This window comes from Larimichthys crocea, chromosome XV (assembly GCF_000972845.2).
Source record: "Larimichthys crocea isolate SSNF chromosome XV, L_crocea_2.0, whole genome shotgun sequence".
NCBI lineage: Eukaryota > Metazoa > Chordata > Actinopteri > Sciaenidae > Larimichthys > Larimichthys crocea.
The window spans coordinates 2140109-2284287 of NC_040025.1; the positions used below are offsets into that span (position 1 = coordinate 2140109).

Genomic DNA, 144179 nt, shown 5'->3' on the forward strand with positions numbered 1-144179 from the left:
TGTTGACAAGCTGCTGCAGAAAGGCAAAGCAACGTCTATCCTTTTGAGGCGCAGCGGACCTTGAAAGAACAACACAAACAAATCTGAGTGCAGGGCAAGGTCCCTCACGTAATTACTGAAGATGCAACGTGCTCCTCATAATGATTCTGACTGAAGAGTTTTCCTACTTTATAGTTTCTTCTGTAGATCAGAAAACACCAATCTGCTGCAGGATTTATGTCTCCATACAAACCTAATAAGATAATCACAAGGATTAATCAACAATGGCGTTTACACATACAGAAATGTCTGTTGCTCATATGCTGATAGATATAACATGATAATTTAACAAAGATAGTTTGTGAGGACATTTACATTCCCTTTATTCAAACAGCCAAGGCCAATAATCTTTCTAGCACACCATAAAAGCCTAACAGATCTACAGAGATTTGCATGTAACAACATTTGCATGCATTAATATATTTATTGTAGGAATGTAGGAGGAAGAATAACGCACACTGGATCATCAATAATACATGTGATGAATCATTTGGATATGATGGTTAACAGCAACATAAACTCATGTAGCATCTGTCTGATAACTACAGAAACAATTTATCACAATACCCAAACTGTTTGATTGACGGGAATAGCATAAACATTTAAAGATATTCAAATGAAAATAGTTAGCACTTGGAAATGCATAATCAGATTCCATTTCCACTTGAAACTCTCAAACTCTGTCATCAGTCTACAAGGCTCAAGCAGAGGCCATACAGATCCTGACCTACCCACTTCAGTTGCGGTGATGCTAAAGTCAGATCAATACTGCCGAGTCAATAGAAGGGCAGTGATTTTCGACAAACACACCATAATCACTAATAGTGATTTACTGACCTGTTTGCATGTGAAATGGAGCCTCTGAGAACGTTTCAATTACAATGTGTTTTTCTCTTTCTGTCCCCTCTCAGCTGTTTGGATCAAAACACTAACTTGGGAAATTCAATATGGTGCCATGCCCCAAGAAATTCAGCCTATTTTCTGCCCTGTCAGATTCTGAACTGTTGGCACTGATAGCCCAATAAAAAAAACAAACACCAACCCAGTAGTGGAAGATAGATATGGAGCCTTTTTTTCTCTTAGTTTCCAACAAACATGCTGCCATTGTTGTTATATATTATCGTTCTGCAGGAACTGTGGCTTTGGAGTGTTTGTTTTTGATTAGGAATGTTTAATGGCCTCTACACATTCAATTATCAGCAGCCTGCTCTGCCAGTCGATAGTCATCCTCACATTAATGGCCCAGAACTGATTAGGACAGAGAGAGAAATGGGTGAAATGTTATTCATTCAAAGCGCTAATTAAATCCTCCTAGTTGGGACTTTCAAATCCCACTAGAAACTTTGCCAGCATTTTACTAAGTACCACTTATAGCGATAGCATGTCTAAAAATAACGGTGATCGTCAAAAACAACGTGCCCGTGGATTTCTCTGTAGCCTTGCTGTCTAAGTAATTGTACTGCTGTTGTTGATAGAGCAGAAAATATCACGTTGTGGCCTTGGCTTCTGTGTATCATTCAGCTGTACACATCTACCTCAGATATATAAACTTTAGTAAGTGAGTAACATAACTCAAAGTGTAGCCTTGTGGAACAAAAGGGGATAACAGTGTCTGATGAATATCGATGTCATGTCAAAACTTTTGTCGGCTTGTTTTTCTTTTTGTTGAACACAGCATGAAGTTATAAATGCCAGGAAGGTTGTTCTCTGCCTCTTTTCTTTTTGCGGTCATGGTGTGGAGGCCCTTCCTCTTTCTCTTCATACTACTGCAAGTGAAATTAATTAACTCGCTGCCAAACAAACTGAAGGACCTCCTCTTGATGGAACACTTTTCTCTATAGTTTGGATCAAATGATACATCCTTCACATCCTCATGCAGCATATCATCAGTGCTGAGAGGAGTTAGCAGTTAAACACTTTCAAAGGCTGAACAAGGCATGCTGCCAATGATCTATTGTTCCTGTCCAGGGTTTCTTGATAAGCTCTCCCACCAGCACAGGGAGGAAAGGATTCACATGGGTATGTGTGCAAAGTTTTTGTGTCCAAATTAGTTCTACCCGAAATGTCAGCTATAAACTGGGATTTTTGTTTTGCACCTAATGCTTCCTAACCTCAATTTGCCTTGTTGCCATGACACACCAGCAGCATCAGCTATGGCAAGCAATAAAAGGATTTTTTCCCTGGGTAATTTTCCCTCCCTCTTAAACCACCTCCTCAGTTTTCTGTCGTTCATTTTCACTCCTGCATTTCTCAAAGTCAAAGCTCCTCTGTCCAATGAAATGTGTGAAGAGGTATGTAAAAGCTATATGGAAATGTAAGACATTAAACTAAACCAGATTAAAAATCCAGTAAATTTAAGGAACATGATGTGATATTTGGTACTTGCGATTTGTGATTCAACTCCCCCAGTTTCACTGTCGTAAATATGGATAGCTGTATGCATACATTTGTTATAATTACATTATTTATGATTCAAATCTAGCGAGTTAACAACTTTGCTTACAGCCAAACATCAAGCAAGTGCAACACCACAAGACATAGCAGCCAGATAATATTACTTACTAGGGCAAGAAGTCCAGCTCTGTGTCTGTCTTCTTTTATGCCATTAGCATTGCCTGTAGAAGCTGCTGAACCCAGTTACACTGGCCACTCGTCTGGCTCTGGTACAACACCGACTCCACTGTCAGCAACCTTCTGTCCAGGCCTGAAAAACACAATCTTCTTGGAGATCTAAAACTCCTGTACTATTAAACACCAACTGTCTCCCAGTGGTCTGAGCATCCAGTCCAGTCCAGTCCAGGAACATCACGGCCAACTGAGCTAACTGACGTAAGCTAACAGCAGCTACACTTTGCAGAAGTTTACTATAAAACCATTTTATTCAGTTTCACTAAAATCAGTGAAAAGTAGCAAAAAGCACTAATCACTTTAGTTGTAAATTCATGTTAGCCAGCCAGTGAGGCTGGAATTACTGTGCGTAGTTTAATAATTTGGATGGGCTGTCTGCAGAGTTGCAGACCTACAGAAAGTGTGCTTGAAAGTCTCAAAAATTCAACTAGAGCCCTGTATGGACCTAAGCAAACTAGCACACCAACACCAGAAAAGAACATTAATATTGAATGATTCTATGAAATCACAGTTCAATGACAATTTATCTAAAGTCAATGTTTTGCTTTTTGTAATATCTTTACATTACTACTGCAGTATGGGAAGAAAATAATGTGATTATGAGAAATACAATGTGGGAGGGTATATTTTCATCAGATAAACATCATGGTTACAGTTAAAACTACAAATGATCGATTTCTGTGATGTGGAGTGAACATCCACCACGTAAACTTAATTTCCACCGAAGTTTATATAGAGTACAGTACTTCCTTGGCCAGCACTGAACATTGGCAATAGACGTAATTTGTGAGATGCCAAATCATCCAATTTGGATGCAGTTCTGAGTAGTCTGACCTGTGGAAGCACATATCAAACTCTGTAAGTTTATTACTGGGAACACTGGAACTGGGCCTACATGTCTGGATTAGCAGATTTTACTGCCATGTTCCTCAGAAATCCTCAAGCTGTTCAAATCCATAATTCAACAAGTAGATGAAGGCCAACCACAGCCAATTCAGCCAGCTTTAAATGTCCACTGCCCAAAAAAGCATTGTTTAAATGATTACCCATAACTCACAGCAACATGGATGTGATGGTCAAAGAAAGGAATAATAATAATAATGAGGAAGACCAACAGAAAAAATACTGAATATATATTAGTCCAACAGTGAATATATATTCATATTAGCTGTGTTAATGCTCATGTACAGTTCATATGAATGATTATCCATCACAGAGCAGCAGACCCTGAACTTACGCATGAACTGCAGTTATAAATACTGTAGATATAAATATGAGACGATTCAAAAGGTCAAGAGCTGGTACTTCAGGTACACCAGGAAACAAGCAAATCATTGCTCTAATTGCTTATGAGTTCAACTTAATATTAGGGAATATGTTGCTATAGATGGTTATGGGCCAGGTTCATGAAGACAGAGAACAGAGGCTTACTATCGTATCACTGGAGGCAAAGTATCCATACATCTTGCAAATGTTAGAAACAGCAGGTTTAAGAAATAAACCATCATTTCTACACTTCAATGCTTCATCCTACCAACTGTGGTCTTGTTCCTTCTCTTATTTGCTGCAGAGGAGCCACTGTGACAGTCAGCAGTAGTTGCTACTGCATATGTCCCACTATCACTAACACTTAGCCGTATAATATTTACCACCTTATGTCTACAAGGCGGCCCTGAATGCTTCCTCTGCCCGTCTCTTCCCCATAGAGGCGTGCCACTTTGGATTTTCATCAAGGTTGCTTTAATGTGAGCTGTTGTAATCACGGCCCGTAGGCCTACAGGCGTCACTGGTTTAATCTTGGTTCCGAATTCCCCAGGCCCCGGACTTCCTCATATGTCAGCCCTGCTTTCATCACATAGAAAAAACTCAACATGGAGGAATACCTTGAAATGACTGAAATATGTATGGATGTACCCTGAAACCTACAAAAGTGTGTGGTTTGTGCTTGTTGAATGGGTGACTTGGGTGCCTTGAATTTTAACACAGCACAACAGCACTTACACACTGTGTTCCCCTTTGGTCTTCACCTCCATGAGAAGGGTAAAGAGATATGTGACAGGGCTTACTGTCACCACCGAAAAAAGCAACAGGTACAATCAAGAGTGCAACTGTATGGTAACAAAGTATCTCAGGCTTGTTCCCACCCCCCCCTCACTCTCTGTTTCTGTCTATCTTTCAGCTGCTTTGATGCGTTTCCATGAGAACAGCGAGACAGAGCAGGTAGGTGTTGTTGCCCCTGGTGTAGGAACTACCAAACTGAACAGAGAGGAAGCCGTGCTGGAAGATTTTTGTTATCTGTGTCTCTCCAGCCAGCTACTGCAAGGCGATTCAAGGTAGGGCTTTATTTGTGCATACATGTAGCCTTGCACATGTGCAAACAGATAAATACAGCAAATGCCTATTCCATCACACACATAAACACACTGAAAAACGAGATTATACATATCAAGGCTGACCTATTTGACCAAAATTATTATATGCTTCTCTAAATTATTCTAAAAGTGTAATGAAATGAAAGTGAACCGAGCTTGGTATATTACATACAAATGTGGCTTCTAAAAAAGCAACAGCAACCCACAAGAGATTTAAAATCTCATGGGAATATTTGTATCAGACAACTCTAAAGATTCAGGCTGTTCTGTGCATACAAGGTTACACAGGGCTGCAGAGATCCCATTTGTGAGAGCCTGAGAGTCTCTCAATGCCATTTAGAGCCTTCTTGGACACCATGACAAAGTGGAGTGGTGCAGCACTATTCATCTTCCAGCTGTGGCCAGGAGCCTCTGACACCCCAGTAGACAGAGGGAAATGAAAAGAGGGTGCAGCAGCCAATGGCACCGTACTTTATCTGCCGAGAGACTTGGCTTATCCTCCAGCTGTGTGGGCACTGCCTTTGAATGCAAACAATATGGCTGCAGAATTTAGGGCACGCGAGAAAAGAGGCTTGCATGGTTACGTTGTGGACTGTAAAAAGCTATCAACGAACTTTCCCTGCAGAGGATTTAGAAGTTGTGACGTCTATGAATGCGGGGTAGGAATTTGTATGACTGAACTTATTGTTGAGTGTCAGAATGTTAAAGGATAAATCTGGTTTATTACAACTTGGGTCTTATTTTTGTAGCTTGCTAGCCTATCGGCTATTGTAAATACACTGTACTCGCCAAAGTAACTCTGGGATTTGGGTCTTGGTAACATACAACAAAGTTCAATGAGGCATAAAACAAAAGCTAAAAGACTATGAAACAGGTTGTAAACAAGCAGATTAATTCAATTTTATTTGGGGGTAAAACCAAAGGTGAGCTCACTTGAATGTTACTGGGAAAACTGTGAAATAAGGGATTTGTACAGTAAGGAGGCTCTAAACTGTGATGAATGACCTGATCTAACCTAAACTGGGATTTTGTTTAAAACCTAATAAAAACCATTTCTCATGGCCTTTTGTTTGTTAAGTTTGTTCAATTGTCATGAAGAGGGTGCAATGTGCTGGAAGTTCAGAAAAATCTAGTAAGTGGACCTTGACTTAACATGTTTTGCCATTATTTGATCTGTTTCTCTGGATAAAAAAAAAAAAGTTTTTACGCTTGAGAGCCTAGGTGTAATAAACCAGAATGATCTTCCACTGAGAAAAAATGTCAATACCTGTGTCATCACTGTTTCAGAAGTCACACAGTGTGCTAAAGTCGCCTCTGTCATGCAGAACTTCAATTTTAATATCCCTCATGCCAAAGACAAGACCATATTTCCTGCACAGCGGGAGCAGCCAGCGGGTAAGCTCTCAGTCCTTCAGACTTCTTGTAACAAGTAAAATTTATTAGTTGCACTGTGTCATGTCTCGCAGTAAAAGCGAGGATTACAAGGATCACTTTTGATGATGTTTCTGATTTTCTATGGAAATTTAAAAGCTCTCTATCTATATAAGAGCTGTTGAAATGATAGGCAGTAATTTCATTTGTGCTCTTGAAATTGTACGTTGAGAGAGAGGGAGAAGTATGGAGTGAGATGTATCATGGATCATTGATGTGGGTTGAATCCAAGCTGACAAACCAACTACTTGAATTTGTTGTAGTCAAACAGTAATATATCATAAAACAAGGATGTGCTGTTCAACACCATGTAGGACTGAATTCATTACCTCAGATCTGCAAAGCTGAAAGGTTATATGTATGAGATTTAAAACATTAATACAGCAGCAAAAGGCTATTTGCTATATAAAGATACAGTGGAGTCATGGTGTCCTGACGTCACACTCCCCTCCTTTGTGTTGTTACCTCAGCCTTTCTGTGCTGTGTCTACAAAGGCAGGCTGGCTATGTGTGCATGAGTCCTTCACTGTGCAACTGAGGGGAACACCTGAAACAACCTCTCATCTACGTCTGTGAATGAACTCTCTGGGGTCCAAGCAACTGCCCATGAAAGAAGCAAAAGAAATGGATAGGGCCAGTGATTGGGCCTCAAAGGGTCAAAAACACATTTAGTGGTCGTACTTTGCCACGTGCATACTCGTTCTCGATTAGCTATCTTGCCACCACTGCAGCCCATATTTTCACATCTAACTGGGTTAAGTTATTTCAATTAATGCAGGAAAAGACTAACAAAGACTGTTTTAGTGAGTTTTATTTTGTCTGTTCAGAAAAAAAGTAAATTCCCTGATTGTTTTGGTCTGAGATGCTATGCTCTAGTCTAGTAGCTGGGAATTTCCTATATATACCCTTTAACTGTGTGCTCTAAGCAGCGGAGAGAGAAAAAAAGTTAAAGTATGCTTGCAGGAAAAGTCATAAAGGGTGGGAGGGCTGCAAATTCAGGGGTGAATGCTGGGTGATTTCTGTAAGCCAAAGCAACCTGGGCCACAGTCAAGTTATCACAGTGATCACTTTGAGATCACAATACGACGATGCCAGATATTACTGCTGAATAGACAATGTTAGCATCATCAACATAGTAAGCATTATGTACAAGCTAACAGAGCTGCTAGCATTGCTGTGGATAGTCGTTGTCAAATATAATGCAATTTTATTCTTCCCCACTGTACTGGGATTTCAGACAGCTATTTCAAAACCTACACAAATTACACTAAAAGCATATGCATGGCTAGAAAAAAGTGGGATTAAGCATATATGCAAAGGCAATGTTTTGAAAACAAACACATTTCACAAAAAAAATGCACTTCTAGCATTATTATTTTGTTTACTTGCAGCCATGGAGTTGAACGGTAATGTGGCAGCCAGCCAGGCATGCAGCCACAGCAGGAAGTTTGTGTTTGCTTGTCAAGCAGTAAGAGGCAAAGTGACTCCACGGTCCTGGAACAGCAGTCTTGTCTCTGCAGCTTCTCCACATGTTGTCTCGCTCTCAGCAGTGCACATTAACATTTCATGGAGGAGCAGTGAATGCGTCTACCAAGAGGAAAAAAAAGGTAATTGGAATTTGTGACAGAAATTTTTGCCATTGCTGACATCGGCCATTCACGCTCATTTCACCTCCCTCAGGAGTTCCTGCCCTATTGTTGCTGAAATCACAGCGCTGTCCAGTTAAATGTCGAATGGTCGCTTCCTTTACTTTGCATAGAGATTATAATGACTCATCCTCTTACAGAGGAACTAATCTTAGCATCCATTTAGCAAAGAAGTGTTCCACCATTATGACAAGTGACCCCCATTTCTTTTCATGGAAACGACTGCTTCCTGCTTGAATCAGAGAATGGCCGGCAGGCACATAATTCAAATACTGTCCAGAAAAGTGCTGTGCCTGCAGATTAGAAAGAAGGCCCTGAACTGCATGACATATTAAAGCATTAAGACCATATGAGGAAGTAATCCACAAGATCTCGCCAGTGTCTAGACACAGATGATGGGAATTTCAAATTGGTGACATTGGGAGAAATGTCTGGCCTTCATCCTCCATCGGAGGCAGTGAATAAACTCCAGAAAGCGGACAATCCATCCAGAGTGAGCGAGAGACTGATAAAAGGACATGGATGATTGTGCAAAAGACGTACTATACGCTGTTATTTTAAAAATTAGGGGTGTGTGCGCATTTAAAGGATAATTACATCCTAAGTTGGAGTGATCAGTGTAATTCCACTTCCACTCTACATCTGAATAATTAGGTTTTTTAAGTGACAAAGACAACGCGAATAAAAGGAGATAGAAAATGAGGAAAGGCTGAAAAAAGAGACATAAACGCACAGAGAACAAATGAGCAACAGCATCCAAAAGAGAAAGAAAGAAAGAAAGTAAAACAGAATGACAAATTGAAAGGAGCCTCAAAGAGCAGCAATGAAAAAGGGAGAGCGAAAAAACTCCGGAGATCAGGGATAATCAAGCGTGAGGCAGTTGTGCAAAATTTACAGCTGTAATTTGGAATCCCACAGCCCTGGCATCTGGATGAAGAGGGAGGCACAACAGATTCTCATTTGCCAGAAACAGTCCATGCTTGGTGGGCGTTTCTGTCAATGCTTCCCTCTCCCTCCTCCTCTCTCTCTCTGGCTCATTCTCTGTCTCTGGAGTGCTTCTCCATCCTGCACGGTGCACAAATGAAACCTGCGTCACAAGACAGGCAGCATATCTCCACTATACCTGAGCAGCCAGCCTTGAAGACACAACGCCGTGAGGGATCATTTCAATTGTGGAGGGCAAAAAGGAAAATGTGAATTGATAGACTTAGCAGACAAAACGAAGGCCGCCTTTCTTTTAGGGCATGTTAAGCCTCTTCTAAACTGCTGTGCCATTTTGGATTTTCTTTAAAGTAAGAATTTGTAACATCTTTATATCCATCCAACATGCAAATGTCCTCTGGGGAATATTTTTTATCCATTTCCAGGGGCCCTACATGTTGATGCAGTTGCCAGGGATTATAGATATACACTATTTCAGGGCCCCAGGAGAGCAGTTTCCATGGGGCCCAGACTTACTAGCATCCCTGTAGGGAGACCACAGTGGTAATTTATTGTCCTATTTAATTTCCCACAAGGGCACTGCAGAAACCTAAAGAGATAAAGTCCATCTACCGTACATGTATTTCCAAATTCAATTGGCTAATGAACGCTCTTAGCCGATGACATTTACCTGCACTTCGTTATCCATTCATACATTTTCAGCCATTTGCACAGGTCTAAGTAGGTCCTCCCGAGACATCCTGAAGGGTTTCCAGGTCAGATAGGACTTATGGATTCCTCTAGTGAGTTCTGCATGCACCTGGACTTTCCTCCCAGGTGGAGGTTTCCCAGAATACCTACAAAGGGAGGCGTCCCATGGAGCCACCTTCAGATGCATGAACCCCCTCAGCTAACTCCTTTCAACATTATGGAGAATGGATTCTGCTTTGAGATCCCTGTTGCTGTCTGAGTTAACATCATGTTCCCATGGCTTCCTTCAAACCAACTTTAGACCTACATGAAAGACCTCTTCATTCATTTGAAAGAGACTAGTGTGGTAGTACAGCAGGGGTAACAGCAGAGGGTTCTAGCAAAAAACAAAGGTTTGTCTGGCAAAGAAGTTGAACCAGGCTGAACTTTTCCCAAACGGCAATGCAACACCATCCGCAGAACTGCTGGTACTCTTGCAAGTAGCAGCTTCAATTGTCTGTAGGTGTCTAAACTGAAGGTGTTGAAGATCCGCTGTTCACACTTTCACATATTTGTGTGGTAATACACCCCAGGTTGCACCCACCCTGCGAAGGAAACTCATTTTAAGTGCTACAGTATTAAAGTCATGGTCACTACCAGAAGCTCATGAACATAAAAGAAGTTTGAATTATCGATTGATATATAGTATATCAGGTTCAGCTCCCTCTTCCTCTTGAAATCCAGACAAAAAAAACCCTGATTGCAGTTGTGTTACATTCTTTTGTAGCCTGCACTGCAAGAGAGACCTTGAGATACTTAAAATCCTTCACCTGGGGCGACAACTTCAGTTTGAGGTGCTGACCAGTTTGCAAGCTGAAGAGGTCATAAGAACTCCACCATCAGCAAAAAGCAATGAAACCCTTCAACTATTTTGATGGACGGGGTTGCACAATGAATGACATGAAGGTCTAAAAATACAGTGCAAGAGAAACTCATCTACTGTGCTGTATCTGCAGACAGCTCCAGCTGAAATACACCACAAAAATGTCTGTCATTTAAAATCAGTTGCATTTGAAATACATCATGATGTTTTGTTTCAGGTCAGGTTGACTTGCCAGCCACTTTGCTGTGACAGAACAGAAAAACAAAAATCAATCACACACATTTTTTAACGGTGCAAGTCACAAATGAAATTAAAAGAGGCCGAGCAACACAAGGCGGTTGGCAGAAGTTGTTGGCCAAGAAAGTTTCTCTTGCACCTTCTGACAAGGCCATTTCCCACTGAGCAAATGTCTGTATTCGCCAATACCAGCAATATCTAAATGCTTTCAGTTCTAATCTGTCTGAGTGTTTGATCATGGCCCATTACTTCAAAGACATTTTTCTCTTGTACTCCACGAATATAACAGCAAGGTAATTTGTACAAGGTAATAAGTACAACAATAATCTACACCAGGACAAAGTCCACTGTCGATAGCGTTTAAAAAAAGCAAAACTAAGCGCACGTTTCAACACCACTCAGTGATATTCATTTGAATTAATGGCTAAGTAGTGTATATTCACTTCACAGCTTTCAAACTCTGGTTACCCAGAAGAACAGCCTGCAGTTTAATTATAAAACTCTTGGCTCCATTGTGACGGGGTGGAGCAAGAGGAGGGGGTGGAAGGAGTCACTGATTGAGCACTCTGTCTTCAAACCCATTTAGTAGACAAGAACACTGGAAGAAACCTTGAAGAGAGCAGGAAGAAAGGCAAAGTAGGGTGAGAAAGTAGGAGATGGTGTGATTGCATCAAAGTCCTAACAAGGGAGACAACGAGAACACTTCCTGTAAAGCATGATGCTACATTCCAGTAAACTTCCAACCATCAAGCGTTCTGCAGCGTTCCACAGGAGCTGCTTTTTCACGAAGTATGTGTAGATGGATTTGCCCTCAGTTTACGAGGAGGAACTCTGACTTTGTTCCATTGTGCTTTTTTTAGTAGGAGGTCTGAAATTTGAAGAGTTACATCTTGTCTGGAGCGCACTGATATTGTGCACGTCTTTCATTCAACCAGGTGGCTGCTAAAAAAAGGGAAGAGCTTTTTCAGTGACATCAGTTGGCACAATCTTCAAGTGAACTGAAAACCTTGAACTCTGCACCAGTCTTGTGACTTCTTGTGCAGCCAGGCCTGCCAGCACCGTGTCACAGCTTGGCTTGCAGCGGTCTAAACAAGCTAAACGTGCTGGCTTTACAGTACGTGGGAGCGCTGCCCTGTGGATAACAAGGTGACCAATGGCACCAACACCACCACCAGCCGTACTGGACCTGCAGCAGTATCGAGTATATGCCATAATGCTCCCATGATGTCTTCCTATGGAGGGAGTGGGCCACCACTGCCTGCTCGCCTGTGGTTTCGCTGTGTAATGAAATATGTCTCCCTTGATGTATGGCTGCAGGAGAAGCCCAAATCGAAAATTGAATCACACTAACTTAATTTGTGGTCGGGGCAATCAAATTACTTGTTTTGGCTGCAGTGCTGACGATGAATTCATCTTTGTGACAAAGCTGTCACGGCAGCGTAAAGGGGGCGGAGGAGACAGAGTGTATATATGTGTGTGTGTGTATGTACTGTATTGGGTAATGGTGAAAAGAAGTTAGACGAGGACTGCCAGCAGTGCTGTTGTATGCAGCGTTGCGTGTGGTGACCATGTTTAGGTTGAATTGAACGAATGAACACATTTGCTGTCAGTAAAAAGTGTAAAGTTGTCAGGAGTTTCATAATAGCAACAACAAAAGGATTTTTTTTCTTTTTTACAACTACAAATGTAAGCCTCTTACAAAGGCCTGGCTTGCCCTGTGGAGTAGTTTAGAGGAGAAGTGTCAGAAGGCGTCTGCATCTACAGTATGTGTTCTTTTCTGCCGCAGCTGAACAGCGTGACATCAGTGCCTCAAGAACCAAAGCTTTATCTGGCTAAGGCTGAGCTGAATTAAAGGGTCAGTTCAACCAAATGGCAACAAACTATTTTTTTCTCACGTTTCTCCCTGTTGTGATTTGTCTTCTGATTTGTACCCCATTACATTAGAGATAAATTTTCTGTGAGAAAGTCCTTAATTTAATTTAGTTTTATTTATATAGCACCAAATCATAACAGAAGTTATTTCATGACACCTTCCATATAGAGCAGGTCTGAATTGTACTCTCTATAATATTATTTACATAGACCCAACAACTACCACCACGAGCAAGCACTTGGCGACGGTGACAAGGAAAAACTTCCTTTAGGAGGCAGAAACCTTTAGCAGAACCTGGCTCATGGTGTGGTAAGTAAGAAAATGTGTTTTGTCTTTTGTAATGAGTTGAACTTATAAATGCTCAAATCAAATGGTTATGCTAAACAAAGTCTTTATCCCTCTCCTTGGTTTGAGTTTGAGAATTTGGGTCTTTATCCTTCCTCAGCCAATGACAAAACAAACCCCCCAAAGAACACTGCAAACCTCACATAACTAGAAAGAGGTCACAGTAATTGTGATATACTATACCTTTAGCAGGTCATGCCACAGGCCTCTTTGAGGGAGGAAGGGTCAAACTCAGCGGTGGACTCGTCCAGGAAGTGAGGTTGATGGATTGGGACAGTGAGGGTGCAGGCAGTGTTTGTGTGTCACTCCTTCTTCCTTCCCTTCACTTCACACATTGTGAAGACCAATGCCGCGGGCGTAGAATAGTTACTTGCTGAATAAATTCCCTAAAAGCAGAGTTTTTATTCACAGAATTAAATGCGTCTAGCAGAATTAACAAGATTTGTTCCCTGTTCAACCAATTTCCACAATTCAGAATAAGTTTGTGATGGGCCATTGCAAATAAAGCCTGTCCATGCACACAAGCATACACATCCGTATACATTTACAAAGGGTGGATACCTCTCCTTTGTTTTTTTTCCAGCTCTGGGGAGAAAATGACAGCCAAGCAGAAATAATTTAAAAAACGGCTCAGTGGGCAAACTCACAATGAGTGATGGATAAACACGTTTGTATCCAAACAGTTTTAGCAGCTCAATTCAGTGGGCAAAAGTAATGATTGTTCAAAACACACAGTTTGAATGGTGTTCTTGTTACAGTTGTGTCGGTTTGAATTCTTTTCAATGATGTGATATAAAACTACAAACACTTACACTCCATTATTATCCACTGTGTATTTGTTACTTTTGGCTTCATGATGTCTGCAGTTGTGTTTTAAATGTTGCGGTTTCAAATCTATCCTCATTTTCATGACATCTAGCTCTTGTTGCTGGATCTAAAACTACACACAGCAAATTACAGATTTTATGTTTTCCGTAGTTCATGGAATCCAATAATTCATTTTTGTGATGCATTCAAATGGTGTGGTACAGTAATGTAGTTTAAGCACAGATTGTTTGAACATTCCGCACTAACTTACTTTACAACCATGTAAATCAGATGAAAATTAATGTAGACCTCATATTTTCTGATTATAATGGATTAAGTTGTATGCTAAGAGATTTTTTTATATCATACTGAATGGCAATGTATGAAAATAAATGTATATTAAAAATAGACCCAAACATTTCTATAACACTGGCATGTGGGTGTACATACCAGGGCTAAGCTAGATGACAGAAAATATAAAAAATTCAGAAGATGTGATGGTTGACTATTCATTCATTTTTGGTAATTAATAATTTTTCATTACATTGGAAAGAGTTTTAACTGCAGAGGATGAGGGTCCTCACCCGCAGAGTCCATCATGTTGAACCGCCATGTTTCTACAGTAGCATAGAGCACACAACCCAAACTGGCTTTTGCACATTTTTCACTTTCACAGCCACTGTAGTTTAGAGCCCACACAGGAGAGGGTGGGGTGAGGTGTATTCAGTTGGTTACAATCAGCAACTTCACTAGATGCCACTAAATCCTCCACACTGGATGAGTGTTATGGGTAGCAGACTCTGGGTATACATTTCGTAGTATTACCACAGATGGAAACTAAATTCCTCTTCAGGGGACTCAATGTTGTTGCCCAACTTGTCATTGTCACGTCCATTTATGTTGATAGATCCAATTTCTTTCACAGATGTAGTGGTTTGTTTACAGCCTGTCACCGCTGTGAAATTGATTTCCGTTCCTTGATTTCTTCAACATTTTCTTTACATTGTGGTTTGTTACATTGCCTCCTAATGTACAAGTACATTGCAACCACAGTCTGTGAGAGGATTAAAAGAAACAGCGAGCAAATGTATCCGAAAGACCCTTATATAGATACGTGTGTGTGTGTGTGTGTGTGTGTATATATATATAGAAAAACAATACATTAGATATATTTGTTTATGTGCAGTACAATCTCAATTTTTATATGGACCTCTTGCTGGTGGAGACGCCTGACATGCATGCATACCTGATGAAGATCCATCCATCCCATGTCTCATTAACAACCCCAGCTTACCTCGATTTCGCCATCATACACAAAAACCACAGTGCTTTCAGCTTCTTAAGGACAGGCGACAACATCCTAAAAATAGTTCCTGTTTACCCTCCTGTGTTTTGTTGGGCCTGTGTCCTGCTGTGACTCTCTTTGCCAGCTCACTGTTTTTGCATTGCCAGTGTCACCTTCGATTTCTTTAAGGAGAGACCGAGCAGATGAGTTGTTGCTGGAGAGGAGAAGGTGGAAACGAAACGAAGACATGAGATGGGCGAAATTCAAAGATAGAAAGATGTAAAAAGGGAGAGGGAGGGAGACAAGGCTGCGGCAGAGTCAAAGATGAAAGAAGAGAAATTTGGATGGGTGAGGGGAGGACGTTGGAGCTTTAGAAAGAGACAGCTTTTAAGAAAGCGAGGGGGATGGAGGGAAAGATTGAGAGAGAACTAAGCCCCAGGAGAGGAGAGAGATGGAGTTTTTAAAGAAAGATAGGAATGGAGAGAGCGGCCCACTGAATGAAAACAGCTGGACAGAGAGAGAAATGAGTAAAGATGTATAGGAAAAGAAAGTGTGTCAAAGAAAACGACTGCTCTTTTGAGTGTTCTCTCTTCATGTCCTGGCGGGGCACCACTCTGCTGTCAGGTCCACCTTCCCCGGACAAGGACTGCTTGTCACGTTAATGGCCTGGAAGGAAGACCATGTCACTTTATCACCTCGCCGCGACGCCAACATGGCCGTGGCTTTTGTCTCCTCAGCTCCCTCTCCGCTCCACAACTCCCTGGAAGTGACTAATTGATCCTGGGAGACGGGCTTTTTTGTGTCTCGGGGGCTGATGAACAATGTGAGAAATAGCCACTGATAAAGGAAAAAAAAAAACAGAAAGAGAGCAGGATGTGCGCCTGGCTCGGGATAATGTAGCCTACTGTCTGCTGCAGTGCTATCTCATTTCCCCACACAAAAGTAACATCACCACTTTGTAAATGAAAGTCAGTCAGGCGAAAGATGCCCCTCACGCTCTGGCAGCCCCTTCTTGAGATAATAGGCGCATGCACATTATTTCTGTAGACACAAGATCGACTTGAAAAAAAGAAGAAGCAGTGTGTGGGTAGTAAATGTAATTCATTCAGTGTGTTAGTCTGTGTATGTGTGTATCTTCAGTATTCAACCCTCCAAGCATTCCTAAGTATTCTCCCTGGAATAGAGAGAATGATTGCTGGGCTTATATCCTATAACATGCACCCAATTGCTTCACAGTACAACTCCATGTGTCAACTCATCTCTGCTGGATCCAGTCCCTTCTCTTCTGAAACAGCTGGAGGAGTTTTTGTTTACTCATCTGCCTGTTGATGCAAAATGCCCCAGCATGCAAATGAGAGAGGGCGAAATGAAACGGTTGAGATAACAATATGGAAAAATATATCAGCTCCATTTCAAGAAAGAAGAGGAGGAGGAGGAGGTTTAGGCCACAGAGCACTGTTGGAAAAAAGCCAAGGGAACAGAAGGGTGGAAAGCTATCTAAAAGGAGGCAAGAATCTTCCCTCCTTCAATAGCTCTGGCCTTGTCAGATATGGTTATGCTTATTGGAGACACGGGCGAGGGGGGTCAGTGCACCAGCATGCCTCAGAACATCATCGCGCCTGGGCTGTGATAAGAATAGTGCACTGAATCATAGCTTACAGTGCCGTTATGTGTATGGATGATGCATGGTGAATAAACTGAAGATAAGGCCAGGTAACTGGATGTGCTGGACACAGCTACACTTCTCTTCAACACGGCGGTGTGTGTGTGTGTGTGTGTATGCACATCCATTCGGCTTGTGAACAATAATTTTCAAGGCTCAAAGATCCATGGAAGGCTGAATTACACGTAAGAGGGGTTTAAGTTTCATTTCATTTCCTCCCTCTCGACATTTTATGTCTTCTGGAGGAACACTATGGACAATCAATCAAAAATGTTTCCAGAGCTCTCTCTTAAATTGGAATGGAAGGGCTGAGGGGGGCAGAAAGATGCTAATACTACAACTAATGTGCACAACACAAACAAGTGCATGTACAGCCAAGTGCATTGTTTGAGCAATAAAACTGCAGAAAATAGTAAAAACTTCACATTATCTACAAACTGCTTGTTTGGTCCAACCAGGAGTCCCCATTCACATTACAATGTTGTAAAACAGAGAAAAAAACAACAACTTTTTAGGCTCTGATTTTGAGGGATAAGGCTGGTGGTCTACTACACATGTATTATATACTATAATATATAATAGTATATAATAATATATATTTGCTGTAGTTATTTTAAAGGCTTAAATTTGTAAAATTAGTGCTTTCAAGTGTAACCGGAGTCAAATTCCTCGCGTGTGGTCACATACCTGGCGAATAAAAGTGACTGTGAGGTGAAGTTTTTTTTATAACGCTTTGGATACACGGGTAACACTTGTTAATAGGATCAGTTCTCTCTCTCAGGTCTTTTGATTGGATCACATGCCTTACCCTTAAATTGTTGTACTTTATTTCCTGTCAATCAAAGGCCACTAAATAAATGCAATATATCTTGTAGGTTGCTGCTCTGAAGGTCACAGTAGACTTTTGCTACAGCAATCATTCTGACTTGTCACAGCAGGAAAAAGCACAGGTGTAACTGTGTGTTCCACTAAGTGATCCAGCGTGCACAATAGCACAGGCCTGAAAATGGAACACCGAACGGGAATGCAGTCTTTATTAAGGTTATTAATCACACCTGTGCTTTTCTTGGAAGGACGTAAAAATGTCTGCTGTGAAAAAGGTCTATTCATCGGCTTCGATCTCGGGTATTGAATGTTTTAGTTTCCATTTCAAGCTGAGCTGAGAGTTCTGCTTTGGAGATACGCTGGAGCAGCAAGTCCACCGCGATTTCACATTTAAAAAGAAAAGTTTAACCGTTATGAACTCATTTGAAAACATCAGCTTTACCTCCATTTTCACAGTACCCCAATGCCATCTCATCCCATTCCTTCCAGCACCTTTCCACCCGTCCTCCCCCCTTCTTTCACACCCTAATCGTTGAGACTTACAGAAAAATCAATTTCCACTACCCAGCAGAGAAGCCCAATGTTTCACCACGGTGTCTGATTGATGACGTGCAGACGCCATCTCACACCCCGCTGCTTTTTATAGCACCTCCGAGTTGGTCGCCATTCAGTGCATTTTTATGGCAAATAATAACAGGAGATGTAATAGCTATTCCCTCTGGTGAGTAAATCTGAGCAGGGAGACAAGAGGATGGCCCGCCCAGACAGCTGGAGGACAGTCCCACGTCAACAAGTTACTTAGGCTGAATGATTGGGTACATGGCTCTGAAGGGCTTGCGGCAATTCAACAATCAGACGTGAAGGCTGTTTCTGAAATCACGGGCATCCAATCCGACCATTCAATTCTGGCATCCTCCATTTTAATACTGCAGAGTGTCCAGCTACTAATCTACGCTCAGGTGCCAGTTTATAAGATGGAGCATGCAGACGCTTCCAAGAAGCTTAACTACTAGTTGAATTCAATGATGCATGATCAACACATGGGCCTCTGAGAGACACTCACCACCCTGATTTTCACACATCCACAGGAAATGGTGTGAACAAAGAAAACGGGCAGCTCTGTGTGAGAAAAAAGCTTGGTTGTGAAACAGGTCAGAGGATGACCAGAGAGGAGCCAACAGGAAAGCCATACTTATTTAAAATAACAGCTCAGTGCAAAAAAAGGTGTAATAATAAACCTGTCACACCTTTCCTAAAAGTGGGGAGGTAAAGGCAGCAGAAGATTTAAGAAGATGAAGAAGAGCTGAAGGTTAGGGCTTGGTTGTCACCATGTACAAACAAAGCTGCTCAGTGGCTGTCAGAGAAACTACACTGGATAAAAAGAAAAATATTAAATAAAACAAACTGGATTACAGAAGAATGAAAATGTTTTGCCTGGCCTCACAAATCTCAGTTTGTGTTGCAGCAAGCTGGTGGCTCTGTGTCAGCGGTTCAGGCTGGTAGACAGAGCGTAATGGTGTGGGCAGTGTTTTCTTGGCACACACCGAGGCCATTAATAGCATCATTGGGATGCCACAGTGTGCCCGAGCCTCGCTGCTGATCAGGTGCAGCCACGTCTTGTCCAAAAGTCTTGCTCAAAGAGATATTTCCAGGGGTTGGAATGGGAGTTGGAAGGAAGGAAACGTTTTGTGGACTTGAGTCCAGTTCGCTGACCTGCACAATCTCCTATAATGAGGTGAAATGAGAAAAAATTTGCAGTAATGACATATTAAGAGCTTTTAATGTCGCACTGAAAATGTGATTTATGTTACAGTTCAATGTTTAAAAAATCTGCTAGATATTTTTATGCAAGAGAATAACTGCTCGGTTTGCATCTCCCGTGCAGGAGTTTGTCTCTGCTAGATGATTCTGGTCATTGTACCTGAAAATTAAGAAGTTTCCTGCACATACAAACCAGAGATCATTTAAGTGTGACTGTGGACCATTGCAGGCCTATGGCTGAAATGTTGTCACAGAGCTTTGTGATCTGATCCGAGTCTTAGCTGCAGATTTTTACTTTTTAGACTGTGTATAAAAATGTGTTTGAATAGTGTCAGGCAAGACAGCCATCTGCTCTCTTTCTCTCTCTCTCACACACACTCTGCAATCCAATAAAGCCCAAATGCAATAGAAATGTCAAATTGAATAGCGTCACTTGCTGCGAGTGGCACCGTGACTGCATCTACAGTAAGTACTGAGACAAACAATGTTTTAACAATCTTTATTTATCCGGGGAAGGATTTTGCTGAGTGTGCAGCCGCTCTGAGCACATTCATACAGTTCCATATACTCACACCTGGGAGCTGTCACACACAACTGCAGACAGTTGCCCACACACTACCGCAATCTGCCGAACAGCTCAGATGAAGCAAATACAATGTTAAGGTCACTTTTGGTCAGACAGTCCAATAACTGCATCAGGTTTGGAATAACATTATCAGTCTCACAGCCCTGTCCTTTGACTGCTGAACAGCAACACAGCCTCCCGTGTGCGCCTCTGCCCTACACTGTGTGCAACAGTGTTGAATGCACAGATGACTCAACTGTCCAGGCTCACAGCTAACGGAGACCTTTACCTCGCCCTGACCTGCCTCACGTCCCCTCAGGGTACAGACAGTGGTAACAAATGCTGGTGGGAGGAACGTTCATTGTCACAAAGGTGCCACCGAACACTAAGACCAATGGAGAGGTAACTAGAAATATGTTTTTGATTGAACCAAAAAGTGGACTGCAGCCTTTATAAAAGCCTTTTAATTCACATTTCACGCAGAGCTGAAAGTCTTGCTTTTGAAAGACGCACAATGGGCTGCAGAACTGCCCCCCGGAACAAGTCCACTATGATTTAAGGTTTAAGAAAAAGAAGCAAAGGGCACAAAGTGTCAGATTCCTTTAGAGTATAATGTAAAATACATGTTCACAAGCCATCAGGCATTTTTTTTTCCCTCTATTGCTTTGTTGTAACACATACAGACATTAAAAAGGTACCATGTGGAGCTTTTCACCACTAGCAGCACTGTGTAAAAAGGTACCATGTGGAGCTTTTCACCACTAGCAGCACTGTGGGTCCCTTTGTTTGAATCTTTCTTGCACACAAAGACACACATGCACGAGATATATATATATATATATATATATATATATATATATATAATATAATAATATATATGAGAATATATTATAATCCCAACCAAATGGTTTGACCTTAGTATTTTTGAAATGCAGCACTTTTTGCCAGTGGTGTGCATTGCACTCTCAAATTCTACACGTGGGGACACTGAGTAACAATGGTGGAAATTAAAAAAAACAATCCTAAATAACATTTTTTATTTATTCAGTGCTAAGAACATTATATTATATTGGAAGTATTATTATCAGAGAGTTCTGTCTCATCTAAAAGAAATCTGCAGTGTCTTGGTAACCATATGGCTACTGTGCATGACTGTGAAATGACCGTATGGTCACAGCTGTGACTGTAACTGTCTGCTTCTTTACTGTCCAATAAAGGGCAGGAAAACTATCTACCTGCTTCGATACTAAAAGTACATGACAAAATATGTCTCTTTCAAAATCACATTACATCACAACAATTTAAACTGTAGTTACAATAAACATATCTGACAGCTTAAGTACAGAATAATCTAAAGCTGAAATACCAATGATGTAAAAATATCTTTGCCTAACGTACAAAGTAAGGCAGTGGTGAAAGGTGTGCCTTGTACTAAAGATGTCAGTGTTTGGACGTAATATTCTGTTAAAAGTGTTGCAGCTGATGTATTAAAACAGAAAAAGCTGTACTCACCAGTTCAATAAGCTTGTTGTCCCTCTGTATGTTTTGGTCGAAAACATCACAGAGCAGCAGATTTGGTCAATACAAACAAGAGCATACGGTGTGCCATTTGCCGATGTCGCTGGATATTAAACTTGTAATTTTTCAAGCAGTTAACTCCTTCATGGAGCCAGAAACATGCAAAATGCCCAGCACAAGTTCGAACTGGCCCAGTTTTTCATCTTGTCCCTCCTTGGCCTGCTTCTATTTGTGTTTACAGTAACTACAACATATGTATTTTCCAGCTACCCTTTAATGTATTCTGTGCAGGACTTTTAAGTCAGCATATTACTTAAACAGTGCCACTGTTTGCTGCTGGCATTTGATGAACAGATGATTACATAAACTAAAAATTTTCCACGTACATTTCTGACGTGCCAGCTCTGGGGAACACTAACAGGCAGGGTAAACAAGGATAAAGCTGGCGGGAGAATGTGTTTGAAGCGTCCTTAGAGAGCAGCAGATCTCAGGCGGGCTAAACTGCTGTCAAGTTCATCGATACAGGCTTTACACCACAGTGCACAAAGACAGCCTGAGTCCTGGCTGCAGGCCCCTGCTTTAAACAATTCCAGAGCCTGCTATCGAACTCCTCTGGTCGGACGTCAATATCGCCTCTGTGTCTGTCTTTCTCTTCACAGCTGTTAGCCATGCCAGAGAGAGAGAGAGTTGGAGGGAGATTGTGTAGGATGAGAGACAAAGTCTTGTCATAACCGTAGGGGTGCAGTAGACGGTTTTGTTTCAGACAATTTCTTGGTGCATAAGTCAGGAAGGAGAGAGTATCCAGCTAGCACTTTGTATTTCACTTGTGCTGGACTTATAATGAACTTTAGTCCTGCAAGTTTCTCCTACAGCTGTACAACTTCACACCTGATCGACACGTTTTCTTTTTTTTAACAAGAGCTGCACATTTTCACGACATCTTAATTAGATTCAGTGTGTAGCTGTTGAGCTGGAGCAAAGACCTCTGCTCTGTCCCACATCGCCTGTGATCCCTGAAGAGAAAATGAATTGTGTCCCTCATTCAGTGGTCGCCTGAGCCATTTGCCGTTTAATCCCCCTGTTACTTTGAATTTCCTTAAACCCCCGCGGCCTTAAAAAGGAACTCCAGTGAACTCCAAATCAGGGTTAGTTTACTTGTTTTGAGAACTCCTCAGCCAGTGAAAAACTGTTCTCTTAAAGTCTCCAGTGACTCGCGATAAGTGACATCACTTGAGTTATCTGGAATTGAGCCACCGTTCTACTATACAGCCTTTTCATCACGCTCCACTACTGCCTAATAGATTGCTACTCCCTCGCTACAAAGGGGGCCCACCTACCGCTCAACTAAATCAAGACTGTTTGCTGTCCTGGCTCCACTTTGGTGGAACAAGCTCCCCATTGACATTAGGACGGCAGAAAGTCTTTGCATCTTCCACCATACACTGAAGACTCTTGTTCAGACTGCATCTTGGCATATAAAAAGAAAAAAACAAGAAAGAAAAAGTTTAGAACTAAACTCTATTAGTTATAAATGTGCCACTCAAAGCTTGATGTACAATGTTGGGATATATCCATATAATTGAATGCACTTATTTCAAAGAGCTTTGTTATCAGGTCTACAATGATATATTAACATAAACGTGTATCAACTATGCTACACTTGCTATTAGAGTTGAAACCTTTTATGATGTCAAAGTCACAAATTCACATGGAAATTCACATGCCCTTGTACTTATGTTGTACTCATAACCTTGGCTTGCTTCATTCTGTTGAGCTGAATTTACCCGCCATGGTCTAGGACTCATGGGAAATACTGTTTTTTCCTTGTTTAGACATGAACAATTAACTGCACAACATACTGTGGAGTAACTGTTGTGTTGTGACCTGGATTTTTTGCATTTCATGTTATTATAAATGTCAATATAAGCGTATGTTCTGGGAGTTCTGCTTTCACTTCAGCAAGGAAATGAGAGAGCCAGTGAATCTAAAATCATAACACCTGTGTTCCACCATCCATTTTATATAAGCCTGCTCTGCCTCAGTGGAAACTGTTCCAACAGAAGAGAAAAGCATGGTTCGCAGTCAGACATGAGACAGGAGTGGATGGCACAAATACGTTCCCTTGTGTTGACTTCTTGTCTGATAGCGCCTTGTAGCTACCATGTCACCAAGCTTCCACCATCACCTGCCTCACTCAAATTTTGACCCGTCTGTCTCATCACTATAAGTAAACATCGATCTTTTTAGCTGTCTAGTTACGGTTACGGTAATACAGACCTTTCTCTTTAAGGACAGTTGGACAATAAGAATAACGTTCTGGGTAAACTAATTGGTTTAAATTGTTCTTTATTCATGAGCAATGCTGGACTATTCATGTTGAGAAATTGAAGGTAATTAGTATTTTACTAGAAAATGCGTATCTCCTCCATCCTGAGTGTGTGCTCTGCTTAATGTGACTACAGTACATGGTGAGAGTCGGAGAGAGCACTTATGAAATCTCTAGAGGTCCCGAGAGGGTGCAAGGAAGTGGAATAACATCCAGAGGGAACTCTCGAGGAGGAACACAAGCATAAGGATGGTGGAATAGGTGCGGGTCTCGGATGAGGAGCATATACTTGTGAGTGTGTTCCTGTATCCCATCATTCCTCATTCCTTGGCTCAAGGTGGAAGGCCTGGATGGCTTCTTGTGACAACCTTAAAGGCTGATGGAGCGTGGCTTGCTGTATCCCCAGTCTCTGCTGCCAAGCCCTTCACCTTCCCTCATTTAGGGGTATTGTCTCTGAATGAGTATCATTTGTCACCACTGACTTGCTCCATGCGGACACCCGAGCTGTCGTTCCGTGGCCCTCGCCCATTTCCACAGTTGGTAAACAGCTAAATCCCTCTCCCAATCAATGCAGCCTATTTAACTTGAGCTATTGACTCGGCAGACCTCAACAGACTTGAGAGGCAGAAAAAATACAAACAAATTAGACGGGTGAGAAAGAACAACAGAAATCGTGGCACGGACTATGAACAGTCACATTTTCAATAATGAGCTTTTGGTGGCAGGAGGGAAGAAAGTAAGGGAGCAGTGGTAAAGGAAGAGAGAGAGTGGGGCGAAAAAAAAAGCGAGGGAAAACAGAGGAGGTATCGATCGATATCAACAGATAATCACCAGGCCTCTGGCCCGATGTGTAAAGAGTGTGACATTGCAGAGGTGGGCACGGCAGGGAAGAGATCAATGGGCTGCTTTTTGTTGATCCGTAATCCTTAACTATCTATAAGTAATTAACCTTCAGAGGAGAATGCAGGGAAGAAATAAATGGAGAAATAAGAGGGGGAATAGCAATGAGCACAAGTAATACAGAAGATACCGTGCATTGAACAGGTAACAGCACAGGAAACCAAATTAATAGTTGTCTCCACTGCTGCCTCTGCAATTTGCTACATCTGATTCGGTTTTATTTCTGTCAAGGACCGCATTCGCTGCATCTCCCAGCGGTCTTAAGATGAGGATAAATATAGAACAAGCTATCTTATATTAATTTCAGAGACAAATGTTCAAAATCTAAAGTATTTGTTTTATTTGCTGTGATTTCAGGGTATAATCTATCATCTCTGGGCTGATGAGTGTGTGCATCCTCGCCTGAAGTATTTCCTGAGAAGATGGAGGAGAAGGATCTTATTAGGAGTCAGAGTGCCCTCTGTGGGCACTAGAAGAAAAACAAAGGGAGAGGTGGGAGGAGGACCATTGCCTTCTGATAGGGGGGACAAAAGAAAAAAAAAAATCAATTCTATACCATGCTGTTTCCCCTTTTCTATTTTTAAGCTCAGCCAAATGAACAACCTCCAATGTGAAATGAACACAGAGTTTAATGGCACACAAATGCCCATACAGTACATTGTGATCATCTCAAATCAAATTGGACTTCTATCTTATGAGTGAACTGTAAAGAATGTTTTAAATTAGTTCAAGGCAGAGCATGTTATTGTAAATTGTCACAATAATACACAATGATACAACAGATTGTGGGTTAAGCATACAGTGTGTGAAGTAAGAAATAATTAACTGTACTGTGTTAAAAGTGAGGAACGTCAATGACGGCGTTTTGAGTTGAATTATGGTCATCAGGTAAAACAGCTCTTAAGATACTTTCTCATAAACTTAAAACATGCCACTGGAAAATCTAAACATTCTATAATTAAAAAAAAAAAAAGATTTCTTCTCGAAGGCTCGGTCCTGTGCCTCAAGCACATTTTTCAGTGGATGCCTATTTGAGCTGAGTGTCAAGTGTAACTTTGGCTGTCGAAGACGATTCTTCACCAAAATGGACACCTGAAGAAAAGAAAAGGTATTGATTGGCTTAAGTCTGGCAGAGCCTCATTTGGCTGTCTTACAAAAATGTGGGAAAACTAAATATATATATTTGAGTGGATTTGTGCTGCCCTGCATCGCTGGTCTAAATAAACGGTGCAGCAGAAAATGTCGAACGCAGACAAAAGAAAAGCTTGAGCAGCAGTACTGACCAGCCGATGTAGCACTGGCACAGGTTCTCGTGTGAGGTGGCTTGCTTGATGAGGAGCTCCACTTGTGTTGGCACATCCAGCGTTTCGTCATGAGAAAAGTCTCGACCTGCAGGGAACAAACTTGCATCAAAACACTGGACCTGTGACAGAAAATTCTGATACAGCTTTCTGATCTCAAGGACTTTAGTCAGCAAATATTTTTCTGATTGTTTAAGAGCTTTTATCTATGGAAAATGCTTTTCCTACAGTATTAATTACTGTATGCATGAATCAAACATATGACATTTTTCTACACTTAAGCTTTGACCAAATAATGAATGCATTTTTTACCGTGCACTTATTTGATAATAAAGAATTTCAGCTTTCTTTCAAAGTCGTGTTGAGTGACGGACCTCAAATTGACCTGAGCGAGTTTAACAATTCTAATAAGAAACCAGAAAATCTGCTATTTCTCTATAGTTCAACTCTTTTTTGTCTGTTTCAGTGCTCGTGCTGCAGAACTTACCTGTAAGTTTGTCTCTCACCCTGTTGATAATCTGAATGGCCTTCTTGTTGAGTGCCTCAGGTTGTACCAAACCGTCTCCAACTGAAAGAAAACACAAAAAGGCATGAAGTATTAACGACTCAAGAAAAGGCAAATTCAAGTGCACTCCGTGTCTCTTTGCAGCTGAAGGAAATCAAAGTGGACTCCAAGTGCTGCCTTGCAATAAGCACAGCAGTTGCACCAATCATTTATGACAGTGAGAGACCTCAGCATTGTAGTGAAACATATGGAGAAAGAAGAAAGAGATCTACAACAACAAATAACCCATGGAGTGAGAGAATGAGGTGTTCACTCACTGAACGAGTGAATGGATTCAGGCACTGTGGTCCCTGGTTTCTTGTGTGTGGTCTCTCCGAGGTCTATTCCCTCAAGGGCCTCTGCAAGGGAACCGTACAGTCACTGGTTTAAACAGGTTCTTACATAAAGCAGAAAACAGGAAGTGGTTTTGTAGCGGAGACTCACCCACTGATTGTCCAGCGGTGTATGAGTCGGTCCTGGTGCGAGAACGCTTGTTGCCCTTGGTGTTTGCTGCAAGTGAAACAGGTAACTAGGATTTTCCAACGTGACATGACAATGACTACTCCTATTTTAACATTAACATCGTTCTGAATGTTTTAAATGCAGAAAAAAATAAGCTACTTTTAACCTTTACAAATAGTTAAAGGTCCAGTGTGTAGGATGTATTGCCCCTTAGCGGTGAAGTTGCAGATTGCAGTCAAATAAATACTCTTCAAACACACTCACTGTCTCCTTCTAAGCATGTAGGACAAACCCACAGACAAACCTAAATCTAATTTTTGGTTTGTCTATTCCAGGCTACTGTAGAAAAATGGCGGTTCAACACAGCAGACTCGGTGGGAGAGGACCCGCTCTCACTGTAAATCTAAAGGGCTCGTTTTGAGACAACAAAAACAGAACGATTCTTATTTTCAGGTGATTATACAATAATGGAAACACATAATGAATATTGCATCCTGCTGAGAAATACTCCTAAATCTTAAACACTGGACCTTTAAGGCTCTGATATTAAAAATAAAAAAATACATTTTACAAAGAGAGCAGATCTCTTTGAAATATTTAAATCGTCTCCCAGATTTTAAAATAAAACATTTTAACTTTTTTGTTTAAATTTTTTGTATCCTTTTGTTACAGATAAAACGTCTTGCTTAAGGGAAGCATGTCTATATTAGATCAAAGTGTGCCAGAGATATTCATTCACTTGAATTTAAGCAGACTTTCAGATGTCTACACCACTTCTTCAAGCATTTGGTCGATTTCTCTTCCAAATATGAGCCGAACTGATTTCAGTTTTACTTCTGGGATGCTTTACTTTATTCGCCTGGTCTGATTAAATTTAATGCTCCTCTCTCTATCTCTCTCTCTCTTTCCCTCTCGCTCTCTCAAACAGCCTCAAAAAATGATCTTCTACTGTACACTCAGTGAAGAACTTTATGCTGACCTTCACGTTATGTGATGTGGTTGTGGTTATTTCTGTCTACAACATGTCATTTGTCTGTGTTCCTTTCCATACTTAATGTACTCATTGTAAACAGCTGATGATCTCTTACTGTCCATGAGCCTCCAGTTAAGCAGCGGGTCATAGACGAAGGCCTCCAGCACGGCCATGACACTGTCTCGGTGCTCCCTCAACACCTCCATCACAGTGTGGCAGGTGATCCGGTAGTTCCCGTCCAAGCCTGTCACCTGGCAGCCAATGAGACACAAACTTTACTAATGGAGACAAACCCATCACAACATCAGAGGATTCAGTTTCTGTCTTGTGTTTGTACATTAAAGACAGGTCGATAAGAGCCGGAACCAAACCAATCTTCTGAGGTTTGGTGTGGTGCATCCCTTCAGTTTATATTTCGATCATTGAACTGTGCTTTGAACATAAACAAATTCATAACTTTAAAAACTTTTCCTGTTGTTTAAGAGAACCTCCAACATTATTGAATTGTATTTCTTAATGCGTTCATTTGTAATTCTCTTTCTTCTTGACTCATTAATTACAAGACACTGAGTCATTACTTTCTATAAAACACTGCACACTTGGAAAATATTAATTATTATTTTCACTAAAATAAAAGAAGACACAGGCGAGAGAATCAGTTCGGACAGGATCAGGTAGTGAAGTATTTGTAAACGCTGCAGTTTCATACCTCCATGGCATTGGTCAGCATCCTCGTCAGTCTGAATGGGATCTTTTCAGGGAACTTCTCTCTGGTCATGGCGACCTGGTTGAAAGTTGTAATGATGGTCAGTCTCAGATAAATAAATAAAAATAATTTAAATAAAATCTGCTCGCACCTCAAAACAGTCTCCAAAGTCAATGTGGAGGATCTTGCCACTTAACCGGTCCAACATCAGATTGGATGGATGCCTGAAAAACAGAAACATTGTCTCCTTATTGCACTAAACTGTAACTGTCATTGAGACGTCAACCTTTCTTGCTGAGAAACTCACCTGTCACCCAGTCCCAGGATGTAGCCCACCATGGACATCACGGCCAGGGAGCGGGTGTAATTGGTCCTCCTGTCAAACCACACCTGAAAGAGAAATAACATCTGCATTATGAAAGCTCTTGTGGCTCACAACATAAGAGCAGAACACTGTGGAAAATGGCACAGAGATCTCTGGCATGCTGCTTGATACAACTTTCCAGACACTTGAACATGCAGAACAGCAGGCACACGAGGTACTAATGTTCCTAAAAATGGATTCAATTTTAAGGTCTGTTTGTTAAGTCCTGCTAAGTCAGTGGTTTGAAAGTAGGACACACAACCCAGAAAACTGAATCTTCAGGGAACACAACTGTTTTATTTCACTACTATTGTATTTACCTCAATAATTAAAAAAGTGAGACACTTTTTCCCTCTCCTCACCAGGTTTCCTCTGTATTATATAGAAACCTTTCCAAAATCTAAAAAGGTCCAGCTTCATGGAAAAATATTCATTTATAGATTTGCATATACATGTTCTTCATTAACTGACGCAAAACCACTCAAATGTGGCTGAACCACCCTCCCCTGTGCTGACACAGTAAAGAAGCAGAGCATCTCACCTCTGAGCTGGGGCTCTTGAGCCACAAAAGCTTGGCCAGGTCATCTCCGGCCGTGTTGTTGACGGCGTGCTCGAACACCTCCACCTTCTCCATCAAAGTCAGGTGGTCGTAGTCTGGAGCCATCTGAAAAAGCATCACGAAAGCACAATTTAAATGTGAACTTCCAGGTACAAGTGAATAAGACTAAAACTGGCACATAAAAAAGGAATCTCAAACTACAACTTTATGTATATTTTTCTTTATATTTTGCCACCAGAGTTTGGAAGAGCAATAGAATATATTAAACAGATAATGACTCTTATTTCCAACCTGGGTCTCCACCAGCATGACGACTGATTGGGTTCAAAATGTCATCACTTAGTTCACTGCAGAGACTGATGTCATTAACTAGCTGTTATGCAAAACAAACCCACTGAGGCCAAACACCAAACTGTTTAAAGTACTTTAAGATGACTCATCCATGCAATGATTTTAGAGTTTCTGCTGCATTTTGAACAAACTATATATCACAGCTACTGTATGAGCTGCTTTTTAAAAGGGCCATATTTAATGTATGAGTTATGTTGATGGACTCTTCAAACTGAATGTTAATACCTACTACAGCAAAATGAAGCAATATAAGTGGTAGATATAAAAACACTCCACATGTTAATGTAATTGCAAGTAGGAAACAGAAATATGAGGCTGTTTCAGGTCATGGAAAATTAAAGTGCCTGTAAGCAGGTCCCATTACAGTAAGAGTGTTAATTGTTTGGAAAGAAAATGCTTTAATAACTGTTTTAGGTTCAGATGTCGGAGACTATGTTTCCCTGCAGGTGTGTATCAAACAGCTTCACCTTTAATGTAACTGTAAAGTTTAACAAAGAAACAGTAACTGTGATCTATCATTGAGACGCTCTATCATTGTCTCACTCTCTCATCTTCCTCATCTTTCACATGAAGCTGATTAATGGCCTGACTGATTGACTGGTTAACTTAATATGATGCCATTTAGGGAGCTTAATCTGGGTGTAACACATTATTAAAAATTCAAACACCATTAGAAAATTGAAAATAAAATCAAAATTCAAAACATGTCAGCAGAAGCAAATTTGTGAGCAGGGCAATTACCATTTAAAGGTTCAGTTTGCACAATTTGTTCTCACATCTGAATGAAATTAGACTACTGTGCAAACTTCACATGACGTGTTTTAGTTCAATTTTCACCATTACTGATGAAACTAGCTATTAAGCTTCTTTGAAAATATGCCCAGTTTTTATGAAGGGCCTGTTTTTCATATGCAGCTAATGACTCATTTCTCTATTCTCTAAATAATGGAGAACTGACAGATGGCTTCAGAGTGACATTTCCTGTTTGCTACTAACAGTCTGACACAGTCTGTTGTCAGACATGGTTGGGTATGATGTCATTATCCCATTGTGGATGAATGAGACTTGAACTTGAGTTCTGCCCTTCTCCTGCAGCCTTGAGGTTTCTTTGTTTGGCTGCAATGCCTTTGTCTGTGTGCAGTTTTCAATCACCACTCTCGGGGTTGTAACCTGCTCTGTCTCTGCTCCCATATGTCATCTGAGGCACTTTCACTTACCACAGTGACATTTTATCGAGGAGATTATATATGTCTGTGTTTTCCTTCGACTAATTGGGCTATCTAAGGCAGAGATATGTAGTTAATTTATGTCAATTAAGGACATGTGAATGTGTTTTCATTAAAGAGTGATTGGTATTCATCGAGATAATCACTGAAAACAGATGCTTCCTCAGCTTTGATGAATCCATTTAGTATTAAGTCTGGGTGTTTAATATGAAAATTACAAATTTGCAAACAGTTGATAAATGAGACCAAGTGCTGGCATAAGCTCTTATACACAAATACATATAATAACATAGCATAATTCATCTTATATAGGAAGGTGGCTCTGCTCTGCAGCTGACTACCACATGAGTTCATAATTAAATTCCACCTTGGGAATAAAACTGTCCCCAAAGGCGTGAGTTAAGTGACTGACAGAGAAAACAAACAACACATATGTAGTAGAGATGTGTGCTATTAGTCTACTAGTTGGTTAAATGTTGCTACACTTGCTAGTTGATACCAGAAATACTCATCTAATTATTTCTGTTTAATTTTTGTACAACACTGGTTAACTGTTGCGTTTAAGATGTTTGCAGCCACCCTCCAGGCAGCAGCTCTCCATTCTGAAGGATAATGCCCGTGCTGGTTGTACTACATGTCATCTTTGTCCCACTTTAGAAGTGAAGTTATAGTCATAACATTTCATTACTGCGGTCTGCTTTGGGATTCTACCAGCCGATTTGACTCTTTACCATCTAATCTCCACGTCAAAGAGAAATGTCAAATGTCAAATATAGTGGAACTGCTGCTGAAAATAAAATACTCAGAGTATGGTAAGTTATGATGACCGTAAGAAACTAACAATGACATTAAATATCTGTCAGCCTTGTTCCATATGCTGGTTGACCGGCGAGGTTTAGTCAGCCAATGGGTCTGTAGACAGGAAATGCCTTTTAAGTCTGTTTTCAGTTATTGAAATGCAGGACGTAGAAACCTAGTGGATGCTCGTGCCTCCTCACCCTGAGCATGATGCGATGTTCAATGTTGAGGAGAATCTTTTTCTTCTCTCTGTAGTCTCTGATGAGGGCATGCAAGGTGTCACAGTGGGGCACCCAGCCAATCAGACCTGAGTTGGTGGACAGGGGGATCACTGCGTAGCGCTGAATGCTGGTGAATGAAACACAAGCACATGTACAATTTATGGTCAAGGCTTCAATCATTTCATTTCACAACTTATGCAAGTGTGTGTGGATGTGTGTATGTGTGATGCTCTTGTATGTGTTTGTGTGTGTGTGAATGTGACTGTGTGCCTACCTGAGGTTCTTGCGCAAGGACGCCGGGTCGTTGGCCAGCAGTGTGTTGACCAGACCAAAAAGCTGCATGACTCTCTCATCCTGCCTCAGGTCCTCGTGGCCCTTCAACAGGAACATGAACTCGTGGCCGTTACTGCCTGCAGAGGGCGCCACAAAACACAACGCTGATATGCTGCTTGACGAGGGTTAGGGCATTATGTAAGCATGATTATATAGTTGGATTTGGCAGTAATAGCTGTTTCTCTCCAGGGTGCTCCCCTGCTGCTCCGCAGCTGCATCTCCATTACCTTCGCCTGAAGCAATGTCTATTGAGTTTGAGCAGGCAATAAATGATTTCATATGAGCCACAGCACTACTACAGTAGGTTTGGTCCCAATAAACCCCTTACTTTATGGTCACCTTCGGTTTGGAATGGCACTCTAATACGACAGATATGAGAGGCTGTGGTAAAAAAACTGTGCAGCACAACGAGCGCAGGGCTTTACAAGTACTGTGCTGAAAGTGACTTGTTAAGTTCAGTTGAAGTTCTGAAGTGTTGACTGAGGCCAGGATATTATCTTGAACAGCTGATGTGGAGTGGAAAATATGTATCAATGCACTGAATGAACTGTGACATCAACTCTGAGGCTGAATCACGTTTTCAGCATGATCCTCTGAGCGAGAGGAAAATGTATTTGATGATGTCACACGTCTAATTGTTCCACTATCTTGGTCTGTCCTCTGTGTTCTGAACTGACATTACGATGACTTCACCGACACTGTAATTGCCACGCTACCTTTAATGGAGTTACCTGATACTTCCAATGGAACAAGTTCTATCCCCAGTGCTTCTGATGACAATCCCAGTAACCAATGTATTGCGTGTCACTAGAGGCATAAGAGCGCTGACAGTAAATCTAAGTCTGTACTGGGTGACGGGTCTTAATCTGAAGTCTTGCTCCAGAGGTCAGTTGATTTATTGGCCATCATCTTTTTCAGAGTATGTTGTGTAACACTGATGGGATACATCAGAACAAGGTATCACATTGTGTGGTGGGACAGAGTGAAGCAGACTGAACCATTTGTGATTGATCATCTCAGGATTGGGCCTCAAGACAAGGTGACTTTATAGCACTGTGCCATTTTAGGAGCAGTTCAGTGTCGTCTTTCAAAGCACAAAGCAGAGTAGGGGATAAGGTGTCAGACTTTTTTTATATCTGTATTTAAATGAATGTCAATTGACGGTGTGAGCTTTGATGGTGACGAGGTTGGGAGGATTCTGACAAATCCATCTGCACCTACATGCTCCATTTCTCTTGAAAAAGAAAAGAAAAAACGAGGAGTTTTAAAAAAGTCTTTTTTTTGTGGTAAGATTTTAATATTATAACCTCATCACAGCTTTGGTGTATAAAGAAGATTTTTAGTCTGATGTTTTATCCACATACTGAACTTTGCCATTAATGATGTATTCAAAATAAATTATAGCTCTGGAGCCGCTTATTGTTGGCTTAAGTTTCTATTCATATTGAGTTCTCTTTAATCCAATGGAGCACGCCTGCTGAAAGTGTATGACTTTAACTACAGATATTCTTTCATCTATTTTCCTAATATGAGCTAAATGCGCAATTTTCTCCGAATCTTACCCATGATAGTGAGTTTGCGTGGGCGCTGCTTAGAGGTGATGACCTGCAGGGAGGGGGCGATGGACTGGATGCGGATGATGGGCTGGTTGGGGTCATAAGTGCCTGGTACAGCCAGCTCCAGGTCCCGGCACATCAACAGCTTTGGAGACACATATTGTAGCTCCAGGGAGGTCAGCTGTGTGGAAAGTTGATGAGGTGGGGGGTGTGAGACAGGAAGAGACAATCAGTTGTTTAGTCTGTTGTGGAAAACAGACTTTGGCAAAACAGCTCCTGTCAACAGTCTGAATCAATATGGAGAGTATTACACTGGCTCATATCCATGTTAACCTCTTCCACTCAGTGCAGATGCCGAAATCCATGGCTGCTCTTTCAGAGGCTGTATTGAGCTGTAGATGGTGACATGTGAAACTAGTAGACCTAAGGCATCTGTTGGTACCAGCCATGTCGTGCTAGCTTGTTATGAATGGGGCTACATTTTAGTGACTTGAAAACTGGCATGGCCATTTTCCCTTCAGCTCAAAATATACGAAAGAAAATTGGTTTTATGAATTACCACAAGTTTTCCCTTTACAGATATGCCCACTTTATGCTAATCCTGTGCAGCTTTGGGCAAAAACCATGTAGTTTTTTGCATGAGGTAGAAATGGTTATTTTCACCTAGTGTATTTGAATACCTCTACATACTGGACTCCCTAAACAGTATTGGAACTGCATAAATTGGTCTGACTGGAAAACTGGGACTCTTGTGGATTCAATGAGCCCAGTTGTATTCATATGGGATGTGGTTCATTCCCATAGTAGCCATTTCATTGTAGTAGGACTATTTTTTTAAAACTTGTATTATGTATGGCTTGCCAATGCATGATTAAAATAAGAGCCAGTTCCAGAAGAGAAGAGATTACCATCCAATCACTAAAGGATGTAATGCTTACAGAAATCTCAGTTTTAGAAGTTTTAGATGCCACATCACAGCATGAACTTTTAGATGGTGTTCCTCAGTCTTAGTGTCTTAATGTGGTGTTTTGGACAGAGCAGAAAAACTAAAAACAAACAAACATTATTTATTACACATTTATGACTAGACTAGATCTCAGATTAATCTTCAGTTTCACAGCTTTCAGAAGATGCATATCACTTCTATGTAGTTTATACCGCTGATTTGCTCTCTCCCCTTAAAGATCCAGTGTTCCCTAAAAAAATCAGAAAAAAGTTGTTTACACACAACCTTTAATAAATGACTGTGGAACATTTCACTTTCTATGTCGATCGATAAACACTGTTCTGCATTCAACCATCAGTGATTTAAACTGGATCAAATTGGACCATGGCAGGCTATTCACAGTTTAATTCTGAATGCTGATGTATGATTACTTCATCACAGCTGCAGCCTGCTCTGGACCTGTTTACATGTATCCTGGAGAGGGCTTATTTCTCTGTTAATACCCACAGGGAGAATATTTGCAAAACTCCCACCATGTTATTATGTTGCTGTGTATTTCATGCTGCTTACTGTAATGTCACAGCAGGAAGCATATTCCTGAGAGCAGGGCCATGCCAGTGTCAAATAGCATTGCCGCCTGCATTTGCTGTGTGAGGCGAGAGCTATTTTTAATGTCATTCTTCAGCGACGATGATGATCGCTGCGAGGGAAGACATCTATCAGTTCAGTTTTATCGGGACCCGGTGTAAGGAAAGTTTATCCACCCACGACTTTCCAAGCTGACTCTGAGAAGAACACCAGAGTATCTACAGCTATGCAGAGCTTCATCACAATGCAGTGTTTACATGTGCACGCCCACATAGAGAATATGTGTTTATCAGAACATAGTGAAATGAACATGTTATCCATGTGGCATATATGATAATGTATTTAGCTCATAAGTACTCTGGAATTTTTGGGTGAAGGAGAATGTAGTTTAATTAAAGAAAACCGTTTAATTGTGTTTTGGGAGCTGTTGAGAGAATTACACAAATGAAAAATGAAACAAAAATGCAGCAATTCTTCATCACAGCAGTTGGTTGTGTGAAAGGCTGAAGGATAATAGTACAACTAATACTACAAGCTAATAGCTGGGCCAAAAAAAGATAAGTTAAAGTCATTACAAGGACAAACACCCAGAGGAAAATTAGCTGCAACTTGTAGTAGATTCGACCTGATATCATTTGTGTGTCCCTCATAATTTAGTTGATAAACTGACTACTGAGTGTACGATATCAAAATGAGTGACACTATGCAATGATCTTCTGCCATTCCGATTTGACTCCCATCATCCATCTGCCTCATCACATCCTGCCATCTTTCAACACTATTTCTGGCATCTTGTTTAATGACTTCACCCAGAAAGGGGAAGAATGAAAGAATCCCCTTTTTTCTCTATCGTTATCATCCAGTCGTGCTCCTCTTTTATGCCACTCTGCATGACTGGGAGACTGCGTACAGATTTACCTGTCGTGCGATCAAAGAACGAGTCAGGACATGAAAGATAACCACATCTGAGAAGAGATAGGAATGGACACAGGAATGCAGACCTGGTGTGATGCTTCAACTTTCCCAGGAGGCTTAGAGTTGCCATTTCAGCAGTATAGGTTGATATTCTATACATATAAAATGTTGAAATATATATGGTACATTTACATCTTTGTGCAAACAGTATTCCTACTTGAGGCAGACCACAGTGGTTTTTAGAATGTGGTAAATCTAGTACAACCATTCAGCGCAGCGACTCAGTAGTATCACTCACCTGTGGGAGCTGTTTGGAGATGCGTCTGAATACATGGTAGTACAGGTCCCAGGCCTGCGTCAGGTCTTTTACATTTCCAGAGCGCATGTACTTCCTGCACCAGTCCTGTGCCTCCATCAAGTCCCTGCCGTAAGCCTGCAGCATGAATTAAGACAAACACACTCTGTTCCTGTACAATGACTCAGTCAATTAAATGAAAGTGGTTTGGCAAAGCAGGACTATAAAAGTGAATGTTAAAAATCGATTTCAGTTTTTTTTAATAGTGCACATCTGCAAACGCAGCCAGAATGGAAACATCTGAGACTACTTCTACAGAGAGGTCACTGGTATGAATTGTGGCTGTATAGCATAATTTGTTTGTGGTTATTAAATATAGTTTTTTAAAAATGTATATCATTTATTTTACATTGGCTACAAAAATATTCACCACTTTGAAATCTACTGTATGAATTAAGCTTTTTTATTTTTTTACACTAATCAACAGAAAAGTTACTACTGAAAACTGATCTGATTAAATACGAAGCACATTCTATTTTTTTCTATTATTTTAGGAAAGTGAATCAGGAATGGTAAATGGTCTTTTAGTGCATTTGTATTTGAGTTTTCACTGAATGTCAAAACAACAGATTAAAAAACCACAGTGTCATTTGTGGTGTCGTTTTGGCAGACAAGACAACAAACTGTCATGCAACTTGTAATCTATGTTGAACATGAGCCACACAGAGGCAACAGAGTTTGTTGTGTTGCACTAAACAAAACAAAACTCTTAATTCAACTCCGGTATTAAAGGACATGCACCTGGTTAAAAGAGGTCTCCTTGAGGGTCTGAGGTCCCCTCTCCATCATGGCATGTAGAGGCTCGAGCACAGCAAACATTCCCTTGACATTGCGCTCCCCAAAGTAAAGACGTGATGCCTCCTCAAGGCCCTCGTGCCACATCTCGTGCCATAATATGGCCACTCGGATAAGCTCTTCACTGACCTAGGAGAGGAAAAACCAAAGATCAAAACTCAGAGGTATAAAATATGTTGTTGTTCTAAAGTTGATCATTCATGCATGGAATAAGCATAAATAAAATAAAAACAAAACAACAGTTACTGTATATGAAGAAGATACAACTGACAAACTTGCTCTGTTGCGACAAAATCATAAAGATAAGTGGTTAAAATCTCTGTACCATGATGGCCTGCTGAACCAGAGTGTTACAGTGTTCACACATGTTCTTCAGGATCTTGTTAGCAGCATTGTGGCGGGCCGTGGTGGTGGACTTGGAGGCCACAGTCAGCGGGTAGATCAAAGCCTGGAGGTGAACAGAGAACAATTTATCACTCATCACAGACAGTGCTGCTTTAAATTACCATAGGAAATGTGCTCTTGGTTCTGTTTTGTATCATGAGACAGTGCATTAGCCAGTGAGTCATCAGTACATTGCAAGCAGACTTACTTGAGGATGATATCGGCCAATGTCTGTCAGCAGCTGGTGGATGAGGCGACCCACCAGGGCTCGAGGAGTGTCGATTCGAGCTATGAGCTGAGGGATCACCTGTACAGGAAAAGAAAGTCATAATGGAATAAAACCTCAGCAACTGGACGTAGTATTGACACAATGAGACCAGAAACTCACAATAAAGTTTTGGGGTTATTTTTTACTACATTTTCTCACATGGGGATTAACTCTTTACACTTCTTTACCTATATTTCAAGTGTGTGTTTGTGTGCATGTATTACCTGAAGCCAGGTGTCTATTTGAATGGTCTTGATGCCCTCCACCAGGGCTTCATTCACTTCAGGCCAGTGGCCGTAGTCAAACCACAGAGTCAGAACCCTGAACAGTACAAAAAGTAAAAGACAAAGATTACATCTAATTCTTTTCTTGCATAATTATTACAATCAACCACTAGAGGTCCTCCTATCCCAGCACACCATTTCTGTTGAATATGGCTGCAGTTTGTTTGCTTGGACTACTTGTGTTACAGTCATTTAACTCACCTGAGTGTGTCCTGCAGGTTATTGCCTCTGGACAGTGAAATGGAGCGGAAGAACCCTTGAACAGCGGGAACTGTGTACAGGAGCAACGTCTTTGAGAGGTCCTGTGGAGAGACAGGACACAGCAGATTATTTCTCATGCATGACACAAAGAAAAGAAAAGCTATACTGGGGAACACACTGTACTATAAGTGTTGACTGCACAGGGGGATGGCAAGTGTGGAAAGTCGCTAGTCGCAGCACAGATTGAAATGAATTTTTCAAAGCTCTGTCTAGAGAGTGACAGGGGGAGAGTGTTACTGTTATACTATCTTTTCAGACAAAGGCATTTGTCCCAAGAAAGTTTGTTCTTTTAAAAAAAATACTGTACAAGATGCAGGGACTTTGTCACATCTCGAAAATGATGCTTTCTCAAAAAGTATATGCATATTGGGATCTGTAGTCAGCCACTACCTTTTGAGCATGAGGCTGAAATGTGAGGCATGTTCCCTGAGTAGGCTGAAACACTGCATATACAATGCAGACAGTGTAGTTATGAAGTATTTTGACTAAAGATGTCCACCTTGGTTGTGCTGGGAGTGCCGGAAGGAGAGGAGAACACTGAATGGCAGATTATGGTGGATTAAAGAGGACTTCACCCTCTGCAACTCCTCCTCACCTCATTGACCTTCTTCTGGCCCGGTGATGGCACAGGACTGTGGTCAGTGCTGTCGACCTCGCTGTCGCTGTTGCTCGCTTCGCTATTGGCGCTGGCACCGCTGGCGTGACGCAGCTTCTTCTTCTCATCACGTCCTTGGTTCTGGTGTTTGTAGTGCAGCACGGCCTCAAAATTCATCACTGCCCAGGCATGCCAGGCCTGTTGACAAATGGTACAAACTGGGTGAAACTGGATTTCTGAGACTGGAAATGACTTCCATGTTTGTTCATGATGTCATTCTTCAGTTTAGCGAAGGACAGATATCTCCCAGCGGGCTGTAATTTTTCCCATCCAAACATAAGAGTTTGATGTTTGGCTGTGTTTAGCAACCAGCTATCAAATGGTGAAAGCTGAAGGGAGGTGGTGAGGATGGATGGGGGAGAAGGGTATGAGGGTATCGTGACATCTGTATAGCCTGTGGCACATGCATTGACAAGAAAAAGCAGAGATGCTCTTAACTCTTCCATCACCTCATATGTTTGATGCATCAGCAGCAGCACTACAAGTCTAAGTCTAATAACCAAAATAAGTGAGCCGTGCACACACAAAAGCCAAGCAAACAACCATGTTATGAGATGTTTGGTTAAAAGGGCGATTAAATTGGGGTCCAAGGTTTTTCTAGTGACACATCAGTGTCAGAGTGACCTCCTGCCAAACACAGCTGGGATTTTACTGCGGCCAGGGAGAAGCCAAAAGTGAAAGGTTAGAGTTGAAAGGGAGCGACTGACCTTGTACCAATTGCGGTCGTGCTCGGTGGAATGGCTGTAATACTGCAGGACTTTGGGGATGGTGCTCTCGTTGATGCCCTGCAGACTGAGCTGCCACTCCCCCAGCTTTAAGAAACACCTACGTGAAAGAAAGGCAGAGGCAAAAAAGACATTTCATCTATGATTTTCTTATGATTATCAGAGCCTTTTGGCTTATTCTGTACTCTACACCAACTGCAAGCTGCAAACAGTGAAGTGGTATCCAACACAGCACAACACACTGACATTTTCTGGCATTCAACACAAACAGCTAAACATTTATTTATGAGACCATACAAGTTACTGAGGTCAGTGTTGTTTATAGAAGCTCTACAGTAAGTAAGTAACCACATGAAAACATTAGAAATGAGAAATATTATGAGTTTATAACCGCACTGATGTTGTCATTGCTTATAAAGAGTTGGCAGTGACATACACTGCACCCAAGGGCAGTCCATTAAAAAGGAGCGAGATAATGATATAAGACTTGGAAATCATGCGGGCATTTATCAAAAGGATCACTACTTAAGGCAGCAGTGAATACCTGCTGAAAGGTTATAGGATTACATCCGGAGATTTTCAATTATAAAAACCGCTTCTCCTTTAATTGAACCTGACAGTAAGCTCTGTGGCATCCCTGAGGCACTTTAGCTCTATCCATCACCCACACAAACACAGATGGCTATGGGCAAATAGTCAAACTAGTTGTGCTTGGCAAGGCCAAGACATATAATTCACATACAGCTACACCAAACTGAGCAACTGGCAAGCATTGTATTGTCAGCCCATCTGACAGCAGTCTGAATACTGTTTGCAGAGCTCATCCAATAAATTGTTTTTTGGGATTATGTAATGCTTTTCCATGCGAGCGTACAGTTTGGGATCAGTGTGTCTGTGCCGAGCTGTTTCCGTAAACTGTTAACAGGTTCAAGTTTTGAGGAAGGAGCAGAAGGAGGAGGCGGAGGAGGATGGGGTATTTGGGGACATTGGAACAACATGTTTATTTAGACACAAGACGCCAGGGTTATTGATTTTACATAAAATAGTGGTGCAATTACACTGAATTCTTTGGAGAGAGAGTGAAGGCATGCATGTGACTGTGTGGATGTGAGCGTCTGACTGAGCGGTCCAGGTGTGCTCCATACCACACAGCCGACCTGTATTCATGAAAGTGTGTCAGCATGTCTGGAGAGAACTCGTCCTGACTGACACTGTACAGGTGTTTTCCCTAACAAACATTCCTCAGATACCCAGAGTCACTGTCTGGAAGATGCAAAAATATATAATGAAAAAAAAAAAAAAAAAAAAAAAAAACTCCTGCATGGTGTCACACTTGTGTGCCGTCAGGTATGATTTATAAGATGGGAGGGTGCACATGACAGCGGTGTGTTTGTGCACAAGGCAAGATGAGACAACTGTACATTTTAATGTACATGTCTGCTCCCAGGTCGCCCCTCTTGCAGTGCAGTCAAATTCTCTCTGCTGTACTGGTGAGCAGCTAATATTCAAATCAAAAAGGAGAGAGCTTTAGATATCCTCCGCAAATATTTCCATGAGCCCACAAGCGCAAGCAAACAACTTCTTTAAGACTTTGAAGTAATTCCCAGCAATTTGGAGAAATACGAAACTTTCCATTTTCTAATCCCCTAAATCAGCATCTGAAAACACATGATAGTTATTTGAATGTCAAGTTTAAAAAAAAAAAAAAAAAAAAATCTGGTGTTGTGTTGACATCTGTTTGAAACAGACTCCATTCTGCGTCTTTTCCCACGGTGAGGTAAGGTGATAGTGGAAAGATGGCACGCTGTGCCAGGGCTTAGAAGAGCAGAGGAAGAGGTATCGGTGTAATCCATCAGCACGGCGAAGGAGACGCACCTGGCCTGCGATACCTGTAGGCACCGTGCCACCGTGACATTTTTATCGAAAAGCCTGACGTGAGACATTCGGAAAATCTGTCCAACTTTGAAGAAGACTGCACGATGGCAATGGACAAGTAAAAGGTGCTATGCCAGATTTGGTCATGCTCATGGAAAAGAAGCAGAACGCACTGTACATGACCCTGTGTGTTTACAACATGAGGGCAGAAAATACATGAGGTTACTTTTTCCCTTCTTCAGCATGTTGCTTTGTGTTTTCTCCATTGTGCTAGAGTGGAAGGCTGGCACAGAGTTTCTTCAGTGATTTAATAGAACCGAACCACTTATAAATGCATAATGGCACTTTAATGGCATTACTTCTGGTGAACTGGACTTCAAGCAGGAGCCTCTAGTAGCCTCACTAGTGATATGTACCGAGAAACAAAAGCCATGCAGTCTTATCTTATTGTGCATCTAGAGAGATGAGATGAGCTCAGATTATCATTTGCTTAACAGTAAAGATGTACTTTAATGTATGTAATACCTTGTGCTGTGCAAATCATCCTGATCAAATGCTAGCAACAATTGATATCCACCATAGGCTGTTTTCACAGCACGCAGTTTGACTTGTCATAGTAAGAGGAGCACATGTGTTAATAATAACATTAATAAACTTGTATTCAAGTTCCCCAGTAAGTCATGACAGTGTGTCAGTGAGCCAGCATGCAAAACACCAGGAACCCGAAACTCAGGCGGCTTAATGGAATTCAGCCATCATTCATTTTAACATTTACATCGGTGCTTTTCCTATTGTGGCATACTTAAAAAATGTTTTCTAGTGGTGAGCTGCTGCGTCTAGAAAAAAAGCAGACCTGGCCATCAGTTTGTGGAGTTCCAGCTTATGCTGTTGATCCTCGGCTGCAATGGCGTGCTGGGCTTGCTGCTGCATCCCTTGCACAAAGTGCTGCATGTGCTGGAAGGCATCGATCTGTAGAGATACAAAACAAATACCGACAGCAGGTAAGGACTGTTTCATTAAGAGGAGTCTGTTTGTCTGTGGGGCTTTGTCACTTTTTAGAAAATCACTTTTAAATTAAATACAGGCATGTGATTTGTGATAAACGGTGAACAGATGGTGCTAACACATTTGTCACACTCATTTCTGTCTTGACAGATTCAGCACGTATTCTGTAGCCTTCCTCTGAAACAGTGTTGTCGTGATGCAGTGCCCAGTAATTATCTGCCTATCTCAGCACAAGTGGCACAATTATTACTCATTTGTTGTCATCAGCCCCTACAGAGCTGACTGTCCAGTCTGATGCAGAACAACAATGGACATTCTTTACTGTTTATATCACCAATGGCTAACTGTGGAAACCTTGTGCTGTCATGGTTACACTGTTTTTGAATCTATGTAACATTTTTTTTGTTTTTGTTTGAAAAGTTCACATGTATAACCAACATTAAAATTCTATATGTGAAAATTAAATTGAAAATTAAACTGTTCAGGCTCCGATTCAAGTCTTGCCTTTACTTCTAATCCATTATACCTAAAAGAGGACCCTGTATTACATGGGTTTTACTGATTAATGTCCCAGGCATGGCAGGTTTGATGAGAGATATACTGAGCTGACGTTCTCTACAGTTCCTAAACACCAGAAACATCCAATGCGTGTGTGTGTGTGTGTGTTTTCATAGTCTGACTGGCCTGGTGAGCAGTGCAGCTGGGCCTACAACAGCAACTTTTATACTCACACTTACCTAAGTCCCCTAATGAGACCTGCACTATGGAGCCACAAACACTCTTCAACACCTGGCAATAAATGTGTGTTTATGTGTGTTTGGGGGTGTATATACTGTATGTGAATGTGTAGTAGACAAATGGCACAGGGCAGAGCGGTTCAATCCCATGCTGCTCTGGTGAAACATACAGTATAGTATAATGTTAGGTCACCACTGCTGGTAGCTGGAAGTTTTGGCCAGTGCTCTTGTGTTGGATGCTCAGCCACAGACAGCACAAAACCTTCTGAACAAATACTAACTTTTATAGTAACCTATTAAGTGGCTTACTTCATCCACCATTTCCATGGATATGGAAAATTAATAACAACATTAATCTAAATGTAACAGTTGAGTTGGGTTTACTGAGCCTCTTAAACGTTACATAAGTCTGAGCTATATTTGGAAGTCTCTACTGGATTCAAAATAATAAATGCAAATTCAACCAAATCCTGGAATATTTATGAACAGCTGGAATTCCTAAAATACTGTAACTGTGTCCGATCAGAGGAACACGCAAATCTCACTAATCGCAACACTGTCCAATATTACTCAGAACCACTGTTCGACTCCCAAATTAAATAAAAACTTTAACCGCAATCAACCAACATCATCATGAATATGTTAACAATTTAGGATTTTTGCTCGGCAGCTGTTGCTTTTAAATTAAATATAAATCAGTCTCAATAAACTCAGATCAAATCTCAGATAACAATCAGTAACATAATATCAACTTCACACTATTCATGGAGTTTATTACACTGTTTCCTTAATATTACAACAATTTACCAATTAATACGACAGCCTCTGCGCATTACACTGTTAAAAAAGGATGGTCTAAATATACGCTCCAAATTTACTGTGAGTTTCTAGACTAGACATGCTGGCAATAGCTGCAATTTCATGTTGTTTAATAATTTAAGTTTGTTTGTGATGGTATTTAGGCACTATGTATGTATGTATGTTTTCTTTTTTTCACAGTAAACAGTGTTGTGTTGTTTCAAGATCAGTCAATTTTAATAATCACAAAAAAAGCTTCAAAAGCCTATTGAGATTGATTAATCAAGCTTGATTCTCCTTATGCAGTCATCCTGTTAAAGCAGGTAGCAATTTTTTAACGTTTTTCTATAGATGTAGTTTGTTAGTTGATGTTTCAGTGCAGATAATTTAAGCTCTCCCTGTTCTGTTTTCAAGTCTGGTGACAAATATACATAACATAACAGGTTTGTTTGCTCATACCTTGCGGGCACTCTTCCACATGTACTTCATATAAGCGTAGGTGACATGTGGGTGGGCTGTGGGCAGCGGGTGATCAAGTTGTTTGGAGGGGTCGACACCCAGAAGCAGCACCAGGGTCTTATGGGCCAGAGCCTGGAGGGATAAAGAGGGCAACAGAGAGCAAATGAATCACCAAGGGGTTTAAGAGAAACTCAGATGGTCTTTAGGGAACCCGGCACTTGGCAGAACTTAATTAAACTTCCACCTTGATACAACTTTAGGAACAAGTAAAGGAAAAAAACAGGTCATGAGTAAGTACGTGAGCTTGTGTGAATAAAGACACATTTAAAAGACAAGGAGTGACAGAAAGTGAAGGTAGGGTCATTTTTCCCAAACCTCCTGTAATCACATTTCCTGCCATGTTTGACGCTAGCCAATCACATCTTGTTTTTCAGTCACATCATGGATGAGGACTCTGCGAGTGTGTGCGTTTAAATGCACGAACAGTGTGTAGAAAGAAAAATCGGCCAATTGTCTGCCATCCCATGCAATCAATTAAAACAACAGTGAGGATGGAAAATTGCCCCACTTTAATTGTGCAGATATGCAGGTTCGGGTTTCTAAACAGTGTGATTGAGGGTGCTGTGTTACTTTCATCAGTGCCAAGTTAAAACAGGTTGAATTTCATGGCTGGAGTTCATGGTTGCACTTAACTTCGTCAGGGTATGACTTCCCTTTTCCGTTTGACAAGACTGATTTAATCAAGTCTGATTTATTCCTCCTGAATGTTATGCGATTATAATTAACTCTGCACGGTCAGGGGTCAGACCAGGGAATACTGAGGGGTTTTGTACAAAATACAGTATGTCAATACACTGACCAGACGTCCACTCTTGCCACAGAGGCTGGCATACTTCAACCAAGTCCTCATGTCCTCGTGGGGGCTGATGACAAGTGATCTGACCATCAGGATCCTCTGCCAGTCCTCTACGATACGCTGACAACCCTAGAGGAAAAACACACAAAAATAATAAGCGACAGGCGGGTTAAACGCATCTCTCTTTTGTTACTCCCTTCAAAGAGAGGAACCTCATCGTTAAATTCCAAAGAACGGAACACACGTGAGAGAGGGGTACAGTCTAAACCTACTATTATTACCAGTGGTCCCTGTCTTAAACTTGTCCACGTGTGGGGTTCACATGCCACCACAAACACACAAACACAAGTCTGTCTTAATAATATTTGGATTTGTACCATTAGATGACTTCCACTATTAAACATTCTTTTCCAACCTCAGGGGAAGGCAACGCAGACAAGACAATGGAGTAATCCAACTCCCTGTGTGATCTGAACTGAAGACAAATCTACATGGGGTAGACAAAATCATATAAACATTTCATGAAAAAGGACTCTGATGAAATTAGATTATAATTACAAACACTGCTACAAGCAAGGGTTGCATTATGTTCCATGGTAACCAGCAGCAAACAAAAGAGGTCTTGAAATCAGTACTTTTGAAGCAACTAGCAGAGTTTTAAAGATAATACATGTTTGGGCCACTGTTGATCTTTTCTGTAATATTTCTTATGTTTTTTTAGATGGCCAAAGTATATTAGGACAAGCCTTTGAAGTGGGCTTTACATGATGGGATAAGGGGCTAAGTGCAGATTAGAAAACAGAAACTATGTTCAGGGATTAGAAACTGTAAGAATCATTCTGCTGAGAAGCTATAAGGAAGTGCCATATTATCCAATTCCCCCAACTGGCTGAAAGGAGCAACTGGGTATCATTGGGGGTCATCCTGGACAGGTTGTCTAAGATGTGTACCATGTAACTGCAATGTTCCTTCTTTGACCCGGACTGTGGACCATCATTGCATGTGAGAATATTACAGTCTGTCACATTTTGTCCAAAGGAGAAGTTGGACCAAAAGAGGAAAGTTAAAATGCCTCCTGCATCAGAGAACCAGAAACAGCTTGAACAGTAAGGGAGCTGAGAGTCCAAAAATCAAACAGGGTCTTCACATTGATAGAAGTGTACAAACTCACACTGATACAGCAGCAGTGGGGTGCAGTGTTTTCATATGCTCTTTACTGTACCTCTAATCCTTTGATGAGGGAGAGACTGTTGTAAAGAGAAAGAGTACAGGAGCACGGACAGTGACTTCCAGACAGATGTATGAGGTCAGGCTCCAATAAATCACGATAGAGAGAAGAAACCTGTCAGGCATTGCAGCCTCAGCTCTGGTGCTGCTATAATGGGCCCTGTCTGTTTTCAGGAAGACCCCTTTTGATCCTAAATACCTCTTCCAACCAACCTTCATCTGTTATGAACGGAAAAAGTCGAGATGATCAAGAGTACCTTCATATTACTGCACAGGGATTTCAGTGTGTGTGTAATGGTTTCCATTCAATGGTCAAGCTAATTACAAGTTACAAAAACTTTTGAAATATTGCAAGAAAATGATACTTGTGTGCATTTGTAACAGTGAGGTGATATTGATCAACATACACAGTTTAGATGGAAAGAAATACTGACTTTTTAAACATGATGAATTGCTAAAATATGGACAGTCACTCATTTTTTTAAGATTCAACAAACAGGCTGGCATACATTTAGTTCACATTTACACTAATACTCTGCGTCAGTTGCTGGAAAACATGCCATTTTGTTTAGCTGCTTTTTGATGCTTTAAAAATCCAGCCAGAGCCATTTCTAAAAAAAAAAAAAAAAAACTCCTGTATGATCATTTTTGGCCAGTCAAAGCCAGTGCTGTTTTTGTTTTGGACTATTTCCAGCATTATACCCTTTACTATGACTTTATGATACAGACAGACCTCTGGAAACAGTAAGTGTCCTGGCATTTACACTCAGTACCCCTCATACTGCAAATTTGTTCTTTGAGAAAAAAAAAGAAGAAGAAAGCACAGTGGAGCCGTGCAGGCAGGCCCCTGCAGTCTTCAGTCAAATACAATCTTACTGGGCTGTGATTAAGGCAGAGGATGACGCATGTTTTTGTTTTTTGGTGAAGTGGATTTTCCAAAATGTCAGAAACATCTCGAGCAAGAGATGAGGGACAGGAATGCCTTTAAATTGCATTATAACTTCTGCATTAGACTGAGCAGCTTGGATGGCATGGTATCAAGAGTTAGGAATGGTGCATCACAGATTAAAGGCTTATCACTTTATCTGCCTGACTTAAATTCTCCTCTCAACATGCACATACATGGCTGAGGGCTTTTACAGTTGTAGACCAACATGGAAAAGATGAACCTGAACAGTATTATCTTAGATCGGATGGCATTTGTCTTAAATTCCAAAGACTTGGCGGGCGGCAACATTTTCCCCAACCGCTTGTGAATTTGTGGTTCTTCCACATGTCCTCCTGTCTTATTTAACAGCATGTACAACACTGTAATTCACAATTAATAATGATAATAATAGTAATCATAATCAGTCTCTGGAAGGAGGAAGAGTTTGGATGGGGTTACACAAAATGAGCCACGTTTTTTTTTCTCTGAATATTTCTACAAGGGCCATTTCATGTAGGTGAGCAAGCGAAGCCCCCGTTTTATCAAGGGTAATCTCGTTTTGTGTGTAGAGGTGTTTAACTAGAAAAATTTTGAAATATATTTTGAGTGTGCCTGACTCTGGCCCCATCGCCCCCATACATTATTATTGACACTGCTCAGGACTCTTATTTTTAAAGACTTTTGCCTTGTATTGTGTGTGCGCATGCATGTGTGCTTGTCCTGTCTGTCTGTGTGTGTGTGCTTGTGTGTCTGCCCTGTGTGTCTGTCTGTCTGTGTGTGGTGTGTCTGTCTGTCTCTCTATCTATGTGTCTGTGTTTGTGTCGGCGAGAGAGAAGGATAAAATGGCCGACATTAAAAATGTAGTATTGATAGTCATTGATATCATACAGAGACTTCAATAAAGTTAGTCAAAGGCAGGCTTGAGGTTGCCAAGCAACAAGGGTCAGACTAATTAGGCACAGGTGGACGCACGCACTCTGTGTCTCTCCCCTGAGACACTCAGAAAATCTCAAAATGAAGCCCCTGGAAGGTGGCCAAAAATGCCAAAAAAGTGTGCCGCAAACCAAAAGCCGAAATGACCATCAGCATCCTCGTCTCGTGGACAATTTCCTTGCCGATTTTCAGGTGAAAATTGTAGAAGCTTTAGCCTCGGGATTTAGAGAAAGAACAGGTGCTCCCTGCTCCTTTTGGAAATTTCTCTTCTCAAATTAACATGGGAGTAGATTGGGCAGGATATGCGTGTTACTGGCGCATCTTTGTGTCTGTCCCCAAAACTATAAAAATGACAGCTTCAGCAGTGTTATCACTGCGACCACCTCGAATTTCCCTACATTTTGATATAGAGTGACATTTGGGACCCCAATCGCAGTTTAAAAATGTATTTTTCAACAAATTTTTCTCTCCCTCTCCACTTTAGCGATGATGTCACGCACTCTAGCTCTCAAACGTTCTTCCAATACACACCCATTTATTTTTTTGCTGTGGTTTTTGGCGGTTTATCGGCAAACCGTTTGGCGAAACGCTTAGAAAAGTCATAGCAGAAAAGAAAACATAGCTAAAAACATAAAGACCCAGAACATTAAAATTTCACTCATCGCAGCACAGGCTCACATTCATTCTCTAACAGAGAACAGCAACGCCAAACCACAAAAATCCAATTTGGTCACTGCACAGTGGACAGCGTATTGAAAACATTAGATTACAGATACATTTTCCTGTTTTGACAATGTGCTGTAGCTCATTGTCTCATTCTTTTCTTTTTCTAGCTAGAAATCTACAGATGTGACTGAATTTCTGTAGACAGACTATTCTGGACAGACTCTAGCTAGCTTTGCCTGCATGTGGAACATATCTTTGACTTAATTACCACTGACCTTCATCTGACGTTTGTTTAAACTCTGTAAATAACACTCAACAGAGCCCAACACGTTGCTACTTTTATAAATTTACTTCAAATTTATTTTCAAACAGGGAAATTACGAAATAAATCGACAAGACGGTGAACTTTTATTCACTGGGTATTAGTCTTTGCACAATGCCTTTGCATGTATGCATGGTGTCTGGTTTGTAATGTTTCCCATTAGTAACAGTAGCCTTTCCAACATCTGCTTTACATTTGTAGTTGCACACGTGAATCTTTGTGTGTGCGAGCATGTGTTTGTGTGTCCATTTATCATGCACTGTAGTTACCTGAAGTCTCTCCCACCATGTTTCCCTAATGATGTCTCTCCTCTCTGGCACCAGCTTGTACTGGATCACCTCCTCTAGCTCGGACAGCATCTGGCAAGACACCATGGCCTAGGAAACAAACACACACGTTTATTCTTATCTACATGTTAATTGTTAAAAGTTGCAAAATGCATTCAGCAGACCACTGGACTTCTGGTGCGGCATCTGTCAGAGAAGGTTGGTCATCTCAGTATGGTGGATTTGTTAACATCTGTCATTTCTAACAACTTTGAGAATCTAGATGTCTGCTGAAGTGTTTGCTGCTGCAGCGACAGTGTACCCATCAAAATAAACCAGGATCAAATGGCTTTCCCTGACAACGTAGCTGCTGTTTTTGACTTGAAATGGACAATTCTACTTGTAGGTATAATACATTTTGAAGAAACTGTAAATATCTATACTTTTTACTTCTAATTAAAGTAGATCAGAAACTTGATTATCACTGTAATAATTCGCCACATGCAGCAAAAATGAAATTAAAATGAAAAATGAGATGCCAGAATGAAGCCAGTCACTGAATATTTTGGCTACCTCAGAGAAACACTTACCCCGTAGGCTCGACTGTAGCTCTCTCCAGCCATGGCTGTGAGCTCAGCATCCAGCAGGTCTCTCGCTTTGTCAATACACTGCATGAAAAACAATCGGGGGGGAGGAAGCCACATAATCATAGTGTTAAATTTGAATGATCACACAAAAACAATGACCAGACATCTGCCACTGTCTGAATTTATTTATTTTTTGTTTTAATAAGTTCTTCTGAATGGCACTGATGGTGCAATTACTGGTTAGCTTCTAAAGTCACTGTAAAACCTCAACATGAGAAACACAGGTTTAATTCATCACTTGACTCCCCCAAGACACTGACTAGTCAGTAAAGCTAAATAGCAATAAGGTAAAGATAGCCTGACCCCGGAATTCTCCTTGGCCCGGGACCAGCCAGGATTGGACAAAACCCAGGAAATAAAACCACTTTGTGCAAAAGCACAAAGCCATGTTATTGCTTGCTGCTCACACCCTTTTCGCTTAAGGGCAGCCAACAGTGACATTAGTGCAACTAGGACTAGAACGCCTGCTTATATAGCGAAATGGTTTGATGCACTGCTGACTGCCAAGTGTTTTATGAGGAGAGGTAAATGAACCGTTGAGAGCAACACCATGAGAATTATGTGACCATGGTTTGTGGATGTCAAATTTACTTTTTTAAAAACACCTAAATTATTCTAAGAAAGGGAAAGCAAAGGGTGATGAAGAGGATTCATAATGGGAGCTGTTAGTCATGCATAGTTCTTGCTATGACAACGACACAAATTCCAAAACCTTTTTATGATGTGCAACCAACTTGTCAGAGCACATTTATCCCCTAAAAATGTTTTTCTTACCTTTGTGCTTTTTTTTTTGTGGCTATTTTACTGAATATTACTGACTCATTTTGTAAAATTCCAGCTCCCTCACTTTCTGTAGCAGGTTTCAATGTTACTGCAGACATTCCATCACCAGTGAGAAGCCTGAGGGGTGGAAAAACAGTAAGACCTGATCCAGAGGAGCAAAAGGAACAAACAAGGATGCAAGTATTGTGGCTGAAAGCGTGCTGATTTCTTGGGCTTCTACACCTGATGTTTTGGGAGCTGTTATTAGTGGGAAGGTAAAATGAGGGAGGTTGGCTGAGGAAGTTCTCTGAGGCCAGGACACACAGCTGTTTCAAACCGACTCCCAACAATTATTTTTTTTTCTTTTTTTTTGCAGGGAGGAAAAAAAGGAGGAATGGCATGCACCAACACTTCTTCAGGCATGCAAAACAAGAGGAGGGGTTATGGGAGGGTGGTTGGGACAAGGTGACAATGAGGCTGCTTCTTTACAGGGTCCTGTTTACTCCTGAATTACTGCACTGGGGCCTCATTGGAAATGTGCAGTCCAGACGACTCCTGATAAATGCAGTGTCTGGCTCCTGGCAGCACAAACAAACCGTGACCCAATCTTTCATTCTTTTACATAAAGGTTGCACTTATGTACTTACATAGGCTGAAGTCCAGTGATACTACTTCATCATTACAGTGTGGTATGAATGGTTAGAGCTAAATCAACCACTAGAGGAAACTCGAAACAAAGCCAAAACATGAGTGTGAAGTCGAATGGAGGCCTTTGGTTTGTAAAAAAACAATTTACAAATCACACACTGGAGGTCTGGATATGTCATGAATATAGAAGACTGCTTTTCTGGGGGGAGCACGACTGCCATGTCTACACATCATCCCTGGAACAAACCAAACAATAGGATTTATAAAGCAAAGTAACATTAAACCCTTCACAAAGACGCGTGCTGAGACTTCTGGAGCACATGCCTAGTTGTTGGGAGGAGAGCCACAGTCTGATGGAATCAAAAGAACTCAAGTGTGAGGATTATCAACCACATCCAGAAGACTAGACTGATCTCATGTTGACATTTAAGCTTTCACCCTCGCTCCATCTGCTTTTGATTGCTCTTCGTTCAATGCGAGTGGCCTCATTGTCGCAAGAGTCAAAAGTCTGCTTTCCCTATTCAGCTGACACAGAATCCTAGAGGCAACACCTGGATCTAATCTCCAAATTAGAACAGGGGTGGCTGTGGCTGTGGCTGTGGCTGTGGATGTGGCTGTGGAGAGATGAGGGGGCACAGAGAGCAGGTCTTCTGGGCATTGCGGTGATAAAGGGACTGGGAGGACGAGTCTAGGGAAACTGGAGGCGCAGGTGTTTACTGGTGTCAGTGCTGGAGATTGTGTTCGTTAGACGTGCTGGCATCCAGCTTCAACAAATCCAACTCCAGGGACCATGAGCTCATCTAATATCCCAACCTTCATCAAATGAGGAAAAAACCACCATGACCTCCACCAGACCTTGTTGACAGGCAGACAGGAGGGGTAATGGGCTCTTTCTTTGTCTGAGGCTAAATTCTGCGAAGATTTACAATTTCAAGAGTTACATAACATTTCCACGCCATGGAGGTACCACATTGTAAAGGAAAAAGAAACAAACAAACCTTGCGCGTTTTATTTCTTTTAATGAAAAGTCTGTGCTGATGGGGGAATTTGATCCTGTCTGGAATAGCCGTAAAGCCATTTTTATGTTTCTTTGCAGCGTTTGGTTTCCAATGATTTTAACTTTTCATACCTTGCTATAAAGACTAATGAAAAGTCCAGAAAGCAAGAGGCTAGGCGGATTCCGATGTGGCATGTCTTTATGAGATGTTTTCTAAAAATATAGACGTTTAATGTAAATTGGATAGAGGGGAAATCTTTGGCATTGAGTTTATTTGTGAGTGGTGATGTAACCCACCTGCTGGGCCAATGAGAAGAGGTCCTGATGCAGGGCTAGCACTGCCCTATAAAAAGCGCCATCATGTGTGTCTCTTGGGATCATACACGTGTACTCCTCCATGCTGTCCCAGTGACCTGAAGAAACAACAACCAAGTTGAGAACTGAAGCTGATTGAAGTTCTTTTGAACCACACTCCACATGAGCTTGCTATTGATATAAATGACTGAAGCTTCAATATTTTGCTTCCCAATGACAACAATAAAAGTTGGTTTGAGTCTTCAGAGAGATGGGTGGTATCGTCTTAAGGATTACGATTGAATTTGGAAAGTCAAAGCCACAGACCACAAACCTCAGAGGCTGCCTCTGCAGTGAGGTCCCTGCTTTTCTCCACCATTGCATGTTACGATATGTCAATGTTATGACTGGATACCATTCCCATCTGGTTATGCGAGGGTGACTTGGCAAGAGCTGTTACTGTTTTCACTGCTGCTCATTTTAATTGCATTGTTGTCAGACAACCTCTTCTATTGAAACTCCGCTCAACACTACTATATTGTTAATTTAATCCTGACATTAAGTATTTGAGTGCATACCTAGACCCCAGGCGGCAGCAGCAGCCATTCGAGCCATCTTGGCCTGGGTTTCCTCGCTCACCAGCGTCCACTCCTCACAGCACTGCTGGTGCAACTGGCCCCTGGAACACATTAACCACAGGCTTCAGAAGGTAGAAAAAGCAAATCCAGATTTATTCAGTCCCAGTTAATCAGAAACGGATATCAGCTATCATCAGGTTCCTTAGTAGATCAGGTAATCAGAGGCTGAGTATTGTTGTACACACTGTGGAGTGAAAAAAAGGATTCTTAACAACCTAGAATTATGCTCCGTCATTGTGCAATAACATTTAAAATTTGCATATCATTTGAAGAGCTGTGTTGGCATTTGTGCATAAACATAGATTACTCTAAACATGATGAAGTTGGACTAGAGGAGTAACAGCTCATTCCTGACTGGCTGACATAAATTTGAAAATCATAGTGACAAGTGTGCAAAACAACTGCAGCTTTTACAACTTGTCTAAACCGATGCTACTGGTCTCTCCAGAAAAAGAAAAAAAGAAAAAGAAAAGGCTCTTCCACAGTCCAATCCTTCAATAATACATGCATGTCAAGACACTGAATGTACTTTTCCTGCGCCAAACAACAATTGTAGAAATCATTCACAACAATAGCCAAGTGCTTTTGGCGATGGATGAGAAGGAGATAAGACTTGATTTCCGTTACATCTGCCATCATTTATTTGTTCTTAAAGATGAACATCTTAAATCAAGTGTACCGTTCCGACAGAGTCTGATAAAATCAAGAATCCTAGCAAACAGATGGATGTTCCTGTTGGGGTCAGGTGCATCTAACCAAGACTAATTCCTCATTAACAACAATCAGTGCTTCATTGTCTAGGAGGAGATCAAACCCACCGCATGTGTTTTACAGGCTGGATGCTGGAGCGAGCTTAGATGAGGAAGAGAAAGCAGGAGGGGCAGACAGAGAAAAAGAGAGAGCCGGGTTTGGATGGGGGTCAGTGAAGTGAAGCCGTTCTCCAGCTGCCTGGCTATCGTATAACATGAAAGCAACAAGTACAAAAAGCTCTGATACACAGAGCCCACGTGTGTCTACATCAGACAAACACAGAGTCCAGCGGAAGGATGAGCTGGAGTTTTTTGACTCAGCAGACCATCACTCACAGCTTTGGAATTTCTACCGAAAAATCAACCAGAACAGAAGCCAGAGTAATTTACAGTAACATATTAGCATCATATAACAGAACACCACTAGTTCTGAATACCCAAGAATTCATATTTCAGTATTTGGGAGCAAATTGTTGCCACAATCTGCTCTCTTTTCCAAGAAATAATACTTGCAAGATCGCAATTCTTTTTTCAGCATGTGTTAATGTGTTATGCTAAAGAGAATAATATGTATTGAGACATAAAAGCCTCAACATTTAACTCTGAAATGCAGTTATTTTGGTAACTGATTTTTAAGCCTTGTTTGAGTGACTAGTAACAGCATTTATCAGGTATGAAACAGCTCCTAAACCAAACTTCTTTTGTCAAGCTAATGATAATAAAACTAATAATTTCAAAACTTAGGATGGACATTCTAGACTGAATGTTGCTTCAAAGCTGCCCAATACTCAACTCTACTATTAACTTGACTTTTAACAAGCTCTCTCACCAGTTTTAGATGAACACAAAGAACACATCTCTGGTACAACATCCTTGTTCCTAACCGAGAACAATGTTTTCCTTCATATCTGATCTCCTTTGACTCGAGACCCGGTCAACAAGCCTAACTCATAACACAACACAAACAAACACAGCTGAATCGTTTTCTTGTAAAATTATGATTTTGTTTTGTTTTGAAATGAATCACAGTGTACAGGAAGAACAGGTTACGTAAGCAAATCAACATCTGCTCAGTGTCACCAGCTCTATGACGATCGACATCTTTGGACGACTTGTGATTTTCTTTTTCCCCCTCGCAATTCTCTTTGAAGGTGAGCAGTCATTTTGGAGTTGAGCCACAGCTGTGGTGAGCTTTAATTGGAGTGGCAGCACCTCTTACTAATGTAAGATGGCTGTTCATGCATTTCCCAGAAAACTGACTTGAGACAGCTCAGAGGAACCGCTTTCTCTCTCTTTTCACTACGTCATCAAAGGCCTAAATGTCAGGACTTGTGGGGAGTAAGCTGCCTACGCACAATGAGTACATAAAAAGTGGGAGAAGGAAGAGCGTGAATACCACTGCAAACACTGTCTTTACCCATTAGAAGCTAGAGACCTGAAGGCTGGAACACTGTCTGGAACACTGTAGCCCTACTGAACTCACAACAGACATGACTACTGGACATACCATTCTCCCAGGGCCTCTAAACAGCGCATCCTGCCCAGGATGAGCTCTGGATCCTCTTTGTTCATGTCGATCTTCTTGTCGTATGCTACCAGGGCATCCTCCCACTCATGCAGCTTCTCATACCAGGTGGCTTGGATTTCCTGGAGAAAGTCAAATAAGAAAGATTAAAGTGAAACCAAGTAACTACATGAATACACATGATTTAATCTGCATTTCATCACATAGCCAAAAACATGTTTGTTATCTTGACCATTTGACTATTTAATAAATTGTTTTTTAGTGTAAGCAGAGTTTTGGAACTATGCTCTTTGTTCATTTACAGTAAGGCAAAGTCTTGTACATCTAACTTACATTCTAATATTACATGGCTGACTGGAGATCCCCAACTTAATCAATCAATCCTGGACCCATTATATCTATTCGTTGACCTTCTGTAAAAGTGACTAGGTTCTAGGTATTGACTTCTTTTGGGAGACATCAACCAATGATTAAGTAGATAGACCTCTTCCAGATTTTACTTCACTGATGATTCCTGACTGGACACTGAATAGAGGAACCTTACAGCCTCCCACAGTGAAGCTTTCCAAATCGTCACCTCATAAACATGGTTCCTGGAAGTGCACAGTAAAACTGTTTTTAAGGAGTCTTTTCACTTTTACCATGTTTTCACAGAGAAGCATAAATGCGGCTCACAAAAGGCAGAAGGAAATACCTTTTCCATAGGGTTCCTAATGGTTGGAAAAAAACTTGACTTTGGGCTAAAAATAACCACCTCATAAAACCACGTGAATGCATTCTCAGGAAATACTACGTTTAGGTTATCTAACATATAGCCCAGTTTTTGTCATATATAAAGTATGTCATCAACACCAGCTAAGCTGTTGAATTAGTCACTCCTCTTTTTTAATCTACTTGCTGTGCGTTAGATTTTGATGTCTATGTTGTATATATTAAAGGACCAGTGTGTAGGGTTTAGTGGCATAGGTGTAGCTGATTGAAACCCAATAGCCTCACCATCTCCTCCTAGCATGAAGGAGAAACTATAGTGGCTGTGAAATGAACAAAAAATACAAAAGGCCATGGTCATGTTTAATGGAATGAAGTAATATCAAATTCCTACCAATTTAAGCAGAACAAATAGTGGTTAATACTGGTTTAGTCTGTTAAAATATCAAAAAAGACTATTTGCTAAAGCAAACAAAAATCACACTTATTGTATTGGAGTTTTGGTAACATGGAAGGTGACTGATCAGAACAAAAAAATACACATTTTCTTGTGTGTAATTAATGCGGAAAATCTGTGTGATGTGTCCAGTGCATGTCCATTGTTTGACAGTGATTTCATATCTGGACCAGGCCCATCTACAGAGAACATGAAACACTGAGCAGTTTTATGGAATATTATAGTAGTCCTGTTCATGAACTCCAGAGACAAATATATACCTCCATAATTATAGAAAGAACATATAAAAGATTTTGATTTCGTTGTAGCTAACCTAAATGATACAGGCAAATTGGGCATTAGCTCAATATAAATACCAACGCTGACATTCAGGAGTGACATATTCTGTGGCTTTCAACTTGGCCCATCAGAAGTCACACAGAGAGTTACAGTAATTAAAGCTATTTAGGGATCTGACAAACCACTCACCTCACAAAATAATTGCGGTTTGTATATTTTGGTATGAACTATTACATCTTTTAACCGCTGGGGAAAAAGTAGCCTGAGCCTTTCTTAAATACAAAGCAGAGACATATAAAAAGGTGTGCAAATATGTAAGAAAATCCAAACATCCTGTCAATTGGACGAAAAAGTCCATACTTCTGCTTCTTGCCCTTGACTGCAGATCAGCTTAGCAGATGTTTTTTCCACATGCTGCACATTACGAACAGGGTGTTCTGGGAGTACGTGTCTCAAATGACCCTCATCCCCATGTTAAACTGTGTCTATGAGGAAAAGGACACCCCAGGAAGAAGTGTATGCAAACAGGAGACCACATACAATACAGTCCACTAAGAACAACTAGAAATATTAGTGACAAAATTACATATAAACCAGTGAGTCCTGTTTTGAGCTCCAGTTTGAAGACTTTATCAGATTCAGACAGGGCAACGTGATCTATACTTAGATAGACGTATGAGACAAGATTTTACAACTGCAGAAAGTTATCACTGGACCAATCATTTTCTCCTGTGTCCCATAGACACAGTTATTAGCACTATGTTTCACATACATACCACAAGGTATTCTACCCACAATGTGTGCTTGCAATTATTTGACCAGATGATACCAGAGATGGAGGGCTGAGTTGCAGCAATGATTGAGTCAGTTAAAACATTTTAAATGAAAAACTGTTTGGTATGACTGAAAGGAAAGAGGAGGCCAGGTTTTTTGTCCCAGTGTTGGTTTGAATGCAACCTAGGATACGTTTTCCTTTTTTGGTTGAAGGCAAGAAAATGACACGTGGAAGAAAAAGAAACAAAAAACAAACACTCACCAGTTCACCAAAATGCTTCATGGCATACTCCAGCACCCCAGATGCTGCTTCTGGCTGCTGCAGTTTATTGTTGATGCTGCAAGATATGACAAAAATAAAGACAAACATTTACTTTGAGACCCTTTGGAACCCAAAACTTGGAATAAGTACAATTGGAGAAATCTTTGGTTCAACACAATATGTGTAGATGTAGGCACTATTGTTATTAGAAGACCCGTTAATAGCCAGAAAAGCCATTTCTGAGGTCCAGCTGTCCAAGTATACATAAAATATATGTTTGAAACAGCCAACAACAGCTATATAGTTACATAACAGCAGATTTGCACATCTGCATTGTGAGTGATTATACACAGGTGGCCAATTGAGTAGGTGTTGATAATCTGTCAAATGTCTAACCTCTTCTGGAAGAAACTTTTGCCACCTTCAATGTGTTGATAAAGCTAAAGTTAACATTAAGAAAAATACTCCCCCACCCCTTTTTTTCTCCAACTTGTGAAACCTTGCAGAGAACTCTACGTTGCTGTTAATTCCACTGGGGAGGATGTACAACAGGCCCTCAACAGCCACCACCAGGAGGTTTACGCATTTGTTTCTCTATGCAAGCACCAACCAACTAGCCATTGGTTTCCCACTGATAGAGATTATTTTAATACAGAATAAAGTCAGTGGAACCACTATCCATCATTGGGTTTGTCCGGTGGTGAGGAAGAATTGTATTCCCATGCCATCCGTGTGCCTTCAAGAAAAGTCATTTATAATTTATAAACAGTGAAGCAGTCTTACGATTGCCACCTATGTCAAGCAAGAAACATGCCTCAGTGCATTTTGGCAATGTAAAATAAATGTTTCTTTTTTCTCAGCAAGGTGTTTATTTTGGAAAGCAAATGCGCCTATTGACATTCGTCACGCATCTTTGACAAATGATGCGTTATCTGTCAAGACACTACAATTCCTGTTTGTACACCATCCAGTCACCCACACCACCACATCTGGAAACACTCATATGAATCGCAAGTCTATTATATTTCCTCAACTGCAAAACCTGTGTGCAGCCACGGCCAATACATCTGTAAAATGTAGCGTTTGAAGAGTGCTGGTATGCGGTGGAGTTCCTGAGGACAGCAGGCAAAAGTTGATGAAGGACACTTGAGCATATATGTCAGAACGCTGGTTTGACAAAGGGTAAAAGGCCAAAAAATGTGATGAAATGGCACAGCAAGTGGCCATGCCAAAGTTCACGAAGCTGCTGGTGCAGACGTGTATGATGACAAGTTAAATAACAAATAACTCAACAGGAGTTATCTTGTACATTGTTGGAAACAAAAGACAATTTGACCACTGAAGGAAACTTTCAAAAAAGCATTTGCAGACTTTAGGAACTCAACGCTCTGAGTTGCTAAGACTGATTCTGATACGCTGATTCAGTACTGACTGACACAGAATGCTAATATTAGTGTTACCAGAGCTGTTTTTACTTTTACAAATCTGTGTGGAACTGATTGGGATCCATTTTATATGTGTAACATAACATAAATTTGAACTATAAATCAGTCAAAGCATGACACTTTATAATGATAAACAGTGCACATATGGATCCAGATATGGATCACTGCCTATATGGAACAAGATCAATTTCAGCCATATGGGACAGCTAATCATGTATGTGTACTTCAGAACAGTGATCCCATCCATTCATTTATTAGCTATATCCATCCATCTATTAGCTAGAGAGTGGAGAGGGGGCACGGGGGGTGGCTTGGCGCCAATCCCAGCTGTCATTGGGCGAGAGGCGGGATACACCCTTGACAGGTCACCAGTCAATCACAGGGATGACACACAGAGACACACCTACAGTTAATTTAGAGTTTGGACTGTGAGAGGTGACTGGACCACCCAAAGTAAACACAAATGAACGTTTGAACGCAGAACCTGTGCTAGTGCATCACTGTGCCGCCCCACGTTACATATTATGTTGATAAAATGAAGCTATTGGCTAATAAAAAAAGTTATAGTTCTACTGAAGTGCAGAAATGTTCCTAAAATAATTACAGTTATAACAGCATCTTCAGAATTGACATATAAATAACAAAACCGGAAAACAAACTGAATAATGACTCAAAATATCCTTCATAACCTTCGATCTCTTCTGGGTCTATGAAGTAAAGCCACGCACTCGTCCAAATGTGGTCACTTTTGGCTCCAAAAATCCGACATGACAACGTTTATAATGCCAGACTTGTGGCTTAAAAATGTCCACAGACCAATGGGTGACGTCACTGTGGGTTTACACTTGGATCTTGCGTGACAATTGTCGTGTCACATTGTCGTTTCACACACACGCATTTGAATTGATTTTCAAAAGAAGCTGGTGTAAACAGATGACGGAGGGTGCAAGACTTAAGGACCTTAAGGAAATCGAACTCGACAGAATGTGATTACATAACATTAGAAAGTGAGCTCATTTCAGTAAATAAGCATTTGTCTGTGACTCTCATGGGTCTTGAGAGAGTGCCATGAATCGTTAGAGCAACCAATTAAATAACTATCCCAGATGGCAACCATCCAGTATTCTGACTAACACTGATGATATCACGCTGGTATGTTGTGTATACTTGGTCATTTAAATTAGACCAACAAATTACCGCTTGTTGTCAAATTAACAACTTTAAAGCACCGAATGAACACCAAACTTTGTGTCCTCTATGTCACATACACGAGCTGCTGAGGTATGCTAAAGCTGCCCAGATGTGGCTTTATCTGAGGAGACAAATCAGAATGAGGGCCTTCTCTCCTGTGGACCCTGGAGATTTCATTGTCCCTCAGCTGAAGCCATCTGGCTGCCAGCTCCAAGCACACACGGTCTAAACACATCCAGATGACAGGACTCACATAGCATTCTCCTCAAGTAAAAACGCAATCAAACTCTTAGCAAGCAGAAAACCTCTTGAAACCACTGTCAAGTGTCTTTCTTGTGCAGGGCCACAAGTATCACTTCCTAACAGGAACTTTTGTCTGATCCTGGGAGACACAGACAAGCCACTGAAAAAAGCTTGAGCTTAAGTTCTACCAACTGTAAAACTGTCATGATTTATTAGAACTTGCCATGAAATTTAGACAATGTGCTGTGTATCCTAAATCAGATTTCTCTGAGGTTTAATTCTAAACACTGAATGAGGTTAACATGCTGCTTTTTTCCACAGTTCAGATAGGAAGATTCTTGATATATATACATATCTATATTTTAAATGCACAAAGCCAGTCTGTAGACTATAAACATAAACAAAACTGAGAATGAATTTTATGAAATATTTTAGAGGACAAATGCAGACCCTGCACCTATATTTGGACACATCCTTGGCCAAATACAGAATAAACAGTTTTGTCTTTCAGTTTACTTTATGACTGGGAATTTTTATTGCTCCTTGTATCTCAAAAACAGGGAACCGCAGTTATGGCTACTCAAATATCTCTTACCAGAGGAGAGAGAGAAAAACAATCCCCTTAAACAGCCTCATACCTTGTATTTGCCTGTTAACTATTAAAACATGGAGAGTGATGGCACGTTCTTGGCATACGTTAATTAGAAATGTTTAGTGTATCTTTCAGTCAGGGCCTTGGTACAGGCATGCTGTTAAATTTTCATCACAGAGAGAAACAAATCACTTTGCACTGCAAACTCTAGACCAAGCATATATACATCAGATTTTGATTAATATAATTCATTTAGCCATGATTACCTTGGGTCAGATAGCACCAAGAGGGAGTAGAAAATTATATAGTTAGATATAGTTCAAATGTTACACTAGAAAGAAAATCCCCCTCTCAACTATTCTAAAGTGGCTTGGATTTTTCATTAAAGAGAGCGAACAATCCCAGAGGAAATTGCAGATATTTCCCTCCACAGAGGGGAAGATGTATGTGAATCTCACAAAGAGGAAAAATGGGGCCTCACTACTGGACCTAATCTAATCTAATTAGGAATATATCCACTTGATCCTTACTGATTTTTAAGCCCTTTGCCAAGTGCTGACTCCATTCCTTAATGTTGAACATAATAACTTCAAAATGGGAATGGCTATCTAAACACTGTTCAAGGACACAATCAACGGCCAATGAATTGATTTTCTTTGGTTTTGTTTTACTTTTAATGCTGAAGAAATATTTGTAAGTTTGGATATTTGTTAAAAACATCTGATAATATTGGCAAAGGTTAAAAGAATTAGAATAGAAGCACATTCACTGAGATGCTAATTGCAAATTGCCAAGTAGTAATACTGCATTGTCACGGAATGCACAAAGTCTACAAAGTATTAGGTACGAGAGTTTACCTACATGTTGCAGTTAAATATGAAGAAATCATAAATGTAAACCACATCTGACATAGGAAGAACTGTATGCGAGTATAAAGTTGTTGAAATGGCCATGAAGAAAGCTTGGAGCTGTATCTGATCCACTAGTTGTGCAAGGAATATGAACAGTCATGAGATAAAAAGTTGCCCACATGTATTCAAATTTTATATATTATATAAATGTTTTGGTTCGAGGTTTGATTTGGTTGAAGATTGCTGGAGGCATAAATTTGGACACCGTCAAGCAGGCGAAACAGCTTTTTCTTAGCTGGTACATTACAGCAACAGATCTTTCACACCACTAAGACTTACATATGCTCCGCTACCGGAAAAGTGGAAAAGTGACACTAGCTTGAACTGTTCATTCGTGGGGTAGCCAAAATGCAATCAACATTATTCCCAGGCACAATGAACCCAACTATCTAGCACCTTGGGGGAGTTCTTTCCATTACGCAAGCCTTGTCCTAGTAGACAGATGAGAAACGGGTGGAGTTAGAACTTTGTTGACAACACTCGCAACGCTGCTTCAACCGACTATGGTCTCTGAAACAAACACTTTCCAAGGAAACGGCACGAGAAGGCCAATTTGAGAAATAAAAGGAAAGAGACATTCCATTCAAGATGACCTCATGCTTTTGAGTAAATATGTCAAGCAGTTGCGGTTGTCACGTAGAGCATGGATGGAGAGCCTATTTTATAAAAGAACAATTCTTTTATTCTGGCTAACAGGTGGCACAGGTTTGAATCTTCAAAAAACAACATACATATTGAAGCTATAAAGAAGAAAAAAACAACAATCATTTTCTAAGAATTTAAGAATGAAAATGATAAAACATTTTTAATTAACAGAACACCTGCTCTTGAAAACATTTAAAGATTAACTTAACTTAATGGTCTTGCAAAGAAATCAAACAACATTAAGATGACCTTGTACCTATTTTTACCCATTTGAAAACAAACAAACAAAAACAAACAAAAATAACTCTCTCTTTTGGAAAAACAGTCACTTTCAAATTAGCCTAATTTCTTTGTTATGTAGCATGAACTCCCTTTGTTTTAATTCTCTGTCCAGAAAATGTTGCACCGACAATCCTATTCAGACATCAGTCATGGGCAATTAGAAAATGATTGGCATTAATGAGTACAAAATGTATTTTTTCAGCTGTATGTTTTTTAGCCACATGACTGAGCTTTGAAAGAAAATGATATTGTACTACTGACTGTTGACTCATCAATCAGATGATGAATGACTGCCCTTTCAAACAGAGACAAATCAGCATGCTTTACATACAACATTAAAATGAAATAAAACAGTCAAAAGAAAATTGAAAAACATTCAAATTAAAGTAGAAAGAGACAAAAGAATAATAAAGTAATTTATGTTGGAATATAAAATACCCAACCAAAGAATTCAACTACCGCTGCTTAATATGGATGTCTTACCTCTTGCTTCTAAGAGTCTAAAACTGAATAGACAGACAAAAGACAAACAACAGAATCATCTCAAACCGTTTGAAACCCAGAGATGCAGTACTTTGATAAATGATGTGACAAAACCAACACTTCATCTTTCAATTCATATCAGAGAAGTGTTAGTCAACATCATATAAAATGAGGACCCGAATCTTTAACTTTAACATAAACACAACATAAATCTTCAAGCCCGGCATGCGCACATCATCTTTGGAAATAATGAGCAACATGTTGTCATTACTGAATACAGATCTTGGCCTCTGTGTGTCTTAAGAGACAGCAGCATCACATGCATCACTGCATGAGATAAGCACAGAGGCATAGGAAGTGGTTACCTCAGTGACCCGCCTCATTCCAGATTGTCCTGGGATGTGTGTGGCTAAAGGAGGGCTGAACTCATCTCTGTCTCCATCTGACTAGCTCTTTGTCTCTCATTTCTCGAAAAACGTTGAGACAAAAAGGTGGTTGTTTCGTCACTGAGCAGATGCCGCAGCATGGGGAAACACTTAGCATCTCTTGACTTTGAGATGACCAAAATCAGCTCTCTCAATGAAGCTTATTATTAAGCTTAATAATTTGGGAATGTGGCATTGTAAACAGGAAAAGGGTGAATAAGATATTATAAATGCAATCACAAATGGTACCTGTTGAAATAGTATACACAGAGAAAACAGGTCTATCCCTTGATTGCATAGGTCTACATAACAGCTTTCAGTTTTTTTCTTTTTCCTCAAGTAAATTAGGTATGTTAGGGGGCCACTGAGACATCAGCCGGAGAAACCATTTCACCCATGTTTACGCCATACCATCAGCACATTGGGACACCACTACAGAATGTTTCTCCATGGGTTCCTCACCTTCAGGTCAAGAGGCCAACAGAACAAAGCGTCTCCGGTGGCCTCAAACAAAAAGAAAAAAGAAAAAAAACAAACAAAAAAAGAACATCCCGTCAGTTACCTCATTGGAATGCTGCTGTTGCTGTGTGGATAAAGAGATCCATATACAACGTGTTTTGAAAGTCTCAAGTTGCTGCAGGCTACATATTGACCATATTTTCAGTGAAATTATCCATTAAATGTTTCCAATGAAAGATGCCAGTTCTTTGACAAATTATTTTTTTCTTTTGTTCAATTGAAACTGATTCATGCTGCAATTGATTTGTCTTCTAAACAATGGAAAAAGACAGTGGGTGCAGATGTCTCATTTAAACAAAAAGATTACACCAATGTCGTGAAGCAGCTAAATGCCAGCTGTTGGTCAAAAGAGGCACAAATATTAATATTTACACTGTATTCAGAATTCATTGAATTGAATCCTTTCTACATGTATGGAGACAGACAATGGGTGTAGTTAAAAGATTTATGATTAAGAAAAGGTGAGTTTTTATATTTCTGCTCACTTTATTAATGCTCAAACCTACTTAATGATCACAACCATACAGATAAAAACACTTAATGGTTGACAAAAAAAACAAACAATGAAATTCCTAAATGCCACAAGTGTTTTTTTGTTTTCTGTCCCGTGACGCAACTGTTTTTACATCCCAATGTCACGAAACGTCTCTCTGAAGCTGTGCCACAGGCCCAACTGTGTTTACACAAACCAGAGGGGACTGTTCTAGAGGAATAGTGGCTAATCCACCTTCCTCTCCTTCAGTACTGTTTGTTCCAGCTACTGGTTTGTAGGGTAGCGAGCAGACGGTCGCAGCCTGGCCCCCATCTGCTGTACCGCAACAAACACCACCTGGTAACCATCACCAGCTTCAGCCACCAGACCTTATGATCTGCTCTGCCAGGGCATGAAGGCTGCCACTCTCTGAGCTGGAGGATGCCCTGGTGCATACTGTCTCCTTCATTATGGAAAATGTGGAACAGTTTATTTTTCCCCTATACGTGACCGGGTTTAACTGAATTGCAGATCATTTTGAAATTCAGATCCATGGTAACTCAGCTGTTCCCTTAGGTGTCTAAATTTAAGGCAATATCCATCCCATGGTGATTTTTATAATAGCTTAGAGGCATTGTCAGACAGTCATTTCTGTTCCGGTCTATTTTTAAACTGTGAATTAAACTTCACTGGGAGGATACAACTGCAGACCCAAAGTATCTATTATGTAATCCAGCATGAAACAAAATGGTACTTTAAATGGCCGTAAGTGTATCACAGTGAATCAGTTGCTCGTTTAAGGGCTTTGTAATACTAGCTTGTACTGAAGATTGATAGAGGCTCTGCAGTAAATAATAAGCAGTATTGTAGGACTCTGTCAAAACCATGAATATGGACACTATTTTTCTCTATTGGCTTATTTAAATGCCAGAGATCTGAATTACATTATTTCAAACTTCAAAGACGAATCAAAACCATATTCCTAGTATGATAAAAAATACTGTGTAAGCTAATCAAGGAAATATAATGTCTTCAAATAGGTCAAACTGATACCAAAACCTGAACAATTCAAACTAAGGATCTTCTGTGCAGATGGAGATGACAGGTGGAAGAGGTTACTGTTAATAAAGATTATGTAATTCAAAGTTTTGAGATAGAAACCTTGGAATCCACTGGCTCCTGCGTTCACCTCCTGCCTTTCCTGTAATTGAACCCATGAGCACTCTGCTGACAGCTTGGCCCCGGTGGTCACTGTTTGATTACAAAACGTTTTTCCAGTGTACTTAGGGACACAAAAGAAGTCTGTGAGCATATTCTGACTCGAGACACTTTTGTTTTGTCAGCTCACACTTATCAAGAGATAGACGACTGCGGCAATTAACGCAGTGGGGTGTCCAACTTGTCTTAAAGTGTAAAGGAAAAAATCTGTTCAGAGAAACCTGTGGGCTTCCAGAGGAAGTCATATAAAGAAGGGGGCTTTGGTTAAAGTTTAGTGAATACCTCTAATGTTAAGAGGAGCCATGCATTCTTCACACAGAGCCTGGTAAGACATGGTTCGAGGGTAAACTGTGTTGATGGCGTAAAGAAGCTGTTTTGAAGGGAAAAACAGCGTGATACTAAACGTATAAAACAGCATCCAGCTGGACTTTTGTGTACTAGCACTAAATGACAGAATCCAGGGCCAGAGGAAAGTGATGCCGCTGGGATACATTGAGATGTGACTCATAGAGCAGTTAGGGCAATGAGGAAATCCAGGAAGGCTAATTAGGCACATTTTTCCAAAAGAAACTGACGCACATCAATGACTTAAGGTTAAGATTTACAGAGAGGTCAACGGGCTTTATGCATCATCAAACATTACATTACTGAACCATGAGAAACATCTGCCAACTATAGAAATATTATTTAAATAGACCTAAGGTGAAAATGATCAAAATTAAGCAGTCAGATTCAGATCTAGTAAACTTTCTGCTGTCTGTAAGTTGGCAGAAGGGTTGGAAATTGCCTCAATTATATTTAAAATACGATAGCAAAGATACTCATCTTAATTTTATTACATCTAGATAGTCATCTGAACACTTTAAAATATAATGGAAAGGTAAGACTGAACATCCAAGAGAGTTGGAGACAATTTTTGGAACAAAACAACAGACATATTGCAATCATCACATTTGTTTGCTATTTTATGCTAAAAGCAAGAATAGGTGCATGAGACTGTAACATTATTTGAAAGTCGTTGTCATTATTTTTTGACAAATGAGAAATCAAGAAGGATTATGTTTATGATCTCATCAGACTTCAGAATTTGTCTGGCTGGAACGATCTGAACACAAAGGCCGTCTATTATGTTTGTATAAAGATGACAAATGGCTTATTACTGCCACATGAATCTTGAAAATCAAACAAATACAGAAAACTAAAAGCACATGTCAGCATAAAAAAATATATATATTAAAAAAACATGCATTGAGTATGAGGGGAAATTGCAGAGCGATGACCAGCTGTATAAAGTGACTAGCAACATTCAGGGAGCAAAATGCCCAGAGAAAAGAAGAGCTACATGAATCCAACTATTTCACTTCGGCACTGTGACACATCAAAGCAACAACAGACCGTTCATAATTGTGTAAGATTTTGGAATTTGAGTAAAGTCATACTTTTTATTTGTGTTCCAAATGTAGTTCCCATGACACAAAGATGATGCAGAACAGAACGATCTTAAATGTTTCCTTTTTTTTGCCTGACTAAGCCATGAATAGTGAGGGCTGTCTGCCAAACATTTGGCAGAATGGACACAGAAATCCTGAGGATTTATACAAAACAAGGCCTCGCTGGTGATGCCAGATTATGTAGTACGACAAGGGCAAAAGTTTCTCCAAGAGCCTTATCGGGGCATTCTGCTCCCTGCTTTGTGCTTTCAAAAATATTACTAACTTATGAAGTTAAATATTACATTTTGATTAATTAAAAATAATAATAGACAAAATGTGTCGAGCTGAGCCTGAAATATTCTCATTTACAGATTTTTTGTTTTAATCCCAGTAGGAATGTGCATCTCATCATGCACGTGCACATACACGAGATACACACCCACTCATAAAAACACTGCTCCATAGCACTACAAGTGGTCAAAAGCTCCACAGCATCTTTAATGCAAATATATAGTTCTTTTAAGACTTAAAGAAAGTACTAAAATATTGTGCTTTAATACAGCTACTGTACTTCACTGTGTATTGTCGACATTTATCGTCTATGAATGTACCAACACCTCCATCCCTGCCTTTTTCAGAGAGTTCATTCCTGTCCATGTGGAGAAGGAAAAACCCATAAAGTTCAAGTAAAAACTGACAGGAATGTCCTGGTTCAGCCATGTCTCAGTTAGTACTGTTATGCACAACTCCCTGCATTTACAGCGTATTCTATCACGGCAGTTCATCTATTTTGCACAGCAATGATCACACATAGCTGCATATTACAGAAGTCATCTGTTGTCTTAATAGTCAAGGCATACTTTAACACTGTCCAAAACCCCACCACCATCCCATTGGCCTAATCTCCAAAGGCATCTCCTTTAAGCTGGCAATGCAGGCAACTCCTCAGGGAAGCTGGGATGAGATAGAAATTCCACAGAATAGAGCGTCAAGAATGCCTCTCTGATGTCTGACATTGCAAAGAAATTATTTTCACCCCCGGCCAGTGATTGGTATGTTAGAAATTTTAAAAGTGAAGATGACCCAAAAGCAGGAATTTTGTAAACACCGTCATTAAGCCACACAAACATACACCATTGCAAGGATACCACTTTCACTGGGCCAAGGCTGCTTTGCATCTTCCATAATTGTTCGAAAAATTGGCTCCAGCTCCAACAAAAACAGAATGTAATTTATTTAAGACATAAATAGGCTACCAAACCACCTGGTTGTGGTCATATGACCTACAAGGAAAAACAGAATGAATACATTTATGAGTGACCCACGGGTTCCCATATAAACTGAACAATTCTTTGACATTTGAGGAACCTGGAATATTAAGTATATTTAAGTTATTATAGTGCCTCCTGCGCTTTACAATGCTGAGATTGTTTCTGTGAAATTGCTTTGCGTTGGTAACAAACCCAAAAACCAAAGTCAATGTTGTGCTATAAGGCAGAACACAGGAGAGAAAATAGCTGCCAATTCCTTCTGTTATTCATAAAAATTGCAACAATATGACTTCATTTTGTTGCCCTGTGGTTCACTAGTGAGTAACAGTATACCATTTTAGCTACTTTAAAAATGCAGTGCACGTGTAATGACAAAATGTTAAGCCTTTACACATGTACACGCAGCATATTCAGACATTGCCTGCCCGTTCCTGAACAAATTCTTTCCACTTAATGCAAACTGAATTTTGGTCTAATTTTATCCTGGAGGATTCACTAAGCCTTTCTCCTTATATCAACACCCTTTTGAAATTTGATGCTGAAAGGTTTGTCGGAAAACACGCCTGCTTCAACATCTGCCAAAAAAGGGGTAGCATCAATAGAACACTTAACCTACAATTAAGAGTATTTAGTGACTTCACACATCTCTTGGCATGTGAACACCACATTTACTGAAGAAATGGTCAGCCCCAAGGATATAGTAAAATCTGTCATTAACAGGGTAATTAAGGTGCTTAAGACAGGGAAGAAAATTACAGACAACTAAAGCCTAAAACAAGTATTTAAATGTTTTCACCATGTTCATGTATGGGTACATTTTTTAAAGTCAAAACATATTAAGAGAGATATCAAGAATTGCCATACTAAACCAACAGGCACATAACTGGAAGTGCAATGAGTTCAGACAGTAGCTTTATTTTGTTTCCTCAGTAATGCAGCTCTTCCAGGCAGAGGCAAAAAAAACATTAATGCCCAGAAACGTTCAACACCTGACAAAGAGAGGAGAAACGTGGGCGAAACTTCTGTGGAATGAGTGAAAGTAAGATGAGGGTAGAGCCAGAGGAGGGAGGGGGTGGCCAGGGGGAGGAGGGATGGGAAAGGTCCTCCACCCTGAAGGTTGGAGAGGGTCAGCACGGTGAGTTGTGCGCACCGGGAGAGAGGGGGAGGACCCACATGCAAAATATTTAAGATGTTCAGACAGAGGAGGGCTTCACTGAGGAAATAAGACAGAGCCTGGGTGAGCCACTGGTCAAAGAGGAGCTCCAACTCAACTGGTCTGTTTGATATTTCTAGCAAAGACCTTCTACAGGTAGTGACTGCTTTTGAACACTGAAAGCAACCAAAAAACACCTTATATTGTGTTAAAACCTAGAACTTTTATATAGAAAATGGTCAAGGTAAATTTGAGCGTAGTGGCTTTGGGGGTCACACTGCTCCTGTTGGCAGAGACATGGGCCCAGAATCCCAGGAAGCGACTGGCACCTCCAAAGCCTGTCAAGGCTCAGTGCTGTGATGAGGTGCGCTCTCTCAAGGTTCAGGTGGCCAATCTGACCAGCCTCCTCGAGGAGCTGAGTCGCAAGCAGGAGACCGACTTAATGAGTGTTGTGAGGCAAATTATGGAGCTGGACCAGCAGAACCGACAGCAAGAAGCCCGGGTCACAGAGGCAGAGAGCAAGTACTCAGAGATCAACAACCGTGTGGAGATCATGCAGCTACAAACCCTACAATCTGCTACCCAGACCTCATCAGGTGAGCATCAACACGTTAAAGTAGCTCTTAATAGAGTAGAAAATTAAATGACATTGTGGTTAAAGTTTGTGTGTTGCTGGTTGCAGTCAAAAAACTCACTCACTAAGTTTTTAGTTTATTTTTGCTAAATTAAATCAATGTGAAGAGAGCTTGTAAAATGTTAACACATGGTAAAACTGATGACTGGAGCATTTTTTAAGCTACATGATTCTCTCTCTCTCTCACCTGTTGAGCAGTAGCTGTCGAATTCACAATCCTGGTCATCAAGTTATTTCCACATCTGGACATAGATTTTAGATATGACTAAACCTTGCTGTGTACAGTTTGTCTTCCAACCTTTGCAGCCTGTCTCAATTTAGTTTTGAATGAAAAACAGCTGGTTTGGATTTTTTTTGTTTAGTCTGAATACATTACAAGGGCTTCTTTTCATTGGGAAACGTAATGATTTTTTAATCGATAAACTCTAGTAAATCAGAAGTTATTATTTCACTGGAATGAAACCATTTGCTCTGTGGAATGTAAGCCAGCTACACTCACACAACACCATATATTTATTTAGCTGTGAAAAAAATATAATCAGTATTTTCCATTGCTTTGTGGATGTCAGACAACTGCTGTGAATAAGTCGTGAGATAGATTACAGTGCATACACTTATTGCAGTTGCCCAACGGCTGTCGAAAGCATTAATTTAGAGCTGTAACATACCATCTGTAGGGCTGTAAATAAAGGACTGGACAAAGCCAAACCATCGCCGACGTTCATCTCAACTTTTACACACTACTAATCAGCAGTGGCTGCTGCAGAGAGTTTAACCAGGCATGACGTAGTTTATTATTTCAATACCTTAACTGTGTGGTCTAACAGGGCCACATTCATGTCACTGGCAAAGGGAACACAGGGGCCTTTTTAAAACATCAGTAAATTAGAGACAGGAGAGCAGAACAGGAAAGGATGCAAAGATTAGAAGCAGTAGAAGGTTTCCATATCTTTTTCTTATTGCTCTGCAGTGATCTCATAGCCCTATTAATGGCATCACCATACTGTGACAGCAGTAAAAGAGGGGAACCATGCAAAAATTAGTGCCATGGTGTGCGTGTTCTCTGTTTTGATTTATTTTGCTTTTGATGGGGGTAAGGGTCATTTTTCATCTGTCCAATCACTCAGATATCCATAGAACTGTTAGAATTTATGGCATTCACAGTTTTAAAAACTGCTCATGAAACTGCATATGGTTTTGGCATAACTGAAGTGATTCTTTTGTTTCCCCAGATGCCATATATGACTGTGCATCCCTCTACAGCAAGAACTACAAGATCTCTGGCGAGTACAAACTGCCTAAAGATGACTTTCTGGGTACACCTGAGCTGAACGTAAGTATTTGAATACGTATTTGAGCCTTACGTATAGCATGCTTTCATTGTGTACCTTTTGGTACAATTTGGTCTGTTACATTATGGTAAATACTTTCAGGTCTTCTGCGATATGGAGACGAATGGAGGTGGTTGGACTCTGATCCAAAGGCGCAAGGTCGGCCTGACATCGTTCAACCGTGACTGGAAGCAGTACAAAAGTGGATTCGGATCCATCCGTGGAGACTTCTGGCTGGGCAATGACCACATCTTCCGTCTAACAAGACAACCCAGTATGCTCAGGATTGAGATGGAGGTACGTGTTGGATAATATGGCACACAGTAAGCTTAGGCTGAGACACTAAAGAACAAGAATATGTAAACCACCATACATAAACTATTTTATAGTTAAATGTAAGAGGGAATAAATACAGAACAAGTTTATTCCTATGGGTACTGAGTGTTAAAAATGACAAATAAATTAAATTTTTTTTTAGAGATGGTAGGCAGACCATACCAATATTCTCAGGTTGTATAACTGGCCCTCTCAATCACGTTATATGTGTTTTCCAATGCAGGACTGGGAAGGAAAGACACGCTATGCTGAGTACGGCTTTTTCACTGTGGGTAACGAGCTCAACAGCTACAAGCTCTTCCTCTCCAACTACAGCGGAAACGCTGGAGACTCTCTGCGCTACCACAACAACACCAACTTCAGTACCATCAACAAGGACAATGACAAATGCGTGGATGACTGTGCTGCTCGGCGCAAAGGTAAATTATAAGGGCGACCCCACTCAAGACAATCCATGTAGTCATTTACAGTAGTTGTTACGGGTATGGGTAATTTCCCTGCATTTAACAGTTAGGTCTAATTCTTTCCCCTCACCTTTCTACCTTTCTAGGTGGTTACTGGTACAACTGCTGCACTGACTCAAACTTGAATGGCGTTTTTTACCGCTACGGTGAGCACACAAAGAACTCAGATGGGATCACTTGGTACGGCTGGCACGGGTCCAACTACTCCCTCAAGAAAGTGGAGATGAAGGTCCGGCCAGTGGATTTTCAACCATAAGTGCTTCAGCTGTGTGTCCTGGATTAAGATCATACGCATGAATGCTGAGAGATCTCACTAATACCTGTTCAACCAAATTGTAGCTTTCCCTGGACTGAGAAAGAAATGAAATGTTTGTGATGGTCTGGTTAAATTTCAGTCAGATGAATGTGTAATGTTTTTGCCGTGTTTGATTGTAAATTGTAGTTCAATTTATGTATTTATCAGTAAGATATTTTATTTTTTAAAAGCTTTGATAGATGTTCTTTTACCACTGTCCCATATGGGTATTGCATTTTGCCTCCTCTCGTTTGTTTTGAAAGCACTAAGATGTATTTTTTAGTTAAAACAAGGAGCACGAATCAGTCCAGACTGGTCTGGTTCATGTGTAAATCATCAAGGACTGGTAGAAATTAAAAAGGATCTTTGTGAGTTGCTGGAATGGGACCAACCACCAAAGGTATTTCTTATAAATTACACTGCATTTTATTGTAAAATCCTAACCATTGATTATGGAAATGTGTAATTTGTAAAATGTGTACAGTGTAATTATGTTGTTTTATGTGATAGAAAATAAACATATTTTTTAAAAGAAACACGGTGCATGACTGTCTCAAACAGATAATTCTACATTATTCTCTTCCCTGGCTGAATAGCATGGTTGAAATGTGACAAAGTCACAAAGCAAATCAAGGTCTTGTGTCCATTCATGTCCAATAATGGCAACATATTTGCCTTGAGCCACCAACCTCTGACCCTTGGGTCATCTCCTGACATTCTTGCCAAAGGTCCCAGGGCACCGAAGTCAAATGCAGGAAACTAGACCACACACACTCTGTATTATGCTATCAACTTAAATAGCTCTAGGTTTACTGCCTCGACACTACAATGACAGTATTTTACAACTCTTTGAACACAACAAAGAATTCCTTAGAGCATTCAAATACCTACAGACAGGGACTACCGCCTATACAGGCTTATTATTAGGCCTAGTCAAATTTGCTTCCTTGTAAAAGGTGACACACTGAGTCACGGTGAACATCTAATTAAAGCTGGACATGTGTCCCTATCCTTTTGATGAACGACCACAGTGGAATGACCTGGTCTATGCTGATGTTTGAAAGTATTCAAACTTTGACCCAAACAACAAAAGCAGACATTGAACTGTGGTGGACGGTGTAAGTATAAGAGGTCAGTTCCTACTGACGTAAACTCTCCATAGAGGGTACAACACAGTTCTAATGACTGGCATGCTTCATTTAGGAAAACTGCTGGAAATGAAATTTATAGCTATTTTTTAGGCGAGTTAAACTTTTGTGAATTCAGCTGCCAAAAGTTGGAGTTATTATTTGACAAAAATGTTGTGTGAGGGCTAAGTGACTTGACCACTGGGCTCCTCCACGTAATAAACCCAAAGAATCAAAGAAACTATGGTGTGGAAATGGACTGCACCATCCAGACGAGTGCTAAAATATTTTAACAAGCTTCATTCAGCCTCTGCAAAAAAATTATATTTATTGTGTGTATTTATAAATTAGTCCTTGTGATTACAGTATTATACGTTCACCAAATTTTAAAACAATGCACAAAGGCCGCTCTTGCATAAGATGAGATTTTGCTTAACAGTTTGCAGCCCTCTATACATCTGAACATACTAAAGTTTATTTAAAATTCCATTTCCAAGCATTTCCATGGTGCCCGGTAACATCATGGCTACACATTTATTATTAACACATGGTCCAGATGCAATATTGTCCGGCTCCAGTCGCTACAGTAGTGATGGAACCACCAAATTTATAGTTACTCTGTAAAAGAAGAACTTTACTTTTACAGACCTCTAGAATACCTATTACATAGCTTTCACCCCCATCCTCACATACTACCAGATATTATCAAATTCAACAAAAATGAATAAAACAGAAAGAAATTAGTAATATAAGTAAATTTAAAGACACTGCATGATGTACTAATAACACCATGGCCAAATGCTCAATTAACAGCGTTCCTGTGTTGTTGGGAATAATGGGGAAAATGTGACCAGTTTCCTGGCTCTATCCACAGTTCTAAGGCCTTAAAAAAACAGTCAGACCACAAACTAATTCTTTTGATTTTCTTAAAATCCCTCACACATTTTTCATACCAGGGACAACTCATAAAAGTTGCACTATTATGAGTATGTCACTTACTCAGATTTTAATACCCTGAACTTTAACTGAACATCCATATGAGTGAATAGACTCATGGACAAACATCATGACTCATCAGGTATTAAAAAAGCAGTGACGATGCCTCCTCGTCATCAAAAACTGTGCATCAGATATGGCTTCTTTTTTAAATACAGCGACGACTCAGTAGAGCCAGTTTTACGCAGTACTTTCTGCACACTGGCCTCTAGATCTTTTATGGGAAATCCTGGAGAGGTGAGAACCAGATGGGGATATTGAAAACACCAGAGTGCCGGCTCCCATCATTCATCATCATCAAGGCTCCTGAGAAATTGAAAACAGGCCCCTGAGAAACACAAGTCCAGACACTCGTAGATGAAAAGGGGGCAAGCGTCCAATTAGATGCCTGGAAAACAGATTTCACCATACCATGCCAAAGGCAGAGAAATAAAGAAGGATGAGAAAAGGGGATGGAAAAGATGACAGACGATATCAAAGGGTTATGGGACAGGGTAGTTGTAATATCATTTCTTAATGGATTTATTATATTAAAATTTGACGTTTGAGCAAATGGCTTATGTTTGTCTTTAAGCAATAACTTCTACTGCAATAACTATGAATCATAGAGGCACCTGTCAAACACAGTTTTTGTGACGAGGATGAATCTCAACCAGCAGGAAGCGCTTAACTCCATTGACACTGAAAGACACTCAAAGTAACCAAGAAATGGTTTGTCATAAGTCCCAACTTACAGGAATTTATGAATCTACATATTCTTTTGAATTCTATTCTCTCAACATCCCACACTAACTTTCTAACTATCCTCAAGTTTGAACATTGGGTGCCGCCAGCTCACTTAACATAACTCATCATGAGAAGTATTTTATCCAGCTTGCAAACACTGCCAAACAACGTATACTTGGAACTGGAAATCTGAAAAATCCACAGCACAAAAAAAACACTGGATCAATGAACTTGTGATCTACAGTACTCCCAAGAAACTGGATTGTTAGAACAAAAGCCCACAAACTTTGACTGTAACTTGGTCCCTGGATATTATAACTATTAAACTTTAATGATTTATCTATTCACACATTATTTTTATCATTATTAATCATATATTGCTGTCAAATAATCTTGAATAATGTAACAAATGTACCATACATGTTTTTTATGGTGAAAAAGTGTAATGTGCATATACTTAACAGGGAATGTGCATATTTTATACTTTGTAAATTTTGAATAAAAATATGTATAGGAAAATACAGTAATTTCTTATTTACCTTGTTCAGGTAAAGATAAAATGTATGCTTGCTGTTTTCAGTCTATTGTGGTAATGAAAAAAGACTGAGCTTAACTTCTCACTGTTTATAAAAGCTGTGGTTGTTTCTCATTTTTAAAAAATGGTTTGCTCCTACCTGATAAGAGACTCCAGGATGAGAGGAGAAGGACCTTTCTGAAACTCCAGCTCTTTGTAATGCAGAGCTTTGGCGTAGGCACGACACTTGGCAGCTCTCTCGCCAAGCAGCACAATGCCATTATCATCTCTGAGAGGCAGAGGACCCTGGAAAAGAAATCAAAGTCTATGAAAATGAAGTTATCTTATTTCCTAAATAAGATGAAACTTGAATGACCCTCCACTGGGTTTGAAACATCAATGCAACCTAGTAAAACGTAGACACAACACATTTGTTTCTCATTTTATATGTGTTGTATTAAAAGATCAAAGACTAAAATGTTTATTTCTCTCATATTCTGTTCTTTAATTTGTTAAAAAACAGTGTTAGTGAGCACTTTGCCAAAATAATCCATCCTTCTGCCAACTGGTTAGCACTCATTGCCCCCGCTGCAACATCAGGAAATATTGAGGGGGGAAAAAAATGGTATCTACACCCAAAATAGAAGTGAGGTGTTTTTGTTGAGTGTATTAGTCTTTCTGGCTGTTTAATGTAGACTATAACTCACTTACTGTGAATGACTGGAATAAGGTAATTGGATGTAGCATTTAAATGATTTGTAATAATGCGCCTTTGTAAGTGACATAATGTGCCAAAGTCTGGTAACCTACAGAAAACATCTTATGTCCTTCTTTCCACTGGCTGAGAATAGGACACGTTATATGTGTTTCTACTACAGCTTCACAGCAGGGGGGGGGGACCCCAATGAAATTCTTCTATTGCAGTAGAAGTATATTATGACCCAACCATGACGGTCTCTGCCCTCAACATAACAGTATTACCACTAATTAGCTCAACATGTGTGGCCAAATAGTTAGCTTAGAGAGAAAGCGCTCTCTTGAAAGGCTTTCTCTGTTAACCTTTTAGCAGTCTTGCAACACCTGTGTAACAAAGTAGTTCTGTAGTTTTAAGGTTCCTTATTTTTATCAAAATAAATGAATGTATTGCTGTTTGGACAAAACTTCAACCCAGCGCCACAAAATATTGGTAAATAAATTCTAGGTTACACTGGGATGTGGATGTGGAAGATTCTGCATCGATGCAGTGACAGCACATAATCTGGACTGTGCTACCTCTACAAAGTTAAAGCAGATTTAGCTGAATAATAAAGTTGTAAAGCTGCAACATTTTCAATTTTCTATATTATTTTTTTCAGTGTTGAGAATCATGCATTTGAATAGCTGAATCATAATCAGATTCACGCCTCTATAAAATATGAGGGCAAGTGAGGAGTCTTGGGTGGATTCTCTTGTTCTTGCATTGATGCATTTACTGATAAACCTACCGAGTACCTCTATGTTCTATAGTTTGCAGTCATAATCTCTGCTTTGTATCTAATTCACCATTTGACATTTCTGGCAGATGCACAAACAGATTAGTCAGGAGATATGTTGATGACAAAAGAAAGACATCAAATTAAGTGAGCCAAGTGAATCATCATCGTTGTTTCCACAAAGACAACATTAAAACAGATGAGGTCTGAGTGCTGCTGCTTTGCCAGTTGGAGAGGCATGTAAGTATGACCTATTTTCAAATGGTATTTCAAAAGCATGTAATGTCATGCGCATCCAATGGGCATGTACTTCTTGTTCCACAAAGGGGCTGGACTGTTTGTATAAAAAGCTCAGAAACTAACTATATTTGTTGAGTCCTTGGGAGTAATGAATAACATCTAAACCTTATTGATTCATGGTGGATGGTTTGAAATGTTATATTCTATGAGGCAATAAAAGCATTATTCATCAGCCCTTTAAAATGCACTAGGGAACATCAAAACCTTTCTAAAAATCTAAGATAACCTGCAAGCATCCTAATAAAACCTGACAAGTACAATCCTTCAGTCCAAAATTGTGTCTCAGGGATTCTGTGGTTAAACTTAGCTGCTGCAGCTGAGTGCTAACCTTGTCGCTGTGCTCCATGAACTCTGCCAGGTTCAGCAGAGTCTGTGTGACCTCAGCAATGTCCTGAGAGGTGAGCGCTAACTCAATGCTGCGGATGAGCTCGTCCTGTTGGTCCTCGCTCAGCTCAGACCAACAAGACAGGAAGGCTGCATTGAACAGGTCCCTGTGGAGCGTAAAAACAGCATTTACATATTAAAACAAAGACATTCAAATTCCAATTTTGAATTCTCTTTCACAGCTATTTTTCAGAATAGAGACCAGACAATTAAACTGTATCTAAGATTATTCCATAGCTTGTAAAGAGGATCACTGTATATGTGCAATGGTGTTTCATAGCTTCAATCTCGAGCATTAATAGTATTTTATATTTAACAATCTGCTTCACATTTACAGTTTAACAAAGTCACATCTGGAATTAGTAGCTAGTGCAACCAGTCTTGTAGTGCTGGTAACTAAGTGGTCCCTGAAAGTACAAAGACATGGCTTCAAATTCTCTGTTAATATGGAAAACCTTTTAAAATTTCAGCTGTAAAGGTCTATCGTGGATGTGGAGTATTAAAAAACTGAGACAAGGAGGAATGGAGAGGGGAGGTGAGTCAGACATGACAGAAGTGGTGTACCTGGCGAGAGGGATGTAGGTTTGGGCCAATGACCAGCACGATCGCAGGGCTGGAGAGGACGATTCTTTCAGCAAGACGACACTCAAACGTCTCAGCCACTCCAGCCAGTCATCTTTGGATACCTTCCTGGCAGCACCCCAAGCCTGTGAAGAAGACAGAAATTATCCGTCTCTGGAGTCACTGGGAAGTACAGAGGAGAAGTACAGTTCCTCCAGATCACGAGTGTTACAGGTAATGTGTGTGTGATCTGGCAAAGATATGCACATAAAATGTTGGCTACCATTCATCAAATGTTCCAAAGAATGGAACAGCGTTCTTCCAAAAGATTGTCTCATTCGGTGTTTTGATGATAGTGGATGAGAGTGCTGTGTGACAAGTTAATCTGGACATACAGTTGAAACCAGAAGTTTACATATACTATATAAAAAGACACATATGCTTTTTTTCCCCCTCACTGTCTGACATGAAATCAGACAATCACTTTTCCTGTTTTAGGTCTATTAGGATTACCAAAATTATTTCTATTTGCAAAATGCCAGAATAATGAGAGAAGGATCTTTTATTACTTTCTTCAAAGTCAGAAGTTTACATACACTAAGATTACTATGCCTTTAAACAATTTGGGAAAGCCCAGATGATGATGTCATGTCTTTGAAAGCTTCTGATAGGTTTATTGACAACATTTTAGTTAATTAGAGACACACCTGTGGATGTATTTTAAGGCACACCTGAAACACACTGCTTCTTTGTGTAACATCATGGGAAAGCCAAAAGAAATCAGCCAAGATATCAGGAAGAGAACTGTGGACTTGCACAAGTCTGGTTCATCCTTGGGTACAATTTCCAGATGCCTGAAGGTGCCACGTTCATCTGTTTAAACAATTATATGCAAGTATAAACACCATAGGAATGTCCAGCCATCATACCGCTCAGGAAGGAGACAGGTTCTGTGTCCCAGAGATGAACGTGCTTTGGTCCGAAATGTGCATATCAACCCAAGAACAAAAACAAAAGACCTTGTGAAGATGCTGGCTGAAGCTGGTAAGAGTGGCCACTCTGCCAGGAAGAAGCCATTACTCCAAAAGAAACATTTAAAAAAGCCAGATTACAGTTTGCAAATGCACACAGGAACAAAAACCTTCATTTCTGGAGACATGTCCTTTGGTCTGACGAAACTAAAATCAAACTGTTTGGCCATAATGACCATCGTTACATTTGGTGTAAAAGGGAGGAAGCTTGCAAGCCTGAGAACACTATCCCAACTGTGAAATACAGGGGTGGCAGCATCATGTTGTGGGGTTGTTTTGTTGCAGGAGGGACTGGTGCACTTCACAAAATAGATGGCATCATGAGGAATGAACATTATGTGGAAATACTGAAGTAACATCTCAAGACATCAGCCAGGAAGTTAAAGCTTGGGCACAAATAGGTCTTCTAAATGGACAATGACCTGAAGCATACTGCCAAACTGGTTACAAAGTGGCTTAAGGATAACAAAGTCAATGTTTTGCGGTGACCATCACAAAGCCCTGATCTTAATCCTATTGAAAATTTATGAGCAGAGCTGAAAAAGCATGTGCGAGCAAGGCAGCCTACAAATTTGGCTCAGTTACACCAGTTCTGTCAGGAGGAATGAGCCAAAATTCCTGCCAACTATTGTGAGAAGCTTGTGAAACGATATCCAGAACGTTTGACCCAAGTCATATAGTTTAAACGCAATGGTACCAAATACTAATGAAACTTCTGACTTTGAACAAAGTAATAAAAAAATGTCAAAAAAATCCTTCTCTCATTATTCTGGCATTTAGCAAATAGAAATAATTTTGGTAATCCTAATGGACCTAAAACAGGAAAAGTGATTGTCTGATTTCATGTTAGACAGTAAGAAAAAAAAAAAAAAAGCATGTGTGTCTTTTTATATAGTAACTTCTGGTTTCAACTGTATATATCTCGGCTTAGGCCATGATTTGCATCATTTTTATACTCATCAAACCATTCAGTGGGCGCTTGCGACCTGCATGCAAGCATCTGCATTCATGATGTCTCTCCTGCTTGTTTGTTCAGGTTTTTCCTTTAATTAATCACTGGTGTGTTGGTCCGTATTTCATCAACACGAGTAAACTATGGGTTTACACACAGGACTGTTTACTATACACAATCACAATACCTGCAGTTAACCACTATGGCAGTGAAACAAACACCGGTGTCTTGTCTGTGTTATCTTTTACTACGTAATGAAACAGTTTTGAAGGTAAAATGTACGTTATCTCTTCTGACCTTCTGAAGTGCAGTAGTGCTGACATGAAGCTTCTTCATAGGTCCTGCCTCCACTGGCCCGCTGACCAGAGCATCACCACGAAGCTGGCGATGTTGGAAGATTAGAGGGTTCTCTTCCTCCTCTGCAAGAGTATAACCCTATAGTGGCCACACACACACGCACACACACACAGGCCACACACACAGGCCACACACAGATGAACTGTTGAATCAGGCCTCAAAGAAAAGCATTTCCTTCCTAAGGGATAACTGTTGATAAATAGAGCATGGTAATGACTTGCTTATGGTGCACTGTACATAAAAAAAAGTTTTGTTTAATTATGATTGTGTAATCTATTGTTTGACCATGTGCAGTTACTCTGTCTGTGCTATGAAGGGTTATAATGTTTTGGGTCTGACTGGGCAAGAGGTATGAACATATGCTTATGAATTCAGGAGACATGTTGGAAATGTGCCTAGTATTAACTGCTTTAATATGTTTTTGAGAAAACCTGGATGTATTTAGGGGGCTTACCTTAACAATGCGACATATGAGTATGTCATAACGCTGGTGGTTGATCCTGTGTTTTAGCATCACTTTGTTCACCATGGGAATGAAGATCTGGTACTGTAAATAAGAATGAAGGGAAGGAGAGTAAATAAAAGGGTGTATGAGTGTTTTATGAGGTTTCGTCTAGCTACCCCTCATAACAAGCCAAATAACTTTGTGTCCTGCACTTGTATCCAACCGCCCTGAGACTCAGATCAAAAGCTTCCTCTGTATGTTTGTTGCCAGCCGTGGCTGCACGTGGGCTTGTGGTTCTGAGGTTAGGCCTGAAAACGATAGGAGGGTTTAGGGATAAGGGAGGGGGAGGCTCAGGAGAAGAAGGAGAGGTAAATGTGACCTCATCCACACTCATAAACACCACCCCCCGCCGCCAAATGCTCAATGACATCAGCAGTCTGGCAGGAAGTAATAAAGACTAGAGGGGAGAGGGGTTACTGAAATGCTGCTCGTGTGAAGCCAGCAGTAGGGAGGCTGGAAGTAGTCTTCTGGATATTAGGTACATCTAAAGCCCTGAGGACAGCAATAGCTACCTTCTTGCCCAACTGGAACACTAGAGAGGACAGTGTGTCCATAGAGGTGGAGCGCAGTTCAGGCGTGCTGTCAAGTGTCCGAACAATCGGGTGGATAATGCGTGAAGCGTAGTCGGTAAAGTCCAGGGACTCTGTCAGCCGCTCCAGTGTCTCCAAGGCAACCCTGAGCCACACAAACGAAAAACAGATCAACACAACACACTCACTTCAACGTTAGGACAGACACATGGTGTGCTCCATGGGGCTTTTTTTAAATAGCCTAGATGACATGTGAAAAGGTTGAGTATTTGTCAGCTAGATCCGTCTATATGAAAGAAAAGGGCATATATATATATGCTGTAAAGAATTCTACCAGGAGACCCATGATTTTCTTTCTGGTATCTTAGGGCTGGTACTGACTTGCGGGCCTGCAGGGGCACATCAGGGGCATCAAAAAGCTTGACAATGGGAGGTAGCAGCAAGTGCAGGTAGTCGTCTAGGTTGGCACCAAACAGCTGGATGGCGTTGAGCAGCTGCAAAAGAGAGCACACACAGCTCAGTCACACATCCCTTAACACTTACCATGAGCAGTTCATTTTAAGGAGCTTGTTATGGCTAAATAGTCCTTTTCAGGCTCTTTTTCGAGGTGCTGGCACACATGTTAGCTTTCAGGGAAATTCTGCGTCACTACGAGTGAATGATTGAATGAGTGAGTGAGTATCTTATTTGTATGTCACTTCACAGCACACAGACCATAAAATAAAATAAAATACAAAGGCATATTGGAAGTACAAAACTCACAACACAGAAACTCACAATGTGGGCCTGCTGGTGGGTCAACAGTCATATTTTACTATAAGGCGTACACAACCTTGGCCTCTGTGGTTTGATTTTTCCTGTAGATCCTCACACATTTTAGGTGTGTGTTTTTGCAAACAAATTGCACACATACGGTCACATATTCTAAGACCCACTTCAAAGAAGTTATGAGAAATGGGCAACAACAACTTGTATATCAAATATACAATTTTACCTAACAGCCAATTTGTACTGTGTAAGATTAAGAGCTGTCCAAAACCAAAGTTGGAAATCCATTCAAGAGAAAACATGATGCCAACTACCCAAAATTGTAGTCTTATGATAAAATTTTTACATGACTGGTGCTACGACCTTCAAATCACTACAATGCGTTGGACAATGCTGAAATGATATCTTCTAATGCTGTAGATATATCTATGTAGATAGCCATAGTGCAAATGAATAGTACTGTTTATTCTAGTGAATTCTATTTATATAGCGCCAAATCATAACAGAAGTTATCTCATGACACTGCACAAAAAGGCAAAGTGCCTTTTGTTGCTGTGCAATTAAAAACACAGAATTGACATTTATTTACATCATAGCATTAAGATTCACCATGTATCCTTTGCAGAGTCTGACATGTGTCCTCACTGATAGCACACAGTGTCGCTTCCATCCCTCCAGCCAACTGTCCACAACACATCTTAAATAAAAATGAGCTGTGTGGTTGTTATTTGAGAGGAGGTTCTGCAGTTTGGTTTAATGGTCACGTCATGGTGTGTGAAGCATGTGTGAGCAGTGTGCATAAATAGATGGTGGTCCTAAAGGATGACGTATGTTGCAGCCAACTAACGCACCCGAGCCCCTCAACAACGCACCATGACCACTTCCGCTCTTTCTCCACACCTCCACCCCCATGTCTAAATTGTGCACGGCGAGACAGCAGGAAGCCGAGTTGGAGGTGTGCAAGTGTGTGTGTGTGTGTGAGAGAGTTGGAAGGGAGGGGTTGGTGTTGGCTGGACAGAACAGCTCCTTTAAATGATGGAAGTATGTTTTTCTTTTCTTCTCCTTTGGACTAGAGGGTAACCCGATTCCCAGTTCCCCCATTTCTTGACCCCCATCCTGTGCGAGAGATTAGGCTCCAGACTCAGGCCTGAGTTATAGACTATCCAGACTGTGGGCTGCTGGGTTATCTAATACTGCAGACTCTGAGACAAAACAGCACCAGAGGAGAGAGCACTAGATGACTGTGCTTCTTATGATTCTGTCATTGCGGTCTGCGCCTCAACCATGATTTAGGGTTTGAGGGAAAACCCGACAAGTACTGGCTGCAGCTGCTGAAATAGGAGAGTGTGTGAGCTACACATCTATGCTGTCTTTGAACTGCTGCATTACAAGTGAATGGCTTAGACCTGAATAGTCTTGATGCATATCGAAGGAAACCACGAACAGAAAGCAGCAAGTCAACTGTGGGCTGAGCTCTGTGCTTACTGGAAGAGTGTGGAGTGACAGAAGCACATTATAAAAATACACACTGCTCTTGGCGATGCTCTGTAAATTGAGTTATCTACTCAAATAACAACTCAAATCTGACATCTGATCTTTTCAATCTAATTATTGCGCCCTCTCCGCCAGATTTATGACACACAAAGTGTCACTTTTTCTCCATCAATCAGTACAACTGTCAAATGTCTAAGGAGCTGAGTGGTCAACTCTGACCTAAAAAAATTAGATACATAAGAAATTATTCGGAGTCATTCTATACTGGGACATTATATGCTATATGCTTTACTGCCATTATTAATTATGCCCACAAAATTTTAACTCTGTCACATTACTGCTACATTAAATTTCTCTATAAAAATATATAGCACATATTTCTATCTTAAGGACCCGATATAATCAAACTACAAGCACAGTCAATCCTATATATCTTCCTCTTTCACAGGGTTGTCTTAGAGAATTCTTATGGCATACTGAAATAGAGAAATTTACTCGTGCAGTGTGGCCAAAAGCAGAGAGAATGGGAAACAGTGCAGCTCAGGTTGCAAACATAAACTATTGGAGCAAGCATGGCTAGCATGCCAGAAAACAGCAGTTCAGAAATTTGTTCCTTTTACAGTCTTAATACACAATTTGCTGCCATTAAGCTCTACCTCTGTCCTGCACTCACTGAAGCCAAACAGCTTCCCAACCCATCTATCAAATGCGATGAACACTGAAGAGTCAAATTCATATGTCAAAATGTATAGGTATTTAAAAGCCCATTACCCATTTTGGGGTTCTTGTAAACAAAATTATAATGTCATTTAGTGTTACTATCCTGTATCCTTGAGGCCTAAATAAATTTCCTTTTATATAACATTTTTGAAAGAAATGGTTTTATACAATATTTTATACGTTTGTGCACTACAACCACAAACTGCAGCATTACACTGTCATCAGGAATGTGTGCCATGCATTCATACAGGGATTGTGCTCACATAAACATTGCTCTGTAGCACTACCAGTAGTAAAAAAATAAATAAATAAATAATCCACAGGTTACCTTTAAACCTGAGGCAGTATTCAAACTTTAGTTTTTTTTGTTGATAGAATGATTCATCAGTTCATCATTTAAATCATTTAAACCTAATTAAGCCGCTTGCTACAAATAATAAAGATACCTTCATCTGACTGTGATTTATAACAGTTCTACATCCATACTCCTTCACATTTTTCAAACAACAAGTATGTTATATACTAAATGAATGATCAGCCAAATAGAGGAAGAACTGTAAATTAGAGAAATAAGCATTATAATAGCCTGTTGTTTAGAATATAGACTTCCTCAGAGCATCATCAAATGTATTTAGACAGGAGTGAATAATTGCCATGGATGTCAAATGGAAAGCACAAGTTAAAAATAAGGTTTGAACTAAGACCACCAATCAAATCATGTAAATGGAATTGACAGTGACTGGACAAAATGGAAAACGTTGCATTGCTCACAGACTTGGAACATGACACTCTTTACAGGGAAGGCATCGTTAAAAAGTACACACACTGAGGCCTCTCTGACAATGATACGGCCTATGCACTGGGCTACAGAAGGCAGCTTGGTCTGTTTTTATTGCAAGTGTTTTCAAATGACTCAATTTTCTTTTTTATTTTTCAGCTGTTTCTCTGCACTATGCTGAATAAGCGTTCATGGCAGCACTAACCTGTTTCCGAGCAGTATTTTTTATTTGTTAAGTCTCCGCCGAGGGTTCTGAAAGCACTTTCTTAAAAAGCTGTTCCAGCTCTGTGGCCACAATTTCAGTTCCAGCCGCACTGGATTCATTTCTATAACCTCTCAATTTGTCAAAACTTTATTGTTTATATATTTTTTTCAATTTTATTCCTATGTTTATGTTCCATTTTCTTCCCTGAGGAATTCTCTAGGTTTACTGTGGCAATAACTGAATTTTTAACACGACTGGTTGAAATCTAATCTCTTCTGTAATTCTGTCTGTAAAGGTGTCACAGTTAAAGACTCTGACCAAATTTTTCTGACAGTATAAATTCTATGTACATATAATAGTAACATTTTTTTTTTTACTGTTTTACTACTAAACAAATCTTTGTAGCATTATTTAGTATTACTTTGTGCAGTATAAACTCTGTGAATCAATTTAGGAGAGACAGCAGCTTTTCTTTGAATCCTGGTGGTTGGGATACCCTCTGGTCGGAGGGTCATCTGAACTGCACCAGGTTGCACTCACCTTCATGGTAACACTGCGCCCGGTACTGTTGTCGTGCATGAAGACACGCAGCATGTGTGGGATAAGCTGGGGCAAGTAGAGCTTAAACTCTCCACCCAGCGCCACCACAATCTGCTCGATCAGAAGGATGATGGTGTTCTGCATGGGGTTGTTTGGTGTCCAGTACTCCTACGGGTCAGAACATAACATGTTGGCATGAATTAGAACAACTTCATTCAAGTACTTCTTCAGAAACTGATAAACTGAGGTAAATCAGGTAAATGCCACAACAGAATTTGTGATCTAAATAATGCACAATACTAATAATACCTAAACAGACAGACAGACAGACGTTACTGTTGAAGTAGGTTATTTGTTTGTCCTAAATAAGAGTGACCTAAATTAACGAGTCTGATTTTTGAATATATATTTTTACAATATTCAGAGAGTCCAAAGCACTACCTCATCCACCGTGCCCTCATATAGTGCTGAGGGTTTGTGTGAGTCTTAGGAACCGGGTCAGAATGAGCGATGAACTCAGTGTGAGTGAGACGTTTGGGCAGATTTCCCTTTGGAAATACAGTTTTTAAGTTTTCAAATGCCAGAGGCAGAGAGGGAGCATCATGATGGAGCATACTAGATGGCGAGGAATGGAGACAATTTCCTGTCAACTGGGACTGACATCACGTCTCTGTGTGGCTTATGACACCGTTTTGGAAAATCTAGGCATGGTCACTGTGTACATTAGAGATAATAGCAATTGGAGTTAAGGTAGAAGACTTGAAGTCACGCAATACGTCAATCAGTCAATGGGCTTCAGCTGTGAGATCTGGCAGAGGTGTTTTGTCAGTGACCAGAGGTCTCAAGCAGCCCCCAACTTCCTGCTTTCACTGCCTGTGGCAGCTGACTAGAGAGCAAGTGAGTGTACATCCTGAATGGCTATTCCAGCCCACTCATCTGGATGCAGGAGCTGAGCTGGAGAAAAAATGAATAGATTCTTTGTTTCACCCGCCATTTATTAACTCAGAGGGACTTGGGGTGCAGTGGTCCAGCTCTCTCAATTACTTTTCTCCAGGAGGAGTTACCGCCATTGCAAAACTGTCGGTAACAGTGTTACCAAGATTCCGATACAAGGACAGTCACATGATATTTTGTGCCTTGTTATATGATTATGTGCTAGACAAGTGTGTTTGTGCAAGTGCAAGTGCTATGGCTTTAGCAGTGGTCCCATGTCATGACGTGATAAGGGCGAATGTCTCACCAGTTTTCTCTTAAAAATGAATCATGGGTGGAAAAGTACATCAGAGCTGTACTGCTTTTAGAGAGTGTCATTTGAAACAACAGGAAAGAGAATCATACAAGTACAAATAAGATGATTTTCTCATTGTCCCAATACCGCAGCCTCTTTAATCTTGTTGGTAAAGTACCACACCATACATGATGTATACTGCTGTGTGACACAGGGAGAGACTTCATCCAGGGGCCCTGAACACATTACTCCTAATGAGGAAGGTAGCGAGCACAACCAAGCGCAATTAAGAGTTTGCAGCTGTTTGCCTGACTCACAGGAAAATAAGCCGAGCTGGATGATCGGTATTTAGGGATTGAGGTCGTGGTGGGGGTGGTGGGGGATGCTAACACGGTTACTCACTCTGATGAGGGTGAAGATGTCGTCCATGTAGGGGCGGATGTGGATCTTCACAAAGCACACCACCATTCCCATCTGCTGGAAAAGGAACTGGAGAACAAAAAGAGCACAGTGAGGAGATTTGCCTTGAGAATAACCAACATTAACCAGAGGTAAACAGAAAACAAATCAACCAGACAGCCTCTTTCCTCGAATTTTCTAATGCTCCCAGTATTGCAAGTAATTCTACTTACCTCTCGGATGCTGGCATCACAGACCCGGATCACATTGAGGAAAGTGGGCATGACCTGGGGTAGGAACTGTACACATTTAAGGCCCAGAGACTTGAAGATGAAGGTGACTGCTTGGACCACCATAGTATGGTGGTTTGAGAGGGAAGGGTCTCTAAGGATGCGCATCAGAGTGACGATTGCCACCGCAGGGTAAAACTCATCCAGGGGAAGGTTGCCCATGTTCACTAGCATCTCACTGGTGCTGTAGTCAGCTGTGGGGAGTAGAAAAAAGAGGGATGCACTTAGATTTTTGCAAGATTTGTAACATTCATACTCAGTACCAGACAAGACGGAACCAGATGTTGTGACTATATTTTCCTGGACTCGTGGAAAAAATCCTTGTGAAGGGTCACAAGTATAAACTTGTACCACACCTAAACAAATAAAATAATTAATTTTGTAGTTTTTCTATAACATAATCCAATTTGAAATGATGCCACTTCCTCGTCCTGACCAGACTTTGAAACATCTTGTCTATCCACATGCACTGAACAGGAGCAGACACCCCCTAAACAGGCCATCTGTTTGTATGTAGTGGATCACACTATCACAATAGCATAAGCAGTGTCCCCAGTTCAGCGGCTGATTTTTTCAAAATCTACATTTCACAATATAATACAAAGTAACATGTCATGAGGTTGCTGAGAAATGCAGCTGTTTTTGCTCACATTTTAATTACAAGACTGACTGACATGTCCTTTGGTGCTCTCAGTCTTCCACAAGCTATTGTGCTCTAATCACATTTATAAACAACTCGTTCAGGTGTTTTTTGTCAACTCAAACCTGTGAAATTATACATGACCGAGTCATACACACCAGGTGTTTGATCCAGTTCATGTGTGATGTGTTTATAATTTGAGAACAACAGCAAAGCCAACAACGTTCTTCCTACTTTTGATCAATCATGTGAGGGTGGTAATACAAGTCGATAAGGACTGCTTGGGTGCTCAATTAACCTTTTAATTCTCCAAATACACCTTCACGAGCCACTGCATCATCCAGATTTAATGCAGCACTGAAATGTCCAATCCAAATCTAATCAATCAGTTGTTGTTTGATTAGAAATCATACAAATACATTTGAGAAACAAATTTCCTAAAAGTATGACTTACAGATGGAGCAGCTATCGCTGTGATTTTTGGTGGTGGTAAAAGAACACTCTCAGCTTGATTCATACAAATAAAAGCCGTCCATTTAAATTACGTCAAATGTGATCATATCATTATTATTATTATTGGAGGTTATTTTACAACTATAAATCCAGTTCCAACTCCGCCCAACCCTTGTGACTATGTTGGACAGAAGACTATGCCGTCATGACACTCAAGATGACAGAGTTGTAAAAATAAAAGTATTTTGGCATCTAATAAACCTTCAAACTCAAGTATATACAACTCAAACCACTCCTGTATCGTACTTCATCGCAAAAAGCAGAAGCAACACACCCATAGCAACGCAGCCACTTAACAGGCATCTTTGGTCTGACCACCCAGTAATTCTCACTTTTACCCTGAAATTTAGGATATCTGTGTGATCGCTGCCATCTGTAATAAACCTTTTCTAAATCACCTTCAAGTACACAAGATTCTGAGGAGCACAGTGCAATTTTTTTGCGGTGGTCTTTTTCATACATTTACAATACATATTTCTTATTTTAAATAAGCAGTTTTATTTATTTTATTTTTTCTGACAGGCAATGCAAATAGGGACAGTCTGTCCATTTATCTATGCAGAGCTATTGAGTTTTACAAGGCATCTGAGAATACAGACATCTGGTATTCAGCGTTTCACTGGCCTTCTGCAGGAGTACAGTTTCAGCTGCTCCAGTTGTCTCCCTCAAGACTCCGGACGGTAGACATAACAGATTGGCAAAGAGCTTGCAGGCTAAAGAGGGTAGCTTTGCTTGTGGATCTTTCATTATTCCGGCCTTCACCAAGTCTAGATTAATAACTATGATAGATGGCTACACATATGCAACTTTACAGAGAACAGACAGGCATCAGTGGACCTAAAGTGAGGCAGCAGTACAGCAGTAATTCAGGTCTCAGCTGTGTAGGACAAGCCATAATAACAGATGTAAATACAGCAACCTACTAAGAAGCAAGTTTTACGACTCTGATGTTCAGTAGTGACGTGATTCGTCTTGTTTGAAGTCAGGTGATGAGACGGGTATAGCCAATGACCTCCCACATAACAAACATGCTGTCAAATATCGCTCGTGCTCCAGACGCTGACCCTGACAAATCTGCCAACAGATGCATCGCCTCAAAATTTGGTCACAGTCCATTTAGCTAGAGAACAAACTGGTAAAACTATTACCATATTGTCCAAGGTCACATTCTGAGACACATGACTGGAGCAGACAACTGGAGACCTGCATTCTCCATACACAATGCACCATGACAAAAGACAGATGAGTAGTTTTTTTTTATTGTCACTCATGAATTTTCAAGATCTCCAGAGGATGACAGCTTTTACGTGACAGCATCCGTCATAAGGAATGTCAAAACCTCCTGAATTACCACATGAATTTCTGGAGTTAATTGCAGTCTACTGGTAGCTTAAGATTGTTACCACTTCTTATGGAAAGTCTTCCTGACATGTTTTTTAGCTATCTGTGTCTAATCTAAAGGGTAAGTCAGGGGAGGAGGAGGAGGAGGAGGAGTGGTGAGAAAGAATATAACGTAGATATGTAAACTACAGGATGTATCTAAGCAATGACAGTATTCTGACATGAATTTATCTTTCCGTAGAGATACAGCCAAAGGAAGAAAATTCCTCTGTGATTGGCACATATAGCTCATGATGTGTGACAACAAAACTAATAGTGCTAGACAGCAACTGAAAAATGTTCTAAATATAATATTATACATCAATGTGTGAGGAAAATGAATGTTTCAGATAACTGCATCAGTAATCAATCCACGCACAAAAGAAAACAGCAATGCAAATGATTCATTATTAGTCTATTAAACAGATGCTTAAAGAGACGTCTGTCTGAGTGGGTCACCTTAAATTAAACATCTCCCCTCTAAAAAGATCCCACTCCAATGGAAGCAGTTTTATTTCCCAGAACTGGTAGACCCTCATGCTGGACGTGATTTAGTTGGGCGTAGGTCGACAGAAGCCAGAAATTAGATCCCAGCGGCTTCAACAAACCAAAAACCCAAAACCATAGTTGCTGTTGACTTTTCAAATGCAGGGTCAGGACCCTTAAAAATTGTGTTTTGTCTCGAGTGTGTAGACATATCACTTCACTGCGCTCTATTTCTACTTAACTGTAGATTTATGAAATGTAAAACAGCCAAGCTGTAAAGGATAACCATAAGGGCTTTGGGTCAGACAGAATATCAGTGGTTTTTGTGAGCCAGCTTCAAATAATTGAAGATGAAATCGGTTCCTCTCTAGAGTGATCATATTCTAACCAAAGACAAATTGAGCTGCAAGATTTCAAAGGTGTGTTTAACTCACAGCTTTTTTTCCACAGCACTAACTTGGAGCTAACAAAGAGGAGTAGCTGAGCTTCTGCTTCGTCCTGCAGTCATCCTGAGTCAACCCTGAACAATTGCTTTACCTGAACTCCAGAGCCTGCCTGCCTTTCCTTGGGCTTTCTTGACTCGTAATAATCAACTGTGGGTAAGGATCACCTTCAAACAAATTACTGTGCACAGGTAAATATTGTTCAAAATAGTGAAGCATAAAACATCTCATATCACACTGCTGCTTTATCAAATGTATACTCTGCGATCCTCTTTCCTCTAAATCATTCATGAGTTTGACAAAAATGGATGCAATTCAATCTTTTGCTGGCTTTTTATTAATCCAAATGTTAGAGGAAATGATGAAGCAGATATGCAGTGTTTTACACCACAGATGCCTTTTCTGAATGACATTTAAATGCTACTTCGAAAATGCAAACTGACACTTCATAAGTTTGGTGACCTTTCAAAGCAGACTTGTTTGTTCAATCAAGTTGCTTCACAGTCCATCTTTAAGAAGTGTATTACTGTCGAGGCTTTTCCTGGTTAGATACGATTGTTTATATTTATGTAGACACACTCTATATCTGGTATTAATAATTAACTGTGTAAATAGAGTATCATATCTTAGTAAAAACATATGCTCTTTTAATTAAACATAAAAACTATAATAGCCAGTCCAAGGCCACGATAACACTATCCTATGCTCTCACACACAAACACATTGTAATCACAGCACCAACCCCAAGAGACAGACCCACACAGAGATTTTGAAAAAAAGATTTACGTTGATCTGAAAACTTTCCAGCTGTTCCACTAATAATACTACTGTAACAAATAAAAACAAATTCATATTTCTGGCTATTACAGATTTCTGAACTTACAACCAAATTGTGATTGGTAATAGAGATCACAAGCCTACCTGAGTCCTGGCTGGACTTGGACTCAGAGAGACTGACGGCGGAGGCGTCTCGTGACTGGTCAATCATGCCGATGTTCACCTTGTGCTTGTAGGGGTCCAGAGCTCCAAGAAGACCCAGCACACGGATAGCCTGTTGGAGACATACAGCACACACACTTGGCAATCTTGGACTCGAAGACAAGATTCAGAAATCTTCACAAACTTCTGACTTTAATTCAACTATCGATATTTAGAAATCTATCATTTCAAAACAGTTCGAAAAGGCTATCATCTCCTTACAACTCTGAAGCTCCGTTGAAGTGTGATATTTGGCCACTTATTGGCTAAGTAAGGACTATATGGAAGATGTAAAAATGACATCAACAAAGAGGTGTGGAGTACATTGCCTCTATGGATGTTATGATACTTTTCCCCCCATAGGAATCAGTAAGCTGACAGCTGACCAAAGCTTCTGGTTTCAAACAGTAAACAAAGACATCTTTCAGGCTGACAGGCGAAGAGTACTTGATACTAGATAAAACTTTGGTGTGGCGTATTCCTTTAATAAAAAAAGACAATAGACAAAAGTATAAAGCAGAATAAATAGCCAACAGAGACTAGGTTAGAACAGGGTTTTTCAAATTTATTACATAGTGGATTTGAGGGCCAGAGTTGCCAGAACCCATGTGCACATGCCACCCACCACACACAGTAACAATGCTCTCTCCGACATCGCATAATGTAAGAGGCGAAGGAAGAAATTCTGACAATTATCACTTACATCACAGTCCAAGACTTAGGAAAAAGTAACCATGTAACTATGGAAAATGTGCATAGCCTCATACTGGATGTATTTCTGCAATTATAATTCAGCAGTCTAAGTCAATACATCTAAACAGATATTCATTTGTTTAGTGTATGTTGACAGGTAGAGTTTCTGGCCTCATAATGAGTTACAGAACAACAGAGTCGGGTTCACGTTGCCATGAAGTAAACTGTGGGGAAAGGAAAGGTTAGGAGCCAAGATGGAGGCACTGGTGCATACCTCTCTCCTGATGCCCTGGTTTTGTTCCGTCTTCAGGAAGTTGAGCAGCACCTCCAGAAGGGAGGGGTACTTGCGGTAGGGCTCCACCACATAACCTGTACTAGCCACCTGCTGGCCCAGTGTCCACAGTGCCACCTGGTGGAAAGTCAAACATAGATTCTCTGAGCAACGCCACTGACAGAGACGCATAAAGCATAATGCCTGAGGTGCTTAGGTATTCTGCATTGTTATCCAACGATCCTCGTAATAAAAAGTACCTATTAAACAAATGATACTAAAAAGGTTCTTTATTAAAAAGGGAACAAATGAAAATCCTAACCATTAATCCTGTCTGCCTGCTCCTGACATCATTTCAAATTGTTTTTCAGTCTGTTATTGATAAGCCATTGGTTAATACTTCTGAATGATTTCACCATACGTTTGCATAATCCTATTTAAACAGTAAATACCAGACTCACAATCCTCTAAAAATTCTTTTTGAGTGACTTTAAAATGTTTGCAGAAATTATATCCAGTTATGTTTACTGAAGTAGACATGTATTTACTGTACCCAAAAAATAAATATTTTTCTCAACTTGGAGTACTGTTGAGAGAAAAACATTAGAACCAGATGAAGCATATACTCGTTTGCAGGACTGTACCTGTCGTTTGGCCAACGAGGAGGAGTCCTGCAGCATGTCCATGATGATTGGAAAAAGCTCGTCCATCCACTTCCTCATCTCCAGGCCACTCACCTGACAGAGTCCACACATGAGAACCAATCAAAACTGAGGAAATCTGAATCTCTCCAAGTTACACTTTCACTAAAATCTAAAAAAGGATTTTGATTGGTGATCCTAATCTATCTGACCATATTAAACCAACGTCCTTATGTGATGTGAAACTCTGTGCTGTCTTATGTGTTTGGACAGTCCATTCATTGCTGTGTCCATGGGTCAAATTTGTTCGGGGAGGGTGATGTAACTGTCTTTTTTGGTTGTATCATGAGGAGTTATCAAAATCAGACATTTCACATCTACACACCTACAGCGTTGTCTTTTACTATATTTCTGTATTTCCTACATTTTCTTGTACCTTCCTGTGCTGGTTCCAGAGCAACTGGGTGTCTTCCGCTTCCTGCACTGAGTCTACCTGAACATCTACTGCACGCTGACTGAACTGCAGAGTCTGCCTGCCTTTAACCGTACCGTCCTGACTCTGCAGGATCTGTCCAAACAACTGGACAGAGTGGAGCAAGGCACACATCCATGGGTGGCGCTCTACCCTGTACTTTCCACCTCAGAAAAGGAAAAGCTCAGACTGCTTGCATTAAAATTGTTTGCAAGTCCAAGACTGTGTAGAGAGGCTGTGAAATTGTAATAATATGCAGATGGAAAACAAATCTGCTCCGATTTATTGGCTATAAAATCAATATGACACACGGTCCCTATAAAACTTGAAAGAATTTAAAGATTAAATCCAGCTTTACCTGCGCCAACTCGCCAATGGTTGCAAGGACACTAATGACCACACCAGGGTTGGGGTCAGGGTCTTTCAGTTTGAGGATGAGAGCCTGTAAAAGTAAAAGGTAATAGAGTCACTTAACTCATTCAAACCCAGCACTCCGCTCAAATTACAGACAGAAGTTTATTTGAAAGCCCCAAGAAATAAGACTGTAATGGACTGTAAAAAGTCTTGTCGAATGAACCTGATGTACATTATGTGCAATGCATTTCATTTTTATTCAAAGCCAATAAAGACATTCCTCTATTTCAAAATTGTTTCCTTACTTCAGATTACGAGTTCTCTTACATTGACAATAGAGCAAAAACAGATAGAATCATGTTTTTATGTTGTTTTATTTAAAGATATTTTTTGGCCTTAAGCTTTATTTTTGATAGAGACAGCTGAAGAGTGACAGGAATGTGGGGAGAGAGATGGGGAATGACATGCAGCAAAGGGCCATAAGTCAGATTCGAACCCTGGGCCGCTGCTGAGCCTTTGTACATCCTTTTGATTTTGTAATACAGTAATATAATACCATCACTGAAAAACTAAACAAAAAAAACCCAGCAAAATGGAAAAGAAAAAGTTAATTTTCAATTGTGGAAAACACCCGGACCGTGAAGAAAAAGCAGAGCTGTACCTTGAGGATGGGCTCCATATATGGCCGGATGAGGCGGGGGGCATTGGAGACAAGGTGACCAAGCATACGAGCACTCTGCTCTTTGTTCCTGCCGACACCACTGTGCTCCAACTCTGTTAAGATCTGAAACGATATTCAAAACATGTATAATACACCCAATCTTCCATATTCAGAATGAATCTTAATAAGGTTAATTCATTGTGCACACAAAGAAACCTTTACTAAATCTTACAGACGAATACTTGGGCTTTTAAGCTGGTCTTTGCTGCCCTCTAATGGTATTTCAGTTAAAACAACAGACAAATAATCTTTTCAGAGCAATCAACTGATGTGCGTTTGCTCAAAATATTGTATTTGTAAGATATCTTTAATATGTTAAAATGTTTTCATTATGTTATCTACTCAAATAAATTGAATTTATTTCATTTCAACACCAAGTAGAAACTTTCTAATATGAATACAGGGTCCTCTGTTGAGATTTTTTAAATGATTATAGCATATTTCAAATTATTTGGATGGCTTTTTCTCCACACCTGCAAAAAATCTGAATGGACTGACTGTAACCCTGACATGACCTTTAATAATGAAAAACTGTTCACACCTGCAAAAAATCTGAATGGACTGACTGTAACCCTGACATGACCTTTAATAATGAAAAATTGTAACTTGTGCTGCAGCTGTTAAACATCTGGTGTGAATGTGTTTCAGTGTTTCAGACTGAACAATTCAACACCAAACTTCCCTTTAATGGGTAAAAAAAAATGCATAAATGACCTTCAATACAATAAACCGTTACGTTTAGTGTGCCATCTGTCGTTCCTCTCCTACCTGGATGAGCATCTTGCGTAGGAAGGGCATGACGAAGGCAGGGTTCATACTGCTGAGGCGTCCAATTGTGCAGATGGCCAGCTCCCTGATCTCAAACACCTCATCATTCAGCGCGACAAACAGCGCTTGAAGGTTCTCAGCCTGGGCCAGGTGAGCATCGAAACGCTCATCAAGTGATGCCAGCACACAGTATCGAATGTCTGGATCTGCAGAAGTACAGGGACAAGGACAAGTCACACATTTTGACTCTCTTATCATGATGGGTCATTCCAGCTGTTGACATCTTATGGCATTCTCATAGCACAAATGTAATATTTTTTCAAATCAAACGCTAATTCTTGCAAAATAGAGTTCTCATCACTTATCAACAGAGACTTTTATACATCATTATATGTAAAAAAAAATAATAATCCACATAGTACTGCTACCCCTTTCCTTTTCCTTTTACCTGGGTCTGTGATGCCAACAACAAGCAGCTTGCTGAGCACATCTGCAACAACCTGCACAGCGGTCTGGCTGACAACATGGCCGCTGATCAGGTGGATGGAGGGGGTAAGGAGACGTGAGCAGGTCCGAGCTGCCTCCATCCGGATTTCCTTGTGCTCACTGTTCAGGAAGTGATCAGCACAGTGGCGCACAAACTGGGTGAGGGAGTGTCCTGGTGAAAGAACAAAGAGTCAGAATGATCCCTGAACTGGGAATATAAATATGAATGCATATATAAAGATTCAGTTAATAATGACACAATATTTAGTTTGAGGACTCTTTCCTCTTTATCCAGACAGTTTGACAATGTGGCTTAGTTTAAAAGGGTTCTGGATTTCAAATTTCAAAAGTAAAACTCTAAAAAAGTATTGTGGTCTAGCCACAATACTTTTTTAGAGTTTTACCAGAAATATCCCATTACCAATAACAAAGCCTGTTCAATTGTGCGGTGCAGCCCCAGCTTGTTTTTGCACCAAAAAGCAAACCCCACCCACCGTCCACTACAGGATGATGCAAGACTGTGAAAAGTAATTGTTTCACCACAGGCTGCTGTACGCAGCTTACTGCTGGAAAATATTAAGCAAGCCAGCGTGGTGACTGAACACGACTTCTTTTCACTCCCCACCTGATCTGAAATCCCACTCAAAGCACATCAGCTCAGCAGAATTCACAATACCTGTAGTAAACACAGATTTTGTTCATTTTGCACCGCATCTGAGTAGCCTTAAGCAGCTTTTAAAATGCTAGTTACTTACATACATAGAGTTGTGTACTGAACATGGCTCAGTGGAGCAAAATTCTATGAACACATTTTTTTATTGGTTTTTCCAATTTTGGAGTTTCCATATGGTGTCGACAGCCGCTGTAGTCAACAGAAATCCTGACCCTGTTTTTTTTAGCTAAAACTTATAGAAATATAAAGCAGAAACTTAACATCAGAGGGGAATAAGTTCAAAACAAATGCCAAGAACTGCCCAGAACTATCTAGTATTTTGATTCAGCTCTATGGGTCCAGTCCAGAGAACAGCTGGAAACACAACCGCTCCAACCGTTTCTGCACTTCACTCAGCAGTTTCTTACAGATCATGTGCTCTCGCCCTGTTGTGACTCCAAATTTAAATCTGATGGTTTATGCTTTCAATTTAAAACCACAACACTTTTTTCCCAACATGACTGAATGTGCAGCTTGCAAGCACTGAGGCTTTAACTCCATCACTTATTTCTTTTCATGCTTTCATGCCCCTTGCATTTTTTAGCACTGTAATGTGACTACCTACACTTGAATATCATCACTTTTCTTTTACTGAAAAACCTAAATTAAAGATTAATCTTTGAATGCAATTTGGTTCATTAGAACTGGGGGTCTGGGCATATTTTTTGACTCACTGAAGTTCTCTCTGTGTTTCTTAACAAAATAAAGTTAAAAATAAAACATGATGTGATCTGCTGTGTCTTCTGCAAGATTCTTGCCTTCAAACTCAAAGCTCCCCAGCGTGCGCAGGGCCAGTGTGATGCTTCCTACGTCACTGGCCTCGGGGATGTTTGTGAGGCTTGGTGAAGCCAGCTGGTGAGCGAGGCCTTTGGGCATGCCAGGGTGACGGAGCGGCTTGTGCATCAACACTAGGGAAAGCATCTTTAGCAGACCATCCTGGATGTCCTTCTTCAATTGGGGGATTTGACGGCTTAGGTCGTACAGCACCGCCGTCAGTGCAGGGCTACATGAACGGGACACAATAAAGAAACAACCCAATATCATCAACACTGTCGTGTCAATTTTATAAGCCAAACTCTGGGAACTGCTACTGCTACTTAAACCCAGCCCAAAAATCCAAACCTGGAAACGAAAAAGTCTTACTAGTTTAATTATTTATCATAGTGATGAACTCATTCTCTCCTACCTGAGGCCCACAGCCAGCATAGGCTCCAGCAGCTCCTTGATGTCTGGTTGGATGCTCGGGCCCATGGCTCTGGAAAGCATGCTGATACAGGTGAACACTGTGGCGTCTACCTGCATGGTCTTCTGCCTCCTGCACACATGGAAGACCAGAAAGTGAAAAAACATACACTAACGGTAAGTTTCTTCTTTTTATACATACATAATTTATAATATACATTAGATTTTTAAATATGTCTACCACAGAGGATATACCCAAACATACATTTAGATTCAAAGGAGGGTTTCTTCCAATATAACACTACTATAGACTACAAATCTAGAATGATACATAAAATGCATGAAGACACAATGGCATTAGAGCACAATGAGACAAGATAAAACTATTAAAAGGATATTAACAAATCAAACATATCAATATCTAAACATGAAGAAGTAGAATTTATTACAACATATAGAGAGACTACAAACTGTTTCATGTTTTTAATTACTGACTTGTGTGCAAAGTCTTTGGGTGGCAGCGCAGCCTTGATGATCTCAAGGACCTTCGAGAGGTACGGCTGGATTTCTGCCCTGACGGCCACCACCAGCAGCCCCAGGGCCTGGAACGCTGCCGTCCTCTCTTTCTCCTTCTTCAGACAGCCCAGCAGGTAGCCCATAGTGTCTGACAGGTACTGGTCTGCACGGTGGATGGAACGACCACAGTGCAAATAGTTAAATACAGATGTAGGGCTTTGTATAGCCCGCAGCACAGGACACATAAATCAACTTAATGGTAGAAACTACGAGCAATTTATTACGACAAAGCCCCTTGATGTCAGGACAGAGGAGGGCAAAAGGTATTGGTCATGATCTCTTTACATTTTGTTCCTAACCACCAAAGAGGCCCAGTGGTTATAGTGATGGAAAAAAAAAAAAAAAAAAAAAAAAAAAAAAAAAAAAAATCACAGTTGCATGGTACTGTAAGAAAAATGGATTTTGAACAGATCTTGGATAACATTTGATCATTAACTAGTCCCACCTGTAAATATATGTGGCTGGAAAGCTGCCAGGCGTGGGAGTAGGTTGAGGATGGTCATCTGGATCAGAGGGTTTTTACTGGTCTTGTATTTTAGCACCCACCGACACACCTGAACAAAGCACATAAAAAATTGTGTCAGCTGTGATTTATCTGGTTCTGAGAACAGCACCGGCCTTGTGTTGTGGAACTTGGGATATATTAAATCTCTTCGCTGGTCTCCTGCATTAAATATATGTTAAATAACATATAAGCTACGTTTCTTCTTTCTATTCAAAATTTAATTTAGAATTTCTTGTTTTTAATTTGTTGTCAAAGTGTTTGTTGTTACTTTAAACAACTGTTTCTCACACTTGCACATCATCACTGCATTCAATGGTTGACCATTCAAGTAACAAATACAGGGTGCTGGACTGCAAGACTAAAGTGAGGGCCAGAGAGCTTAAACAATCAGCTTAAAGTGACACTTTAATTTTTACCCAGTTCTGCATCATTACACTGTGGTTTGTATGTGCAAATAAGCATGTTGCCAGCACCCAGTGAGCCAACACCAGTCTGCTTTATGACATGTTCTAAGGCTGTTGTCAAAGACAGATTAAGACCAAACTGTTGAATCAAGCAGTGCCGATCAAACAAGAATCAGGATTCTGTTCATGTATTGCCTATTTCTCACCTCAAATGTTTCAGAAACATTGTACTGTTGTGATATCAGAAAGTTTGTGACCAGGTTACCATTTTTTTGTTCTTGAAAACAGACAAGCCAAAACCAAGCAACACCCAACTCGCAGCACATCACCCACCAGTCGAAGCGTTTAGTGGTCTGGTGGGGCTCAGTGCATTCTGGTTGTTGTAGGTTTTCTATTTTTTGAGCAAAAAGGAATACAGGCCTTTTTCTCTGTTTTTTCTGGTCACGTAGCATGAATTTCAAAAATATTTGCATCTTTCTACTGCATAGGCAGCCCAACTTTATGAAAAGACCATCTTCCCAGTGGTGAAATGCTTCTCTAACCACTACTGAAGCAATCGTTTAAATTATTATAATATGAGTGGACGGTAGAGTATAATGTGATGCATTCCAATAAAACACCAATGTAAACTATGGTCTGAAACACACAATAGTTCCATAAACAGCTCTTTGGCAGTCTAAACAAAAACTGAACACGTAACTAAAACCTTTCAAAAGCACCATTTACTGCAGACACACAAAACCAACGCACACCAGTCCCCAGACTGGGAAACTGATTCCACCTCCCTGTGCATCACTTTTTTCCAATTTATGTATTTTTGTTTTCACTGAAATATACAAGCCATAAAACAAAAACACAAAGCTAAGATGAATGTAAAAGTGAGAGTTTGATTCATTCATTCAAACAAAAACACAAAACTAAGATGAATGTAAAAGTGAGAGTTTAAAATATACTTCAACGTTGTTCCATCAGAGCCATAAACAGTCTAACAATCTTGTAAAAGTCTGGCACATTTATGTGATATACAGCAATAATAACAAGAATTTCACTTGGTGAAATCTAAAACTGTAGTGGGATGATATCAATTTCTTCTAAAGCCAAAAGAACAATCACGTTATAATTCCCAGGTCAAGCAATTACCAAGACAACTGTTGCATTCTTGGAAAAGCCAAACCTGCTGTATGATCTACCTGGTCGAATCGCTCCTCCATCAGCTCACGGCAGTATCGACTCTCCACCAGCGAGCTTTTGGCAGGTACTGGCGCGGCTCCGAAGGTGAGGAAACCCTGAGGTGTGCTGTAGCCCAGCAGACCCAGGAGGGCGTTGGACTGCTGTGGCTGCACCGACTGGAAGCTAGTGAATGGCGTAATGTGGCGGGGCTTGGTTCCAAATCCCATCAGCTCCTTGCAGTACTTATCGTGGACCAACTGCTGCTGTGTGATCTCCTCCATCTCCTCACGCATGCGCTGTCACAGAGACAAGACAGTGAGAGGAATGTTTCGCATGTGGATGTGAGAATGTTTCGAGAATGAACTGAGCCTCTCACCTCTCCCTCCATGCTGCTGATGCGAACCAGCTCATTCAGGATCAGAAGCGCACCGTGGACCCTGTCGTCTCGATTCATCCCTTTCTCTTTGGCCAGAGTCTCATCAAAGCCTTTCTCTGCCTCCTCAAAGGTTTGCTGTTACAGAAAGGACAAACACTTGTGTTACCTACTATTAATAGGACATAGGAGACAAGGGATTTCCTCTGGCAAATACAACATGTACTGAGTACTGAGGAGAGAAACTTATTTTGAAACTCTTACTTTGTACCACTGTGGTTTCTGCATTTCCTTGGTTTCCCTCTGTGTGGTGAGGATGAGGCAGGCCCGCAGTGCAGATACAGCCCCTTCTCGGATCGCCTGCTTGGGGTCCCAAACTGCGTAGAAGATGTTGTCAAAAAAGGGCTGTACTTGCTGAAAGAAGAAGGTGGGTGCGCTCACAGCCAGCTCCCTCAACACCAACACCTGGAAAAGACAGAAAATGGTTTTACAGCTCATCATTAATTGCCTTCCTTGGATTTACTTTTTTTAAATATACAATTTACTGTAAGTCAATATTGTGCTTAAGATGTCACTAAGCAGTTACTACATTATTCTAGGACTCTGAAAGTCAACCCTTAGTATTTATACCTTTCTTTAAAACATGTTGTATCGGGTTACCAAAACCCTGTTTTCATCTTTACATTGCTCCTCTGGAGACATGCACCCTTATCTGTGTTTTCTGGGGAATTCTAAAATAAAACTGAGAGCTTTGAACCTTAAGATGTTGTTACTACAACTAGTAGACAACATGGAAATGTAAGGATGTCATACCACGCATGATTAAGTACTGCCAACTGAAGCAAGTGAATGTTCGCAAATGAGGAAACAATGGAAGAGACAGAGCAAAGTGTCTCACGAGCAGAACATCTTTGACATTCACCATCAAACAATCAAGTCGAGGAAAATGCTGAGAAAAGACATCGTCTCATTATGACAGGTATCCAAAGTGCAGCAACAGAGTGTAAATAGAGCTGCAACAGTACTGAAAATGTATTTGTCTTGTCAATTTAAGCCACTAAACTAGGCTGCAAAACAGAACAGCATCTTTACTCAACTGAAAAAACAAAATTTATTTGCTACTATCTAATATGAACAGACAAATAAAAACTAATAGCATTGATGCTGTTTATTTTGCTGGCATCAAATGTTTTCATTCTTTGTGCTGATGTCTGCATGGACAGCCCTCTGCAAAAATATCATTGATCATTTTCCTGCTGACACTGACAACTAATTCTGCATATCTGAAAACTGCCCAAGGTAAGAAAAATAAAGGCTGAATTTGATTTGATCAGTGTTTCTATTTTAGCGTTATTTCCCCTGTGCTTCGCATTTTCAAACAGACAACTCATTGCATCAGAGAATAACTGTAGATAAGATTAACAAGGGCAGAGTGCAAGTGTGTCACAGAAACCTTTACAAACACTCAACTCAAGATCAACAACCGACAAGCTCAATAACATTAATATCTTCAGCAGTTCATCTTGAGCTAAGTTTGAAAATGTTACATTCAGATTTTGACAAAGACGGCAAATTAATTATAGTGCCATACACAAAAAGACACTGGTATTCTCCTTTAGTGGTAAAAAATCAACATGGTGTCTTGAACAGCGATGAGTGAGTTCTTCATCCAGGAAAAAGACAGACTACAAACACCACAAACACACCTAGTGCTGCTTCAGAAAGCAAAACCAAAAAAGACAAACTGTCCTTTGCCCTCATCTGCACCACACATAAACACCCAGTGTTTCAACAACAAACAGCACGGTCACTTACTGCAGCATGTCGTCTGCCTTCATTTCTGTCTGCTCCCAGCCACTCCAGGGCCCTCTTCACCTCAAACTCCACGTACTCAGCAGTAAAGGTGTCCCCAGCCATAGAGAGGTGGCCCATGGCTTTTGAAGCCATCTCCATCACCACGGGGTCGCTGGAGGGGAGCAGGTTGCGCAGGTAGTTGGCAAAGCGGCTGATCCTGGTGGCATTGCCTCCCTCGACTCCTATCAGACTCACTGGAAGGAAATATTGATAATATTGCTTTTTAAAACACATATATACAGTGTAACTATCATACACATTTTCACATGATATAGATTCAGGGCAGTAACACATCTCAAGGGAATTCCATCAGATCTTGTGTAAATCAAAAGTTGATTGAACTTTTAAAATTTGGTAGGTGGATGCTTACCTATGGCAAGAATCCCCCCTTTCTTCTCATTCACATCCGAGCTGGATACCAGCTCAAATATGTGGTGGTTTAACTCATCATAGAATGTAGTGGCTTCATCTTGGCTTAACTGCAGAAGGCACAAATACAAAGAGATATCACAAAAGAGCAAGAGAATCCCAAAGAAATCAAAAACATTTCTTATGATCCATGCACGCTTGATGTAAAATCTGAAAACTGAAGGGCAGATTCATGTCCACTCCTGAAACTGTGTAAACAGCTGATCGCTACAGCTGTTGTTGGACATCCTGCTGGCAGGTTTCCTACACATCCATGTTACCTCTCTGAGCTCTGTGGTCACATAGTGCTGCAGATCTTTGGCAGATTTTGCTCTGGTGTCTTCATTTCGACTCTTCAGCCCGCTGACAAACTGTTGCAGCACAGTGGCTGTGCCTGACATGATCACCATCTGGATGGCCTGATCTACAGGGAGACACACAAACAGAGACTCTCACTAAACACGTCCTGGCTTAGCAAAGACAAATAACAATAAAAAACACATCTTATAAACATTATACTAGGAACAAATATCTGTCCTCGGTTTATACAGGTCACTGCTGGCTAACGCTAGAGCTAGCTGACGTGTCGCCATAGAAACAAACTGTCAACCTGCTAATTAGCAAACACGCCAAACAGAAACATTTCACTAAGCTGTATGTACAGCACATTTTACACCACTAGCACAAAACTGACAGCTGGTAAAGTAATGTCAGGTCCAGGCTAAGTCAGAGCCTCATTAAGTGCATCATGCTGCTCTTGTTTAGCTAACGTTAGCCAGTGCTAACCTGAAGCTATCTAACGTAGCAAACAGTTAGCGCGACAACAACGTCGCTCTGTCCCACTTACGTGTTTATATTAATATGTCGGCCACTTAATTGTTATTCGGGTCTTGCAGAATATCTCTCATTGTACGTCTGGCGGGCCAGCATGGGCCAGTGTTAGCTAGCTGTGCTGAGTTTTGGACCGTCTCCAGCAGCAGGGCACAGGCAGCACACTTCACGAGCGCTCGGTTGCGCAGAATGCGCAGAGCTGGACGCAGACAGCTCAGGCGAGTACAGCTCCGATACACTTTATTATTTATTGTAATATTTGTGTGTGTAAGATGTTTGTTGCTCTGTTACATTAGAGGGAGGAATATAATATGTCCAGTATGATATACTCGCACAATTTGTATAAATTGTTGACACCACCTTAAATGGTCATTGCGAACTTTTTCACGGCTGACGACAGAAAAAGTTGTTGTTGAATTCACTTGGGGCCTATTTGAGAAGACCTGGAGTCCCTTTCTGTCTCATGTTAATAGCACAAGTTGTCCGATCACTGTGAACAATGTTATGCCTTTTTTTTTTCTTTAACCACTTTATTTATTTATTTTGAATTGATCTTGTACTATTTGCCAACTCGAACATTTATGCTTCTGTACTGACCTTATTTATTTATTTATTTATTTATTTATTTATTTATTTATTTCTCTCTGAATATAACAACTGTTATTAGTTTTTATTTTAATTACTTATACTTTAATTTATTCACTGGTTAGTTTACTTACCCATTTTTTTGCTTTTCTTCACTGTTTATTTTATTTATCTTTATTTATTTATTTATTTATTTTCCTCTCTTTTTTTGATTATCCTTAATTTATTTTTAATTACACTTGTCTATCTGTTGGGGCTGGGTGCCAGAGGGATAGGGGTGGGGGTTGGTATCTGTTCTGGGGTATGCTGAATTCAGATTTGTAACCTGAATAGTGTTGTTTTTTCAAAAATGTAAAATTCAATAAACAGAAAGTTAAAAAAAAATAAAACAATAAAAAAAGAATTCACTTGGTACTTCTGAATGAACATAGTGTAGTGTGTTGCAGACAGACCTACCTGTCGTGTTATGAAAAGCACAGATGTTTATTAATAACATCAATGAGAGCTCTGTATCCAGGTGTTCTGCTTGGCTCACTGACATGGCTCTCTGAGACATTTAATTACAGTGTGCTTTTTTTTCCTGCTACGATATGTCCACATATGCTGTGAAAAGAGCCCCCCAGGCTTAACATGTGGCAATGTGGTTTCTGCTAATTTAATTTAAAACTCCATATGATAATATGCACTATTAAAGCACTCTGTCTACTTGCATGATAAGGGATGTAAATAACAGTTAAGTAGAACCAGTATTTTACTGTTACTGGTTCTACTTAACTGTTATTTATTTCAAAGACTAAATTCTTTATGAGGTTTAGATTTACATATTGCATAGTTCAATGTTACTTGGTTTTTATTTTACTGTCACTGGTTTTATTTAACTTTTATTTATACATGTGTATATAGTGTGTATATAGTATTAAAATAGGATATTGTATAGGTTTATAGGGTTAAAGTTTTGTTTTCTTGCATATTGTATAGGTTTATAGGGTTAAAGTTTTGTTTTCTTGCTATCACTTACTATCTCTGTAAGCTGTTGTAATAAACACAATTTCCCTGCGGGATTAATAAAGTATTTCTGATTCTGATTCTGAAGGTCATGGGTCATGTCTAAATGGAACCGGACCTTAATTAATATCACCTGTCTCCACCCTACTATTTCATGTCAAAATGGCTCTTATGAAAAAGGTCTACTTGCTTTACCTTAAGCACATGTTTTAAAAAGGTTTTAAGACCATTATAATCTTAGTTTTCAATAAACTACCATATACTAATCCATCTAATAGTCCATCATAGGACTATTGTACACATTGCTGAGAGTGTAGGAGGAACAGAGGGTTAAGTTAAGTTGGCCCTGTTAATGCTTCTTTACCGATGTGCTGCATTCGGAGGTCTGAAAGTTTTCTTTGAATCAAAGTCATTTGCTGTAATATTCTTCAATATTCCTCCAAGTTAAAAACAAAACAATAAAAATATATAATAAAAATATAATGCATAATAAATTTAAGATGTGAAATAGATGAAATAGTGCATGGTTAAACATATTGGCATGAAATAAAATAATGGCAGTTGTATATACACTCTATGTAAGCTTTTTACAGTTAATGTGTACATGTGTGACATTAGTGTAATTAGTTTTCAGCCTCAGGGGGGAGACATTGTCCAGGTAAACAATCAACTCTTATCGCTGATAGGACAATCTCTGACCACGTGTAGCTCTATGTCTGAACAGTGACTTTTACCACAGTGCAACACACCAATTAGGCCCGTACCCTCTTAATTCTCAGTTGTAGGAAATTAGACCCTGAATGTGAAATGCATTTTCATCATGAAAATGAACCATAATTACTATTTTGTTGTACATTTCTGCCATCGTTGGGTTAAGGTCATGGTACATTAGCTGTTTCCTCTATGAAACAAACAAACATTTCACTCTTCCAGATACATGTGGTCCAGCCTGGGGTCTGTGGACATGAGTAGTCCTTTAGGAAGCTCCAGGAGGTCCTATGTAAAAGAGGGAGTAGTTTAACTTCAAGACAGATCACATGTAGGCTATACCTGAGACTGGGTTGATAAAAGGTTTTTACTGTAATTGATTTTTATCAACTGTTGTTGAAAGTTATAAGCTTCTGGTTTTCTGGGTCATTTTTCAAGCTACCTTGCCACCTAATCAACTATCATCCACTACTCCGAGCGCCCTACTGTCAACTGATCCTTTCCCTAACCTTATGCAGACCTGATATGTGGCTTTTTAATGGACATATTTCACTGGACTCATCTGCGCCTACTGCACTCAAACAGTAATTCCTCATCTTATCTAGATTAGTTTAAGGCAAGTGTTTATCAAGTAGAACACATTCATTAGTCATTTTTGCACTGTATCATAAAAGCATCACCGAACAGATTAGCTGCCTCCCCTTGAATGTGAAAACTGTGATACATACACAGTAAAACAAACTGAACTCTGGCAATGAATGCGCACACTAATTTATTTAAACTTTCAAACTTTTATGGCTGAAGCTATAATGATTAGTTGTCTAATCAAGTAGCTGTCAACTATTAAATTAATCTTCAACTATTTTGATAATCAATTAATAATTTTGAGTATATTTCTTTTAAAGCAAAAACCTGTCCACATCAGATTTCAGCTTTTCAAATGTGAATATTTTCTGATTTCTTTAGTCCCCTATGACAGCAAACTAAATATGTCATAAACATTTTTTACAGTTTTCTGACATTTTATGGACCAAACAACATCAGGTAATTAAGAAAAATGATTACCTGAGAGTTAAAATAATCTTATGACAGTTAGTGTTATGTTGTATATAGTGTGTTGCTTTTTTATTATTCTACGAGGTCTCTTATGTGTAGTGTCCTTGGGTCCCTTGAAAGTTGATATTATTATTAAGGAAATATTATTATTGTAAGCATAAGCTCATTGTTGTAACAAGAAAGAAGGAAATGTCATGAATGTACGTTTTGTTCTTACAGATTTAATTGTTGTTTGATTTGGTAATTAACATGCAAGGTTAATTAAACCTCAGTCAGGTCGATGCTGTAATCAGCATGCAGCAGTGTGCATGTGCAAGTTCATGATGATAGTGCGCATGTGTGTGATGTGGTTTTGCAGAGGGAGGAGAAGCAAAATTTTAATAAAAAAAAACAGCAGCCTTACGGCTCTTTACATGAAGAAAATGAGAGGGTAAAAGAGAGAGGGGGTAGGAAATAAATTTTAACAAGGGGAAGGGGAGCAGATTTCTACTTTTGCACCCAAGGGCCCCTCTCCTTCTATCATGCCTGGCCGAGCCAGGCATATTTCACTGATGAGCCATCAACTCACTCAACTGACAACACTCACCTTTCTTTTAGACTCACCGGAAAGTTTGTGTGTGGGTGAGAGAGAGAGAGAGAGAGAGAGAGAGAGAGAGAGAGAGAGAGTGGAAGAAAGACAGGGGAGGGAGCTTTAGAGCTTTAGAGATGAAACACACATGCAGTCACTTGATTTCAACACACACATAAAACCACTCGAGCACCACAAATGCATGCATACTCGCAGCCACAAAGGGCTCTTGTCCTAACAGGCAGCCGGCCTCCTCTGTTAAGTGACAGACAGGATGTTGGGAGCACTTTCATCAGTCCGAGGCTTTGATTCCTCTGCCGTCACTCCTGTTTAGTTTCTGCTTTGCCTCTTCACTCAGCCATGCTTTTGAAATATTTCCCCCTATGATGAAGCCTGTCCTTCCATCTACACTGAAGGAGCAAGGAGTAAGGCGGTTAAAAAGGAGAACTTGTGCTAGTATTTCAGTCCTCCACCCACCTTATTCATCAGCCATCTATCTATCCGTTAATCCTTCCCACCTTCATTCTTCCCTCCCTCTGTCACGCACATCAAGATTTACCCTCCACCGGCCCATTCTTTCCCTTTCCCACTTTTATTCTTTCACAGGTTCTCATGCATTTTTGTTAAACAGAAGGAGGGATTTGGTATGAGTCACAGATTCCTGGGCAAGGATTCATAAGGTAACATCTGCTTCTGGATGATGGGGGCGGCTCTCATCCCCTACCTGGCCACAGCCCAGCACTGTATTCTGGCCTTAATGTATCTACCCACCTGCACTGGCAAGGCGCCTGTAGATGTGTTAGTCTACCATTTAGTCTTTGCTGCAGTTTTGGGGTCTGACTATAGCTGTGGGCCTACCTGAAAGGCTATTGATATATTGTGCGTATCTTGTATTTTAGTTTGCAGAGAACACTGCATTTAGTTAAGCATATTAATCCAAATATTCTATTCAGTAAATAGTTGGGTTAGTAGGAACTTTATTTATTTTGATTAAAGATAGCATAAGATAAAGGGTGGCACGGTGGTGTAGTGGTTAGCACTGTCATCTCACAACAAGAACCTCAGCTGGTGCTTTTCTCTGTGGAGTTTCCATGTTCTCCTTACGTCTGCGTGGCTTCCTCCCACAGTCCAAAGACATGCACTTAATAGGTTAATTGGTGACTCTAAATTGTCTGTAGGTTTAAATGTGAGTGTGAATGGTTGTTTGTTTCTATACACCCTGCGATAAGCTGGCGACTTGTCCAGGGTGTACCCCACCCCCTGGCCTAAAGTCAGCTGGGATAGGGTCCAGCCCCACCATGACCCTGATGAGGGTAAGAGATCACAGATAATACACAATATTTTTGTCCGTTAAGATGGTCACTGCGTCAGATGTCTTTCATGACGTCCGTGATGTCATCTCATCACGAAGGAGTTATTAGGGGCCAACTTCCAAGAACAAGAATGCAAATAAACAATGGCATCTTAAGCACTGTGCATAATACTGCCCTACTTGTATTTAGTAAAGCCTAATATACAATGTCCTCTGTTTCCCAGAACCAACATCATCATCATCATAATTTCATCAAAAAGCTCTCTGTGTTTCTATTGGTCAATGTCATGATGCACAATATAATAGTGTTTGTTCACTGTAATGCATGAGATAAACGATCAATTGTGGCACCCATTGTCGCCCGTTTCTTGTTATTCCTGATTGCCTATGTCTATCAGGTCGGGCATTATTGGGCTGATATTGTGGAGTTTGAACCCAGCCAAGCTTAGCAATGGAGGTAACCATTTTGGAATGACTGAATGAATTAATTAATTAATTAATCTATTAGGAGGATCATACCATTATGTGACTCACTGAATCACTTGCACAAATCACTTTTAAGGATAGTGATTGATAGAAGATAGAAGAAAAGACCACATCTGTGAAACTGTAAGATTCATAATGAATTTAATCAGTAATTTTAGATACCTTGTTGACTGGTTCAGGTGAGTCCAAACTTAATAGTCGCAGTAGAATTAACTGATTAGATTCATTGAATGTGCACAGCAGATCAAATGAAAAAGTGCCAAGTGACAGAGAGACAATACAGTGTGCAATTAGCTAATGCAACTGGACAGCCATTTTGGGTCGAACCAAGTCTACAAAAGAGCAAAGCCATGATGATGCTGCACTTTCTTGTCACATAGTGCTTAGTCTGTCTTCTGGCACGGTGCTTAGCTCCTTGACTGAGGAAGGGCAGCTTCAGACACACACACATAAACCCACAGAGTCATCCTATTGATCATGTTCCTTTGGAGAGACGTATAGATCAAACACTATTAGAGGGCAAACTTAAGGCTAGCTTATGGAAATGATGATCCTCTCTCACTGAGTTCCTGTACATCAAAAAGTTCTTAATCTGTGTGCATAACAGTGATTACTGGTGTCTGGTTTAAAATGGTGATTCCACAAGGGCAATACTCGTTTCACAAGCTTTCTATAGGTAATCCTCTTGTTATGGTGAGATGACATTGTGCATTAATGGTGAATTGGAGTAGTCAATTTCACATCCAAATGGACCTCATTACACATTTATCAACAAAAGTAGCCAACAGCTGCAAAATATAAAATCAGCTCAACAGCAGCGACTAAATCACTTGGAGTCAGACGGGTTTTGATCTTGCCATTCATCTGCAGTGGCGTGGTTGTGGGCGTTCGCAGTGGACTCATATCCTAATGGACTCTGGCGAGCGCCTGCCAAAGAGCAAGCTGGGAATGAATGAATGGTATCCATTAGACAAAATGGTCGTCGGTAAATTGTAGCCACTCTGCATAAACGAGCAGGGTCTGGGCGGGAGCGGGAGCAGATGGATGGAGAGGTCTAACTAATAGTAATGGAGGCTGGCTCGCTATCATTTACTGTTGCCCTGCCTTCAATATGGCCAGTGAACAGTTTGCAGCTGGTTTTAAACATAATGATTTGCTCAAACTCGTATTGAAACATTACATTTACCATTAACATTTGGTAACCTCAATTTTGGAGATTTTTGTGATTTAATTGGTTCAGAAATTCCATTCAAATGAGCTTCACACTTACTTTGTGTGAAAATGTTACACATTAACTCCACTCTGGGAGGCAACACAGTCCCCATGTGTGGCATGAGGAAGTGAGGGGACTTTATCTGGGTCCCTATCTATAATGAGGTGGACACAGTCTACATGGTGTTCCTCACAGACACTCCTTTATCTTGTCTCCACTCAACATTATCTGTTGCAATCCGTTCAGATAAGATGATACTAATGATGGTGGAAAGGACCATTCATTTATTGGAAATGAACACTTGGAAAGACATTTCATATTCAGGTATGAAAGAAAAAGCAGGAAAAAAGTGGGCAACTGTGTGTGTCCACCACAATGTACTCAAACAGTGAGTCGTTACCTATTTATTCATACTGCTGACACCAACAAGAAACATATCAGCTCTGCTCAAAGCCTCAAACTTTCTGACTAAAAGAGAAAGCTGGAGAGAGAAAACAGAAATGGGAGAAGCTCTACAGGGCATTGAACTATCTGACATTCCAGTTAAATGCACGGGGATAAAACCAGGTGTGAAACCACCTCTCCTGTTTAGACTTGACACCACAAAGCAGAGGGCCATCTGGCAAACTGTCAGAGAGCTAAAAACAGTCTGTTTGCTGTGGCTCTCCTACCTCTACTGTTTTTCTTGAGAAAGTAGTGCTGCAATTGGAGGAAGATTCTGACTAAAAAACACATAATTTCCCCCTAAACTCTGTAAGCGTACAGTATGAAGCAAGACTATAGTCAGACCTGTCATTTGGAAATAAAATGATCTCTATTTTCAGTACTTTACAACAACTTGCTTAGCAGCAGTTGAATCAATGCCAGGTACAAATCCTAAACAGGCAGCAGAATTAAGCCAATCTGTAATGAAGAAGTCCAGTAAACAATATGCGATACCTAAAACAGAACATTCTAATGTTGTGGATGACGCGCGGTACCTTTTTGCAGAACCAATCAACTGTGAATGAACCTTTTACCAGATGGTCCAATAGCTCCAAAATACATTTAAATTGTGCAGAAACACAAATTTGAAAAAGCAATTTTCTTATGCTAATGCAGTGAACTGCTATGGGCATTTCATACGTGGCAGTTCAACAAGGACCCGATGGAATTCCTTCAGTTTCTCAGTCACGTAAACAAATGCCCTTTTGGCAAAAACAATGAGACAGAAGTAAAACCATCTGACAATATCTCATGTCTCTAAACAATTAGTAGGAAAAACCAATGAAAAACTAATACCAGACTCCTGAAGCTCTTCCAACTGTACTCTCACTGCTCTGTTTCATAAAACCATGGATGGCTCCAAGCACGTTGTGTATACTTACATTTTCTGTTGACATGCCGTGGCTTCCCTGCTCTACTTTGTACAGAAATTTCACACAAAAACTGTTTATGATGTGTAACAGTAAACATGTGTTCAGCCAGTGTTTGACCATTCATGTCAAACTGTTGGTATTAATGTTTGCCATCTATGTTTTATACATATGACGGACAATGCAGAAAACGAGTGATTTTTAGTGATCGAGTGATCTCATTTAAATTAATTATTTATTGCATGTTAAATTTGGAAGACAACTATCATCATCACTCTGGGGCTCCACCTCTCCGTTATTATGCAGTGATTTCACAGGATTTGTTCACAAGCTCTCCTGTCATCCATTATAACCTACAGTAGTCTCTCTGCTGTGGCATGCTTCACCCCATCACCACCCCACCATCACCAGTGTTGAGAGCCGTTCTATGGCTCCCAAGAGGGGGATCTGGGATTAGCTACTATTTATAGAATTCTACTCCTATAAATCGGGCGTGTCTGTCATGATTGAATTTTCCACATCATTTAAGTCTTTCCAAATGAGAGGAGTGGGTTTCATAGCCAAGGGAGCTAAACTCTGGATATAGTATAGTGATAGTATAGTTTAGACTGGGGAGTGGAGCACTGGTGGTGAAACCAGGTCTATTAGCTCAATGGAGGGGTTCTGGAGCTTCTAGGAGTCATTGAGGTGTTCCACCCATAGAGTTTTATTTTGGCAGAATATGGCAGAAATTGAATGAGTATGTTTTTATTTGTGTGCAATCACCTGAAAATAAGAATCAGTGTGTTTTTGTTACATTTTATATGTAGTGTGTTCTCTTCTGCCATGTTGCACCACCCTGCAGTAGCCCAAGATTTTAGATAGAGCCTTTCACATTTTTTGCAAGTCTTGCTGCTATTGTAGTTTTGTCCTACATGCTTTAAAGAGGAGGGTGAGGTGAGTTGGTTGCAATCTGCAATTTCATCGCTAGATGTCGCTAAATCCTACACACCGCTCCTTTAAAATTACCATAAAAATAAATAAATAAATAACCCCACCTTTATTTTTTATTTTTTTTATAATCATCTATCTGGAACATGACCATGTTGCCAAGTCACCAGAACATTTTGGGGACACACATACAAACAACAAACTCGTATTTCACTATGTAGGCATATCACTAGATAAATTCATCTATAGCCAGTTCTGCCACACACAGAGACAGCAGAGAGAGGGCAGCTTGTACTGTAGGAAACCGGACACTGTGTCTGTGGTCTGAAGCAGATAGATGCCAGGCAGGCGAGGCCCGCTCCTCTGTTCTCATGCTGATACCTGATAAAGGGGACTGGGCCTGTCCTCTGGAAAAACAAAAGAGCTACAGCAGCCTGATTTGATAATGCTGGAATGTCTCAGTGTATGTGTGTGTACTTTGTGTATCTCTGTGCTGCTTGTTGGGCAATGCTAAGTGGGAGTGTGTCTGCACATTATCTATGAGAGCAATGTAAAACACAACATACCAAGCAGAGGAAATGAACAGACACTATCAGGACAAAGGATGTTGAAACAAAGTGCAAACTTTAATGCCGAGACACTGAATTACTTGAGCAGGAGTGGTGCATTATTTATGTGGCACGCACTGTAAGATATCACTTACATGACTGGAGCACAAGCACAAAGGTTGGATTGGTTTCCAATACTGCACAGTGATTCTCTGACTACCCATGATGCAGTGATACACTGGGGTGCAGCAATGCAGCTGCTTCTCTGTGAAATGAAGCCTGTGGGCTTTGCATACAATTTGGCTGCTAATGTTGCATCTCTGGTTACACCTCTTTCTTTCCAGTGACACACTTCTGAATACAACTCAACTCTTTCCAGCTGCGATGGGTTCCTCTGTGTAAGCCATCAACAAAAGTATAACTTATCAAAAGAGATTATAATATAAGACGCCGTCTCCATCCATCACTGTCATGACTGAAAAAATACAGATTGTCTGCTGTAGGTTCTTTAAGGCCAAGACCATTATGACATAGCTGAGAGCCAATATTTTATGCTGATATTTGACATTTTTTAAATTTACTCTTACTTTACTCTGACAAATATTATTCAAAATAGACATACCAATTCGCTGGGACCATAACATAACATAGTCTTTATTCATTGGTGTTTTTAACAAGGCAGAGTATAAAACTGACATACATGGCCAGAGAAAAAGGTCCAAGAAAGGTAATAGACAACTTATTTTTTTAGCACACCTTCTCCATGTCAGGCAGTAAATCCCCTTTGAGGGAATGTAAGTTGATGTCTTTGCTCCACAACCCCTCTTTATCTCCTGCTGTAATTGCATCTGCCCACACTTTGATTCACAAAAGAGTCTATGAAATGTCAAATACTTGTTAAAGCTTGTTTAGTTTCTGGGGCTTTTGTGTTGAAATATTTGTGGGAGGAGGAGAGCTGTCAGGAGATAACTAGCACTAGGTGGGGGGTAGGGGCTCATGTTGCTCTGGTAAGTTTCACATTATGAGAGATGTTCCAATAATCATGTTCTGTGTCCACAGAGAAAGACAGTTGAATCTACAGCAGTGCTCAGTGTTTGATGCAGAAGATAATTATTATAGATGATTATGTTATTTTTCACAAATGAAGCAATTTTCTGTGTGATTCTAGATGAGAGCAGTACAAAACACAGTTCCAGCTGTCATCACATGCCAGGTCTCTAAAAATGTTCAAATTTAGAGGTGAGATAAAATAACTGAACTGAACAACAATACACTTTACATTCAGCTTCTTCATCATTTAACTGCAGAATTAACTCTTTCTAGTTTATTTGTGGCAATTAGAGGCAATGGAACAAGCTGTGAACTCAATCATGACTTTATGAAGCTGTTGTAGTAAACCAGAGGTGAATTTTATCAATCAGGGGCCATATTTTACATAACATAGTAGTATATAGGGAGTCTGGGTGTGTTACACACTTAATTTCCTGCGTTCTGGTGAATTTTTATGCACGTAAAAAATCTAATCATCTTGACCCAGGATTGTCTTTGAAAGATGAGCACAGGCAACAATATTTATACACATGTCATTTATTAGAATTACAATATCTTTAGCCAATAAAGTCCTCTGAAGAGAACAAGGGCACTTCAGGGGCCTATCAGATTCCAGCTGTGCTTTGTAAGTGACTGTCATATTTCTGTTATAATATTAAGTCAAATTCACTCTCCTTTTCTGTTATAGTCTACACCAACTCCTGAGGGAAATATCTGGTTCTTTTGCTGCTTGCTGCTAGCTGCTAACTGGTGATGTTCACAAATTGTGTCTGCTGTTTGGTGCTGGACAGGTAGTGAGTTGCAATGAGTTGACATGAGCATTTTCACTAATGTAGGATCGATGACCAGATTTTCGTGGCAGAAACGTGAAACAATGAGCTGGAAAAAAAAGAGTTAAAGCAGAGTTGTGTGATTTGTGGTTTTGTCATGACACATTACACAGTTGTTTGTTCCATTGTATAACAATTAAACGTACGTATAAATAAAAATGTGATCAGTGTAGCTTAAAGTATGTGAGGTCTGCCGTCCAATATTTTAACTCAACAGGGACATTCATTTTTATCTGCTCATTATACTGTAATTAGTGTGTTCAGAAGGAAATCCCACTAAATTTTTGCAACCTGAAACAAACAGACAGTTTTAATTTACACTCATTACTGTTTACTAAATTCGTAAACAAAAGAAGAGCTGACATTGGTGATTCTTGTATAACACCAACATACAGCTACATTAAGGATAATTTATAATACATAATAACATGCAGGGGAAATGTTTTTGAATTTGGGTGTACTCTTGTTCAAACTAGTCATTACTGCTATAAAATGAAGCCCATTTAAATGTGGAAGCCAATGAAAATATTATTTAAAACCACACAGTTGGTCTGCTATTTACTTTCAGCGGAGCAGCTCCAGGCTTGATAATATTACAGATTATGTCATTTGTTGATTTGAGACATTATTTGTGTTGGAGTACAATTGATTTAACTGTCTATGCCTAGAGGGATAGCTTGTGAAGAGTGTGTTCTCGTGGAATAAAAGCATTTTGACAAATGTGATCCTCACTTCATGTCTATAAAAAACATGAAAAGCACTGTCAAACTGTATCGTTTTTCCTTCAAAAGACGGTTGTCTATTTGGGTTAACTCAGCTGTCAGAGCTGAGGCCTACTTGAACAAATTTCTGCAAATATCCTCTCTAGCAACTGTGCATAACCAAGCCTGTCATTTTCCCAGGAATAGAAGGGTAGTTAAAATTACAGCTTTTGAGGAGTGGAAATTTACGCACTGTCTGTTTTTAAATAGGAGCTCTAACAAAATAGCCATATGGTAACGTTTATAGATTTAAACATGGGAAGTTTTATGATATAAGGGGGATCTTTAATGATATATCACAAAGTGTGAGTTTAGCATCTGCCTGTTCAGCTCTAAAGTTTTATCTTACATCAGATGTACACACTTGTCATAACATTCCCATAACTTTCTGTACCCAGCTCACCTAATTCTATAAAGATCACATCAAAGATCCTATTTGATAAAAGTAAGATAACTGTGAAGAGATTAAAACTGTGCACCACAATATAATTTGTTGTTCTATACCAGTGTTATCATCCAGTGAATCATATTACAGTGATATTGAAAAGACAGCTTTTTGACAGCCTTGTCACCTTCAAGTTTGGGAGCCAAGGTTTTAAAATAGTAACACACATTTTGCATTGTATTATCCTTTTGCGCCTTTAGAAAGATTCCAGTAAAGAAGTCCAGAAGTTACAGCATGTAATACTGATTGAAAGCTGCATTTGTTGATTTTTTTTTAGGATACCCTTTCCTCTTGAGATCCTTTCATGGGTAACTAAACAGAGGAACATCTGCACTTCGTCAACTGACCATGGTGTAGTTTTGCAAGTTGCAAATCTGGGTTGAATTAATAAAAATTATTAAGGGTCAAAATTTGCGGGCAGTATGTGGGATCTCTGTCTCTTACAAGTGACAATTCTTCTGATGACACCCTCCGACTGATCAGTGGTCAGCAGTGTTTTCACTGCACTGTTTAGTATCAGCTCAACTCATTTGGAACCTCGAAACGTACCAGGTATCAGGTACAGCAACTTCTTTAATGAAAAACCAAAAAAGAACGGTTACAAGTAAATCAAGTTGAGCCGTTGTACCATAGTAGTGGAAAAATTCAAACCTTATGTGACTTAATGACCTAATGTTCACCAATGTTCTAGCTTGATTCAAACCTGTTGCGATCTTAATATTGCTAGAGGTAGGGTGGTAGAAGTGGCACAATCTGTTTTTACTGTTTATAATGTGCCATGAACTCTGCTTCTTTGTTGGTCTATCTTCACTGCTGCAGGGAGCTGTCATCCACATAACCATATTCTACCTGTATTTGCAAATTCCTAATAAAAGAAGGCTCTTCTCGGACGTTTGTATAAAGATCTCTCTTCCCACCCGTTCACTACCAAGTTTTCACCACACCATACAGTGGAAGCAAAATGTTGTGAAGAAATTGTGGCAAGTAAGCAGTAAGCAAGTAAGTAAAAATGGTCTGTAAAGCCAAAACAATCAGCTGAAAGATGTTAAAATGCTGTGTAGAGAGTTAGGTTGCAGCAGCTTTCACATTATACATAATCAATCAATCCATTATATGAGCTCTCCACATCTAAAATCTTATCTGAAATTTCATGTCCGGATTAGAAAAGAACATTAGGAAAGTATAAAGGTCTAATACTCACATTCAAGCCTATTCCTCAATATTTGGTATCTCACATATAAACACACTTAAATGATGAATCTTAAAAGACCCAGGGAATTGACTGTACACAGTGGTTCTGTAGTGGTATCCAACAGCCCCTAGAAACTACAGAAGAGGATCCAGATAGGGAAATAATAATAATAATAATTAAAAAAAGGTTTAACTTTGCATATATTTTACACAGTAGTGTATCCTTTAGCAATATAATCATAGACAAAACATGGACAATAATAATCTTTTATAGGTGAAAGACTCATAGAGATACCTGCTTTCTTATAAAAGAAAATTTAACTCATGTTGGATGCTACAACCTTTAACAATCTCTGCTTCTTTCTGCCTTGTAGATCTGAGGTGAGTCAGTGGCATTAAACCACTGAACTCATCTATACTTGATACATCTAATAACACTGAACTGGTGGAGCAATATGTGATCACTTCCACCCTATTATTCATTGTGACAGATTACTAAACATAGTTAATTAGTATACGCTTATGGATTGTTGTGTTTCTGTATGTGATGTCTTCCAGTGCTTTATGCTGTGTCTGTTATGAGGAGACAACAGCAGCCTATTGCATGTGACTTCATACCCTGCACCATGAAGACCAAAGGATGCCAATCTGAGAATCCACACTGCTCCTGTTAATGAGGACCGGAGGTAAAGACACTGTCTGTCCGACTGGGGGCGGCGTTGGACAGTCACTTTCTGCAGACATCCCAGCGCGCAGCCCTCCAGCCCCCTCAACACCACCCACCTCACCCTCACCCTCACTTGTGGGATCAGCAATTCAAATCGCATGCAAATCCAGGAGCGTCACTGTGGATGTGTGTGTGTGTGAGAGAGAGAAAAGAGAGGGGGTGAGAGAAGTGCAGTTGCATTCCTGGAGAGAGAGAGAGAGAGAGATCCCTGCCCCTTCCTCCTCCTTCCTCCTCCTTCCTCTCTTCCCTCCTGGTCTCCCAGCCGGCGGCGGCAGAGAGGGATTTCTAACCCGGGCTGCAGATGCAGGGAACACGGCTGCAGAGTGAAAGAGACACTGGTAGTCCGTAGGGAAGTTCGCATTAGAAAAGAGTTTGGAGTTTGTTCTCGGACAATCCGGGTGGTAAAATTATTGAATTTTAAGAAAGTTTACTTTTTTTTTGGGGGGGTTACATCCGTGTGGTTGTTATGGGTTCCCAACGCACACTCCGGCCCGGCCGGACAGCGCTGCTTCTAGCGGGGCTGCTCGTGGCTCTGTGGCAGCGTTGCGCCGCAAGTTGCCCGGAGAAAGACTTGGAGGACAGAGAAGAAGAGGCCAACATAGTTTTGACCGGCACCGTGGACGAAATAATTAACATGGACCCTGTGCACAACACCTACTCCTGCAAGGTAAGTGATTTCATGTGGTTTCTGAAACGATGGAAAATACACCTGCTTCTTGCACATAAACTACCAACAGGGTTCATGTGGACTGTTAGAAGTCACGTTATCCCTTAATACCTTTACCCTCGTGCAGTTGATGGAAGCCATTACCACCGAAATTGTGTCCCAACTCTCTCAAAGGCATCAACAGTTTGCATGAAAAACATTTTACAAACTCATTCATCCAGAATTATTTGGCAGCGGTTTCAGGGACACTGACAGTGGATCCACTTTGCCTTCAGAAATAGATAGATGGTGATTTTATATTTCCACTTACCAATTACATAGCTACAAGGGAGGCCTAACCGACCATGTAATCATCCCAAACATGCTGCAGTAGGATCCTGGCCCCTCACCGGCCCCTGGCTATAGCTCTCAATTGATTTCCAGTTATAAATGTTGTTGAAAACATGCAGCAACATTTGCCAGAAGCTGCAAACATGATATTCTGAATCATGATTTATTATGTGGTGTCGCTGACAAATGCCACTGCTTTTATCTCAAACTAGAGATTTGTGACTTGTGGCTTTAACAGATGTCTTTTGGGATAAATAAATAAAAAAGTCCATAAAATATAGAATAAATAAAGGTTAGTGAGGATTAGTGAAGTACCACAGAAGCACTTAAAGCATCCAAAATAGTACAGAGATTTGCAGGTTGTTATAAGTTTGTAAGAGACAATAACATGATTTTTGTCTTGGTAAAGAGTACTGACAAGTGCTGAAAGGTGTGCCCAAAGCAATAAAGGTAATAGTCATGCTTTACATTGTCATTAATCACTCGTGAAACCTGTGTGAAACAAGAACATGGGGTCTCTGATTAATAAACCACATAATAGCACATGGTGAAAAAACATCCACAGGTCCACAAATAAGCACATTTTAAGTCAGGAAGCAGACTTCCTTCATTCTTATTCCACGACCATTCATTGTGAAACTAACTTATGCACCATCATGGACCTGTGGTAGACCACTCTATAATCTGTCAAAATAAACAAGTTGTGTTTGGTCAGCTCTCTCGCTGCTCTTTTCCACAGCACCCACTTGTTTCCCGTCTCCCGGTGAATGAGTGGAGTAGATTAGAGGCACGCAGCTCTCCTTCTGGAAAACAGAAACTGCCACCAAGTGCTGAAATGAGACAGGACAGCGAACATGTAGTGGAAGGGGCGAGTTTTCCCATGACTGTGCAGAAAGCACCCTTTGCTGCATTAACTGTCATGCACTACCGATGGCTTCAAGCAGTGTTTTAGATACGTTTTTCTGAACAAACCCTGGACCTGGATCTTAAGTATGACATTTATACCAATAGAAGTAGTTGAGAATCCAAGGTTAAGAATCACTGTTATCACATAAAATGTCACTGGATGTCTTGTTAGCACAGGTAAAGATTTGAACAGTTAAGCCAGAGATACACTAACCTGCCTTTACAAAAACATGCATACTCAGGTGAGGGACAGTATGAGAAACCCTGATTCTGACAATCCAGAGCTGGACAGGGGCTTGAAATTTTAACAGCACCCCACTTTTAGATTACATCGTGTCAAACATACAGCTCACGGTCTAGAACCGGCCTGCCTAGTCTGGCCCACTGGATGACATTGCAAAGTCTGAAAATTGAAGATAAATCCATAATTGAAAAAGTTTCATTAAACTTTAAATTGCATTGCTATTAACTATTTGTCCACTAGAAAAAGACATAAAATACTCTTTGTTATTCAGTTCCAAAGCACATTATAATGCACATGCAGTCTGACTGAATGTGGAAAAATTAAAACATATCATTGAAATTGGACTTATTTTTCTTAAGACATCTAAGGCTGTTCTTCATCTGTTTTGTAAATTGATGGTTCATTAATCATGAATGATTTCAAAATGTACTTTACACTAAAGAGGACATTATGAGGGCTTGTTGTATTATAGCTGACCCAAGTGAGGCCAAATTAGGCAGTGTGTGATCTAAAATGACACACATGGATCACACTATGATGTGTTTTTTTGGTTTTGATAAAAAGCTAAATGGTGTGCTGTCTGTCTGTTGTGTTCGGCTAAAGGTCAGGGTTTGGCGCTACTTGAAAGGGAAGTCCACCGTCAACCGTGAAATTCTCCTGGATGGTGGCAACAAGGTGATGATCGGTGGCTTTGGCAACCCTGGGATCTGCGACAATCGGGTAGCCACGGGCGACACTCGCATATTCTTCCTCAACCCTGCCCCAGAGTCCATGGGTCCAGAACACAAGAACGAACTTATGCTCAACTCAAGTCTGATGAGGATTACCCTGCGCAACCTGGAGGACGTGGAGCACTGCGTGGAAGGTAAGCAGCCAGTTTGTTGTGAATGGAATGAGTCATCCATGGGATTGAATATGCAGTATGTGTTGGGGGAAAAAGTAATTCTTAGAATGATAAACATGTACGGCGGTGAATCCTATCATTTCTATTTAATAAGTCAATTAGCTGTAACTTATTCTGATATGTTACCGGTGAGAAATTCAGTGCAGGATCCACGCTGTGGTTACTCACAGTAATTGTAAATCACTTAAAGCAGCAAAGATTTCATACACCAGTGACTGCAGAAATTATATAGCCTCAGGCTCAGAGCGTCAAAGTTTCCCAGAACTCCATGAAACAAGGACACCTGAGTCATTTTAGGAGCTTTGTTGCCATGGCAAAGCTCCAACCTTTCCAGGATAGCCTTGAGGTGGGTGTGTCCCTGATTAACACCTTAAGGACATGGGTTGAGTGGTTAAGAGATGATTCCCGACCTTTGCTCCTTGTAGTTTGGCCATTCTATTAAGTCAGAGGTGAAACTGCTGACCACTTAATGCAAATGACACATGACGTGGGAATTTTACAGGGCAAGACAGATTCCCACACTATTTCACAAATTACTCATGGGTTCCCACCATTTTAACGTCACTGTAAAAGAAACACAAAATTTGCAAAGGCAGAAGCATTATTCTATGGATTTGCATACCAGAACTTCAGCGTGAAAAGAGTTAATTAAATACTTTCATTCCTCTGAGTTCTTTTTCGGTTGAGAAGTCATTTGTCAGGCTCTTATGAGACGAACCATGCAGCCATGACTAATAAATCTCAGCATCTACCGTGACTGTGAGACTGTAGCAGCCTGTGCCCTCATGCCAGTTAACAGCATGCTCGCTGCTGTTTAACTGGTGCTTGACAATGTTGGCAGCTGTTCAAAGTTTGAATCTAACACTTAGACTGGCCGGGAGCACCAGGAGGAAATGAATCAGAGCGCGAATCACCTTGCTGAAGGCTTTCTGGGGCAATCACTGTTTCACAGTTGTAGGGTCTATATTCTGGGTACTTTCCTCTGAACAGATCAGGGTGGCAGGATGTTCCAATGGATGGAGCTTGTTTGCAGTGTTAAGTTGCATTTGGCACACACATAAAACTTCTTCTGTTTGTCTGTCCAGGCACGAAACACTGCACTGCTAACCTTTTTATTCAGCCCCCTTTTCTTCTTTTTAGACTCCTGTTGTGGAGAGGGGAGTTTCTTGGCCCTCACAAACTGTCTAGAATGTGCCCCTTTTCTTTCAGGGCTTTGTATTTGAAGAGGGTTTACTTCACATAGCCCGATTTTCTCATATCACCTTACAGTTGATGGTAGTAGTAAGAAAATACTGATACAGAAGTCATCAGGCAAGAGTTATAAATCGTGCTTTAAGACATCTGAAGTAACATTTTCCAAGGAAGACTCTGGACCCTCTTCTGCATTGACTGTCCAGCATAGACAAGTGGGACACTTGTCAGCATCAGCCCTGCCATGAAATCTGGATTTTTTTTTTGGACTGGAATTGGCCCTCATAATTAGCTTGCATGCCTCCATCCGGTAGAGAATGTGCTTTGAGGCTTGTTCTAGTGCAGAGTTTTAATTAAGAGAGTCAAGTCAGATCCCATCCGTTCTGTGCAACCACTACCCCGGGAGACTGTGGGATGTCAGTGCAGCGGGACAAGACTCTACCTGCCGCAGTACTCATTGTACCCTCCTCTGCTTTCTCCTCATTCTTGACATTTTCGATAGCTAGGATAGACTCAGGAATGCCTGGCAGAGTGCTAGGTGGGGAGGCACATTGTCTAAGGTGGAAGAAAAAAGTCTTTGTGTGTGAGCTCCTTTCCACCAAGAGTTTTGAGAAGGACACAGACATGAAGGAAAACAAGATGAGTGATGTAGTATGAAGTAAAAACAGCAGATTTTATTTGTACATGTGAGGACGTGGAAAGTAAGGGATGTTGTGTTTTCCGTGGTATATTTGTTTAACTCTGGATCAGCGCTCCGTGAAGATAGATGACTTTAGGCATTGTTTTTCGCACTCTTTCTACCCCCGTGCTCTTTGCACTGGGCGGTGGCGCTTTAGTGCCGCTCAATCCATGTGTGTCTCACTTGGCTACAAGCTTTCATCTGTCACAGAGCAGCCCTCCCCTGAGGAGTGTTTACAAGATCTCAGTAAACACTTGCAGTGGCGACCAGATTTTAAAATGCTGTTCGCCATATTCACTTTGCAGAACAAAGAACCCTTTTTTGTTTCACTGTCTCTTATCTTTACATACCGGCATTTCTGTGGCCAAAGTAAGAAACTGAAATCACAAAGAAAAGTGTAACTCTTTACCTCAAAATGTAGCACATCTACATTTGCACCTTGTCTGGGTCGATAAGCAGAGGGCCCTTGGCACAGAATCTCTCTTTGGTCCTCTAGCTACCATTCAGTGAAATGTTACCTTAGTACTGCGCAGTTGGCAGATAATATGTCAGAATCGAACACAGACTTTTGCTGTCTTTGGAAACAAAAATGAAGTCAGGGTGTTGTAAAAGGAAATGAAGGGGACAATTCAAGACTGAACAGAACACCTTGTCCTCCAGATTTTCCAAAGAGGTAAGAAGATACAAAGTATGTCTTGTGTTTATTATCATTTGCATGTCATTTTTTACCCCTCCCATGCTGTGCTAATGACAACAAAGAGAGAAGGCGGAGGTGTTGGGGGCTTGGTGGAGAGGAAGCCTTCTTGATGGAGAAGTGTTGAGCGTACGGGGAGATCTTATCTGTCTTGCTCTGTTTATCAGCTGCTTTTGTTTCAGCTCTTGATGACTTGATGCCAGAGTCTTTCCCTCAAGGCCCCCATGAAGAGCAGCAACAAAGGGCTGTTTCTTCCTTCCGTCTTCACCCCCCCCCCCCCCACGCCCCTTTTTAATCTCTCTTTTTAGAAGAGGAGAAGTCAATGCATAGTCATGCAGCAGCTGCATCAAAGATCGTTTCTTTGTCCCTTTTGTGCAGCATCTATTTCAATACGCAATACTGAGTGAAGCTAGTGTGCTTCACTGGTTGGACAATCAAAAGTCCTTGTGGGATGTTAATGAGCAGCATTTTACTGTTCAACATACCACTGGCTCTTTATGATCTGTGTGTACAGCAGTCCAGAGGCTCACTGGTAATGGGGTTAGCCAGGCTCGCTGAGAACATGATGGGGGTCCTGATTTGTCAGCAGGTGGTCTTGCCTAATGATGGGCGAGCAGACAGTCCTGTGGAATGCTTTTCGGGGTGGGTGGGATGTGGGACGACTATTTGAGCCCACCCCGCCTTCTCTTTCAGTGCTACTTCAGTGAATGAACCTAGGCCTCATGGAAAACTTTGAGCTTTTTTCCCCACTGTTTGTGCAAGGAGGAGGCCTGGAATTTCTAACCTGCACAAGCTCCTACCTGGCTGCCTCCTCCCTCCTCACCTTCTTGATATGCGAGGAGATAATGGTAGAATGATATGGGCAAAATGGTGAGTGCTTTAGTTTTTAGCCACGCTATCTACGTGAAATTCTTCATAGCATAAATGTTGATCATCCACAGGGCAGTTTCTAGAACAATTGAATATGTACTGCAAAGTGCATCAATCAATTCACAGTTAATCAGTGACTCAAAGCCCTGGAAGATACTCACATGATGTTGAGAGTATGTTCTATGAATGCCAGCCCAGGTTTACTTTCTCTGATGCCGAATATCTCTAATGCTGCAACAATGGTGCAGTAGCGTCTCTCATTGAATATATGGTTGTATATGATGTCTTCTACCTGATGTAGTGCCTCTACTTTTTCTCTTCCATGAAGATTAATTTCACTTGATACAAGTGTAATAATTTCCTGAGTTTAGTGGAGGCAGTCTTTATTTCAGACAAGGTGGTCCACCTCTGCTATAAAACACTCTGGGAAATCTTGCAGCAAGTTTTCTGCCCTATAATTTAAATATCAGTCTCAACTACCACCTGCTCATGTTTTAATCTTACTAAGAAATTCTAGAAACCGATTAGAGCATCAGTACTGCACAGTGAAAGCGTGGTAACCTACTATATATTTGACTTTTCCAGGTATGAAGACATATGGCTTGTGGGTAATTCCAAGGGGGAGATGGAGTTTATTTTATTATGGCTCTCTTAAGTGTGTGAGAACACTACGCAGCCGCACCCAGGTGACTGAACTAAAGCACTGGGGTCTTTATCCATTCCGTGTCTGCACAAGCAGCCTTTTGTCTTCAGGGAGTCATGGGAAGTCAAGAAGACTGACTTTAAGGATTGGATTTTTCTCAGGGTCCTTGAATGGATTAGGTTATAGTCTAAGAGTGAGAGTTCATTTGCTTGCTGTAGAGCTTTTCTCCAAAGGTGTACCCTTGGTAAGTCTGTGTACCCTGTGTGGCTTATGTCAAAAGCATTTATGCAGTGAAGTGAACAGAATTGGACAAATAGAAAGACTTGATGGAAGGCTTTGATGAAATAAGCAACAAAGGCTCGAAGGGAGAAACAAGACCAATGGACCCGTTTGCCAGCTAGCCCAGAGTCTCCAGAGTTATTGCACATTTTAGATTTTAATTAAAAATGCGGGAGCGGAGAGCCTGCTTGGCATAGCGATAAAGGACCCCGAAATGAAAAAGCCTTGAAAGATGGAAGAGAGGAAAGCAGGAACGGACCACTTAACCACAGTCTGTTCACCTTGGCTTGTATCCCAGCTCAAACCAGGAGTGTATCACTGTCAAGCTGATAAGAATCATAGATGGTATTGATTGTACGCGAAGACACCTACATGTAGTGACATGCCTGTCACTTCAGTGAGATGTTAACATGCCCACAGTGTACACACAGGCATACCGTGTAACATCAAGCCTGTCCAAATATACTTGTAAAAAGCAGACTAAATTTATCATTGTGTGTCCATGCAATTCGAGATTATTTCACATATTCATAAAATACCTGTAAAATGTCTCTATCAATGAAACCCGACCTTCGCCTTAACTTGCTACCTTAAGGGCAAAAAGACCTCAGTGCTTCTTGTGAGAAAGTTCACAAAATAACAGAACCTGCATAGCCTGCAAAAGTGTTTCTTAAACTGACTTGCACAAGGTGTCCAACATGGCACCATCTTCCTCCTATGAATTTGAAGAAGGTCTCTCAAGCAAAATTCACAATGCGTCATGATCATACCATAAAGCTATTTGTTAGTAAAGAACATGACGACAAACAGTTTTCTGTTTAAGCTCCTGAAACTGAAACGAAGAACTGAAGTTAGCTGGTCTCAAAGTCTGAATTAAACTCTTCTTTAGTTTAGTTACAGGAAAGTGGAACTGACCTGAGAGACTCTGGGCAGGGACTTCGATGTACAGTGACCCGGAAACCTACCTCTTCTATCCCAGACATAAAGAGCTCAGAGCAGCAGTCTGCATGAGATCTGGGCTCCCTCTGGGGAACTGGATCTGTGACAAAATTCTTGTTCCAAGACTGCATTTCTGAAGCAGGGCAGCTGCTGTGGCAAGTGTGGCTACTTACTGTCAACACGCCAAAAACATCAGGTTTAGAGAAAAGGGTTTTGGTGGGACACCAGGGGGATAAAGCAGAAGCCCTAATGTGATTTAGATTTAGGTCAGCTCAGCTGTCACTCAGAGCGGCTCAGATCAAGAGAAAACAAGGAAAGAAAATAAAAGTGTTTTTTTGTCCCGTACCTTCTTTTTGTTGTAGGATACACAGGGGATATCTTTGATCAACTTTTCTACTGGAAATAGTTTGACAAGCTATGGCTTTCACTTAAGTATGCTTTGTGGCCACTATTTAAACATTCTGCTTTAAAGGTATATAATTAAACTTTTCTAAAACATGCTGAACTGCGTTCAGTCAGGTGTCTCTAGATGGGTGTTTTAACCTCCAGAATTATGTCAGCAGTAATTAAAACAGCTCAGAATTAACTTCTTTTGATTTCATAAGTGCTTTTGATCTTTAATGAATCAACATCTGTCTGAGAGTCTCAGGCCCATAATTGGATAGAACAGGAAGAACTTGGTTCAGAGGTTAATTACATTCTTTCACCTTCTAGATGTGGAGTGGAGATGCATTGACCCAGTGCTGCCAAATTAGACCTATTATGTTCCCTGTTGTCTCGTGGTATGCACCTGTTATATACCACCATCCATATGACAATGATTCTGCCCAATCCTTGTACTCTCTGGGCATCTCTAGCTTTATTTTGAGTGTTTTTGTTTAACAATACTTTCAATAAGGACCTAGCCCCGATGAGTTCTGTTTAAGCACTGACATTACACTCATGTTTGATTGTTGAACATCTCTTGATATCAATATGCTGCTGAAACAGCCTCTGCTCTACTGCACAGGCTTTCCTCAAGATTTAGAACCTGGCTGCAGGAATTTGCTCCCATTTAACCACAAGAGCATTAGTAAGGTTGGGCACTGTGATGTCGGGCCATACGGCCTGGCTCACAGTCGGTGTTCCAGTTTATTCCAGTGGTGTTTGATGGGGTTTAATTCAGGGCTCTCTGCAAGATTAGGGCCAGAGCTTAAAGTTAGAGGTGATGGTATCCAATTGTTTCAACAACGGAATGTACATAAATGTTGCTGTTGCTGAACTTTGCTTTTAGTCTAATCCCAAACATTGCCTGATTTAACACTAATTACATTACAGTGCTGCATATACAGGAAGTAGGGGAGACTTGACAGTTGTGGGTCCCATGTTCACAAACAAATCACAGGATGTAAAGACTATTCCCGTGCTTTTTTTGCTCCTCGGACAACAGCCCTGTCTCTGTTGCTTCCTTTCCTCCCTCTCATCTGTCTGTATGTCGATGGGTTGTCATGGTGGGCTTGAGATGATCACATCTCTCTCGCTCCCCTGTGACTTGTCCTCTATGTTTCCTTCTGTGTTTGCCATTATCTGCTTATTTTTCCTTCTGCTTTCAGGTGTCATGTTAAGTTGTGTTCTTAAATTCTCATGATGACCTATACATGTGTCTGTCTGTCATGGTGCGTGTGTGTGGATGTGTCCCATGCCTACAACATAGTTTGCTTGCCGATGTTTCTTTAAACACCCTTCTGTGACAGGCAAGGTTGATATATGACAGTTTGCAGACCTTATAACACACCTTAAATTCTGGGCCGATGGCCCACCCATCTCCCTGCTCCTGGCCACACTATTCTATATTCTCACAGTTGTTGTCTTCAATCCTCCCAGTCTTCCCATCTCACAGCAGTTCCACCTGTAATTAGACTGGAATCCCATACCCTCTAAAGCTGTCATAGTCTTTAACAACCAGGTGCAGTTTGTGCAGACTTGACACCAGCCTCTGACCTAATTCCATATACCTCTCTCTGTGTCTCTCTCAGCTTCTTCAACAATCAGCAGAAGTTAATTTTAAAAGATAATGCTGGTTTATTATAACTTAACACTTTTTTTGATTTTAAAGGGGAACTTCACAGATTTTAAACATCAATGTATGTTTATAGGTTTTCTGTACTACTGCACACTTCAGAAAAAGTTGTATTAAGCCTTTTGTATCTGTAGTTTGAAGACTACAAGTTTGAAAATGAAAAAAAAAATCTGTGGGTGTGGTGTTAAACTGAAGCGAGCCTACCAGACCTCTGTAGCCTGCGCCACATCTCTGCTTGATCCCAGCAGCTTGAGCTGCACTTATATTAGCCTCTAGTTGCATAACACACCTGAATCGTGTCATCGACTGGTGGACAAGTTGCGTTGTGGGTCAAGTAGGTAAGTGGTCAAGTAAGAAGAATGTATGGAATAACAACAATATGGTTTGCTGCATCCATTTGAGGGCAGCTGTGGCTCAGTTGGTAGAGCCGGTTGACCAGTCCAGCTTGACATGATACTGGCTTTGATGTCGGTGTGTGAATGTGTGTGCATGGATGAGCTTAGCATCATTTGTGTGTGTTTTGAATAGGAAGCGCTGTATCACTCCTGATGACCTCTGCGATCAATGTGTGAATGCAACAAGTTGTAAAGGTGCTATATAAATACAAGACCATTTGGTTTTGAGCAGATATGTATCATATATTGATCATTCTCACAAGACATCTGGCTGTTGATATAAACCAGTGAGCTGCTATGGGGTTTAAACCAAGAGGAGAGATTAGTACTTTGGAAATGTAATGCCATCTAGGAGTGTTAGTTTCCTTTGTCTTCATGAGTTATGGAATTTGTGATATGTGTGTCCTCTAACATACCCTGGGGATGACAACTCTCTTGAGAGATGAAACCTCTCAGGAATTTTCTCCCTTTCCCTCTCTCCCTCTCTGCTTGCCCTCCAGGCTGACAGATTTGTCAGGCTGGAGGGAGGTACTTGGCCTGCCCCTGTTGTTTTAGCCAACAATGGCAAGGACGTGATGGCTTTCAGAGACAAACAGAGATATCTGGCAGAGGATGTCTCACTAACTCGACTTGGGCATGTATCTATATACACACAGACACACACACAGACACAGACTTTACTATCTCAACATCAGAATGAGACATAATGCATTACATTGTTATTGCTTGAACAGTCTCCACAGTAATGTTAGACTGAAAGTCCTGCTTCACAGGTTTGTAGTAATAACAGGTACGCACAATAAATAGATGCTTCCATGAGGGCTTCAGGGTTCATGTAATAGTTCTACATTAGCATAAGAACCATTTGTTAGTGAAAATAAGCAAATGGAAGCTGCATTATGTGTAGCAAAAACAGTTTTACTAAAGCTAAGAAAGATAACAGCTGCATCCAGCAACTGTAACAAACCTGCATATTTTAAAATCAGTCTCACTCCAAACTAACAAGATGCTGGTGCATTTTCTTCCCTTTTCTTCAGTCAGCAGCTCATTGTAAAATTGATATGATGTGACTATAGCAGAGGTTATATTGCTAGCCAGAATCTGATTCTAATAATGTAAAATGACATGAAAAAGGTTAAGTCCAAGATTAAAGAGCATGAAGGATGGAGAGCCAGAAAAATCCAGAGAAGGCCAGAAGACCACGGAAAGGGGGGAGGGAGAAATGGAAAGAAAGAAAAGGATGAAAAGAGTAAATAGAGTAAGAGGAAAACAGAAGAGAGACGAGCTAGCTAAATAAGATGGAAAGAATTAAAAGACCAGAATGAGGTGAGGGGATATAGCTCCATTGTTGTCAGATTGTGACAGACATTTCGAAGGTACCTCGAAATCTCAGCAAATAAAACTGAAACTTTGACCAGAGACCAGCAGTGTCATGGAACCTGCACCATCAAAGAATAATTGAAAAAGATAGATAGGGAGATTATCGGTATTGTCTTCTTCACTCTTGTGCTGTGCTGGAACCCCATACGCACACAAAAAAGGGAAGCACACTCGTAGTGAGTGCCGTGAGGCAGCTTTTGGCATTTTCCAGCTGAAGCATGTCGTCTATGAGAGGCTTGGCCTGAGGGAACAAGTTCTATCACAGACTGCAAGCTGTTGCCAGAGGTATGCCCAGATCAGCCTCTCACCGAGTTCCTCCTTCTTGTCACGATGAAGCCCCTTGTACTGTATTACCTAGACACTGTGGCCTTATTACCATACAGCACTGTCAGCCATTTTGAAATGCCCCCATTCCTCTTGTGACCATGACTGCATCAACATCAACTAAAAAAAAAAGTTTCTACATCTATCTTTCAGAGAGAAGTGTGCGCAGTGAGTGGGTAGAGGCATGCCCTGGAAGAGCACTTGAAGCAGACATGTTTGAGAGGGCTCTTAGAGAAATATGAGCATTGAGTTGGATGGAGGAGATGGATGTGGAGAGTTTGGGTTCGCACTGCTCTAGTTTTTCAACAAGCTATGTGGCCTGCTTGGACAGGTTGTCAGAAAAAGAGCATCGCAAATAAATCAGTGCTTCCTTTTTAGGCTATGCTCAACAGACAAACCTCTACCTTTGCAAGTGCACTGCTGCGTTTCTTTGGAAATGAGAAAACAACATTAATCTTTCAACACCAGATATTAGCACAAAACTAGTTAGAAAGGGTTAGAGATCTCCTAATAAACAAGTTCCTTGTTAATGCTTTAGTTAAGTTTAGGAGTTTAGGGAAATAATGTTTTTTTTTTTGCAGGGAAATAACCTAACCCTAACGCAATGCGTCCCATGTTGTCCTTGAAGTCATTTTGAACTAACCTTAACCAAGGGTTTTTATTTCTAATGTTTATTTAATGTAATAAGAATGTTAATTATGCTTTAGTTACCAGGAGTGGATACGAAATATGTTTCTGTATGCAGCTGTATATAAAAGCCTATGTTAAGTTTATGAGTGTTTGCCAATTAAATATCTTCCTGAGGAGATGAGATGTTCTTCAGCCTCTATTGGCCACAGGGTTAGTGTGTTAGGATAAGTTAGTTGCAAGTGTCTAAAAGGCATTAAGTCACCACTTTTTTACTCCCTGCACTCGACTACCTTGAGGTCATTATGGCAGCATTACTCATCAAGCACAGGACATGTTCCAGCATGGAAGCTCCAATGTATTCAGTCAATGAGAAAATGTGAAATGCCATGTGCGTTATTGGGTGCCTGCAAATATTTGCTTTTGCTTTGTTTCAGATGAATGGAGTGAAGGTCTAAAGGGCCTCTAGAAGTTGAGTAAACCCTTCTTTGAGTGAATGTAATTATTTTGGATTTGATGTATTTCCTGTAAAGAGTGAGTCATTTTTCTGGATGTGCAGAGTCCACTGGATTTAATTACATTTAAGGAATAGCTCCATATCTTCGAGAAAGATGCAGGTTTGGGGAACTTTGCCAGCCCTAATAACATCGTCAACACTGATGAACACCACTCAGGCTCAAATCTTGATCAAGATACAAAATTCCCATTGGAATTCCCCCCAGTCTTTTTTCACCCTTTGACTTCCAAGGTACAGGCTGGTGCAGGATTATCCAATCTCCAGACATGAAGGGAAGTGGGGGGGCGAAGGAAGAGTGAAAGGCAACAGGTCAGCCTCCAGTTAGCCTTTACCTGAGGCCAAAGGGAGTGTGAATGGGTGGGGGTGAAATCGGGGTCAGATGTGTTCACACAACCCAGAGAAAGCCATGACACATTCCCAGAGTGAGGATCAGACAGAAATCCACATTCTTTTCCAACTCAGCTGCGCAGAGTTATGATGAAACTTGTTCTTATTATTTATTAAGCATGCAATGCACCAGACAACGTCTGACTCTCATCTTTGTTTGCAACTCTAAGTTAAAGGGAAAGCTCATCACCTGGCTGGTTAATGACAGTCTGAGCTTTACACGATTGCTCTATTGAAATTAGGATGTGTGTGCGCTCTTGCCCTTAAGTACATCCACCCCCTTCTTTTATCGGTTAAGTGGTGCATTCGTTGCTCCTACTCAAGCCAAATCTCCTTCTTTGTCCCTGTGTCTGTTTCTGCATGTCTGTCTGCATGTGAGTCACTCTTAAACACACTGTTGTTCTCCATCCATGTCTTTCTCTCTGCCTCTCAGTATGGCTCTGTTCAGTCTGTGCAGATTGAACTTGCTGGTTCCGATGCATGTGGAATCTTGATCAGCTCCAATTTACATCTAGACAATAGTTGGAGTTGAGAGGCGATTTCTCTCTTCTCATTCCTCTCATTTCCCCTCCTTGAACCCCCTATTCCTTTTTCTTGTCCTCCCTTCTGCTTCTGTGTCTTTGCCAACAGCCCTCACTCCTCCTTTATTGTGTTTTTGGGAAGATGGGTGTCTTGAGACGGGAAATAAAGGATGAAGAGGGAGCCTCCTTGACAGTAGACTAAACTGAATGTTTCTGGACTTCATCTGCGCCCCAGAGGACCCAGCCCTCCTAATAATGAACTCCACACACACACATTCTCATGTTAAAGCTTTAAACAAGCTTTTGATGGCACACCCAGCCTTCTGTCGTGCCGTCTGCCCATAATTTCTAAATTGCATTGTGCATATATGATGCAGCACCATCAGTTAACATAAGCTTCATTTGGCATCAATTCTGGTGTCATGCTCAGACATCGCAATTCAAATACTGATCCTTTTTGACAGAATGCACCCTACCAAACAGCAGGCTGCTCTGTGCAAAGGCATAAAGCATCTCAGATTTGACTAAGTGCTGTAAACTAAAATAGCCTCGGCATAATAATTGCTGTTTAGATTGTGTGTAAGAGGACAGCGAGGTGGAGAGACCTGTCAAAAATCTGTGGTCCACCTAAGGTTAGTTTAAGTTGTAAAATATGGTTTTATTAAAAGGGGAATATGGACATCCAGTGTTGGGCAGCGATGCATTATTGGGTCATTGAACTTTTGCATTGACCTGACCCTGTTCAACCACGTAGCAGAGGTAGGTCACCCTTGCAAATTCACACTTTTCAAGGTTCACCATGACACAACGAAAACTGCTGTCTGACTGCTTGTTAAAAATGTTGCTGGGCTGAATGATTGAACGTAATTTAAATAACTTGACTTGTCAAGCAGTTAAGAAACTAATGCAATTACTTTTTCATTGAGTGGTAAGCATTGAGTGACTGATTACATCATTCAAGGAACTTGACGCTATACCTAGGTCTGTAGCACAGATTATGGTGGCCTGTTGTAACCGATACAACGCTCAGGGGTAACTAAGCTTATTAGAGTAAAGTTCCAAAACAAGCAAATGAAGGGCAGACTAATATATCACCATGTAAACCACTAGAATAACACATTTGGTTTGTTATTTGCTTGATTTGGCTTGTGAGGCATGAGACCGTTGTGTTTGAAATGTTTTGGCTGCAGGAGAGTAGAGTGAATTATTAAATTTTGAAAAAATATATCAGCAGCTGCTCAAGAAATTGTTCAGGTGCTCTTATCCATCAACAACTCCGTCAACTATTCTCACACATATTACGGTCTTTGTTTTGCTTTTTCTGATTGCACCTAAAATAAGAAATGAAGAAATGCCTATCAAGTGAGATCATTCCACTTGGTTCAGTGGAGTTGCAGCTGTCTGTGAAACACGAGGTTTATGTTATAACTAAATAACTCACACAACCCACATTTTATCAAACTAATTGAACACAGTGGAATTGAATTTGATGCGAGTGGAGTTTCAGTCTTTTGATACTGAAAAGCTAATTAAATGTAAAGAATGGACTATTTTTCAGTGTCCTTTGTGACACTTGACGCCTGATGCAGCGCTGTTATCCCTCCATTGAAAATCATAACAAACGGAGGGAGGATGCACCACATCATGGGTCTGTGGGCCGCATGGTTTAGAGTCGGTGGATTACCTGCAGTCAGTCATGGCCGCTGTGTTTTGGATTCGCTCGCTTTAGCCTCGCCATCATGACTTTGAAGAAGCTGAAATGAGATCCTCCATGCAAATCACCTGGTTGGTTTGAGATGAAGCGCAGACAGTCATGATAAAGGGTGACGCTTCATCACTTGCCCCGACCGATAGAGTCTGAAGTTATTATTAAAAAGCCCCTTTCCCAAGAGAGCCCTTTCTCCATTTTAGCTTTAATAATGGAGATGAGCATGGTGCGATGAGGCTGAGATGCTTGCATGCTTATGTGTCAGCCTGAGCAATGTCAATACCTCTGTATTGTTGTGTGTTTGCAAATTCGCATGAATGAAGGGCCGTGGCAGTCTTTTTCTCCCAGGCACCAATGCAGAGTATGAAACCTCCTGAGATCGAGCAGACGGCTTTTTAATTTCACTCCTCTCTGCCGGCAGTCGGCTGAATTAACCGGAATAGGAATGTGCCGAGTAGAAAATAGTTTTTTCATCAACAGCAAACTTCCCGAGCAAACTGTTATCAGACTAATTTATGAAGCACTGAAAGGGAGATTCAGTTCAGCTTGATAGGGGAGGGATTTATTTATTTTCATTATCTGCCTGTGTGGTGTTTAGCGAGCATTGTGGAATATCAGCGTTGAAGTGGATTGTAAATGATCACCCTCAGGCCATCGCCAGAGTGTCTCTTTTTAGATCTGTGTTGACAAAGACTCAGAGAATGGCTTCTGGTGGGGTGTGGAGGCTGAGGGGGTGTGGGCAGCCTTTGTTGTTGACTTCTTGTCTTTTTGAACCGTTCCTCCCAACCACCTGTCTTCCATCATAGCCGATTATCAAAGCTCTGGATATGAGCTCAGCGCGCACACTTACCTGCTCCGGACTTTGAATATATAATGAATGCTGTTCTCCTCTTTCCCTTCTTGTGAGATGAGTGATAACAAAAACTGTTTTTGGAGGACGGGCTAAAAAAAAGAATGACTCCCCAGTCGTACGCCACCTTACAGCAGCGGCCTCAAGTTCACAAGGAATCAGGAACTGTTGGGAGGAGAAAGGATTAAGGAGAGGGACCATGGCGGCTCTGAAGAATCGGGGTATTGTTGCGGCCTGCTCATCAAAGCGTTAAGAGACTTTTGAAAGAACGAAGGGGAAGGGGGGTATTATGGAGGTATACTGCTGTCCTCGCTCTCTGTCACCCACCCACTCACCCACACACACACACACACACTCACACTCACACACACTCACACACTCAGTCTTTAAGTTTGAGCTAAAATGTTGTGTTGCTTTGAGCTTGCAGATGCCAGACTCTTGTTCTGCATTCTCCTTCCATTTTTTTATCTGGAGGAGGATGAAAAGAGTTTAAGCTGCACACACACACACACACACACACACACACACACACACACACAGATATGTTATTTATGAGGGCCTTAAATTAATCCTCCAAAACCATGACCATAACCATCTTGATATCGTAAACTTAGGTGTAATTAATGGGTTTCTTCTTCTTTTTAGGATTTTTGCTGCAGTGCGTTTCCAGAGGTCTCTTGTCAATCAAATGTGGTCAGCACTGTTTTTGTGCCTTTGATTTAACTTTGCAGTTTTAATTTTTAACGTTTTCTACCCAGAGCTTAAAAACAGGTCAGTCCTAGTAAGAGAGAGAGAGAGACCCACATTCACTTTCACAAGCACACTTCATCCTGCCCATTCCGGGTGGGGGAGACAGGTTCTCATGTCGGCAGATTATTCACGGAGATTTCGTTCTAAATGAGGTGAAATTATTGCTCTCTGTGAAGCGGGTCCTTGAGAGATCACTGCCAGGTCTCGAGCTACTCTTTTTTTGTTCCGCTTCCTTTTGTTGGCCTGCATGGCAGAGTAACCTGACCCCGGACGTGACAGGCGCTCGACTCAAAGAAAAAGCCATTTTTAGCAGTGACTTTCTCAAGGAACTTTTATTACAGTATAGGTGTGTGCTTGGCTGTGAAACACAGCCAAATACAAAATCTCTCCTTTCTGTCTGTAGCTCTTCTACTGTCCTTTTTTGTCCAAATACTTGGCTCTCATACAGATTTTTCACATTAACATTGAAAAAATGTACTTTGGGGGAATGTACAAAAACAATTTGAAGATATTGTGCAAGGTTCTCTGAAACTGATCAGCTAATTAATTGGAAAACTGCCTAAAATTCTTGTGTCCAATTTTTTTTTAAGTGAGAGGTTAAACAAAGACACATGGCCAACTGGTGTTTGTCTAAACTTGGAAAGCGGAAACCAAGAGGTATGACATTTCCCAGTTAGCACAACTTAGCACTCACTTCCCACATTCTTCGTCCTCAGAGGGAGAGATTGCATGTTGCTGTTGCATAGCTCTGGGTATTTGCCCTTTCCAGGCCTGGCTGTCTGCCTTGCTGTGGGCCTTTGAGTGTGTGGAAGTACTTGTGTGGTCACTCGGTAGTGCTGTAAATACCTGCATGCACAAACACCATGACACTTTGATGTCTGGACTGCAAGTTTATTCAGCATTTGAGGACAGTCAAGTGAGACAGGACTGTATGTGTGTTTTTGTGGGTGTGTGTGTGTGTGTGTGTGTGTGTGTGTGTGTGTGTGTGTGCAGGGCCCTATGTGCTTGTACAGCTTGTCATCGGGAAATGCACACAAACTCAACCCCTGCTCCTCCTTTCAAGCTGCTCTCCTCCTTACTTGTCCTTCAGGTCCCCTCCCGGCCTCCAAGTCATCTGCAAACATTGTTAACATACTCGATGCGATGTCTCTCAGCCTGTCCCAGAAGGCAGCAGAGGATGTTTGTGCAGGACTATTATCAATTTTCAATTCACGTTCGGTCATTCAGATTACTTCAGTTGAACAGCGGCCAAATGCAAACATCCCAGTTAATTTTTCCATTCCAGTTTTATCCACTTGCTTCATTCCTTTCCAACTTGGGAGCGTCCTTTTCTGCTCTGACGCTCACCAAGGACTGGCGTGTGAGGGGAATCTGTTTGTGGGGTAGAGCCAGGCTCCATTTTTTGAGTCTTTCTCTGAGATGAGGGGGAAGGGGCGTGTGGTAGATGTAGTTGGGGGTCTTCTGCTGCTGTTTGGCCTGCCCTTTTGTCTCCCTAATGACCCGGCCGCGTAAAGTTAGCCGCTCTATTCAGGAGGCATTAAGGGTCATTTTACCTGATGATGGCCATTTCCCCCATCACTAGCCTGGGGGGGAAGGGAGATGTTTGAGTTTCTCTCCAATGGGAAGCCACAGTGCCTTTTGGACAGCAGTATTAACCATATCTATTCGCAAACATATTCTACTTCATTGAAACTTTTTAAAGAATAATGTGGTGAAAGAAACACGTCTCCCTGCTCTGTTATCTGGTCTGTTAATGTGGTAAGCATTTTCACTGTCTTGCTTAAAGACACTTCAGAAGGGTAGAGTAGATGCTTGCTGACTTGCTGATGTTTGACCCTGGATCCTCCAGTTGAGGGCATCCACTACTTTTATGAATGCTAGATTTTGCTTTCAACTGCAGAAATGCATATGAAAACATGTTTCAAACCTTGAAAGGTTTAACATCAGACTCGTTCTTACTGGTTGCATAGATGCATTTAAAGCATCTGTTGTGCCAGGGATTCTCAAAGTGTCCTCATCAATCATGTTTAATCAACTTACTGGGACTTTTATGGTACAAATGGACAGGCAGAGAAACATTGAGCTTTCAAAGTTCTGGCAGTAGCCCAGAAAGACATTGAATCTATTTAAGCGGCTACTTAGGGATATTGATTCACCCTCTATATAATGTCCCGGATTATTTTAGAAGTTACTCAGTTGTCTTGATGTACATGCAAGCTAGCAAGCAGATGTCCAGGATGCAGACAGAGCATGAGGTCACATTAACATTTAAAATTAGACTGCAACCAAACATTGAACCCTCCTGTAAACATTAAGTTATATAAGTCAAAATTGAAGTCAACCTAACCTGATTAACAGAGCTCAGATACTTGTGTGTCTCTAAAATTACTGTGGCATGTTTAGAGGTCTGTCTGGCTTCTTGTAATTGATTTAATTCTATGTATACACCGAAAAAGGTCACAGTGTTAACAAGACCGAGAGAGCTATGTCTACATGCAAACTGATTTTTAGGGCAAGACAACAAAATGAATGCTTTAATCGAACCATCAGCCTAACCTGGTTATCAATCCTGGTGTGATTATAATGCCCACGTAAATGTATTGAATGTTTGTGTGTTAAGGCACTGCATTCTCATTAGCATTTAGTTGCCTGCTTGTGGTTAAGAGCTCTAGTACCTGCTCGGTTGCTAAGGAATTGGCACTTAGGTAATGAAATGCCCATCGCTGACGGGGGCACTCGATTATGCTGAGACTGAGAGAGTGGGGCCAAGTGAGAGGGGAATGGGAACTAGAGCGAGGGAGAGAGCTGGGGAAGGGCCCAAGTGAACGTTAAGCACATAGCAGATAGTCAGAGGAGAATAAGTGCCAAGGTTGCGGCTGCTGCTCGGCACACATCCATCACCTGAGGATGGGTCTGACTAGTCTACTTACAGACTATTCTCTACACAAGTTTTAACTCGCAAGTATATGAAGAGGGGCAGGTGGAAATGGCTGAAATCTAACCTTTAGAGAATTTGGTCTGTGCTTATCAGAAATCAGACCAGCACTAAGATCTGGGAATCCATCAAGAAGAAACATGAGCAGTTAGATGAACACAGAGTTGCCACATTGCAATATTTACTGTGTCATATGTGTGATCATAACTGAATAAATAATGGTCAAACAGAAATGATAACTAGAGATGTTCCTTAATCCAACCTGTCAACCTTCACATAAATGAAGTTTTGCTTGTATTCCAGCTGTTTTCTTCTTTGGGCCGTCAATGTTGGAAGATTAACTTTTTGTTTGTTATTTCCCTGTTCTTCTTTCCCTCCCTTCCTCGACCTTTTCACTGCTTCCTTTTAATCATCGGCCCATTAGTTGTTTTTTTCCTCTCTCTTCCCCTACAGATGACCCCACCCTTTTGCTCAACCACGCCATAGACACAGTCACCTGAATATGAAAAGCAGCTCATGTTCATTATCTTCAGAGCTTCCGCACCACTTTGGCTCCATTACCTTCAGGCCACCCGCAATCTTTGACCTTTGCTCTTACTTTTTGACCCCTGTCCTCAGATTCTACCCAGCATTGTCCTGACCTCATCGTGGTGCAGTCACTACATTCATGCTTCAGAAGCTAGCCAGACATAACAAAACTATTCTGTATGTCACCTGCCAGCTGATTTATTATTAACCACTCCCGTACACGCTGAGGCCTGACAGGCAGGTTACAATCTTTGATTATGTTCATGCAATAAGTAACAACTCAAGTTAACAATGGAACCTGAGGAGGCTATTTAGTCGACTATCTGCGCCTCTGTTGACTTTTGGACATTTCTCAAATTCCTACCTCCATTCATGTTTTGTGTGTATGTCGTCACGTGTCAGTGCACTACTGGCCTTGTTCTGGTGTAACTTCCAACAATACATTGTATCCTAAACTCAGATATTATGAGTGCACAAGGCTGCCATCACCCATATGAATTGATTTCCTGTGTCTGACTAATTCATTGTTGCAGCATAACTTATATATGAGTAATAAAATAAAAACACATCTTTACAGTTGTGCAGTAAACCATGGCCACTAATTGCAAATACATGTGGAAGGTCCTTAACCTGTTTTCAAACTACAGCTACTGTGCTCTTGAGTTTGATAGATGATTTTACTCTTTCATTTCCTGGAACTGCCTGTTTAGCTCATATGGCAAGTGCACACTTTTATTCTCCCAACTTCAAACGCGATTCGTTGAAATGAAATTCATTGAAGTTGCACACTAAATTGCTACCTGTAACATGGAGGTCTTAACAAAAACCTGTGTTGTGGACACAGGTGTTTTCTTAGCAACAAGGGTGGGGGGAGTTAGTGAGTGAAAAGGAACATTATTGAGCTT

The 144179-nt window shown here is 40.6% G+C and overlaps 3 protein-coding genes across 10 annotated transcripts in view; 2 read left to right on the forward strand and 1 right to left on the reverse strand.

Annotated features, from left to right (window-relative positions):
* Nucleotides 1–25325: 25325 nt before the first annotated feature.
* mtor (mechanistic target of rapamycin kinase) lies at nt 25326–107380 on the reverse strand. Of its 2 annotated transcripts, XM_027288344.1 has the most exons (59): nt 107194–107380; nt 106628–106770; nt 106309–106417; nt 105900–106132; nt 104349–104549; nt 104088–104222; nt 103732–104007; nt 102078–102186; nt 101552–101735; nt 101061–101189; nt 100633–100877; nt 99125–99334; nt 98677–98882; nt 97849–97971; nt 97192–97275; nt 96798–96941; nt 96365–96457; nt 95724–95858; nt 94700–94829; nt 90260–90510; nt 90030–90116; nt 88400–88567; nt 84276–84388; nt 83877–84039; nt 83314–83406; nt 82800–82937; nt 80523–80665; nt 79903–80065; nt 77963–78108; nt 59097–59172; nt 56599–56738; nt 54283–54383; nt 53708–53823; nt 50947–51024; nt 50360–50467; nt 46018–46143; nt 45159–45290; nt 43013–43128; nt 40267–40384; nt 39500–39697; nt 38845–38945; nt 38584–38680; nt 38300–38398; nt 38033–38155; nt 37654–37836; nt 36856–36990; nt 34115–34289; nt 32494–32629; nt 32199–32346; nt 29606–29728; nt 29008–29090; nt 28852–28924; nt 28704–28778; nt 28110–28245; nt 27004–27069; nt 26838–26918; nt 26503–26583; nt 25998–26103; nt 25326–25806 (listed from the first exon to the last, which is right to left on the reverse strand). In XM_027288344.1, exons 2-59 carry the CDS (start codon nt 106754–106756, stop codon nt 25791–25793), a joined length of 7686 nt encoding a protein of 2561 aa, XP_027144145.1. In that variant the 5' UTR covers nt 106757–106770; nt 107194–107380; the 3' UTR covers nt 25326–25790. The 2 variants fall into 2 exon arrangements, with proteins under 2 accessions (XP_027144145.1, XP_027144146.1); XM_027288345.1 differs by lacking the exon at nt 96798–96941.
* Nucleotides 71425–74952, forward strand: angptl7 (angiopoietin-like 7). Its single transcript, XM_010731554.3, has 5 exons — nt 71425–71975; nt 73246–73346; nt 73447–73641; nt 73904–74099; nt 74231–74952. Exons 1-5 carry the CDS (start codon nt 71615–71617, stop codon nt 74398–74400), a joined length of 1023 nt encoding a protein of 340 aa, XP_010729856.1. The 5' UTR covers nt 71425–71614; the 3' UTR covers nt 74401–74952.
* A 14768-nt stretch (nt 107381–122148) lies between the features above and the next one.
* agrn (agrin) overlaps nt 122149–144179 on the forward strand; it is a 246265-nt gene continuing 224234 nt past the window's right edge. For 4 of the 7 annotated variants that reach the window (XM_019270927.2, XM_019270928.2, XM_027288721.1 and 1 more), the window contains exons 1-2: nt 122150–122614; nt 124698–124959. In XM_019270927.2, the coding sequence (XP_019126472.2) occupies nt 122414–122614; nt 124698–124959 (463 nt within the window). In that variant the 5' untranslated portion in view covers nt 122150–122413. Of the gene's footprint in view, nt 122615–124697; nt 124960–144179 lie in introns of all 7 variants that reach the window. The other 3 variants (XM_019270926.2, XM_027288718.1, XM_027288719.1) reach the window with 1 other exon arrangement.

What these genes read in the sequence shown, in the direction of transcription:
- mtor (XM_027288344.1), bottom strand. Translation starts at nt 106,756, where the DNA reads ATGGTGATCATGTCAGGCACAGCCACTGTGCTGCAACAGTTTGTCAGC. An exon ending in ACCTACATCCCTCTCGCCAG is followed by an intron (nt 80,066 to 80,522) that starts GTACACCACTTC and finishes TACGCTCCACAG; the next exon opens with GGACCTGTTCAATGCAGCCT. An exon ending in TCAAGAGCCCCAGCTCAGAG is followed by an intron (nt 29,091 to 29,605) that starts GTGAGATGCTCT and finishes TTTCTCTTTCAG; the next exon opens with GTGTGGTTTGACAGGAGGAC.
- angptl7 (XM_010731554.3), top strand. Translation starts at nt 71,615, where the DNA reads ATGGTCAAGGTAAATTTGAGCGTAGTGGCTTTGGGGGTCACACTGCTC. An exon ending in TGCTACCCAGACCTCATCAG is followed by an intron (nt 71,976 to 73,245) that starts GTGAGCATCAAC and finishes TTGTTTCCCCAG; the next exon opens with ATGCCATATATGACTGTGCA. An exon ending in TGCTCAGGATTGAGATGGAG is followed by an intron (nt 73,642 to 73,903) that starts GTACGTGTTGGA and finishes TTTCCAATGCAG; the next exon opens with GACTGGGAAGGAAAGACACG.